This window comes from Mustela erminea, chromosome 9 (assembly GCF_009829155.1).
Source record: "Mustela erminea isolate mMusErm1 chromosome 9, mMusErm1.Pri, whole genome shotgun sequence".
NCBI classification, from domain to species: domain Eukaryota; kingdom Metazoa; phylum Chordata; class Mammalia; order Carnivora; family Mustelidae; genus Mustela; species Mustela erminea.
Window position 1 is genome coordinate 47,938,792 of NC_045622.1, and position 144,179 is coordinate 48,082,970.

Consider the following 144,179-nt stretch of genomic DNA (forward strand, 5'->3'; position numbering starts at 1 on the left):
TTATTCTCTTTTGTCCATTCTCTCTTTTTTTTTCCTTTGCCTGTCAATTTGAAAAGCTTCTATTGACCTATCTTCAAATTCAGTTTGTTCTGCCATATTCAGTAGACTGATGAACTCATTAAAGATTTTTACTTTTTGTTACAGTGGTTTTGAGATATACAATTACCTTGATCTGTTCTTATAATTCTCATTTCTCTAATTAACTTGCATGTTTTCTATTTTTTCCATTTGACCTCTTGATAGATTTATCATAGTTATTTTAAATTCAATTCCTGGTCATTTCAACATATGTGCCATATGTGGGTGTAGTTCTAAGGCCTATTTCTTTAATTCAGACTGCTTTTTTCTTACCTTTATATATGCTTTATAATTTTTTAAGAAGCAAATGTGATGTATTGTGTAATATAAACTTAGTGTGAGATTTCATGGTAATCTGGCTAGAACTTGGGCTATATTTAATGTTTGCTCTAATTGCAGGTCCTGGGTATTTAAATTCTTCGAGTTTCCTTGTGTTTGTGAGAATTTTCACTTAACTGTTTTCTTTTTTTAAGGTTTTTATTTCTGTGGTGAGATTTCTTATGTATTAATATAATTTGGCTCACCTTTTCTGGTAAATCATTTAATATATTTATATTACTGTTTAAAGTCTTCCTCTGCATATTCCAAGATATGGGTCATCTGTGATTCTGCTTCTATTGACAGTATTTTATATTGAGTTTAGGTCACAGTGTCCTACTTTTTTCATGTCTCATAATTTTTAACTGTATGCCAGAAACTGTTTAAAGGCAAATGATAGAGATGAAAGTAACTACTACTTAACTCTAGATAAGGGAATCCTCTTTCTCTTTGAGGCTTCTAATTTAAGGGGCTAATTTCTTTGATCTGATCTATTACTGAGCTGACTCTGGGCTGGATTCCAGTTTTAATGAACTTCAATTTATTACTTATTACAACTGTTTTGAAAACATCTTCAGGACTTTCATCTAGGCTTGAGATATAAACCTCAGTAAGATTCTGGTTATTTCTGTTTTGCAGTTCACCTGTCAGCTCTGTTGGCTACTGAATAGCTCTCTTTTGCTCTTTAATTTTGTTTATGGCTTTCTAAGCTTTGAGAGATTTCTCATCTCTCCCCGCCTTCTTACCTCACCCAAGTCTTTGATATGCTACCATATAGTTGATGATGCACTCTTGGGAAACAATTGGCAGATGTGTATAGATTTTCTGAGTCTGGGGCTCCTCAGAATTCATAAACACCATGCTGACTTATATGTTACCAAAAAAAGTTCTAAAAAAAAAAGGTTTGCTTATTTCTCCTTACACCAATAAAACTTCCTGTGTATGGTAGATTTGCTCCTCAGCCTGCAGAATTCTACTTGAAAGGGATTATACCTTCCTAGATTTTAGCTCATTTATACTTTTAACATCATTATCTCTCCCATGGAACTAAAAAAAAAAAATGAACCCACTGTTTTACTTTAACTTTATTCAGTGATTTTTAAAAATTATTTTGATGTGAGAAAAAGTCTCTTGATCTTCTATATCTTAACCAAAAATGGAGAACTCTTTTCTGGTTTTATTTTTATTTTTTCTTATTTAATTGTAGACCTAAAAATTTGGTAAAGACAGGCATTAGTCTTGTGCCTGGTGTTTGGGAATGACTCCTCTAAAACATTAAACAAATTTATGGTACCATTATTATTGTTACATTTTACATTTTTAAATTAAGAGATAATAATTTATTCATTATTTTGAAGAATGTAAGCAAATGAACTGAGCTGGAAGCAAAAACCATTCTACTTACAATGTCGAATAACTTATCCCAGAGACACTGTTGACTGTAAATAATGTAATTGAGTTGCACAGAAGATTGGGCATATTCAGAAAAGAAAAAATATACTTAATCACAATCAACTAACATCTAAATATCAAAATCCACAGGTAGGACTCATTGCCACCAAGTAGTTAAAGACACAACCTTAGTGTTTATATAAAGTCTCTTTTATAAACATTTATAATATGAGATAAAAAAGATATAAGAGAAGTGTCCCATGACAGTACTATGGAAGTTTAAGGCAGGGTTATTTTAAAGACATGTGACAAAGATCTGGTGTTTGAATTCTATAACTTTTATTCTTCCCAATTTGGTTTCCTGCCAAACTAGTATAACAGAAAAACTAGAGCCAAATAGAGAACACAGTTTCACTTTATTAATAACTGAACAAACACTATCCCAAATCAGAATTCTCTGGTGAACTGTACCAGAGACTTAAGGCTGGAAACTTCTAAGGCTCTCCTCTTGTTTTGTTATCCATGATTTATAAGGTGGAATGCCAAGAACAGAACTGACTTGACTTAGTGACATAGTCTGGTCTCTAAAAACAGAGAGAATGAATAAAACAGAAAGAATATTCAAGGTCCTGTAGACTTACTGCCTAGACATGCTTAATGTGTGGAGGCAAGAAACAAAGAAAGTGTAACTTGCACTTTCTCTCTCTCTTTCTTAAGTCTTTAAGGTGCACAGTAACCCTGTAGTGGCCCAACAAGTGATTAGGTTCTACTCAACAATATTATCAGTATCCCTGGAGATATCTCTGGATATACCTTTGATAAATTTTATTGTTTTTTAGGATGGTTACTGTGGATCAAAATACTGAGGATAGTTTCTCAAGGGAAAGCAAATTAATACTGTATATCCTTGGATGACCACATCTGAAGATTGTAAGGAGGTGGGGAAAACCCTATAGGTACAGGATTTTCTCTTAAGCTGCTATGAACTATGCCCAAATGATAAAATAAAAAGTCCCAAGAGGCTCAATAAGATTGAAGAATCCTAATAAATTTTATCTTTTTTTATTTGGTTCTTAAAACTAGTTATTAATTATGAAGCATGTTTTGGAAATCTTTCCAAAATAGCATTTTTGTTAATAGATTCATATAGATATTTAAAGATTTTATTTATTTATTTGGCAGAGAGAGATCACAAGTAGGCAGAGAGGCAGACAAAGAGAGAGGAGGAAGTAGGCTCCCAGCTGAGCAGAGAGCCCGAAGCGGGGCTCGATCCTAGGACTCTGGGATCATGACCTGAGCCGAAGGCAGAGGCTTTAACCGACTGAGCCACCCAGGCGCCCTCATATAGATCTTTATCTAATGAATTATATGATCTGTATTCCAAGACTGCGTGCTTGTTCTGGGTCCCTTATTGTCCTGTACATCTGATACTGTCCTATGGCTGTGTTCTTGCTATGCCCTTATCGCCATATTTGATGGAGAAGAAAAACAATCTCAAAAGAAGGTCCCATTTAGTTCCAATTCTTCAGTTTGGGACCAAATATTCTCTTCTCTTTCTTGTTCTCATCTAGTGATTTCATATATCAAACTTACTTTTCTGAGAGGGCAAATGATGTGACCTTAGTGTCCTTGACTCGAGATAAATCAAGTATTAGTGATAATAAGAAAAGCAATTATTGAGAAATTGTTACTTTAAGATTAAATGGTCTTATTTAAAAATTTATTTGGCCCTGGCCTTTCTCTAATTCATCCTTTTGATTGACATTTAACTATTTAGTTTTTCATTTCCTTGGAGCTTTTCTAGAAGACTTAACTTGAAAGTCTGGTTAAAAAATAAAAAAGGTAGCCATTAATGGTTAAACTTACAGTTAATAACAACAGGTAAATGAAGCAAGGAGTAATATAATCTGGTTTGGGACATAATCTGACCTCTTTTTTCCCCAACGGTAGAATTTAAAGTTTTTTTTTTTTTTAGAATTTATTTATTTATTTGACAGAGAGAGATCACAAGTAGGCAGAGAGGCAGGCAGAGAGAGAGAGGAGGAAGCAGGCTCCCCGCTGAGCAGAGAGCCTGATGCGGGACTCGATCCCAGGACCCTGGGATCATGACCAAACACAGTGGCTTAACCCACTGAGCCACCCAGGCGCCCCAGAATTTAAAGTTTTATATTATTCTTATATAAGTTCATAGAAGGATTATATTCTGACTAGTTCACTCAACATGTAAGAAATACAGAGGTGAAATGGCTTTTTCAGGATTACATGGCTATAGAAAGAAAGCTATCAGAATCCTTTTTCAAGCCTCAGTATACTGCTATTTGCACCATGCAACATGGAGTTGATCCTCCATACATGCTTGCTATTAGAAATGCTGAGGACAGTTTTTAATGAATCATTTATATGAATGGACAACAGAATTACCAAATAGAAGACTTGGAGCCTATACTCATTAGAATGCTTGGAGTATATACTCAGGGTGCTAAATATATTCTCCAGTAGGATGTTCACCCTTAAACAGAAGTGAAGAGCTTTTCACACTCCCACTTCTCTGCCCAGACTGTGGTCTGTAACACGGCATGTCATGATTTACAAGCTAGTGCTTAAATCCATTGCCTAAATTGAAGAAACTTGAACAAATACTCTGTTAAAGTGAACAGAAACATAACACAGTGAAAATGCCCCTAAAGAATACTGTCAATATTTACATATAAAATATATTATGGCAAACACACATCTGGGCTGATATGGGGCTATATTTTCTAAGCAACTTTGAAAAATCCTGTTCAATAATTAATATACTAACAAATGTGAGACCATATTGATATCAAGGAAAATGATTGATTGTTTTAAACTATGATTTATTCCTTATACCTGTAGATACCCTATTTGATATTAATTTTTATGTTTCTAGTTGGTAGGTAACATATTATACACAATGAAAAGAGGACTGGTATTAAGTTCTTTTATCCACATGGATTCTTTACTATATGGCAAACTATGAAATTAGTAGCAACAATAATTATATTAAAAACTAATTGTATAGTTGATATTTGATAACATAAAATAAATATAATGAATTTTGATCAAGTGACTGTCATATTTAAAATTATTTTCTCATGATTTCTCTTTGATGCTACGGTGTGAGTACAATTATCTTTATTTTAGGTGATCACACAAATTCAGGAAGAGTAAGTTATTTGCTCAAGGTTAAAAAAAACCCAAAAACAAAAAAACAAAAAAAACTTTTATGTAAGGGAGAGAGCTGTGTTTTGAAACAAGTTTGTGTGACTGGCTCCAAAATAAATATTCTTTAATATGCTACTATATTTTAACTTCACAATAATCTCAAGTGGTAACTACCTATGAGAGAGTGCAGGGGGGAGAGAGGAGAAGAAAAGCAGCAGAAAGCGAGGGGGAGAGAAGGGAGAGAGAGGGAGAAATGGGGAAAGAGAGATTTTCAAAGAATTGGTTTACATAGTTGTAGAAGATGGTCTGAAATCTGTAGGGCAAGCCAACAAGATGAAGTTTCAAGTGAGAGTTGATATTACAGTCTTGAGTTAAAGCTGGAAATTCGGTGGCTTTATATGCTCCAATGGGACCATAATTCCATCTTTCTCAGGAAACTTCACTCTTTGCTTTTAAGGACTTCACCTGATTGGAAAAGGCCCACCCACATTATGGATCTATTGTACTTAAAGTTAACTCTTAGTGTTAACCACAGAAAAAGTACCTTTATAGAAATATTTAGGCTTGTGTTTGACCAAACAGCTGGTCATTATATCCTGGTCTAGTTGACACATAAAAATAATCATTGCAGTATGAGAATCTCAAATATCTGAGTAGGAAGCTATGGTAGGCAGCCTCTAAGGTGCTTTTCCATTGATTCCTGCCTCCTGTTATTCATGACTTCATGTAATGCTCTCCCTCTGAGTGTGGGTGGGATCCAGTGGCTCACTTCTAACAAATAGAATATTGTAAAAATGATGGTTTGCCATCTGACACATTAGTTCACAAAAAGACTATGGTTTCTATTTTGGGTGTCTTCTCTTCTTTATCTGTATGTTAATTCCAAGGGAAACCAGCTTCTATTTTTGTAAGCTATCTAATGGAGAGGCTTTTGTGGCTGAAATTGGTATCTCTAGTCAGCAGCCATCAAGGACTTTCTACTTACCAATGTGAATGAGTTTGGGAGCTTGCCCTCCTTTAGTCAGGTCTTGGGGTGAATGCAGCCATAGTGAACAACTTTACTATAGCCTTATGAGAAACCCTTAGTCAGAGGCAAGCATTTAAGCCACATCAAGATCCCTGAACCAAAGAAGCAATTAGATAATCAGTGTTTATTGTTTCAAGCTGCAAATTTTGGAATAATTTGTTATATAGTTACAGATGACTAATGTAAGAGCCAGCCTTGTCTTGCCTGTCAATTAGAGAAATGTCAGACAGGAAGTCCTACTTCCTTCCACTCTTTCTTTTTTTTTTTTTTTTTTTTTAAATTATGTTATGTTAGTCACCATACAGTATATCATTAATTTTTTTTTAAAGATTTTATTTATTTGACAGAGAGAGATCACAAGTGGGCAGAGAGGGAAGCAGAGAGAGAGAGAGATTGAGAGAGAGAGGAGGAAGCAGGCTCCCTGCTGAGCAGAGAGCCCAATGTGGGACTCGATCCCAGGATCCTGAAATCATGACCTAAGCTGAAGGCAGAAGCTTAACCCACTGAACCACCCAGGTGCCCCAGGTTTTTTTTTTTTTTTTTTTAAAGATTTTATTTACTTGTCAGAGAGAGAGAGAAAGAGTGAGCCAGCACAACCAGGTGGAGCAGCAGGCTGGGGGAGAAGCAGGCCCCCCCACTGAGCTGGTAGCCCTTTGTGGAACTCCATCCCAGGACCCTGGGATCATGACCTGAGCCAAAGGCAGCCGCTTAACCGACTGAGCCACGCAGGTGTCCCAGTACATCATTAGTTTTTGATGTAGTGTTCCAAGATTCATTGTTTGTGTATAACACCCAGTGGTCCATGCAATATGTGCCCTCCTTAATACCAATCACCGGGCTAATCCACCCCTCCATCCCCCCTCCCCTCCAAAACTCTCAGTTTGATTCTGGGAGTCCATAGTCTCCCACTCCAATTCCCCCACCCCTTCATTTTTCCCTTCCTTTTTCTACTGTGCTATCCCTTATGTTCCACAAGTAAGTGAAGCTATATGATAATTGACTTTCTCTGCTTGACTTATGCCACTCAGCATAATCTCCTCCAGTCTGATCCATGTTGATGCAAAAGCTAGGTATTCATCATTTCTGATGGTTGAGGAATATTCCATTGTATATATGGACCACATCTTCTTTATCCATCTGTCTGTTGAAGGGCATCTCTGCTCTTTCCACAGTTTGGCTATTGTGGACATTACTGCTATGAAATTGGTGCTTATGGAGGGCAAATGGCTAACAGACATGTGAAAAAGTGTCCATCATCATTAGCCCTCAGGGAAATCCAAATCAAAACCTCATTGAGATACCACCTTATACCAGTTAGAATGTCAAAAATTGACATTCTGGGAATTGCTAAGACTAGAATACTTGGTAGGTACTCAATAAGTACTTTTTAAAGAATAAAAACAAGAACCACCAGAATTAATAAGAAACTACCCAAGATTTGCTAGTAAATAAACTTTCTAAATATCTGCTCATGCTTATTTCTGTTCATTTCCTTGTTCCAGTTAAAGTAATCTGAGTGATCCAAAATATAATCAGAAATCAAAATCATCTCCTTATTAAAATTCAGCTTTTCTCTATATACTTAGAAAATGCTTTCATGCATGCCATAAATTAATTGGAGGATATTCAGTCAGATTACTTTTCACAACCAAATGATTTTCTCAGGAGGTGAACATGCCATTTGAGACTCTACTCTTTTCTCAGGTTTACTTAGAGCCCACTTATATGAGAAAAGTTTATGAGAAAAAAATATACATCATTCTTGGGTCTGATTTTGACAATCAGATGGTGTGATTAGAATGCACAGTACTGTAGCAGCAGATTTCAGCAATGGCCCCCAGATGGAGCTACCAGATTTAAAAAATCAAATTGAACTTGGGATACTCTATTTTAATTTCATTTGTGTGATAGTATGCACAGTTTTTAAATTATCAGACTTCTAGATTATCTCTGGGTTCCTTACAACAGGACATACCAGCCTTTAAACATTGTTATGATAAAATCTGCAGTAATAAATGGCCTCAGAGTTTTTGAGGGAACAGAATTCCTTCAAATACCACTTTCTTTCTTTTGGGGGTGGGGGAATGGTCCAATGATGGCAATAATTCCAGAAGCCTATGAGGTTTTTTTTTTTTTAGCCTATAATATTATCATGGTTAAATATTAACAATTGTGTATTATTTCTCTTAAAGTAAGTTATTTAGAAAAGTTGTATAGTTGTGCTATTAATATATAACATGCTCATCAATATATTAACTCATTTATTTGACGAATATTTGAGTATGTACAATGTATTGGACATTGTTCTGGTGCTGGAAATATAGTGGTAAACAAGATAAACAAAATTTTTGATATTTATTGAGTTTACTTTCTAGAAGAACCTAACACCAAACAACGGAATGAATAAAATAACTTCAATTATTTATATGGTACTAGGTTCTAGTTACTGCTATCATAAATGACCACAAATCCTTGGCTCAAAACTCTACTCTTTGGGGTTGGTGGTTTTGTCCTCTGGTCTTGTCACTTTGCCTTCTAAGTAATGCTTCTTTCTCATGAAGGATAGCAAGTGTTTGGCATTGAATACTTTTATCAACCTCTTTCATGCCTGTAGAGTTTTGGGAGTCTGACAATCACCTTTTATTTCTTTGTCCCTTTCAATCCAAGCTGGCAGTATTTCTGCTGTGTAACATTCTCAAATACTGTGAGTCTCTCATGTATGTCTCAGGAATTCACTCAATTAGAAAAGAGTCTCTTCCATAAATATTTTCTGGAGAGTCAAATACTTTTCCTACCTTAAAATTTGAAGGCTAAGGAGATCCATGACTCACAAGCCTAATCTCTTCAAAAAGCCTTTTGCGTGTTTGAATATTCTCACCTTCTATCTCTCCAAGGCACTAGCAAAATGCTGTCCAGCCACACCCTTGATTTCCTCCTAGAGCATGTTTCTCTGACAGTGAATCTACTAATTTGGGTATTTTTTGCAATCTGGATAGGCTGAGAATTTTCCAAATCATTAGGCATTGGTTCCTTTTTGCTTAACACTAATTCTTTCAATTTATATCTTGCATTTCACAGTTTACTGTAGGCAGCAAGAGGAAACCAGGCCGTAACTCTTGGTTTCACCTTTGACACTTTGCTTAGAAGTCTCATCAGCTAAATAACCAAGTTAATTCCTTATAAGTTAAGCTTCCCACATAACTGTAAAACACAATTTTGCTGAATTTTCTGCCATTTTATAACAAGGATTCCCTTCCAATAATGTGTTCTTAATTTTCTTCTGAGTCCTTATTAGTAGTTTTTTTTTTTTTTAAGATTTTATTTATTTATTTAGAGAGCAAGAGATAGCGAGCGAGAAAGCACACAAGTGGGGAAGAGAGGGAGAAGCAGGGTTCCCCATGTGGGGCTCAATCCCAGGACCCTGAGATCATGACCTGAGCCAAAGTCAGCCACTTAACCTAAAACTGAGCCACTCAGGTGTCCCTAGTAGCTTCTTTAATGCACATATTTCTAACAACAATCCATTTATGACGCCTTAGGTGTTTTCTAAGACTATATAAGGCTTTTTTTTTTTTTTTTTTACTGTCCTCCTTATTTCTTTCTGACCCCTCTCTATTGGTCTTTTTTTCCCCTATGTTTTTATTTAAATTCCAGTTAGTTAATATACAGTGTAATATTACTTTCAGGTGTAGAATTCAGTGATTCATCACTTACCCACAACACCCAGTGCTCGGCAGAACAAGTGCCCTCCTCAATACCCATCACCTATTTCACCCATTCCCCCACCCATCTTCTCTCCAGCAGCCCTCTTTGTTACCTAGAGTTAAGAGTCTGGTTTGCCTCTCTCTTTCCCCTCTATACTCATTTGTTTTGTTTCTTAAATTCCACATATGAGTGAAATCATGTGGTGTTTTTCTTTCTTTGACTGACTTATTTTGCTTAGCATAATGTACTCTAACTCCATCCACTTAATTGCAAATGGCAAGATTTCATTCTTATTTATTCCATTTATTCATATATATATATGTATATATATATACATATATATATATATATGAAACCTCTTCTTCTAGGATTCATTGTTTATGTGCAACACCCAGTGCTCCATGCAATACATGCCCTCCTTAGTACCCACGACCAGACTCATCCATCTCCCTACCCCCAAAACCCTCAGTTTGTTTCCTGGAGTTCATAGTCTCTCATGGTTCATCTGCCCCTCCGATTTGCCCCAATTCACTTCTCCTTTTCTTCTCCTAATGTCTTCTATGCTATTCCTTATGTTCCACAAGTAAGTGAAACCATATGATAATTGACTCTCTCTGCTTGACTTATTTCACTCAGCATAATCTCCTCCAGTCCCATCCATGCTGATGCAGAAGTTGGGTATTCGTCCTTTCTGATGGCTGAGTAATATTCCATTGTGTATATGGACCACATCTTCTATATCCATTCATCTGTTGAGGGGCATCTCGGCTCTTTCCACAGTTTGGCCATCTCACCTCTTCCTTATCCATTCATCAGTCAATGGATAGTTTGGATCTGGATCTTTCCACAGCTTGGCTATTGTAGATAATGGTACTGTAAACATCGAGGTGCATGTACCCCTTAAAATATGTATTTTTGTAGCCTTTGGATAAATACCTAATAGTGCAATTGCTGGATTGTAGGGTAGTTCTATTGTTAACTTTTTGAGGAGACTCCATGCTCTTTCCAGAGTAGCTGCACCAGTTTGCATTCCCACCAACAGTGTAAAGCGTTCCTCTTTCTTCACATCCTGTCACTGGCAGTCTTTAAAGTCTGTGTTTCTACTAACAGTGGTCAAGGCAAGTGTTATTTTATCATGATAAAATGGAGGAACCTGTCCTCTAAATTCTTCTAGTTTCTGTCCAGTTTCTAGTTTCAATCAGTGGCAAAAACCACTTGAAAATTGTTAGGTATTTGTTATAGCAGCACCCTATTTTCAGTTACTCAAATCTGTATAGCTTGCTATTGCTGCTTCTGGACAAATTTAGTGGCTTAAAACCATGCAAATTTATTATCTTACAGTTCTTGAGGTCAGAAATCCTAAAGTCTGTCAGATGGACTAAATTTTTATGAAGGTTCCAGGTAAAGTTCTCTTTCCTTGCCTTTTCTAGCTCCTAGAGATTATCTGTGTTCTTTTCTCATAGCCCCATCCTTCACCTTCAGAGTTAATTGCATAGCATCTTTTAGTTCCCCCCTGCCAAACCTTTTCTGCCTCTTTTGTAAGGACCTGTGTGATTGCATTGGGTCTATCCAGATTTTTTTTTAAGGTTTTATTTATTTATTTGACAGAGAGAGAGCAAGCGAGCACGAGAGCAGGAACACAAGCAGGGGGAGTAGGAGAGGGAGAAGCAGGCTTCCCACTGAGAAGGGAGCTTGATGTGGGGCTTGATTCCAGGATGCTGGGATCATGACCTATGCCAAAGGCAGATGTCTAATGATTGAGATACCTAGACACCCCGGGCCCACCCGGATTATCCAGGAATAATCTTCACATCTCAAAATCCTTCATAGTATCTTCAAAGTCTCTTTTGCCTTAAAAGGTAGCATGTTCACAGGTGATGAGATGAAGGCATGGATATCTTGGTGGTACCATATTTCAGTCTATCATAGATACATTATGTGAAAACAATGAAACTTAGTGTACTGATAGACAGTTACTTTAGATTAGGTGGTCAGAGAAAACTTCTCTGAGGAGACTGTTTAGAGCTGAGACTTGAATTGTAAGAGGAACCCTACCATGCTGAAAACTGAGGGTGGAGTATTGTGACAAACAGAACAGCAAGTGGAATGCCCTAAAGTGGTAATGTGTTATATTTGAGGAATAAAAAAAGTTAGTAAGCCTGAAGCAAAGAGGAAGACTTGTTTGAAATTAGGTCCTATAGGACCTGATTAGTCAAAGAAAGAATTTCAGGATTTATTCTAATTTCAACAAGAAAACCTCAGTAGATAGTTTTAAGTAAGGAAATGCCATGATTTGATATATACTTTATAAGATCATTCTTTTGATTTTGTGGAGAATGAATAATAAAGGGACAAGAGAGCAGAGAGATAAGATATAGAGGCTATAGTGGTAAGGGCAGTTGTTGAGGTAAGAAATTATGGGGGCTTTAAATCTAGTAGAGGTGTACAGATTTGAGATTCATTTTGGAGGCAGCATGAACAGGTCTTGCTGATAGTGAGTGGAGGGAGTGAGAAAAAATACAGGGATTAAGGATGACTTCTGGATTTGAATCTTGAGTAACCGAATGCTTTGTAATGAAAAAGAAAACAGTAAGGGCAGAAGCAGTTTGGAGTGTCAAAAATCTAGAGGTAAGTGTGTTATTATTATTAGATGTTCAAGTGGAGATGCCACTTTCTTGGGATGGATATTTGACATAGAAGGTAACCTCAACAAGAGTTTAGGGGTAGAGAGATTCTTCTAAAATTTAAGTCAGAACTGGACACTCTCTGCTGTGTTTGTGTTTCTGTTAGTCTTTACCGTGGTTTAGTCTAGTCCCCTATTAACTGATTTCACTTTGTGTCATTCCTTTTAATCCACTTGTTCTAGCCATAGTGGTTTCCCCTCTCAATTCATTTAGGTTTCTGCTCAAATGTTACTGCCTCAGAGGCCCCTTCTTTGGTCAGTTTGCTAAAGTAGCACCTTTCTCCAGTTGTTCCTTATCCTTTAACTTTGATTTTTTTTTCTTCATTTTATTTGTCCCCAGTATATCTGCTAGTATATTTATGTATGCATTTATTGACCTGTCTCCATTCCAGTATATAAAATCCATTAGAGTAATATTTGTTTATTTTGTCCACTGCTATAGATTTAATGCCTGGAATAGTGCTTGGCACAAGCACTATTTAGTGCTTTTGTTATTTGTTGGGATTAATGAATGTTAACAAGACTGGATTTGGAGGAATGATTGACCATAAAGCATATGGATGAGGAAGAATTTGGTCTGAGGTGATTTACTGATGTTACCACCAAGACAAATACTAGGAAAGGAACATATTTTGGGGCAAGATGATAAATTCCCTCCTAGACATAGGCTTGAGATATCTTTAGATATCCAGAAGGAGGGAAATTAATGATTCTGAAGCTCAGGGTAGGAGTTCATGGAGGAAATAAAGATTAGAATATTTGGTTAATAGTTGCTCCCATGGAAAGGGTTGACACAAAAGAAATGATAAAAATATGCTAGTTGAATAATGCTCAAGAAATAAAACTTTCAAACAGTATGGAGTTTCTTCAAAAAAACTGAAAAGAAAACTACCATATGATCCAGCAATCCTACTTCTGGGTATAATTAGCCAAAGGAAATGAAATCAGGATCTTGAAGAGATATCTGCATACCCATGTTCATTGAAGTGTTATTCACAGTAGCTAAGACATGGAAACAAACCAAGGATCATTGACGGATGAATGGATAAAGAACATATGATTGGTTAAATATATATTATATATATTCAGCTACTGAAAAAGGGAGTAGATCTTTAATGTTGCAAAGATATACACAAAAATGGTAATATGTGAGGTGATGGAGGTGTTAACTGATCTAGTGTGGTAATCATTTCACAGTATATCCATCTGTCACCATATATCCACTTGACAGATGGATATACTGTGACCTTAGAGGTGGCTATATCATCATATATATCATATCATATCATATCATATATAGTGAAACATTATCATGTTTTACACCTTAAACTTAAAAAAATGTTATATGTGAATTATATCTCAGTAAAGCTGGAAATAAATAAAATAGTCTCATAAAGCTCTTACATATTATTTAAAAATGAAATATCAAATATTGTTTTTCATATCTTCTTTCTTAATAAAAATCATGGGAGAAATTAATATATTTCATTTAATCTCCTTAACATAGGCACAGAATGTTTACAACTCTATCTGTTTCACAGGCAAAGGGAATGAGACTTAGCAAGGCATTCTCTGAATTCTGCTTTTCAATCAGGAAGTGAGGTTTTTGTGTGAATTAGAAATATCTATTTTGACATGGTATGTTTGTGAAGCTGCTGCTTCTTACTGTCCCCATTCTTGATACTGATCTTTTACTAAAACTTTAATCAAGTTTGATATATGTTGGCTATTTTCTTTCTGGTAGTAAATATAGTAGAAATGGTATGGATATGAAAAAGAACAAGTCTTTAATCTCAATGAGTTCATGGACTAGGGCAAGAAATGTGATGACTCATGTTAGCATATGAAACTATCATCACAATAAATTCTGTTGCATCCTATAATAGAAATGTGTACAAGATGTTAGTGGAGTGTAAGGGTGGGACATCTAATACATTCTATAGGGATGGGGAAAGTTTGGGAAGGGTTCTTACAAGATGTTCGACATTATCTGAGTCTTGGTGATGAATAAATATTGTTAGGTAAAGAAAAAAGAAGGAAGGATACTCTGTATAGAAGCATAAATAAAATAATGGAGGTCTAAAATTGGGTGGTATGGATAAGCATCTCCAAGAAATTCAGTTCCTTTATTTGAATTTTACATAAATTCAGCATTCTTTTTCTTCTTCTAAAGTGTCCCAAACAAAGGCACTAAAATATTTAGTCCATATTATTATCCAAAGTAGAACATGAATTGTGGATAAGGGAAATGCAAAGCTGGATGTAGTTGTGGATATAGTGCTGAGTTTGAGAGCAAAATGGACTTGAAGTTTCGTTTGGAGAACAGGATAAAGAGATGGGAACAAGTCTGGTGTACTGGTTCATAAATGAGGTTCCAATGTGGTGCCTTGCATGAGTGCCTGGCACAGGGTTGAGGGGCTGTTTAAAATTCCATGGACTAGGCAGAGAGGAAGCTAGTCTTGTGCCTTATCTCAAATTAAATTATCTTCCCAGGCTTGCATAGAACTTCATTTTATTACAAGTAAAATCAGACTAAGGAAGAATACTTTTTGTTCCTCTTCTTAAACTCTTCAAAAGAATTCAAGGAAATGATTTAGAAATCAAAAGTAGGACAGTAAGCCTGACATCAATTAATGTATGATGTGTTAAGGAATTCTCCTGGTAGATATACACCAAGATGTTTCAAAGAATAATCTTGGATAATAAGATCCAGTAATGACAGGAACATACGCCTTCCCTGTCGCTCTCGACCCGCAAGAACGACCCGCAGACGAGGTTGAGTGGCAAACTTCTTTATTGTCAGTCTTCTACATATCTTGATCCGGGAACCCCGCTCCTCAAATTAAGCCCCTTATTATAGTATCAGTAGTTACAAATGCCCAATCACCATATCACGCGATTCACCTAAACACCGATCAGGAGGACTGCTAGTCACCTTATCCATGAGCATGTGAGATGCTCGTGAGCACCTACGTGACTCCATAGGTTTCTATTGTTCTACAGATCTTGTGCCTTTCCCAAAACTACAAGTTAATCATATACCCTCCTTGTGACTCCAGGCATTGAACGTGCGTCGTCCACGAGCGCACCCATTTTCCTTGGGTTAAACATTCACAGTCCCATTATCCTGGGCCTAGTCACCTACGTGACTGCCATCCACAAGTGCATGGCTCCCCACATCTCCCCCTTTTCTTTTATATATGGCAGGGATCGTGCCTGTCTTAGGTTGCCAATCCTCAACACACATGCTTACCCGTCATCGGGTACTCCCCCCGGATCGAGGAGCCCCTGTCTTAGGTTGCTATGGTGAGGGATCAGTCTTACCCGTCTTTGGCTACCGATCCAGCCTCGAGCCATATATTGGGGAGACACCGGCCACAAGGCCATGCCGTAGTGAGGTGTTCATATATGCATATATCCAGTAAAAAAAAGACCAGAGTCACTCAGGATGCAGGGTGCTTAACATTACTAATGTCATGGGCGACAAGACTTATGCAAATTTAGGTAATGGACTTAATTTGTTTTTTCTTTTTACTTTTAGCTTGGAGAACATCTAACTGGGCACAAGTTTTCTTTTTAAACTGCAACCACATCACCAACGCTCCTCCTCCAAGGAGCATAAGGCAAAAAATAATTCCTAGAATACCTAGCAATATCCAAAATGTGTAATGTAAAATATTTCCCGGATTGAATCCTTGTAATGAATCTTTTAAGATGGCTAAGAAGCGACCTGCCATTTTTGCTGGATTTGAAATATCCAATCGTGCATGTCCAATAGTAGTAATTTCTCGCTGTAACTGTAAAAGATCCAGGCTAACATTAGTATCATGCCAAATTCCACGTAAATGGTTATACACACGATCCCATGAAACATTAGCGGCTGATAAAGGGGTTACACAAATATGTTGGTAGGCACCATGACACATAAAAGACATTTGTGCTTTTAGAGCAGAAAGTTGAGTACCTAAGTACTCCACCGCTTCCTCTAAACCATCAAGGCGTGCAAGCAGTTTTAGTCTTTAATGGAGTGCCATGGGCTTTCAAAAGGTCTCTCAATGGACCTTCCATTTTATAGCGGGCAAGTTCGTTTCCCATCTTTGGAAACCCTTACACCTCTGAGGAACCTTAAAAAATTGCCCACTAACAATAGTCCCCAGAGACTTCACCCCCGTCTAAAGACAGGAAATAGGCGCGCACTTTAGCTCGTCACCCTAGGGCCCTTTAGGGTGAACTTCTTGTTGCTCTTACCCCAATCCTCGGTCCACGTCCAGAGTCGGGTTCCCGGGCTTCGGCACCAGATGTCGCTCTCGACCCGCAAGAACGACCCGCAGACGAGGTTGAGTGGCAAACTTCTTTATTGTCAGTCTTCTACATATCTTGATCCGGGAACCCCGCTCCTCAAATTAAGCCCCTTATTATAGTATCAGTAGTTACAAATGCCCAATCACCATATCACGCGATTCACCTAAACACCGATCAGGAGGACTGCTAGTCACCTTATCCATGAGCATGTGAGATGCTCGTGAGCACCTACGTGACTCCATAGGTTTCTATTGTTCTACAGATCTTGTGCCTTTCCCAAAACTACAAGTTAATCATATACCCTCCTTGTGACTCCAGGCATTGAACGTGCGTCGTCCACGAGCGCACCCATTTTCCTTGGGTTAAACATTCACAGTCCCATTATCCTGGGCCTAGTCACCTACGTGACTGCCATCCACAAGTGCATGGCTCCCCACACTTCCCAGATGCAAAAGATATTAAGCAGGGATTGGGAGATAATAAGTAGCATGTTTCAGTTCTTTCTCTCTCCTTAGGAATTATCAAGGAGGTATACTGCTAAATTTCATATAGTTGAGCAACTTGAGTTTTGAAGGAATAAGAAATAAAGCATTAACTAATTCAGTTCCAACTACATGCTAGTCATATAGCATATGTGTTAGTCATATAGACATGCTAGTTACATAGCATATATATAGACAATTGCATACATTGTGGAAAGTGTCCTGTTCATTCCATGGAACTAGTTATGTCAGATCCAGAAAACTTGTGTGCCATGTCTAGAGTACAAAGCTGGCAAACAGATGTGAGTCTGCCTAGCTCTGAAAAACACATTCTTCCTACCATACTTCATTGTCCACTGGAGTTGTAAATCTTAATGTGAAGAAATTCAGAAGGTGTCAGGAAAATGCATGTTGAAAGTTAGGAAAGTAGTTCCATGAGTTGAGAAGTGGCCGGGGGAGTTACTGTAACTGTATTCTGTTTCTGGTTCTGCCAGTGACCCAGGTGTCAATGACAAATTATCTCTCCTCTCTGGACTTCAGTATAAATGAGGGCTTTTGACAAGAAAAATTGCCAAACTACTTTTGGTTGAGAGTCTGGGCTTTGGTGGCAAGCATTTTAGGTTGGTAAAAAGTTAAATTTTGCTGAGAGAGAAGTTCCATCTTTTCTACCTCCATGTCCCTTCCTTCATTTGAGTATTAGACTCCTGTGTTGCACCTGGATGCTCGGAGCTCCTCAGTGTCTGCACCTTTCCAGCTATAACCACTTGCTGTAGGATCTTGTTTCTTTATCCTTCATTGTGAATTATAATCAGACTTACTTCATAGAGTTTTTGTGATTAAGTAAGTTGATGTATGTAAAGTGCTTATACCAAAATCTGGCACAAAGAAATAGTTCAGTAAATGTTACATTGTAGTTACTATTATTATTTTTTTAAAGATTTTATTTATTTATTTGACAGAGACACAGCAAGAGAGGAAACACAAGCAGGGGGAGTGGGAGAGGGAGAAGCAGGCTTCCTAATGAGCGGGGATCCTGAGGCAGGGCTTGACCCCAGGACCCTGGGAATCCTGAACGGAAGGCAGATGCTTAATGACTGAGCCACCCAGGTGCCCCTATTGTAGCTATTATTATGATTATTATTATGACTACAACCTTAATCATTCACAGACTCTGTCTAGAAGATCCAATTTGGTGGGTTCATTCCTTGATCTATATCTCAGACATTAACCTCTTGGAATCCTTGAAGTGAAATCATAAGTAAGCTTGGATATGTGAGATAAAGAGGAAGCAGCCACCAGAGAGGCATACATAATGCAGGCCTATGTAGCCTGGGCAGAAATGACTCTGGGGTTCTCCTAGAAAAGGGCAGTTGAGTGTGTGATGAACCACTTTGCCATGGTATAACATAAAATGCATAAATTTTGTGAAAATGTATCATGATATATTCATTTAAAGACCAGATAATAATAAAAAAAGAAAAGAAAAGCTAAAGGTCATCTGCAGTGGCATTCTCTGCATTTTGTAGCCTATTAAAAATTATCCACAGGGGGCACCTGGGTGGCTCAATGGGTTAAAGCTTCTGCCTTCTGTTCAGGTCATGATCTCAGGGTCCTGGGATGGAGACCCACATTGGGATCTCTGCTCAGCAGGGAGCCTACTTCCTCCTCTCTCTCTCTGCCTGCCTCTCTGCCTACCTGTGATCTCTGTCTGTCAAATAAATAAATAAAATCTTAAAAAAAATTATCATGGACCATGTCAAATTAGGGAAATGGGGGCCCAGAATTTGTTAATTCAGTTATGTTGAGGATTTGAAGCAGGTTTCAGTATGTTGACAGGTGTATTTCTGCGCTCAGAGATATAGGGAAGGGTGTGGAATTTTGTTTGATGCATCCTATGCATTTTGGCAGTTTTATAGGTGTCATTGACCATACAAGGCACTTTCAGGATCTGTTCAAAAGGAAAGCCCTATTTGAAGGCATGTTTCCATTCAGCGAAAGCACAGAAGGTGGGAAACTACGGAGTGTGAATGTCATAAACCAGAGTTTGAATGAATTGTGTAATGAATAATTTGTGAAATGCCTAGAGTGTTTCAGGGCCAAGGGAGTATTATTTTTTGTTGTGGTTGGAATTAATTGGAACACCTCTATAAGTAGGTAGCAAGAACATGGTAGAATTTTAAAAAGGACAATTCCTTTGATGAAAAGACTGAAGATACAGAGATAGAAACCAATAAAGCAGTGTTTCGGAAGAAGGTAGCCATTGATGGGTTTTTTGTTTTAGAAGGAGAAATACCTCATTGACTGGAGAAAAGGAAAGAGGATGATGGTGGATGTAAACATTGAAACATGTAAAAATGTTGCATAATTAAAGGAAAAGTAAATTGGAAGAAAAGTAAAGCAATTCCCAAAGCTAAAAAAAAAAAAAAAAAATGAACAACTTCATTATCTATCAGGGTGTTTGCATAATTATATATTGAAAGAAAATTTCATGTAATTCTAAAACATATATTTTAATATGTGCTAAAGCTGAAAACAGTTTGTAAGAAATCTTAAACTGTTTATTTAAAGGGGCTCGCACTGGCTCAAGATGGGATAATTTAAACATCAAAGAGAATAATGGTAATGGATTGAAGCATACCAAACCTAGAAAAATCTCTGAGCCCATAATAAAACTCACAAAGGATAAAAATGGTTGTACTTAGAGGTTGTTTTGAAAGTAATTTATTAGTCTAAAAATCAGTTAAAAAATGAATCAAGTATTTGTCTTTTTCATCTGCCTAAGTGTTACTTTAGAACAATAAAAAGGTGATGAAGAAATACTTCTTATTTATAGAAGAATTGTTGTTAATAGATGCAGGAGGAATGATGACTTTAGAAAATTACTATTTGAAATCCCCAATGGGAAAGAAACAATTTTCTGCAAAGATAATAATTGGGTATTAAAACCTGCATGTGACAAAAACTTTATAATGGATCATACTGACAAATCTGGGCCTAATAATCTCAATATCTCTAAAATAAAAGGACAGGATGTGTTTCCTAATGATACATAGTAGAAAGTATACAATATATCTATAATGTATGAGGTATTCTTGCAAAAAATTTTTTCAAAGAACATGAATCCAATCATGCTTGTAGATCCCACTACCAGCAAAGTGTGAAAGATAAAAGAAAAACTTAAAAACCACAGGAAGGCAATCATCTCACTTAAGAATATGGGACATTGTACAGGACAAATGACCCATTTAGTTTAAAAAATAAATCGCCGCACAGAGATAAGTTTTAGATAAGTTTAGGGATTCAGAGTGCAGGCTTTTGAATGGTAGAAGGCCAGGGGAGTAAGAAAAATGTCGGTGTATACGAGGATAGTTTGAAATCAAACCTTGTGGAGTCCAAGATCAACAGGAAAGGAGTGATCTGGGAGATGTGTGGGTAGGAAATGGAGGGAGCAATAGACTGGAAGTCTCTGGATTTAAAGTGTAGAGGGAAAAAAAGGACATGAGAGAGGAGGCTAGGAAGTCATGCATAGGGTAGAATTTTGAAGCAAGTGTCTTCTAAGATAGAACAGATCTGCAGATACTATTTATTTTATGTCCTGCTAAATTAGGGGATGGAGTTCTAAAGAGGGGAAGTCATTAGAGTGAAGGAGGCTTAAGGTGAAAGCTACAGTTTCTGGGGTCCAGTTGTGTGTATTTTGAAAATTCTAAGGATGGAACAGGAGCTGGGGTGGAAAGGCAAACTGCACCCCAGAGTCTAGAGACTTCATTGAATAAAGGAGAAATCTTAAGATAATTCTAAGTGAAACAAAAGGTGAGATCTCATTAGTTACAAAGGACGCATGTTCACCAGAAGGTAGAATAACAATGATCTGGAAATAGCAATGGGAAATCAGGAGAGTACCAAACTCTTCCTGAACTCATGTGTGTTTGAGAAGAAGGAATTGAATAGTTTCTTTCGGAGAAGGCAAATTTTAAATCCTCAGGTAAGGCATGACCTTTAGTTAATGGTGAGATAAGCATAGTGCCTTCAAAAATGGATGAACTCAGAGCTTTTTTTTGAAAAATGAAAAGTGGTTTTCAGAGAAATGAATAGAAAATGTGGAAGGCGACTCTATCAACAAAAGGCTTGGAGATAGAGGGAAGATAGGTGGTAATTGAATGAATTTCAGGATTAAGAGGCACATTTACAATTGAACCTCCAACATATTTGCCTTTTCTCTATGGGGCTAGTTAGGATGATTAATGATTATTCACCAACCTCTGAGTAGAAACATTGTGGCATCACTGTACTGCTCCTCTATATTTGTTAGTCTATGCATGGCTTCCCATATCTATTCTATTCCTTAAAATACAAAAAGGAGTGGTAAAATTTACTTAATAAATAGAAAGGACTCTTCACATTTGCACCAGGTATATCCTTAGACTTCTGCAAATGTTTTCAATTTAGAATATGGATTACCTTAGAAAGAAGTTGCTCATCTACATAGGGAGAAAAATCAAAGGTGATTTTATTTTATTTTATTTTTATTTTTAAAGATTTTTGTTACTTATTTATTGGACAGAGAGATAGAGAAAAAAGCACAAGTAAGCAGAGAGGCAGGCAGAGGGAGAGGGAGAAGCAGGCTCTCTGCTGAGCAGGGAGCCTGATGTGGGGCTTGATCCCAGGACCCTGGGATCATGACCTGAGCTGAAAGCAGACCCTTAACCAACTGAGCCACCCAGGCGCCCCTCAAAGGTGATTTTAGATACAGTAGGGTTAAACACAACTAACTAACGATTTAAAGATTGGGTGAGTATATGTGTGACTTGAATTCATGACTTGGCAATTTAAAAATTACTAGTGGATTCACAGTTATTTTGGATTAGTCTTAAAATGCTAATGTTAATTCTGAATTATAAGGGTTTAATGGCATTTTTTGACTGATTCGTGGTAATACATACTAATGCATATATGAATATAATAATAAATGATCTTAGAATTTGAAATTCCCCAGAGCTCCAGAATGGATCTTGATTGTTTTGTTGGCTGGTTTAAGATTCTTAGCTTTTAATTCTACATTTTTCAGAAAGTATTTCAAGCAATAGCTCTCTCTAGCATCTGCTGGCATGCCATTTTAAGATATTCAGAGAGTAAAAAAACCTTGGATTAGAAATTATAAAAGTCATATAGCCCAATGACCTTTTAGCAATATTGTCCTTATTAAAAATAATTTACATGCTTTGGAGACTCATAATAAATCTATAAAATAAGTAGACTGAGGATTAGTTTTAGAGATGGGGAAACTGAAGATCAGATGGGTCAAGCAGTTTCCCTGGGGGTTGAACTCAAAATCAAACTATCTGACTCCAGATGATTTCATCTTCCCATGACACATTTTCCCTATAAAGGACTTAGGGATGGAAGTGAAGAGTAATTTCTTGAAACATATGTAAAGGAGGTTAGGAGGTTAATTGGGTATAAGCCTGTCATTTGGATTTATATACAAACAGTGAATGATGATGGGGTGAGCATAGGACTTAGAGTCAGGAAGCATGGGTGTAAGTCCCAAATCAGCTTTTTGACTCTGGGGAAAGATACTTAACCTCTCTGATCCTTAGATGCCTTCCAGAGTGAATGGGAATAATTATATATACTTTAAGAAATACTTATGAAGTGACAGTTGTATGTTAAGGTACTTGTAAATGGCAGTGGATGATTGTAATGCTTGCTGTTGTGCTGTCATCCTTGTTAGTTATAGAAAGAAGCACATAGTTTCCAAACAGTAATCCTCCCAATTCCCCCAGTGCTCTTTCTTGTGTGACCAAGGGACCAGAAGACAAATCGCTTAACTTTGGAAGAGCTGTCTGTAAGGAATGCAAAATGAGTTCTGGAAAGCCAGTTGGAATTTAATAATGCATGAAAAATACACCAAGGGGAGGAAGGAACCAATTAGGAAGCAATTAAGGAGATTGCAATTACAATGCATCTTAATAAAACCCCAAAAATACAGCCTAGAAATACAGGACAGGCTTGTTACCTGTGGAAGAGAAGGAAAATGGGAATAAGGAAAGTTTTAAAGCAGACAAAAATAAGTAACAGGAAAGGAAAATACAGACCTGTATTCCACCATATTCTTTGCATGTCCAAATCCCAAGCACTTCAAGAACCTATTCTTAATGACATTCCTCTAAGTGACTTGTGTTCAGCACTGTTAGGAAATATTGGTCTTCCTACCAATTAGAAAGCTAACGCTGGTAATTCCCCAAATAGGAAGTACAAATGGTAAGTGAATTCTTGAAAAATGATCAACTATCTCAGAAATTGAATAAATGCAAATTAAAACAATTTAACATCCCACTTTACTTCAGAAATTAGAAAAGATTTTTAAGCGTTATTTTCCTGCTCCCTGTTGACATTTGCCTTGGGGATCCTCCCTCGTATTGAGCAGCTAATTGAGAAGGAGTGCTTTCTTGGAACCTGGCTGTCAAAAAATATGCTGTAGAGAAAGTAGCTCTGTAAAAAGTCTGGAGACTAAGCCAGTTAGAGCCTCAGCTTTTACAGTGGGGTCATGAGAGTTCAGATTTAGAGTCAACTGCTATTTATTAATAACTACTATGTGAGAGGTAAGAATTTTATATTACATATTAATCTCTGCAGTAATATCTTCCTTTTGTTCTATCCCCATTTGTTCAGAGTGAGGAGGAGGACATATGACTCAGGGATTAGGTACCTTTCCTAAATTCAGATTATTGTGAATACCGTCTAGTTAATATGTCTGAAAGGATTTTGGAAACTAGTTTTTATCATCTTTGTAAAAACAAGGAACCTATTTGAGCAATGTTAGATGCTAATGGTTGTAAATAAAATAAGTGAATTGTAGGTGTACTTTAATTTTACTAATGGGGAAAATAGAGATTTTGAATTTTATTTCAAATTTTTACATTCTTTTTCTATTTTAAAATGGAATTATATATCAAAGACAAAAATGTGGTCCTGATATTTGAAGTCAGCTTAAAACAGCTTTATTAAGTTTGGTTTTTATTATTTGAAATATTAATACGATTTCTTCAATCACTCATTTAAAACCTTCAGTCAGATGTGTCTAGACCAGAGAGATCTGGTTGGTTATTAATCTGGTTCCCCAAAGACTTAGAGTCTGTTCTATAAGCTTTGTTTTCTAAGCTTCTTATGGTTTTCACTTTAGTTAGATATATATGGTATTTCATTGTTTACCTTCTTTTCATTTTTGCTAATTATCAAAATGAGTAGGGAAGTATATTTTTCTTGTCTGATCTTTCCATATGTGTCATTTTCTCACAGTAGATCTATACATATTCATTGGAATAAGGACTATATTTTACTTTGCGTGTATGTCTTATGCTTTTATTCCATATATGGTTCCTCAGCACCCCTTGACATAGTGCTGGGTATATTGCATGTCACGCCTTCCAATGTATGTGTAATCAGTAATAACAAAAAAATTGGAACCATAGGATTAGAAGACACTGTGCAGCAACATATGACCTGTCTTTACCCTCACAGAGCAGTTTTCTTCTTTATACTCCTGTGACCATTTGACCTATATTTAAACCTATATCCACAGTATCACCAAGATTCTGAGAATAGTTCTGGCTTTAGGCAAAGAGGAGTTTTGGGAAATGCTATCACATTAAAAAACGAGGGGAACCAGTATTAAGAATCTTTATTTCTGGACTAGTTCTGACTTCCTGATCCACTTAAAACTCTGGGTTTCTGTCTTATTACCAAGTCGAATTTCCACATTGTAAGATTTTTCCTGCTTTCTCACTTTGATAGCCTTCCATTACTCCATTCTTTCTGCCCAAGGTTTTATTTTCTCTTCTGAAATAGCACTGTAGGTTGTAAAGAATATTGGCTTTGCAATCACGCATGCCCAGGTGAAAGCTTACTACATAATTCCCTGCTATGTGATAATAGATAATCGTTTATAAAACTGAGTTATCTTATCTGTAAAATAAGATCAATTGTACCCAACTCAAAGAGCTGTGCAAAGATTAAAGGAGATTAAAGAAATTTAACTATTGCCTAGCTCATTTTAGTTAAAAAAATAATTGGTTTCTTTCTACTTTCTTTTCCTTTTCTCTTATCCATCCAACTTAGAAACAAGACCCTTCTCCTCAACTTCAGGTTTATATCTTGACCTTGCTCTGTGTCTATAGACCTTAACATTGTCCAGTCTATCTCCACTGCTAGCCAGCCTTTGTATTTCAGCTTAGGTAATCTCTTGCTTTCATATATAACATACTCCTAGAAGACTGTATGAGAATCACAGATGCAAAAGCAAGAGTAATAGATTTAAATATTGTAACAGCTCCAGTCTAAGATATCATGTAAGTATTCCCCAATTACGATATAAATATTTTTTTTCTGCTAAGTGTAATATAAGTGTATATTCATTTAAGATGTAGGTTAAAATGTCAAATATAAACAAAAATCATTTTTAATTTTTCTTTTTTCAAATTGTCTTGCTCAGCTTATTTGAAAAGACAATCAAAATACTGATTTTAATGTTGGAAGCAAGGATACACTATTTATCATTTTTCAAGGTATTTTGTAACTTTGGAAAAATTTTACAAAGGTAACAGGGACCAACAGCCTTCTTTTTATAAGGTAATATTTCTACTCTAAAAAGATATGAACTTCTTTTGCATGTAAATTCTTGGGATACTTGTATAATACCCACAGTCAAGTTATAATTTCAAATATCATAATTTTTCTTAGAGAAGCTGCCAGCATTCCTTCCCTCTTTATTACTCAGGCCTCCAAACAGATATGTTCAATTTGGATTGTGCTGGGGAGGAAGGTTATCTACATTTCTTCTCAATCCATTTCCATGATGTCATATTGGCAGGCCTTGATGGTAATATTTGCATAATGAAAACTGGCAAATGCCATGAATCAAGAAAATTCCTTTTTCTTTCTCTCTTTCTTTCAGAGCTGACTTTTAAAGTTTTATCAGCACTCCACCACTCCAACCCCTATTCTTTATACTTACACATTAGGGTGGAAACTCAGAGCCATCAGGTTATAAAGACTATTCATCCTAAGAAGTATCTTTTGAATGCCCACCTTAGGTAAGTTTAGGAGACACCAATTAACCTGGGGAAAAAAAAGCAACTCAAACTTCTTTGAGTTGCTTAGCAAATGTAAGCATCCATTGAGTTTAAACATTCCTAAGGGCTGGTCACTGGGTGGAAGGTAGATTTTATATATAAAACTTTCTTGAGGCCAAAGAGATCAAGACCTAGCTATTACTACCCAAATTTTCTGAAAGGGAGAATGGTTAGTGTGAATTGAGGTGTTTGCATTTAAGATGCAGAGAGCCCAGATGTCCATTGACAGATGAGTGGATAAAGAAGATGTGGTATATGTACAATGGAATATTACTCAGCCATCAAAAGAATGAAATTTTGCTATTTACAGCAATGTGGATTTAACTGGAGGATATTATGCTAAACTAGATGTCAGTCAGAAAAAGACAAATACCATATGATTTCACTCATATGTTGAATTTAACAAAACAGATGAACATAGGGGAAAGGAAAGAAAAATAAAAAGAGGAAAACAGAGGGAGGCAAACTGTAAGAGAATCTTAACTATAGGGAACAAACTAAGAGTTGATGGAGGGCCGGGGGTAAGGGGATAGGGTAATTGGGTGATGGGCATTAAGGAGGGCTCTTGAAGTAATTAGCACTGAATGTTGTACATAAGTGATGAATCACTGAATTCTATCTCTGAAACTAAAAATACAGTACCTGTAATTAAATTGAATTTAAATGAAAAATTTAAAAAATGATGAAAGAGGTGAGAAGGAAGGTAAATCAGCCAAGTGTAATAAATTCTAATGAATTTAGAGAAAGTTTGAGAAGGTGTACTGGGCTTACTATAAGAGTCTAAAGGTGTGTGTGTGTTAGACCTGGTTTCTGCTCTTCCCACTGATGCTATTGGCAGTGGCTCCCATCCTGGCCACTGTTGTAGTTAGAAAGTGGCAATTGACTGTACCTAGGAAATGAGCTAAAATTCAGAATATGAAAGGAGAGTGTGATTTGGGGTCCATTTGTAGACAGGAAGTTGGATTAGCAATGGTTGCCAGTTTATAAAAGATTGACACGAGTCCTTGAGTATTGCATATATGACACAAAAGGCAATGTCTACATAGAACCTATCACATTATTCTTTCTTTACTTGACCTTTGAAATCAGGCCTGCCTTCCTGAATTTCTGGGCAGTTTGGAGGAACAACCCCTCACGAGTGAATATTAGACTTTCCAAACTGGGCTGAGGAGAAATTAGTAATTAATTGGGAAAATAAAATAGTTAGGATTATATTTATTAATTATTATTCAACAATCATTTGTTGAATTCCCATTATGTTGAAGGCATTCTTATGGGCACTTGGAATATATCAGTGAATGAAATAGCCAAAGACTTGTGCCCTTCTGGACCATGTTTGCCATGATTCTATAAGTATATGGAGCAAATCACACAGTATATTTCCCATTCGAAAAACTTATCAGAAATTAATTTAGAGTATTTAGTATATGCTTTAAATTCTTTTATTCACAATTGAACATACTTAATTTGCATTCAAAGGCCTTTCAATTTTGGCTAAGCATTTATATTTCTGACATGCCAATTTATTTCTACCCTTGCATAATTATCACTAATATCTATATTTAAATTCTTCTATTTTACACTCAATTGGCAAAATAGATAATTAAATTGATCAGACTTGATTTGGCCATTTTCCTTTTGTTTGTTGTTCTACTTCTTGGACATACTTAATAATTACTTGGTGGATATTTAATCAATAATTACTGATTATTTCCTTGAATTATTCTAGGGGACATGTGGGATAGGAATATTGTGATGGGCTTCTTGGGCTTGGATAATCCATATATGAGTCAGAATTTTTAAAAATTTTAAGTTGATCCTATAAGCTTTGATTTCTAAGCAGAAAACCAGGTCTAGATTTAAGACATCCAAAAATATTGTAGTTTCACGCATTGGGTTAGCTTGCAAAGAGGATTTAGAGGCCTAAATTTATCTCCTGTACTCCTTCTCACCAACTAGATAAACTTGTAAAAATAAACTTGCTGACACTGTGTTTCTAATTAATAGCATAGGCGAAATATGCTCTTCACTAGTTAAGACAAAGAAAGAGATCATGTGTATGAAATAATATTAATAATTGATACTGTTGAATGGTGACTATATGTGGCACTTTATAGGTGATCTCATTTCTCACTGTAGCCTTTTAGGTACCTATTGTCATTATCCCAATTTGACAGATAATTGAACCCCAGAAGTTAAATAATTTGGCCCAAGGTACATAGCTAGTAAGTAGAAAAGTTGAGTTATGGCTCAGGCAGTCAACCTATGGCATTTGTTTGTAATTGTAATCACTGCTCTACCACAGAGCATCTCAGCAGCAGCACTCTTGGCATTTTGAAAAATTGCTGTGAAGGGTTTGTCCTTGTGCATTCTGTAAAGTTCAGTGGCCTTTCTGCCCTCTATCCACTAGCCACCTATAGCATCTCTACCCCCAAATATGATAACCAAAAATATCTCAGATTTTATCACATGTCTGAGGGGTTAAATCACCCCTTGTTAAGAACTACAGTTCTACCATATATTGTCAAATAAGAATAAGTAACATAACCCCCATAAGTGAAATTAACATTAGTAAGAAAGTGCTTTTGAGAATCTTATTTGTTTTCCTGCTTTGAACACCAGAACCCTAACCAAAATTCATGTTTGTATATCTGTGTATTAAAGTACTTCATAGATTTATTAAGAGGAGTACTAAAAAGTGAATTAAGGTATTTTTTAGAATTATTGAAACTATGATGGAAATTAGTTTTATTTTACTGTATAAATCTATGTACATTGAATAGTTAAATAGTTAAACATAAATTAAACATAAATTTCTGAGCATAATAAGAATGAAAATATTAATGGTGATGATGATGATGATGGCAGGATTTGCCAGGCTTTGTAAAAAGTACTTTCTGTAGGTTATTACATTTAATCAAACATATGTCTAATTACTTTCTGTATTATCTAAGTTTAAAATACGTTGAAACGGAGTTTCAGAAAGTTAAATTATCTTTCCCACAGATAACCAGCTAGTAAATATGGTAGAGCTGATGTTTGAAAGCTGGTCTATCTGACTATGCTTTTCTAGTTCTTTTGCATCTGATTCTGTACAGCTATGAATATCTCAGTTAAAACTGTGGTTCTGGGATTCAGGGCACTCAGAGGAGAGTATTTTTAATTTTAAATCTCTTCTGGTGATAATATTCACATTCTACTTCTATTCTGAATATGCTCTATTGGACCATTTTCTAGTTCTCATCACTGAATATTGTTTGGCAGCTGTACCTTTGTGCATTATTTAATCTCTTTATGTTCCATATCATTGACAATGCACTGCATCTAGAAAAAAAGGGGAAGTAGAATTACATGGTAATTCGTATTGGCTTTTTCTGAATGTTCATAGCATACATGTAACTCCCTAATTTTAAATAAAATTGAGAAATAACAAAACACATCATTTTTATCTGTCAGGACTCTTACCTGTGGATGACAGAGAACATTAGATCTAATATTAAAGAACATTAAATCACTTATAGACTCTTAACTGGACTAGATAAATAAGCAGCTAGGGCTAATTAAGTCAAGCATGCAACTATACAATGATACTATAAATAGTTGCAGCTACTTCCAACCCCCACTCACCTATGATGAGAGAATTAGATTCTAGGGCTCAGAGAACTTCAGTGTCCCCAGATATACCAAATGTCCTTCACTATTTGCTTCTCTAAAGGACCTTACCATGACTACCAGCAAATACCAGTTTACTCCTCTTGATCATTATGCATCCAAATCTTGACAGTGTGTGTCTGATTGGTAGAAACAAAGTCATGTGCTCTTCTGTTGCTATCACAGAGTCTGAGAAATGGAATTTTGCCTTTCTCATCTCCATAATAAGAGTGCAAGATAGAAGCAGGTTGAAGTGAGTGTATAAATAGTCAACTTCCAGAACTCTTCAACTTTTTATATAGAATTATAGAAATAAAAACATGTCATCTTTGTCTCAGTGCAAAAATCTTGAAGGCATAGCAGTTTAATCCTTATAACATGAAAAGGACTGGATACATTGCCCTGCATATAACAGTGGTAAAATAAGAATTTGTTGAATTAGATTAGGTATGCAGCATAACTTTAGGGTACTTTAGAGGAAAAGAAACTTATTTTTTGAGCAGTTACTATGTACTAGCCAACTTTGTTCTCCTCTAAATTATATTATATTTATTCTCCCCTAAAACTATATGAAGAAGCTGTCCCCATGTTGTAGATAGGGGAACTAGAAGTCAGTAGATAAGCAATTTGTGTAAGAACTCACAACTAGTTAAGTGGGGAAAACTAATTTAATTCTTTGCTTCCAACTAGTTGGGTTATAAGATACATTACCCCCACATATTTACATATTTTTCTATGTGTACACTTACTACCTTCATTTTGTCTCTTGTTTAATTTTCTTAGTCTCATTTGAATATTCTGATTATTAGGTTACAAGTGAATATACAGTGGAAGTGAACTGTGAGGAGTGTTTTACCTTTTTATTCCTGGATTTCTGAAAGGAGATCTATCTGCTCCTGAAAATAAGGGAAAAACAAAACAAAAATATACTTCACTGTCTGTAGTCTCTGGGAGGAACTGGTAAACCTATTCAAATTAAATCCTTCCTAAGAATTTGGGTTTGGAAACCTAAAAGGAAGTGTAGTGAATTACTTGGTAATACCTCAAAAATACCCATTATTTATTAAGTATTTATACAGAGATTCTCTTCATGATAACTTTATTCACAGTGCATTTGCTGAATATTTTGAAAAAATTATGCTCTCTCAGACCCATGAACTATATTTACTGTTATTTTTTTGTAAAGGAGGAACATTACACAAATGACCTTACCAGTAAGAGTTAAAGGTTGACTATGTCATCAGTAGAGAAATTCAAGAATACAATGCGTCAGAGATCTAAGTCCTTGCAACTCATGCATGAAGATCAGATTTTTTTTTTATGAGTAATGTGAACAAATGAATGAAAAGATAGAAACAAGGGTTTTATAAATGATTTTGAAAGATATGACAAAAAGTGAAGCTTTAAATGTAGATAAGATTTAAAGTTCATACTTAGGTCTTTCATCCATTTTGAATTTATTTTTGTATATGGTGTGAAAAGGTAGTCAGTATAGTTTGATTCTTTTGCATATTGTTCTTCAGTTTTCCCAGAATAATTTGATGAGCCCTTCTTTTGGATATTCTTTTCCTGCTTTGTCGAAGATTAATTAACCATATAGTTATGGATACATTTCTGAGTTTTCTATTCTGTTCCATTAATCTATGTGTCCATTTTTGTGCTAGTACCATATTGTCTTGACCACTATAGCTTTGTAATATGACTTGAAGTCTGGAATTTTGATGCCTACAGCTTTGCTTTTTTTTTTTTTTTTTTTTTTTTTCAGTATTACTTAGGCTTTTGTGGTTCCATACAAATTTTAGGATCTTTGTTATAGCTCTGTCAAAAATGCTGGTGGTGTTTTGATAGGGATTGCTTTAAATGAATAGAATGCTTTGCATTCTATTGCATAGAATTTGTATTGCATACAGACATTTTAAAAATATTTGTTTTTCCAATTCCTGAGCATGGTTTTTTTCCATTTCTTCTTGTCACCTTCAAGTTATTTCATCACTGTTTTATAGTTTTCAGAGTACAGATCTCTTACCTCTTGGGTTAGGTTTATTCTTAGGTATCTGAGGATTTTTGGTTCAATTACAAATGATACTGGTTTCTTAATTTCTCTTTCTGCTGTTTCATTATTGGTATATAGAAATGCAATTTTGTGTCAACTTTACTGAATTCACTTATCAATTCCTATAGTTTTTTGGTGTAGTCTTTTGGGTTTTCTACATCATGTCATCTTTAAAATAGTAAAAGTTTTACTTCTTCCTTACCAATTTGACTGCCTTGTATTTCTTCTTGTTGCCTAATTGCTGTGGCTAGAATTCTAGTACTATGTTAAACAACAGTGTTGAGAGCCATAAAAAGCCTAGTGGAGAAGACATATAGTAAGTAACCTCTTTGACATCAGCCATAGCGCTTTCTTTCTAGGTATGTCTTGTGAGGCAAGGAAAGCAAAAACAAAAATAAACTATTAGGACTTCTCAAAATAAAAAGCTTCTTCACAGCAAAGGAAACAATCAAAAAATTAAAAGGCAGCCTATGGAATGGTAGAGGAGCTTTGCAAATGATATATTACAAATGGTTAGTATCCAAAATATATAAAGAACTTCCAAAACTCAACACCTACAAAATGAATAATCCAGTTATATAATGGGCAGAAGACATGAGTAGATATTGTCCCAAAGAAGACATACAGATGGCCAACAGACACATGTATAGATGTTCATCATCACTTACTATCAGGGAAAATCGAAACTACAGTGAGATATCACCTCACACATGTCACCTCACACACACACACGGGAAAAAGAAACATCAAGTGCTAGTGAGGATGTGGAGAAAAGGAATTCTCTTGCACTATTGGTGAGAATGAAAACTTGTACAGACACTCTAAAAAGAGCATGGATAAAAATGTTAAAAAAACATTATGGATAAAAGATTTAAAAAAAGAACTACCTTACGATTCAGCAATTGTACTACTAGGTATTTACCCAAAGGGTACAAAAGACTACATGCACCCTAATGTTTATAGAAGCATTATCAACAATAGCCAAACTGGAAAGAGCTGAAATGTCCATCGACCAATGAATGGATAACGAAGAGGTAGTGTACACACATACACACACATACACAATCACACACAAATATTACTTAGCTATCAAAAAGAATGAAGTCATGTCATGGATGGAGCTAGAGTATACATTATGCTAAGTGAAATAAGTCAGTCAGAGAAAGACAAATACCATATGATTTCACTCATATGTAGAATTTAAGAAACAAAACAAGTGAACAAAGGTAAAAAAGAGAGGGAGGCAAACCAAGAAATAGACTCTTAACTCTAGAGTAAAAACTGATAATTACCAGAGGGGAGGTGGATGGAGGGCTTGGGTAAGATACATGATGGGGATTAAGGACTGCACTTGCTGCAATGAGCACTGGGTGTCATATGGAAATATTGAATTCGTATATTGTACACCTGAAACTAATAAAATATCAGAAAGGACGAGTACCCAACTTTTGTATCAACATGGATGGGACTGGGGGAGATTATGCTAGTGAAATAAGTCAAGGAGAGAGAGTTAATTATCATATGGTTTCACTTACTTGTGGAGCATAAAAAATAACATGGAAGCCATTGGGAGGAGAGGAGAAGTGAGTTGGGGGAAATTGGAGAGGGAGATGAATCATGAGAGACTGTGAACTGGGAGAAACAAAGTTTCTCTGAAGGTTTTGGAGGGGAGGAAGAGGGGGTGAGCCTGGTGGTGTGTATTAAGGAGGTCACATATTGCATGGAACACTGGGTGTGGTGCATAAGAAATGAATCTTGGACCACTGAAAAAATTAAAAAAAAAATTCTTAACCAAATTAGAAAAAACCCAGTGTGTGTTAACTAACTGGAATTTAAATTAAAAGTTTAAAAAATACAGAGATGATACAGGGAAAGGAGAATTAAGTAAAATTTTGTTGCCTTATAAAAATTCCCATGCTGGATAATTACCTTCCAATAAAAATTCTCTTTTCCAACAGCATTGACTTCTCATGTTGGCTGATGGAATTCTTCTCACAGGTTTCCAGGTTATGCTCTTTCTTTGAGGAGCATATCAAATCCCACTTCCATCTGAAAGCTACCCAACTCTACCTCTTTTCTGTTCTCTGCACTCTTGTAGGAGCAGTGGGAGGGAGAGGTCTTCAAGTTTGGGGAGATAGTAAGTTTTCTCCAGAGGCCATTGAAGTCCTAATTATTCTCAGCAAAATTATGCCAACAAGGAGAAAGACAGAGTTGGCAGAGCATATAGTCAACATATGTTTGAAAAGGGGGTTTTAGTTGCCTCACAGTTCTCATGGAAGAAGTGGGTTCCTACTTTATAACAAGCCTGGAATTCAGTTGGTTAGGACAGCAGTGGAATTTCTTGGAACATTTCTTGTTACATATTGACATTATAATTTATAAGATTTACATAAACATTTTCAAGTTAAATTTTTATTTTGAGATAACTGTAGATTCATATGCAATTGTATATAGGATAGAAAGATCTCATGTGCCCTTTACCCAGTTTCTTTCAATGGTAACATCTTGCAAAACTGTGGTACAGTATCAAACCAGGATATTGATATTAATATAGTCAAGGTACACCACATTTCAATCACCACAAGGTTTTCTTTTCTTTTTTTAAAGATTTTATTTATTTAGTTGACAGAGATCATAAGTAGGCAGAGAGGCAGGCAGAGAGGGAGGAAGGGAAGCAGGCTCCGTGCTGAGCAGAGAGCCCGATGCGGGGTTCAATCCCAGGACCCTGAGCCAATTTCAAAAATTGTATTAATAGCCATACAGTACATAACTCTCTGGGGTGACTTTTTACACTTAGCATAGTTCTTTGGGGATTCATTCAGGTTTTTGCTTATATCGATAGTTCATTGTTTTTTTTTTTATTACCTAGTAGTATTCCACTATATAGCTATAGCACAGTTTATTTACTTGTAGAAGGACATTTATTTATTTCCATTTCCAGATTTTGACTTGCAAATAAAACTGTGATAAAATTCTTTGTGCAGATATTTCTGTGAACATTAAGGCTTAATTTTCTGAAATGAATGTCCAAGAGTAGAATTATTGGACTCTATAGTACTTGAATGTTTAATTTTTTTAAATTTTTATTTTTTTAAAATTTCTTTTCAGTGTTCCAAAATTAACTGTTTATGCATCACACCCAGTGCTCCATGCAATACATGCCCTCCATAATACCCACCACCAGACTCATCCAATGCCCCATGCCTCCCCCCAAACCCTCAGTTTGTTTCTCAGAGTCCACAGTTTCTCATGGTTCAACTCCCTCTCTGATTCCCCCAACTAACGTCTCCTCTCCATCTCCCAATGTCTTCTGTGTTATTCCTTATGCTCCACAAGTAAGTGAAATCATATGATAATTGACTCTCTCTGCTTGACTTACTTCACTCAGCATAATCTCTTCCAGTCCCGTCCATGTTGCTACAAAAGTTGGGTATTCATCCTTTCTGATGGAGGCAAAATACTCCATAGTGTATATGGACCACATCTTCCTTATCCATTCGTCTGTTGAAGGGCATCTTGGTTCTTTCCACAGTTTGGCAACCATGGCCATTGCTGCTATAAACATTGGGGTACAGATGGCCCTTCTTTTCATTACATCTGTATCTTTGGGGTAAATACTCAGCAGGATACAAAGTCAACATACAGAAATCAGTGGCTTTCTTATACACTAACAATGAAAATACAGAAAGGGAAATCAGAGAATTGGTTCCATTTACTATAGCATCAAGAACCATAAGATACCTGGGAATAAACCCACCAAAGAGGTAAAGGAACTACTTGAGGAACTACAGAATACCCATGAAAGAAATTGAAGAAGACACAAAAAGATGGAAGACCATTCCATGCTCTTGGATCGGAAGAATAAACATTGTTAAAATGTTTATATTGCCTAGAGCAATCTATACTTTTAATGACATTCCAATCAAAATTCCACCGGTATTTTTCGAAGAGCTGGAGCAAATAATCATAAAATTTGTATGGAATCAGAAGAGACCCCAAATCGCTAAGGAAATGTTGAAAAACAAAAATAAAACTGGGGGAATCACGTTACCTGATTTCAAGCTTTACTACAAAGCCGTGATCACCAAGACAGCATGGTACTAGCATAAAAACAGACACATAGACCAGTGGAACAGAGTAGAGAGCCCAGATATGGACCTTCAACTCTATGGGCAAATAATCTTTGACAAAGCAGGAAAAAAATATACAGTGGAAAAAAGACAGTCTCTTCAATAAATGGTGCTGGGAAAACTGGACAGCTATATGTAGAAGAATGAAACTCAACCATTCTTTTACACCATAAACAAAGAAACTCAAAATGGATAAAAGATCTCAATGTGAGACAGGAATCCATCAGAATCCTAGAGGAGAACATAGGCAGTAATCTCTTCGATATCAGCCACAGCAACTTCTTTCAAGTTATGTCTCCAAAGGCAAAGGAAACAAAAGCGAAGATGAACTTTTGGGACTTCACCAAGATCAAAAGCTTCTGCACAGCAAAGGAAACAGTAAAAAAAACAAAGAGGCAACCCATGGAATGGGAGAAGATATTTGCAAATGACAGTACAGACAAAGGTTGATATCCAGGATCTATAATGAACTCCTCAAACTTAACACACACAAAACAAACAATCATATCAAAAAATGGGCAGAAGATATGAACAGATACTTTTCCAATTAAGACATACAAATGGCTATCAGACACATGAAAAAATGTTAATCATCACTAGCCCTCAGGGAGATTCAAATTAAAACCACATTGAGATACCACCTTACACCAGTTAGAATAGCCAAAATTAGCAAGACAGGAAACAACATGTTTTGGAGGGGATGTGGAGAAAGGGGAACCCTCTTCCACTGTTGGTGGGAATGCAAATTGGTGCAGCCACTTTGGAGAACAGTGTGGAGATTCCTCAAGAAATTAAAAATAGAGCTTCCCTATGACCCTGCCATTGCGCTACTGGGTATTTATCACTTCGGATTTCTTTAGGGAAAATGCTTAGAAGTGCAAATGCTGGGTCATAGGGTAGCTCTATTTTCAGCTTCTTGAGGAATGTCCATGCTGTTTTCCAAAGTGGCTGCACCAGCTTGCATTCCCACCAAAGGTGTAGGAGGGTTCCCCTTTCTCCGCATCCTCGCCAGCATCAGTCATTTCCTGATTTGTTAATTGTACTTATTTTGACTGGTGGTCTCATTGTGGTTTGGATTTGTAATTCATGATGCCGAGTGATGTTGAGCACTTTTTCATGTGTTTGTTGGCCATTTGGATGTCTTCTTTGCAGAAATGTCTATTTATGTCTGTTGCCCATTTCTTGATAGGATTATTTATTCTCTGGGTGCTGAGCTTGATAGATTCTTTATAGATTTTGGATACTAGCCCTTTATCTGATATGTCATTTGCGAATATCTTCTCCCATTCTGTCAGCTGTCTTTTGGTTTTGTTGACTGTTTCCTTTTCTGTGCAAAATCTTTTGATCTTGATGAAGTCCCAGTAGTTCATTTTTGCCCTGGCTTCTCTTGCCTTTGCAGATATTTTTAGGAAGAAGTTGCTGTGGCTGAAGGCAAAGACATTGGTGCCCATGTTCTCCTCAAGTGTTTTGATGGATTCCTGTCTCACGTTGAGGTCTTTCATCCATTAGATTCCATCATTGTGCCTGGTGTAAGGAAATGGTCCAGTTTCATTCTTCTGCATGTGGGTGTCTAATTTTCCCAACACCACTTGTTGAAAAGACTGTCTTTTTTCTGTTGGACATTCTTTCCTGCTTTGTCAAAGATCAGTTGACATAGAGTTGAGGGTCCACTGCTGGGCTCTCTATTCTGTTCAATTGATCTATGTATCTATTTTTGTGCCAATACTATACTCTCATCATGATTACAGCTTTGTAATAGACTTGAAGTCTGGAATTGTGATGCTGCCAACTTTGACTTTCTTTTTCAATATTCCTCTGGCTATTTGGGATCTTTTCTGGTTCCATATAAATTTTAGGATTATTTGTTCCATTTCTTCGAAAAAAAATTGATGGTATTTTGATAGGGATTGCATTAAATGTGTAGATTGCTTTATGTAGCACAGACATTTTCACAATATTTGTTTTTCCAATCCATGAGCATGGAACATTTTTCCATTTCTTGGTGTCTTCCTCAGTTTCTTTCATGAGTACTTTATAGTTTTCTGAGTACAGATGCTTTGCCTCTTTACTTAGGTTTATTCCTAGGTATGGGATTGACTCCTTAGTTTCTCTTTCTACTATCTTGCTGTTGGTGTATTGAAATGCAACTGATTTCTGTGCATTGATTTTATATCCTGACACTTCACTGAATTCCTGTATGAGTTCTAGCATTTTTGGAGTGGAGTCTTTGGGGTTTTCCACATTAAGTATCATATCATCTGCAGAGTGAGAGTTTGAGTTCTTCTTTGCTGATTTGGATGTCTTTTATTTCTTTTTGTAGTCTGATTGCTGAGGCTAGGACTTCTAAGACTAAGTTGAATAGTGGTGGTGATAATGGACATCCCTGCCGTGTTCCAAACCTTAGGGGAAAAGTTCTTAGTTTTTCCCCATTGGAAATGATATTCATTGTGGGTTTTTCAGAGATGGCTTTTATGATATTGAGGTATATACCCTCTATTTCTGCACTGTGAAGAGTTTTGATCAAGAAAGGACACTGTACTTTGACAAATGCTTTTTCAGCATCAATTGAGAGTATCATATGGTTCTTGTTTTTTTTTTTTAATGTGTCATATCACATTGATTGATTTGTGGATGTTGAGCCAGTCTTGCAGCCCAGAAATAAATCCCACTTGGTCGTGGTGAATAATACTTCTAATGTACTGTTGGATCCTATTGACTAGTATTTTGGCTGAGAATTTTTGCATCTGTGTTCATCAAGGGTATTGGCCTGTAATTCTCCTTTTTAATGGAGTCTTTGTCTGGTTTTGGGATCAAGGTAATGCTGAGCTCATAAAATAAGTTTGGAAATTTTCCTTCCATTTCCATTTTTTGGAAGAGTTTCAGGAGAATAGCTATTAATTCTTCTTTAAATGTTTGGTATAATTCCCTTGGGAAGCTGTCCGGCCATAGGCTCTTGTTTGTTGGGGGATTTTTGATGACTGCTTCAGTCTCCTTACTGGTTATAGGTCTGTTCAGGTTTTCTATTTCTTCCTCATTCAGTTTTAGTAGTTTATATGTCTCTAGGAATGCATCCATTTCTTTCAGATTGTCAAATTTGCTGGCCTATAGTTGGTCCATAATATGTTCTTATAATTGTATTTCTTTGTGTTGGTTATGCTCTCTCCTCTTTCCCTCATGATTCTATTCATTTGAGTCATTTCTCTTTTCTTTTTGATAAGTCTGGCCAGAAGTTTATCAATCTTATTAATTCTTTGAAAGAACCAGTTCCTAGATTTGTTGGTTTGTTCTACTTCTCTTTTGGTTTCTATTACATTGATTTCTGCTCCGATCTTTATATTTCTCTTCTACTCGGCTCTTGCTGCTCTTTCTCCAGCTCCTTTAAATGTAGGTTTAGGTTGTGTACTTGAGACCTTTCTTGTTTTTTGAGAACGGTTTGCATTGCTACATACTTTCCTCTCAGGACCACCTCCTCTGTGTCCCAGAGATTTTGAACAGTTGTCTTTTCATTTTCATTTATTTCCATGTATTTTTTTAAAAATTCTTCTTTAATTTCCTGGTTGACCCATTCATTCTTTAGTTCATTCATTCATTCTTCTAAAGATGCTCTTTAGCCTTCATGTATTTGAGTTCTTTCCAACTTTCCTCTTGTGATTGAGTTCTAGCTTCAGAGCTTGTGGTCTGAAAATATGCAGGGAATGATCCCAGTCTTTTGGTACTGGTTGAGACCTGATTTGTCATCCAGGATGGGATCTATTCTGGAGAGTTTTCCATGTGCACTAGAGAAGAATGTGTCTTTTGTTGCTTTGGGATGGAATGTTCTGCATATATCTGTGATATCCATCTGGTCTAGTGTGCCATTTAAAGCCTTTATTTCCTTGTTGATCTATTGCTTACATGATCTATTCATTTCAGTGAGTGGGGTATTAAAGTCCCCTACTAATATTGTATTATTGTTGATATGTTTCTTTGATTTTGTTATCAGTTGGTTTATATAATTGTCTGCTCCCATGTTAGGGGCATAGATATTTAAAATTGTTAGATCTTCTTGTTGGACAGAACCTATGAATATAATATAGTTTCTTTCCTCATCTCTTATTATAGTCTTTGGCTTAGAATCTAATTGATCTGAATAAGGATAGCCACCCCAGGTTTCTTTTGCTGTCCATTAGTGTGGTAAATAGTTTTCTACCCCTTAACTTTCAATCTGGAGGTTTCTTTGGGTCTAAAATGGGTTTCTTGTAGATATCATATGGATGGGTCTTTTATTTTTTTATCCATTCTTATACCCTGTGTCTTTTGATTGGGGGGCATTTAGCCCATTTACATTTAGGGTAACTATTAGAAGATATGAATTTAGTACCATTGTATTGCCTGTAAGGTGACTTTACTGTATATTGTCTCTGTTCCTTTCTGGTCTATGTTACTTTCAGGCTCTCTCTTTGTTTAGAGGACCCCTTTCAATATTTCCTGTAGGGCTGGTTTGGTGTTTGCAAATGCTTTTAGTTTTTGTTTGTCCTGGAAACTTTGTCTCTCTTTCTATTTTCAATGATAACCTATCTGGATACAGTATTCTTAGCTGCATATTTTTCTCATTTAGTGCCCTGAATAGATCATGCCAGTCCTTTCTGGCCTGGCAGGTCTCTGTGGGTAAGTCTGCTGTCAATTTAATATTTCTACCATTGTATGTTACAGACCTCTTGTCTCAAGCTGCCTTCAGGATTTTCTCTTTGTCACTGAGACTTGTAAATTGTACTATTAGATGACGGGGTATGGACCCATTTTTATTGATTTTGGAAGGTGCCTCCTGGATTTGATGCTTGTTCCCTTCACCATATTAGGGAAATTCGTTGCTTTAATTCGCTCCAATATACCTTCTGCTCCTCTCTCTTCGTCTTCTGGGATCCCAATTATTTTAATATTGTTTCATTTTATGGTATCACTTATCTGTGGAATTCTCCCCTTATGATCCTCTAGTTGTTAATCTCTTTTTCTCAGCTTCTTTACTCTCCATCATTTGGTCTTCAATATCACTAATTCTCTTTTCTGCCTCATTTATCCTAACAGTAAGAGCCTCCATTTTTGACTGCACCTCATTAATAGCTTTTTAAATTCCAACTTGGTTAGATTGTAGTTCTTTTATTTCTCCAGAAAGGGATTTTATTTCTCCAGAGTGGGATTCTCTAGTATCTTTTATGCTTTTTTTGAGACCAGCTAGCACCTTGATAATCGTCATTCTGAGCTCTAATTCTGACATCTTACTAATATCTGTATTGATTAGGTCCCTAGCTGTTGGTTCTGCCTCTTGGGTTTTTTTTTTTTTTTTTTGAGGTGAGTTTTTCCACCTTGTCATTTTATCCAGATAAGAATAGATGAATGAGAGAACAAAGTAGTAAAAGGATAGCAATGACCCCAGAAAAATATACACTAACCAAGTCAGAAGAGACCTAAAACCAGGGGGAGAGGAAAGGAGGAGAATGTATGTGTGTGTGTGCGTGTGTATTTTTTTTTAGACTAGTGAATGGAACAGAGCCACACTCTTGATTTTGGGTGTATTTTGATTTGTTAGAAGAAACTGTCTTTAAATATTTAAGGAAAGGAAACATATATGTACAAAAATAAGGGTAATCACAATGAAGAGATGGAATATAAGTATAAAGATAAAATTTAAAAAGGTTCTAAAAAAGGAATCAATAAGATTAGGAGTTGGTTGAAAAAAGAAAACAAAAGAGGAAAGAATGTGATCAGGCTGGAGAGTAGAACAATGCTATATGCTAGATTTAGGGTATATTTTGGTCTGCTAGAAGAAACTGTATCCCAAAATGTTAAAGAATGAAAAACCTATATGTATACAAAAATAAGGTTAAATACAATGAAATAAAATATGACACAATGAAAATTTAAAAAGATTTTTAAAATAGGGATTGATAAGATAAAATTGGTAAAAAAGGTTAAATTGGAATGAGGGAAAATTTTAAAAATAGAGTAAGGGAAAAATAAAATTTTAAAAATATAACTTTGGAAGACTAAAGAATCATGGGCAAAAGCCATGAATTCTATGTGTTTTATTCCCCTAGCTCTGGAGTTCTCAGTTCTCATTGATTGGTATACTTGGTCTTGGCTGGATGTTCTTGTTGATCTTCCTGGGGAGGGGCCTGTGGCAGTGATTCTCAAATGTCTTTGCCTGAGGTGGAATTGCATTGCTTTTGCCAGTTGTCAGGCTATGTAATCTGCTCAGTTTTGCTCTTGGTAGCTTTTGTTCCCTGAATACTTTCCATACCACTTTGGAGGATGGGAATGAAAATGGTAGCCTCTCACTCTCCAGCCCCCTAGGAGATGAGTGCTCAGGGATCCACTGCTCAGTGCACCCCCAGAGAAAAGAAGTCAGTCACTCCTGTCTCCCTGGTCTCCAGCAACACTCTGTGCTTACCTGTCTGAGTATTTCCTACCTGACTGAGTATTTCCATCTCTGGCACATGGCCCCATTTGGAATCTCCAAACCCAGGTGATTCCTGTAGGGTGCTTCTGTGCTTGTCCTCCTGGAGGAGGAAGGAAGGGGTCTCCCTGAATCTTGCACTTGTGGGGTCCCTGCTTGAAGAGCAGTGGTCCAACTGTGCCTCAGATCAGGGTTTAAGGAAATCCTGAGCTGAGACCCCACCCATTGGCTCTGTCTCTGCAGTGAGCTTCTCCACTTGGATACCTGGGAGCTGTGTCACACTCAGACACCCTTTGTCTTTTTGTGACCCCGTGGGTCCTGAGACCATGCTGTCCCTAGGAGAGTTCCACCCCCCACCCCACCCCACTTAGTGTCAGGAATGACACTTACCTAATTCAGATTCAGCAACCCTTTTAAACTTAGTTTTGTAGTAAGTTTTGAACTTGGCACCTTCATATATATTTTTTAGTCACAAAACATTCTGTTTTTATTTTACTTTGGTAAGGAAATTGAAATCCAAAAATGTTAGATGACTTTGAAAAGTGACCCAACTGAAAAACATTAGAAGAGCATAGGGATATTGAATATTTTGTGGCATGGCTACCAAGCAACAAGGGAAGAAGTCTAAGCAGTATATACCAGACTTGTTGGGGCAGTTTTTATGGAGGAACACTCATGCAGATGGAGTAGTAGAAAACGTTTCAGTCCCATGTTTCCCATTACATTGTAGGCAGTGCAGAGCCATCTGGCAGTACCAGATATGGGATTAAAGGACAGGGACCCTGACCCTTGGGTACAATGCTTTGAAGCTACATTATTAGGAAAGTCCTGCCCTTTCCTTATGTGAACAGAAGCTGAGATATAATAGGGATATGGTTTGTGGAAACTTGGTTTCAGCCTTACCCTGTCATCTAAGTGTTCATATTTAAGAAAGCATGGGCAACTCATCACATGGTGATGATAAAATTACACTTGTTGACCAACATTGTTTGTTTTAAGGACTTAGTCATGGCACTTTCCATGGGACTTTGCAGGAGACAAACTCATCTGCTGGGAAGTCAGCCTTTGAGTGATAAATCTTAGAGAATTTAACCCTACCTCTCAATAGTTTTTATTGAAAAGTTATGCTTATTTTATGAATATTTTTTAATCCTACCTAAAAATGTTAATTTAAAAAGATTATTTAAAAGAAAATGTTAGAATTGGGTATGAAAGTAGGTCTGACTCCACTGTTTATAATGACTTCATTTCACTATAGCAGCTAAAGAAATCTATGGCAAAATAAATACATTGTTTGGAATTTAAAAATTTGTGTCTGTAGGAAACGAGGGACTAAGGAACATTTTTAAAGAGTAAAGATGTGGGATGCCTGAGTGGCTCAGTCAGTTAAGCATCTGCCTTTGGCTCAGGTCATGATCGCAGGGTCCTGGAATCAAATCCCACATAGGCTCCTTCCTCAGTGGGAACCTGCTTCTCTCTCTGCCTGCCACTTCCCCTGCTGGTGCTTTCTCTCTCTCTCTCTGACAAGTAAATAAATATAATCTTAAAAAAATGAATAGTAGGGATATATGATGTTGGTTGTCTTTAAGGATGTCTATCAGTGACACCAGAGGCACCATTGGCAGAAATAGATGAGTCAAAAGGAAATAGATTTGATGGGATATTAAGGACAAGCAACTAAAATTAGCTAAATAAGGCTCATTGGAGTTGTGAGGTGGGAATGAAGTACTGACCTGGGCCATGGAATATGTGTGGCAAATCATAACTTACTTTTCAAAAAACAATTTCATGACTGGGGAGAACTAGAGTTGGGTTACAGGAGGTTATGTGGGAAAGGTTGATAGAAAAGTAGATAAAGGAGTAAATAAAAAATGTATTTAATAGAAATTTGGCAAGGAAAGAGAGGATAGGAATATGGAGAGATTGCCATTTTGAGAATAGCTTTTTATATTTTGGTATTCAAGATAGGGAAATTTAAGTTTTTGTGTGGTCCAATCAAGGAAGGATCATGTTATGGGGGTTATATTTTAATTTTAAAAGGCTAATATGTAGAAAGTAGTTCTACAGGTTCTGGGTTGTGTTGAGAATTTAGTACACATGTAGAACTAAAGCTTAGAAAGAAAAGAGGGATTCATGCCATTTCTTTGATAAAGAGAGAGAGCAATGAAAAGTAAGGCAAGTCATTTTGAGATGAAAGTGAAGAAGGTGGATATAATTTATATTATCCATTACAATGTTTAATATGTATTTATTGGGAGCCAGCTGCCTGAGAATGAAGCTAGCATAGAGGAAAGCAGAACAAAGAAAAAATGCCTGAGTCTAATGACATTATTGAACAATTACTGGATATTAATTGTACTCATGGGCTTCTCACTTATGAGACAATACAACCTATATTTTGCTTGAGATAGTTTGGATTTACTTAGGATAGCTTGATGTCTGTCACTTGCAAAATGACCTCATCAACTACAACTATAGTTTCCTCCTTCCTATCTAACTTAACTTCACCCATGGCCATATTATGCATGACCACTCCCAGAAATACTTCTCAAACAAAATTTTAAGGTTCCCATTCCCTACCACATCCTGTATTTTAGCCCAATTCTTCCAGTGCCCTCTCTCTAATATGCTTTTACTGACCAGAGGTTCCCTCTTGTTGAGTACATACTATTTCTTTTATGTACTATTCTTTCACTTTCTAACTTCCATTTTGAGTAATTAATTTAGTTTTCACTGTCCAACATAGTAAATGTTTCCTTACAAATATTGTTGACTCCCTTTCTCTTGTTTCCAACCTACCTGGTGAAATACCAACCAGCACTAACCTTGATTATCTGTCTTCTCCATGGTATTTGCTCATTTAAGATTTGAACTTCAAAGAAGTGATTAAAAAGCTCCCTTTGAGTGGGAGAGATTTACCAATTCTGAGCTGCTGATGAAGTGACCTGTGTATTCTTACCTGCTGGGGAAACTCTGATGTTAATTTTTCAAGGTGATGTTCCATTGACTGGCCAGAGCTATTCTAACCTGTAGAACATAATCTTGAGTGCCAGAATTCTGGGAGCTGAATGAGGGTTGATGGTGTGGATATCAAAACCTAGCATGAGAATTTTCACTTAGTACCTCTGTTTACTAAAATCAAGCCTCACTTGTGCTTTGTTTTCTCAATTTTGTGACTTTCTGAAATACATATTTAGAAAAACTTCAGTTCTTTTGGGATGGGAATAGGTAATGATCCAACTGTGATGAACAGAAGATGGGATCTGGAGTTAAACTTATTAAGCATATTTCCAATTCTGCTGATTTTAGCCCCATTTTATCTTTATTTTCAACTAGGGCCACCAATTTTTGGTTCTTCTGGGAGTCCTAAAAGGAAAATTATGTTGCTTCTAAGTTTATTTCTACTTTTTGGATTGATGCCTTTAAGAATGTTCTTTAACTTCAATTTAGTAGATTTTAGGTGAGAACAGAGGTTAACACAAATTTTAAATCTACAGACTGTATTTAGGAATGGCTCCACTCTTAAAGTACTAGAAATCTTCACTCTTTCCTATACTTTTGGTCTTTAATTAGTTAACAAATTAGCCTGCTCAAGGTGAGAAGACATTGTTCATGATGGATGGAAAGTTTGTCAAGCCCTATAAAAGGACAATTTCTGCTCATCCCTACAGAGGAAATATTTCTGAGTATACCTATGCAACTAATTCAATTAAAACATGTTGCTTATCAGCTTTATGACAGGTAATGTGCTTGGCACTTTTACATATTTTATTTCATTTTCTTCTGAAAAACAACCCAATGCATTATTTTTTAATATAAACACTGAAACTCTGAGAGGTTAAGTTACTTTTCCCAAAACACAAAGGTGGTAAGTAGCTGAGCTAAGATGCAAAGTTGGTTTCCCTGATTCTTATTCTTTCCATTCAGTTTCTTTTTGCATTTTACCTAGCTGCTGTTGACTAGAGAGGTACTTCTGCTGTTCTCTAAAGGAGCGTGATTTCTGCCTCTCTCATTAAGTATGTTTTATTTTATTTCTTTTCTTCTAGCCAAGTGAAGAGTAGTGCAAGAAAAGAATATCTAGTTGTTTTCTCTTGGGTTGTTGTTTTGCAAGTATTTGGTACATGGTCACTCTAATAGTGCTTTTTTTTTTCTAGCTCTCTTTCATAATTAACTCAGTTGTGATGATGTTGGGTTAACCAACCATCACTTGGTCAAAATGATGTCTGTTAGAGTTCTTCACTGCAAAGTTACATTATTTTCTTCATAATTAAAAAGTATTTTGTAAGAAGACACTTTGAGATTATGTCAATAACCATTCCTTATTAAACTGTCTCCTGCTAGTTTTAGCACTCAATTGATATTTGGAAACTTAGAAAATCTTTTGAAAAATTCCTTTTTTTTTTTTTTTAAAGATTTATTTATTTATTTGAGGGAGAAGGGGTGGGGAAAGAGTGACAGCTTCTGGAATTAGATTCCCTGCTGGGGGAGGAGCCAGACACCCCATTGAATCCCTGAATGCTAAGATCATGACTGAGGCAAAATCAAGAGTCAAAATCCAGAGTTGGCTGACTGGGCAAGCCAGGCACTCCCTCATTCCTTCTATGTATAGTATTTTGTCTTCTACAGTGAAGAAGAGCATTATCTTTCACTTTCTCATCAGTATAGACTCAGGGATTTCTTCCTTATTAAACTTCAAGAGAAGCTGTAATTTCTTTAAATATACTTTAAGCACCAAATTCTTTCTTTTCTTTTTGGAAACTTCAGTGATGCAAATAGTAGATCTTTTGTTACTGTTTCTCTTGTTTCTGAGGCTCTGTTCATGTTTTTAAAATCTTTTTTTTTCTCCATCGATTAGATGCTTTCTATTAATTCATTGACAATTTCTCTGACTTTTTACTATAATTTTTATTCTGCTATTGAGTCCATCTAGTGAGGCCTTTTTTCTTTAGTTTCATTTATTTCACTTTTTCAGTTCTCCTATTTCCATTTTGGTTTTCTTTACAAATTTTTCTTTGATTTATTTTTTATTTTAACATTTGTTTTACAAACATTTGTAGTTGCTCTTTTGATTATTTTTTATAATAGATAATTTAAAACATTTTAATGATTACTGCAGTATCTGTGGTATCTTGATACCAGCATCATTTGATTGTCATTTCCCATGGGAGTTCAACCTTTTAAAGTTCTTCTAATGTTTCATAATTTTTTGAATTGAATTTTGGACATTTAAAATGTTTTAAGACTCTGGGTCTTTTTTAAATCCCAGAAAATGTTGTTTTTGTTTTAGCGGTCACTCTACCCATTTAAGGTTCTAGCTTCAGATTCTAAACCTCCTCTGTGGGCTCGGATTCTGGTCAGTTTAGATTTCAAAGACTTTGTGAAGTCTTCACATTTCTTTCCAATGTGTGTCACACAGTGGACAGTCTGGAACACAGGCAGTGTTCTCTCTCAGTCTTGTGTATGTCCTTGCATTTCTGGCAGGGTTTGAGCCTGGAGTTCATAAATGTCTTTATGAAACACTTCCCCAGGAAATTCTTCCTCGGTAACCTCCCCGTGTTCTTTGGTTCCCTGAAGAAGTCCTTCTTCTTCTCCTCTTCCCCCCCCCCCCCTCCTCCTCCTCCCCTCCCCCTCCTCCTCCTCCTCCTCCTCCTTCTTCTTCTTCTTCTTCCTTTTTTTCCTGAAGTCCTTCTTGACAAGTGAATTCTATCCTATTGGAACTGTAGCCTTTAGACTTTTGGCTCCTGTGGGCTTCCATTACAGGTTGCTTGTCCTCTTACACCCACTGGCACCCCCCATGGGATTGCTTGAGATGTGGGGTACAAGAAAGTGGAAAAAAAAAAAGGGAGAAAAATGGGAGATTTCTGCACTCTTTCTCTATTAGTATTTTCCCTTTTAGCTCCTCCTCCTAGACCGTGAGGGATTTTTCTGGAGCTCTCAGCACTGTAGGGCTCATTTCAGGATTTGGAGTTTGTTGCATCTGGCCAGGAAATTCTGGAAGAAAAAAACTGATAAAAGTACTTGCTTCATCTTCCATAGATCCAGCTAGCCCTGTGCCAATTTGACATGTGCTATTGGAAGGAGTTTAAGATGGTTGGGTTTTATAGTATAAAGGATAGTGAGAGCAAGAATGCAGGGTCCAGAGGTGAGGCAGGGAGACAACAAGTGAATCTAAGCACAGGAGTCATAGCATGAAAAGTAGGACATTTTAGATGTGACTTTTGAGACCATAAATGTTTATTTTTTAAAAATGCAGGAAAGGTTTATAAAATTTATATTCTATGTAAAGTTTTACACTGACAAAGTACTAATCTTATGATAAAAATACAAGCAGGCATAACCCCATGTGTTGATTAAAAACAAACATGAGGCTTTATATGAATATTGACAGTGGGTTAAATGGCTCTCTTACCTGGGTTCCCTCGTGCTGTGCATGCTCACCCAGCACAACTGGATGCTTTATCTGGAGATTAATGAGAAGCTAGTGAAAGACTTCAAGCAAGGAATTTGTACTGTGAAATAGTATTTTGGTGGTACATGGGGGTGCATTGGAGAGAAAAGGGATAGATGTGGAAACATTAGTTGGATAACTATTTGAGTAATCGAGGCATTGGTAGGCAGAGTAATGGCCATCACATATGTCTAAGTCCTAACACCCTGAAGCTCTAAGTGTGCCACTTTACATGGCAAAAGAGACTTTGAAGTTATGATTAAGGATCTTGAAATCTAGAGATTAATTCTGGTTATTGTGGGGGTGCTGACAACACTGACTCTGGCCCTTCATCCTATTCATGCCTGTGCAATGACCTACCTCAGGGTTAAGTCTTCCAGGCCCCATTGAGATTAATGTATGCTCTAACTGGAATGTGGGAAGGCCTGTTCTGATTGTCCTTAAAGGGGTTCACAGAAGGTTCCACTTTAGCTAACTAGTAGAGATCCTCTGACATACATATAGTGCCACTTGAGATAACTACCATTTGATATTACCATAATGTTCCTAGCTCTATAAAAGTTGTGGATTAAGGTCCAGGTCCAGTGGAGAATAGCTGTGTAGTGTCTGAATCATTTGTCTCCTGATCCCTCCCTGTCAGAAGTTACCCTGAATAAAATGCAGTGTAAATGGTATGGAATGGCTTGCTTCATTTTTTGGTTTCAAAGTGCCTTCTCAATCTGGAGGATATTTTGCTGTCCCTACTCTACTTTCTAATAATTATCCAGTCTAATCACATGTGTTCTTAAAACTAGAGAGCTTTTCTTCCCTTCTTATCAGAGAAAGATATTGAAGCTCAGAAGCTGGGTCATTTAACCTCTGGGTGATTCATTTTTCACATCTATAACATCCTGGTATTAATGTTACTCATTTCTTTGAGTTAATATGAGGATTAACTGAGCAATTACATAGAGAAGACTTGGTTCAGTGTCTGCACAGAGGAAGCATAATAAATACTTGCTATTGTTTTTAGGTATTACCATTTTAAATACATGTTTTTTGCTTTTTTGGGGAATGGATTTCCTAATCTGGCCTTCACAGTTTTGGAGGCCATAGCAATTGCACTGCTTGATTTGTACAGAATTGTGAAGATATAAACTCAATTGTATCCTGGTGGTATTCTTAGACACTGTGCTCGAAGCCAGTGTGACTTGTGTTCACTCATGGATACCTGATTTGGTATCTATTTGAAGATAAGAAATATACTTCTCTAAAACTCATCTCAATAACTGATGGAATTGGTTTATGTGATTTCTCATTTTGTTTCTAAGTCTAACATTCTATGATTTTATTCCATGTAAAAATACATAATTAGTAAAATAGAATACAGTATTATATGAACAAATTTCTGCCTTTCTTTCCTAACACAGCTATCCCATATTCTTTATCTCTGATGCATAGGATTATGTGAAATTTTGAACATTTTCTTCTTCAGGCTTTGATGCATACTTGACTTTGATATGATTATATAGCTATATATTTTTTATTATGCTCCACTATGCTATTTCATGCTGAGTGAAAAATAGAGGAAAATAAAATATCTACTCAATTATGCTGAAGTAAGAGGGCAAACAAAGCAAGATATGAATAGGCAGCTTAGAGAATTATTTCTATAGTGAATTTTTGTGTTCTTTTTATTGTTTTACTAGTTCATTCATTTAGTAAATATTTTCAGGAAACTCTATGTTATTGGCCTTTGATACAAATGAGGGAGCATGTTAGAATTCAAATATTCCAATTACTATTATGATGATTTAAATGATTTAAATTGTTAAGTGCTGAACACTTCAGACTACTACTCACGTTCATTTTTACACTTTATATGTGCGTATCACAATGCACTGAAGTAGGAAGAGCACAGCCTTAGGTAAGTATCTTGAGCCTAATAATCATCAATAAATTCAATAAATGTTTGAGCTAGTCTTATTTTTGTTGTTCTTTACAACCTGAGGTTCAGAATATAATGATGTCAGTCTGGCGCTTATTTAACTATACAACTTTGGCAAGTTGGTTAAGTTCTTTGGTCTCAGCTCTCTCTAGATTAGATGAAGGACCAATAAAATTTTAGGTCTACTTTGTTTATAGCATTCTATGATGTGGACCATGCTTACTTAAGAACTACATCCATCCGTTCTTTTTTTGATTGAACATTTTGGGCTGTCCTAAATTTGCAAGTTGGCCATATTACATGGATAGATTCTGAAATTTACCTATACACATTTTTCTTACTCTCCAGTAGATGGTATTTTGGAAGACAAAATTATTTGCTGACTAGAGGAGCCCCCAGTGTTGTCTGGAGCAATTCTGGTCAATCTATCTGTGATAATCTGGCTTGAAATTTTGATAGAAATACCAGCATAGTACTTGACACTTGGAAATAAAAAATGTTGGTGAAGTCCAGTCCACATAGTAACTCGAAGATTTCTCTAAGATATTCTGAACTGCTGAAGGTTTTGTATTTTTCTTTTATGCTTTGGATTGAGAAAGTGACTAGTGAAGTGGTTTTGGACTTTGAGTGTACAAATCCAATGTAGAAAATGAACTGGACTGTAGAGATGACCTCAGTGTCACTAAGATCTAAGAAAGTGGGCCCTCAGAACTTGTTGAATGATTATATATATATATATATATATATATATATATATATTCTTAGTCTTCAGTAGAGACAGGAATTTGGATCAATCTATAATTTTCTCTGGTCTCCAATTATCTGTCTTGGGTAGGGCAGTTCTTATATATCAGTGCAGTTCTTATATATTAGCTATGGACAAGCTTCTGTTTAACTGCAACTTTTATTTCAGTTCCCATTGTTTTTCTTCACCACTGAAATTCAAGATCCATGATGACAGTGATCCTGTCTCTCTGATATTCTACTTTATTCCTGGTACCTTCCCCAGTACCTGGTAATAGGAGCCACTCAGTAGGTAATTACTGGGTCAGTATAAACCAACACTTCATAATAACTCCAGTTAGGTGACAAAGAGATTTCAGTATTGAAGGGGATGTTTCATTTTTTTTTTTATAGGTGGGGAGGTAGAGACTCAGAATAATGACAGTGCTCACCATGAAGAAAGAACGGTCATTGTCTGTGCTGGCAAAACAAAGAACACATTTTCTTTACAAATACCCGGAGTATATAGAATTGAATTATTAAATTTCAGTTCTATGTTTTTAAGGATTCATAAAAGGAAAACCAACCAGACACAGGGCTGAACCAGCAAAATATCAGAAAATTTCAAGTAGTAGCTGAGGAAGTGTGTGGGGAGCATTATGTAAGAAGGAAGGGAGGTGGTACTGGTTGAGGATTAGCTGAGTTAGCCAAGGGCATTTACAACATGATTTTGGCTGACACAGCAGACACAGCTTGAACCAAAGTCAAGGACAGGGGAGGGAGGCTGGGGCTTAGAGAAATTGCTGTACAAACCTCCAGGCAGCAACTGACAGGGAGATCAAGACATGTTTTTACTGATAAGCAGGGCCAATGCGAAGGTCAAAACTTTGATCATGAGAAATTTTAATTACTCAGATATTGATCAGAACACCTAGGAACCAACTACAGACAGGAAAGTTTGAGAACAGAGTTGGATTTCTTAGATTCACACTGGGGGACCTGATTGCTCCTCCTAGCTGTGGCCAGTTGCTATTCTAAATGCATCCTAGGAAAAAAGCCAACTATGATAATGGGTTCGACTTTGGGGAATGGCAATGACCGCAATATTATTAGACTTTAAATGCTAAATGGAAGAAACATTAAAGGAAGTTGATTTTGAAGGAACCTGTGGAAAGCCCTAAGGACCTCTGATGGAAATTTTATAATGTAAAGGGGAAGAAGAGAAGAATATTTAAAGGTGAATTGAAGTGCTTCTTCAAAATCAATAAAGAAAATTTAACCTCCTTAATGATCTCAGACCAATAATACAGTCTCAGAGCCAGTATCTCCCCCATATAGCAGGTATCTCTCTGGCCTTTGAAAAATTGCTTGTTGTGGCTTTACTAGTGGCTGTTTGAATGAAAGGGCTTTTATTTGGATCTTGGTTTTAGTGGGTACAATCGTATCAACAAAGATGCCCTAATTAATATTCTCAAAATCTTTCACCTGGACTTTGTCATGCCCTCACAGTTATGCTGTCTTCTCCATGCCTTGCCTGCCATCAAATTATCTTCTGTAAAGACAACAGAATGCTGTTTCTAAAAGAACGATTTGATAGGTTCATCCTTTGTTGAGCTCTCATTGTCTTGTATGGGAAAAACAATTATCTAAAATTTGGTCATCACTTGTTTTGTCTCCATGTTTGCTGCTTTGCTTTCAAAGGAATCCTGCACGCTAGCCCTTCCTAAGTCCATTTTATTTTGCAATAATTTAAAAAAAATCTTTTACTTTAGTATAATCTGAGATTTGCAGAAAATTTGCAAAGATATGGTTTACATATACTCCCACCCCTTTTTTCCTATATGTAGCATCCTGCATTACCATGGTATATCTTAAAACAAGGAACAAATATTGGTACATTACTAGTAATTGAAATCCATTCTTCATGAAGATTTTGCCAATTTTTCCCTAAATGTCATTTTTCTGTTCCAGATCCCATCCAGGATACCACAGTGCTTGTAATCATCATGTTTCCTTATTCTCCTCTGGTATGTAACTCTTTCTCAAGATTTTCCTTGTTTTTTATGCTCTTGAGAATTTTAAGGAGTAATGGTCAGACATTTTGTAGAGTGTCATGTGAATTTGTTTGATGTTTTTCTTTGTGATTATACTGGAGTTATGGGGTTTTGTGAAGACTACGCGTGGAGGTGAAATGTTTTTTTCATCACATTATATCAAGAGGAACATGCTATCAGTATGACTTATCTCTGGGTTATTAAACTTGACCTGTCAGTTTGCCAGGTTTCTGCACTATAATGTTAACAGTTTTTCCTTTCTGTATTCTTTGGAACTCAGACACTAAGACAGCCTGCATATTAGGGTGAGAGGAGGATTGAGCTCCACCTCCTAGAGGGAACAGTATCAACATATATTATTAGGAATTTCTCTGCAAGGGTGAAGCATCTCTTTTTATCACATTTACCTTTTTGTCCATTTTTTTAGCCATGTGTTTAAAAAGTATGGTCTTAGGAATATTCATTTTATACTTTGGGTTATAATCCAATACTACATTATTTATTTTGTTGTTCCCTGTGTTCCATCTTCTAGAACCTTTGAGCAAGATTACAACTGGGTCTCAAAAGGACTGAACTGTGTATTTGGAAGGTGGTCAGGACCTGTACTTCTCTCTTCTGCTTTACTGTCTGTGTCTAGTTCATTTTTTCCTCCCTCCGTAACCTCTGGCTGTATAGTGGGGCACAGCTGCTATTTCAGGCCTATTGACTTGACTTCTTAGTAAAGTTACAGCCATATATGCTGATATGACTTTTTTATGGTTTGACATAAAGTTTATTTGGAAAAGCAATTTGTATTTGCCTAACTTAGTTTAACTGGTCCAAGAATGTATGGTCAAGAGTATGGTGTAGGTCATGAAGTCGTGAAGTGCCAACTTGGTTTTGGGGGTTTACACCTATCTCAATATCATAGATGGGGAAGATATTACCCAGAGGATGGTAGGTTGCTTTCAGCTTGCCAAATACCCCTAAAGCATCCACTGTAAACATATATGGCCTTATGAATGCTGCCTCCTCTTCTTTAAATGTACCTTTATCTTTGGTTTGTACAGAAGTTCCACATGAAGCATGTCTTCAAGGATATTCTCTCTGCCCAACTACTTGTCTTAGTTATACTCTAATGTGATCACCTACATCATTTTATTAATAATGAATACAATTATTCATCCTATAGTATCTATTCACGTATTTTTTCTCAACATTCTAAGCCTCTTGAGAATGTTTTCTTGTGTAGTTTATCTTAACATCTCTAAGATTTAATACAGTCTGTAACACATTATAGTCTCAGTAAGTGGATTTTGGATGAATAAATAAACGTATATTAGTAGGATATGTATTAAATTATGGTACGGCTGAGGGCCCTAAAATTAAAGTGCAAAACTAATGAATTTTAGTTAAAAACATTAATACTTGCTGATTAAACCATTAAAAAGATTATTTTCTCTCTGCCACTCCCCACAAAGAAACCCTAGAAAATAGGATGCCTTAAAAGAAAACCACAGCTCTTCAGTAATGGGAGGAATTGGGGAGATTCAAAAGCAAGTAAGCTGAAAAAAATTTTAAGAGATAAGTGGAAGTGAAAGGAAAAAAAAACAGTATTAATTTTCAGGGTCTAATTCAATCATCAAGAAAGGATTTCTCAAATGTATTTGTAGGAGACAGACGGTAAAGAGAAAATTGGTTTGCTGAAAAATGAGAACGGGGAATTAGAGACATTGGCTAAGCAAAGGGAAATGTGTTCAACAGCTGCATTTTGCTTTGGTCTTTACAAATCTAAGGGGAGATAAGGAATTGCTTAGAATAAAAACTACAATTCTATTTTAACATAGTCAAGTCACAGCTGAGGATGAGTATATGACTAAGAAGAGGAGGGCAGTTCAGGCTACCAACTCTACCTAGGCTTGCTGAATTCATGATGCAGGTCCTCAGCTCATACTTGGTCTTGTCTGGTTTCAGAGTTTTCAATCACCTGCCAATAATCCAGTGCAGTTGTAGGAACCCCACTTGAAATTCTCAACCTACTATTACTTTACTTGACAAAATTGTTGCAGTAGAAAGAGTACAGATCAATAAGTCAGAAGAATTGGAATTATGGTCTTGTGTTAGAGATAAGAATTTGGATTACAGGACAAGATGGTGGGGAAGTAAGAGGAGGCACCTTTTAAACTTGTACCCTAAAGTGAGCTGATTACCAACCAAAGAACTTCGATCACCCATGAAATCAGCCTGAGATCAGAATAATACATGTTTGGATCTCTACAGGGGCAGAAGATGCCAGTGGGCAGGTAAAGCGGAGTGGGAACATCAGACTGATATCAGAAGATAAACAAAAGGGGGAGGGAGCCACCAGAGGCGACCGGTTGGAAAGTAATACCCCTAATACGAGCGAGAGTGCCCTGTGTCTGGGGACCAGCATTAACTTGGAGACTGGTTGAAAGCACTTCAAAAGAGCAAACGATCACGCGGGGCGGGGGGAATTGTGGGAATCGGGGCGGCTAGGGACATGGGCTTAAGTCCCTGGTCCCAGGACAGCCTCCCCCGGCGCTGAGCCAGAGAGAGTGCGGCGGAGAAACCAGGTCTTGGTACCTAAGCCACCAGCGCACCTGAGAACGTGTGGGGTCCGGCTCCTGTGAGGGTCTGGGTGCCTCACCAGAGGATAGAACGCGCAAGCCCTGCTATACAGCCTGAGACGCGCGCGCACCTCATTCTCCCCTGAAAGACGTACACAAAGGCCCGGCCGGTGCTCTTTGACCCACATCATTGTTTCAGAGCCTAGGATGCGCGCCCCAAATTCTCCCGTGAAAGAGGTGCATGAAGGCCCAGCCTGGTGCTTTTGGACCTGCGCCCTGTTCTCAGAGCCTAAAAAGCGTGCACGACCCACAGCCTCCCCTGAAAGAGGTGCGTGCAAGCGGGGAGCTCTTAGACCCAGAAAGACCAGGCACTCCCAGCCCGGGCCAGCGGGAATATCTCAGTGTGCGATCGCTGCTTGGAACCTCTCTGGCGGTCTGGAGCTGCCCAGACAGCTGCCGCTGCCGTGGTTTTGGGTACAAGCAAAAGATCCTGCATCCCCAGGGACCGCGACTTGGAACCTGCTCTGCCAGCGGCCAAAGGGGAACTTATTTGGGCTCTGCAGCCAGACTGAGGCTTCTCTCTGAGAGGGAGGTCAGGGTGCAGTTTGTTTTCCTCTAAAACTACAAAAACCATCAAAAGCGGTCAAGGTGAGAGAGAAAAAAAGTGAACAAACATAAAAACTGCCGGAGAACAAAAACCTGAAAAAAACCAGTTTCCTTAGAGCCCACCCCCTTGAGGGGGGGCGAAAGGACTTAACTCAGGAAACATCATTGACTGAAAACCCATGTGGCAGGCCCCTCCCCCAGAAAACCAACCAAGAAAGGAGGAAAAAAAAAAAAAAAGACTACAAGAGAACAACCACCACTACTTCATAGGACTTTTTTTTTTAACTTTTATTTTAACTCATTCCCACTATTCTGGTTTTTTTTTTTTTTTATATATAGATAATTTTTTAACCTATTTACCACCACAGTGAGATGTCCAGTACATCAAATTCCATAATAACTTTCTAACCTGAACTTTTGATACATACACCTGTGTTTTTCTTTTGGATTTCTAGTTTTTGAATTTTTTTTTTTTTTCAGACCCTGAAGAGCCAGGGGAATGTTGAAAAAGAAAACCAAGGCTGGGGGCATCACAATGCCTGGCCTCAAGCTATATTACAAAGTTGTGATCATCAAGACAGCATGGTACTGGCATAAAAACAGACACATAGACCAGTGCAACAGAGTAGAGAGCCCAGCTATGGAGCCTCAACTCTATGGGCAAATAATCTTCGACAAAGCAGGAAAAAATGTACAGTGGAAAAAAGACAGTCTCTTCAATAAATGGTCCTGGGAAAACTGGGCAGTTATATGTAGAAGAATGAAACTCAACCATTCTCTTACACCATACACAAAGATAAACTCAAAATGGATAAAAGACCTCAACATGAGACAGGAATCCATCAGAATCCTAGAGGAGAACATAGGCAGTAATAATCTCTTCGATATCAGCCACAGCAGCTTCTTTCAAGTTATGTCTGCAAAGGCAAAGGAAACAAAATTGAAGATGAACTTTTGGGACTTCATCAAAATCAAAAGCTTCTGCACAGCAAAGGAAACAGTCAAGAAAACAAAGAGGAAACCCACAGAATGGGAGAAGATATTTGCAAATGACAGTACAGACAAAAGTTTGATATCCAGGATCTATAATGAACTCCTCAAACTCAACACACACAGAACAGACAATCATATCAAAAAATGGGCAGAAGATATGAACAGACACTTCTCCAATGAAGACATACAAATGGCTATCAGACACATGAAAAAATGTTGATCATCACTGGCCCTCAGGGAGATTCAAATTAAAACCACATTGAGATATCACCTTAACACCAGTTAGAATGGCCAAAATTAGCAAGACAGGAAACAACATGTGTTGGAGGGGATGTGGAGAAAGGGGAACCCTCTTCCACTGTTGGTGGGAATGCAAGTTGGTGTAGCCACTTTGGAGAACAGTGTGGAGATGCCTCAAGAAATTAAAAATAGAACTTCCTTATGACCCTGCAATTGTACTCCTGGCTATTTACCCCCACAATACATATGTAGTGAAAAGAAGGTCCATCTGTACCCCAATGTTTATAGCAGCAATGGCCACGGTGGCCAAACTGTGGAAAAGAACCAAGATGCCCTTCAACGGACAAATGGATAAGGAAGATGTGGTCCATATACACTATGGAGTATTATGCCTCCATCAGAAAGGATGAATACCCAACTTTTGCATCAACATGGATGGGACTGGAAGAGATTATACTGAGTGAAATAAGTCAAGCAGAGATATTCAATTATCATATGGCTTCACTTATTTATGGAGCATAACAAATAGCATGGAGGACATGGGGAGTTAGAGACGAGAAGGGAGTTGGGAGAAATTGGAAGGGGAGGTGAACCATGAGCGACTATGGATTCTGAAAAAACAATCTGAGGGTTTTGAAGTGGCGGGGGGGTGGGAGGTTGGGGTACCAGGTGGTGGGTCTTATAGAGGGCACGGATTGCATGGAGCACTGTGTGTGGTGCAAAAATAATGAACACTGTTATGCTGAAAATAAATAAAAAATAAATTAAAAAAAAGAATTTGGATTACAGTAGCATGTAATTTTAACTTAAAACTTTGACAGTAGAGGTAGTTAACAAAACCATACGTAGTAAAATGAGCAATAGGCCAAGAAAGATTAAGAATACATACACTTAATGAATGGAAAAAGCAGAGGCGATGCATAAAAAGAGACTAAAAAAAAAGTTCCAGAAGAGGAGAATAAGGAATGTCACAAAGAGAGGAGACCTTTCCAAGTAGGAGAAAGTAGTCACCGAATCAAATGCTACAGATAAAACAAGGTTGTGTTTTAAAAAAGTCCTGTGAATTAAATATTATTACATCCATTTATAGCAAATTATTTTGGATTATCATTTCAAGAGATACATGACTTTCCTTTGATTTTTATTGTTTTGATTTTTCTTGAAATAGCCTACATTTTCTAAGGCCCAAACAATATATTTGATAAGGTAACATTATCTTTTAAGTTAATGATAACATTATCTTTTAAGTAATGTTATATTTTTAAAATCTTGTAACATAGTTTTGCTGCTTTAATTTTTTCAATATTACTACCAATCACTTCTTTAAAAAATATTTATTTATTTATTTATTTGAGAGAGAGAGATTGAGAGCTTGAGCAGGGAGAGTGGGAGAAGGAGAAGCAGACTCCCTTCTGAGTAAGGAGCCCCATGTGGGGCTGATCCCAGGACTCTGGGGTCATGACCTGAACAGAAAGCAGATGCTTAACAGACTGAACCACCGTGGCGCCACTACCAACCACTTCTTAAGAAGACAAACTGGTGATATTATATGATTATTCCCCCAATCCCTGGTACAAAAAAAATATTATTGGTAGTGATTTTTTTCTGTAAGAGGATGACTTTTGAACTAGAGAAGTAATTTAGATATTGCATAGAGAAATTTTTAAAATTTAAATCTCAGTTCTCTTATTTCATATAGATTCTTGGACAAGTGGGACAAGTCATTTTATCTATCAGAGGTTCATTTTTCTCATTTGCACATCTAGAAAATGGGTCTAATAATATCTGTGTCATAGAATGGCTCTAAAGATAGATGTGAAAAGGAGTGCACAACCGACGATACTAGTTTCTTTGTTGCAATGTAAGCTTATATTTAATTATGTTTAGCTCAAATGAAATGACTTTTGAACAGATTAATTTTCTCTAGGTTAAAAGGTGAGGCTCAGTCTGCAGATCTAGAGCAAATCGATGTCTTTCCATATTCTTACATTAGCCCAAAGCAGTCCCTATACTAAACCAGTCATCTTGGGTAAACAGCAACCTAAGGTCATTTTCTCATTTTTTGCATGGTCTCTGCAGATTTCCAATCACATTTACACAAATACGTTAGGCTCCCTCTAATTAAGTGATACCTTGTTTTATAGTTAGCCTACAGAAAACGTTGAATACCAGAAATTGAAATGTCTTTGAATTGTCATTTCTGCAGCGTTCCAGAGAAACAGTGGTATTATTATTCTGAAACAGGGTTCCAGAGAAACAAAGGCAAATATGTGATTTCACTTTCATTGCCTCAGGCTTTGCTTTTACCATCTGTCATTGACTGTCAGAGTAAACTTGTCCATGGTCTTCAAGAAAAGGAAGGTCAAAAGTCACGGAAGGTACTGGAAGAGATTATGCTGAGTGAAATAAGTCAAGCAGAGAGAGTCAATTATCATATGGTTTCACTTATTTGTGGAGCATAACAAATATCATGGAGGACATGGGGTGTTAGAGAGGAGAAGGGAGTTGGGGTAAATTGGAAGGGGAGGTGAATCACGAGAGACTATGGACTCCGAAAAACAATCTGAGGGTTTTGAAGTGGTGGGGGCGTGGGAGGTTGGGGTACCAGGTGGTGGGTATTATAGAGGGCACGGATTGCATGGAGCACTGGGTGTGGTGAAAAAAATAATGAATATTGTTTTTCTGAAAATAAATAAATTGGGAAAAAAAAAAGTCATGTGCCTCAGGCAGAGCCTTGATTATATTATTGCCTACCTGGACCTTTATCACTGACTTCTGACTCCATATTCACACCAGATACTAGAATGTTGACTACAATAAATGATGGATTTCTTCCCTTCTTTTACAATCTCAAATTTGGTGACCTGCTACCTGCAAGACTATAAGTTCTTTTATAACACTAACTCCTATAGAAAACTCTCTCTGACTTAATTGTTCCTCTACCTCTCCAAAAAGCTTGATTGAGTGCCTGTGAGTCTCCTGTGCATACCCACCTCACAACACTTAATGCATCCCATTGTATTTCATATATTTCCATGACTTTCTCCTCTGCTACCTGTGTCAGCCTTGTGGGAAGATGTTATCTTCATAAACTATGTGTATATATTCCTATGTTCAAAATACCTGCATTGAATTAGGGATGCCTTAAATATCAGTTGAGTAACTCATTGAATTGAGTCATTATTTGGCTTCTGATCTTATGATATTTAATATTTCTATGATTCCACAATTCTAATTTGTAGTACAGGCATAAATAGGAATACGTCATCTTTTACTTTCTTGGTTTCACATTAGCCTTTGCCTTTTTCTGTTTTCAGCATACTTTGGAAACATATGCTTATTTTCATATTACTCTGAAGCCATGTTAGGATTCTTGTGTACTGGAATTCCCAGTGTTTTTGCACAACTTCTGAAAGAATCCACTTCAGAAGCAGGCATTGGAGGTTGAAGATTCAAATCAAATGTTATCTTCATCTTCTATAAAACTTTTCTTGACTTTCCAGGAAGTGTTAGATCACTGATGAACTTTCTTCATTCTGTCTTACAGAACTCAACCGGTCATCGTTTAATTCATCCATTTACAGGAAAGAGAGAGACAGAGAGCTCCAGAACAATATCTTTCTTATTCATATATTGTTCCATTTGCCTTTCAGATGAGGTTACCTACTAAGACTTTGCACATATTATTCCCTCTTATTAGAACACTCTATTGAAAACACTGTACCATTACAACCTCCAGACCTATTCCAGTGCTAATACAAACACATACTTCACTGAGTAACCCTTAAATACCCTTTCCATTTTAGCTTTTTCCTATTTTCAGAAATGTTCTACATGATTATATTATCATATTGTGTTTGAATATTCATTTTACTTTTTCATACTAGTCTATGAGTTCTTTAAGTCAAGAATGGTGTCTTGTTCTCCTTTGTGCCTCTCATGCCTAGTTTAAACCTGAACATATTACATGATGAATACAAATATATTTTTTAAAATAAATATACCAGTATGCCATTCTTCTGGGCATGTATCTCGTCATTATTGACCAGGGAGTGAATCCTTTTGGCCAATTTCACATGCTGTTATCTGTACCTAAAAATTAAGTGAGTTTATTGCTGTGGAGATATTTAGAGAGACTTTATAGCTATTGTCTTGGGTTAAGATTCAGTGACTAATACTGGAAACATAATAGGTAACACATTACATGACTGCTATTGATTGGGTTTCAAGAGAAAGTTTATTAATCTTAGCATTTCCTGTGGCAGAAGAGTGGATTTGTAGATTTGTCTTTCTCTGGAGGGATGACTCAGCTTATAGAAATTTAGCTTCAGGAAATTAAGTAAAAAAGGATACAATTGTAAAATGCCATACAGACTGTGTCTACTGTGTCAATCTTTTTTTTTTTTTTTTGGTGGCAAACTGAATGAGGGCCTCCTGAGAAGTATCAGATGTTACCTATGTTATGAGTGTAAGCTCTTAAATAGCACTGATGAATGTTTCTTGTTTTCTATAGATCACCTGTTTCCTTATAATCCAACTCTACAATCAATCCAAACAAGGTGCCATTATACTCAGTTCCCTATTGATTATCATTGTTTTGATGAGATCCTTAGGGAAAATATTAGTTAGTGGTTCTTCAAAATTTGGAACCTAATTAACAATGTTGACTTAGTGTAGTTCTGAGTGAAAACACTTTTTAGAGTTAACTCCTCTGTGACCAATTTTCTATGCCAGTCTACCTGAGCTCTCCCTTTTATTTTCTTTGTCTTTCACTTTATTTCTCCCTTATACCTATCATTGAACAAATATTAATAAAGACCTACTCTGCTAGGTACTGCAGATGGAATGACAATTTAATTTATGTTCTAGTAGAAGATACAGAAAAGAAATCATGCAATTGCAATACTCAGTAAGTGCTACAATGGCAATTTGTGCCCTTGTTGAAGCATAAACTTGAATACTGGGCTGTGAATTACTAAGATAGTGAATGATGTCAGTCGATCACATCTCAGTACAGCTGAGTTGTTCCTTCCTTCTTCTTATACACTTATAAATTCTCCTAAGGTGTAAAAATGTTTTCTTTATGAAATATTGCTGACAAGGGAGAGATAAAACTTTAGTAAATGTTGAAAACTGTGGTTAAAATTTGAAGCTATGCCAGGGAACTCATTACACTCAACATAAATATAATTTGAAGTAAAGGAGAGAGGTTGGAAAATAATCTACAGGTATCATCTGCTTTTTGAAATTTCATATTACACCAGTTTGCTTTTATGAAAGACATATTAATATGTTTCTTCCTAACTGAAAGAAATCCAAGTAGGATTTTCACTTTCTTTTTTGTAAAAAAGCAAGAAGTAAAGTCGTGTTTAGTGTTTGTTTTGTAGCTAGTCATTATACAGGCTGTGCACGTACCAGGCAGTGAGAGTGGCACCACCAGGCTCTTTCCCGGGAAACTACACTCAGCCTCTCAGCAACAATCTGTCATAGCTCTGAACTGTCTGTGAGCACCTGTGCTTTATCTCGATTTATTATGTGTATTCATTAGTAAGATGTATCCCAGGGTATCAGAAAAGCCTAAGAGAGGTTATTTTGGGGGTCTGGTAATGCTCAGAAATTTTTCTATATGAATTAATAGTAACTGCTTCTTCACTTTATGCCATCTTGGCTTATAAAATGTTTCATTGGAACACTATACTTTGAGATAACAGGAGTAACTTGTGTTTACAAATTTACAAGTTTACAAGGTTCTAGGGTATAAGTATGTATGATTTTCAAGATAGTGTCAAGGATCTACTCTAAGAAAGGCAAATTAAAACCACTGACTTGGGTCTTCTAAAAACAAGTCACACAAGAGATCACAGTGGAAATACCGCAATAATGATAAGGGTTTTATTCTTGAGGCTGTCTAGACTATACTGGCTTAAATATACTATATGAGAATTTCTTCTCTTGGTCTTATTGGCTGTTTGGATATTTACCTAAGTAAATGGGTATAGGTCCCTTCTGATATTAGTCACTGAGTTTTGGAGGATTTTGATACAAAGCAATAGTAAATTAAAATACATTTTTTAAGTACAAATAATAGCTCCTGTTCTGATTCTGCTATTCACGTATTAGGCAGGATTCGGGGAAAGCTGGTACACACTATTAGATTAACCCTCCATAGATAATAAATATTAACTCTGGGAAAAATACTTTAAAAAGGAAAAAAAAATATGTGAAAGAATTGGGGAACAACCAAAAGCAGAGACATACTGGAGGAGTGTCCACCCTTGAAAGACTGGGAAGTTTTGGATGAATTTCACATTTTTATGGCTTTCAGCCTGAAAGCATGCCTGATTCTGTGTCATGTGGGGTAGTGAAAACTTAGAGACTTATTCGCATCAAAACTAGAGGGCAGAGTTTGGGGCAACATAGCTAATAGAATGGTGAGGGGGCATCCCGGAAAGGGGATAACTAGAGAGGGGTGACCACAGTTTGTTGTCTAAACTGTACAAATCCCTGACTGACCTTTGAATCAGATCTGTACTAAAAGAACAATTGCCTACAAAAAAGTAGACAAAGTTTGCAGTTTGAGTCCAGCCAAGTTAATTGACTACTAAAACACACACACACACATACACACACACACACACACACACACACACTCACACATGACAGCCTTCAGAAAATAGAACCAAATCACATTATTATTCATAATTCAGATTATTATGATTATAGGATACAGTATGAAATCACCTGACTTATTAAAATGTAGCAAAACAGGGTATTGAGGTGGCTCAGTCAATTAAGTGGCTGCTTTTGGCTCAGGTCCTGGGATTGAGCCCTGCACTGGGCTCCCTGCTCCACAGGGAGGCTGCTTCTTCCTCTTCCTCTGCCTCCCACTTGCCCTGCTTGTGAGCTCTCTGTCAAATAAATAAATAAAAATCTTAAAAAAAATGTAGCAAAACATGATTAATTCTGTAGAGAAAAAAACCCCAACAACCAATCAATGCTCTGAGATAACCAGATGTTGTGATTAATAGACAAGGATTTCATGCCAGCTGTTATGGATTTTTTTAAAAAAATTATTTATTTATTCATCAGAAAGAGAGAGCAAGCACAAGCAGTAGGAGTGGCAGGCAGAGAGAGAAGCAGGCTCCCCACTAAGCAAGCAGCCCCATGAAAGACTCCATCCTAGAACCTTGGGCTCATGACCTGAGTGGAAGGTAGCCATTTAACCTACTGATCCACCCAGGTGCCCCAGCTGTTATGGATTGAATTGCATTCCTTTAAAAAAGATATATTAAAGTCCTAATGCCCAGAACGTCAAAATGTGACTTATATAGAAATAGAGTAGAAGTAATCAAGTTAAAATGATATTGTTAGTGTGGGCCCAATACAACATAACTGGTGTCTTACCAAGGGAAATTTGAACAGACAGGCATACAAAAGGAGAACCCCACGTGAACATGAACATGAAGACAGAGACTGTGGTGATACATCTATAAGCCAGAGAATGCCAAAGATGCCAGCAACCCACCAGAGAGCAGGAGAGAGACCTGGAACAGATTCTTCCCCACAGCCCTTAGAAGGAACTAGTCCTGTTGACACTTTGAACTGTAAGACCATAAATTTTCATTGTTTAGACCATTCAGTTTGTGATTTCTTTGTTATAGCAGCTCTAGGAATCAAATATATCTGCTATTATCACTATACTTAGAGATGTAACAGAAAATGTTTGTACGATGAGAAAATTGGAATTTTCATCAGAGAAACAAAAACTATCAAAGAATCAGAGAGAACAACTGAAAAATACAGTATCTGAAACAAAATGAAATCACTGGATGGGATTAACAAGAAAATGGAGGTGGCAAAAATTCAGTGAATTTGAAGCTGTAATAATAAAAAAATATCCAATTTGAAGAGCATAGCAAACTGTACTGAAAAATGAATGAACAAAGCATTAGGAATAGGTAGGACATGTCCCAGCTTAAATATAAATAGGAGCTCTAGAAAGAGAGGGGAAAATGGGACAGAAACAATTTCTAAAGAAAGAACAGCTGATAACTCCCTATTTTTGATGAAAGGCATACAAGAAACTCAGTGAATCTGTCATGGTAAATAATTAAAAAAAAACCCTAGTCACATCATGTACAAACTGATGAAAATAAAATATAAGAATGTTTTGAAGACAGCCAGAAGAAAAGAATGACACAGTGCATACAGGGGAACAGTGAATCAGATGATGACTGACTGCTCATCAGAATCAATGAGTGCCACAAGATAGTGGAAAACTATCCATAAATGACTGAGAGAAAGAAAATAATAAAAGTCTTCCTAGAATATTTCATTGATAATATTCCTAAGAATGAAGCCAATAAATAAAATTTCAGATAAAAGAAAGCTAAGAGAAGTTACTGCACTAAAGGCACTAAAAGAGGTGTTAGAAGAATTTCTTCAGACTGAGGGAAAATTATGATAGATGGAAACACATGTCTTTAGGAAGGGACCAAGGGAATCAGAAATGGTAAACAGGTAAATAAAGACTATTTTTAATTTCTTGATGTGTAATTGCATAAAAAGCTGACAACATTGTATTGATGATATATGAAATATTTAACAATAAATACAAAAGCTATAACATAAAAGATAAAGAGGTTGTAAATTGAACTATATGTTAGAAGTTTTCTACATTTGATATAAAATGATACAAAATTAAGTGGACTGTGAAGAATTAGGGATGTATAATATAATCTCTATAGCAGCCATCATAAAATAATGCAAAGAAGTATAGATAAAGTCAATAGACATGTTAAAATTAAAAAAAATTAACTGCAAAATAAAGTAGCACTTGTGGTGAGCATAGCATAATATATAGAGAAATTGAATTACTAATTTGTATACCTGAAACAAATGTAATGTAACATTGTGTGTTAGCTCTACCCAAATAAAAATAAAATTAAAATAATGCAGCAAAGTAGTAGTCATGAAACAACAACACAACAACAAAGAAAACAGTAAATAAATTGAAAACCATGTGTAAATCAAATCATATCAAAATATATTGAGTAATAATGGACTAAGCACTCCAAAAAAAAAAAAAATAGCAGAGATCATCAGTGAATAAAAAAGCAAAACCCAATTATATGCTATCCAAAAAAAATGCATTTTAAACACAAAGATATAATAGGTTAAAGTAAATAGAAGAGAAAGGATATACCTTGAAAACAGAAGTTTAAGAAGGCTGAAGTGGCTATGTTATCACATACAATAGACTCTTGAAATAATATATCGTACCAGAGGTCAAGGGAGATATTTCATAGTGGTAAGAGAGAAAATTCATCTTAGGAAGACATAACAATTGTGAAAGTGTGTATTCCTTACAACACAAAATAATCAGTGGTCCATACACCAAAATGGACCTTATGACAGGCCACAAAGAAGTACATTGAAAAATATTGAATATAACAATGACATAAAATACATTATCAATAAGAGCAAGATGGTTAAGAAAACTCTAGGTATTGGCAGAATAATGAATGTTTTTGTAAATCACAAATTCAAGAAGAAATCACAAGGGAAATAGAAAATAGAACTGAATGGTGAGAAAAATACAACTAGTCAGGCTTTAGAGGGCATTTTAGGTCTTAAGGGCTTATATTTGAAATTTGGGAGAAATTTATAGTTTTATATGCTTATATAACATAGAAAAGGGTACATAATAAAAGACCTAAAGTTTTACCTTAAGAAGTTAGAAAAAAAGGACACAGTAAATTCAGAGTAAGTAGCAAGAAGGAAATAATAAAAATATGAGCAGAGATAAATGAAACCTAAAACGAACAATAGATAAAATGAACAAAGTTGAATCTTCTGCATTAGCCTTCCACTGTTTGAACTTAACAGTGCAGTCCCATGGGTGCTAGAATCTGGGAAGAGAAGTTTTCCAGGCTCCTGGAGTCTGCACAAGGAAGAGTTGAGGGCAGAACTGGTATGGAGTGCAAACAGGTAATGTATCTAGAGAACAGCCATTTTAGTCCCTAACTCTAGTCTGGTACAAACTCCCAGCAGCACAGGGAAAAAAAATAAAATAAAATTTCAGCCTTTAGTGCAGTGTTAGGCATTAGAAACCAATGACTACTTAATGAATGGTTAGGTAATAATAAATAGGATTGTTTCCCTCAGGTTCTCCCCTTGGATGTGTCATCCTGGGTGAAAGGAAGATAAATGATGTTGTCCTGGGAAATGTGTGTGTGTGTGTGTATGTGTGTGTGTATGTCTTTTTAACTGTGAATTTCAAACTTTGATCTTCTGTTTTCTCTTAATGTTCTTTGCTTTAACAGTGGTTTATGTAATTTAACAGAAGATGTGACATTTCTATTATTATCAAGAAATGTTAAGTGGAAAAGATATTCTGGGAAATAGACTCTCCATAGGTAATCAAAATTACATGAACCCAAGATGTCCAAGTCACTAATTATAAAAAAGGAATCTAATTTGGTTCAAATATATTACTTTGTAATTGAAAAATAGACTGTAGTAAGTTTCAGACAGTAAAACCTCCTTTTTTAGGTGATGTATCCATGGAATAGTCATTTGTAACAAATTTCATTATGACTTTTTCATTTTCTAGAAAGCCACTTACAACTAAATAATAGTTTTCATTTTCATCAAGGAAATATTTCAATGTGATAGGACATGTGTTGTGTTGCATAAGTTGGGGACATTGAGGGAAAACAAAGTGACATGTGATTTCAGACTTAAAAATATTGGTAGGGTCACAAAATGAGATGTATATTTGTAACAAACCTTTACAAGTACAATATAGTTAATTGTAAGTGCATTGTTGTACAGCAGATCTCTAGAACTTACTCATCTTGTATAACTGAGATTTCATGTTCTTTTTTTTAGCAACTCCCCGTTTCTCCTCTATCCCTATGATGTTAGTCTTGGCAATAATTTAATTGGATGGATATGACTCCGAAAACACAAGCAGCAAAAGCAAAAATTTAGACAAGTGGGATTACTTCAAATTAAAAAAGCTTTTGCACATCAAAGGAAACAACATAGTGAAAAGGCAGTCTATGGAATGGGAGAAAATTTTCATAAACTGCATATCAGATAAGGGGTTAATTTCCAAAAGATAAAAGGAACTAGATAAAAAACTCAAGAATGGGGGTGCCTGGGTGGCTCAGTGGATTAAGCCTTTGCCTTTGGCTCAGGTCATGATCTCAGGGTCCTGGGATCGAGCCCCGCATCGGGCTCTCTGCTCAGCGGGGAGCCTTCTTCCCTTCCTCTCTCTCTGCCTGCCTCTCTGCCTACTTGTGATCTCTCCTTTTCTGTCAAGTAAATAAAATCTTAAGAAAAAAGAAACTAAAAAAAAAAAAAAACCCCAAGAACAAATAAAACAAAAATACTAGTAACCTGATTAAAAAATAGGCTCAAGACTTGAATATAAAGTTATCCAAAGAAAGCATACAAATAGTAAATAAGATATATGGAAAGATACTCAATCACTACTCATCAGAGAAATGCAAACCAAAACCTCATACCTGTCAAGAGGGCTATCACCCCAAAAAACCCGAAGTGTATAACAAAGTACAACTAGTGCTGGTGAGGATTTGGGGAAATTGGGACCCTTATATACTGTTAGGAAAGCAAAATAGCCCAGTCATGGTAGAAAACAGGAAGAGGTTTCCCAAAAATGTAAAAATAGAACTACCATATTATTTGGGCTTTTTTAAACTAAAATTTTTTTGAGATAATTATAGGTGCATATGCAGTTACATGAAATAATACAGAGAGTTTTATGTACATTTTACCCAATTTCTCCCAATGGTAACAATTGCAAAACTATACTACAATATTACAACCAGTAGTGGTTATCATTGTTAGTGATATAGTCAAGGAACTGAATATTTTTACTACTGTAAGGATTCTTCATGCAGGTTTATGGCTATACTTAACTTCTCTCCAGTCCTTCACAGTTTCACATACTGGTAGCCACTGTAAATTATTTCTATAATTTTGTCTCTCTTAATAATTATAGAATAATGTGTAATCAACATGTAAACTCTTGGGATTGGGTTTTTCACTCAGCATAATTCTTCCAGGTTGTGGGTGTCATTAGCTCATTTTATTTTATTGATGAATAGTATTCCATGGTGTGAGTATACTACTGTTTTTTTAACATTCACCTAGTTAAAGATATCTGAGTTGTTCCCAGTTTTGAGCAATTATGAGTAAAAACGCTATAAACATTTATGTACAGGTTCTGGTATGAAGATAATATTTTTCATATTGAAGGGTAGTCGATGAACAATGTTACATTAGTTTCAGCTATATAGCATAGTGATTTGACAATTCTATACCTTATGCTATGTTCTCCATGAATGTAACTACTGAAGATAATTCTTAATTTCTATGGAATAATGCCCGAGTGTAATTCCTGAGTTACATGGTAGTTACATAATTATTTTTTTTTAAGATTTTATTTATTTTTTTGAGAGAGATACAGTGAGAGAGAGCATGAGAGGTGAGAAGTTCAGAGAGAGAAGCAGACTCCCCATGGAGCTGGGAGCCTGATGTGGGACTCGATCCCAGGACTCTGGGATCATGACCTGAGCTGAAGGCAGTCGCTTAACCAACTGAGCCACCCAGGTGCCCCGTAATTACGGTTTTTTTTTTTTTTAATTAAACTCAGCATAGAAAGTATGCTATTACATAGAACTTTTATTTGGTGTTTTTTTTAAATAATTTTTTATTTTTTATAAACATATATTTTTATCCCCAGGGGTACAGGTCTGTGAATCACCAGGTTTACACACTTCACAGCACTCACCAAAGCACATACCCTCCCCAATGTCCATAATCCCACCCCCTTCTCCCAAACACCCTCCCCCCAGCAACCCTCAGTTTGTTTTGTGAGATTAAGAGTCACTTATGGTTTGTCTCCCTCCCAATCCCATCTTGTTTCACTTATTCTTCTCCTACCCACTTAAGCCCCCATGTTGCATCACCACTTTGCAGAAATGTCTGTTCATGTCCTCTGCCCATTTCTTGATTGGATTATTTGTTCTTTGGGTGTTGAGTTTGCTAAGTTCTTTATAGATTCTGGACACTAGTCCTTTATCTGATATGTCGTTTGCAAATATCTTCTCCCATTCTGTCAGTTGTCTTTTGATTTTGTTAACTGTTTCCTTTGCTGTGCAAAAGCTTTTGATCTTGATGAAATCCCAATAGTTCATTTTTGCCCTTGCTTCCCTTGCCTTTGGCGTTGTTCCTAGGAAGATGTTGCTGTGGCTGAGGTCGAAGAGGTTGCTGCCTGTGTTCTCTTCAAGGATTTTGATGGATTCCTTTTGCGCCTTGAGGTCCTTCATCCATTTTGAGTCTATTTTTGTGTGTGGTGTAAGGAAATGGTCCAATTTCATTTTTCTGCATGTGGCTGTCCAATTTTCCCAGCACCATTTATTGAAGAGGCTATCTTTTTTCCATTGGACATTCTTTACTGCTTTGTCGAAGATTAGTTGACTGTCGAGTTGAGGGTCTATTTCTGGGCTCTCTATTCTGTTCCATTGATCTATGTGTCTGTTTTTGTGCCAGTACCATGCTGTCTTGATGATGACAACTTTGTAATAGAGCTTGAAATCCGGAATTGTGATGCCACCAACATTGGCTTTCTTTTTCAATATCCCTTTGGCTATTCGAGGTCTTTTCTGGTTCCATATAAATTTTAGAATTATTTGTTCCATTTCTTTGAAAAAGATGGATGGTACTTTGATAGGAATTGCATTAAATGTGTAGATTGCTTTAGGTAGCATAGACATTTTCACAATATTTATTCTTCCAATCCAGGAGCATGGAACATTTTTCCATTTCTTTGTGTCTTCCTCAATTTCTTTCATGAGTACTTTATAGTTTTCTGAGTATAGATTCTGTGCCTCTTTGGTTAGGTTTATTCCTAGGTATCTTATGGTTTTGGGTGCAATTGTAAATGGGATGGACTCCTTAATTTCTCTTTCTTCTGTCTTGCTGTTGGTGTAGAGAAATGCAACTGATTTCTGTGCATTGATTTTATATCCTGACACTTTACTGAATTCCTGTATAAGTTCTAGCAGTTTTGGAGTGGAGTCTTTTGGGTTTTCCACATATAGTATCATATCATCTGCGAAGAGTGATAATTTGACTTCTTCTTTGCCGATTTGGATGCCTTTAATTTCCTTTTGTTGTCTGATTGCTGAGGCTAGGACCTCTAGTACTATGTTGAATAGCAGTGGTGATAATGGACATCCCTGCCGTGTTCCTGACCTTAGCGGAAAAGCTTTCAGTTTTTCTCCATTGAGAATGATATTTGCGGTGGGTTTTTCATAGATGGCTTTGATGATATTGAGGTAGGTGCCCTCTATCCCTACACTTTGAAGAGTTTTGATCAGGAAGGGATGCTATACTTTGTCAAATGCTTTTTCAGCATCTATTGAGAGTATCATATGGTTCTTGTTCTTTCTTTTATTGATGTATTGTATCACATTGACTGATTTGCGGGTGTTAAACCATCCTTGCAGCCCTGGAATAAATCCCACTTGGTCGTGGTGAATAATCCTTTTAATGTACTGTTGAATCCTATTGGCTAGTATTTTGTTGAGTATTTTCGCATCTGTGTTCATCAAGGATATTGGTCTATAGCTCTCTTTTTTGATGGGATCCTTGCCTGGTTTTGGGATCAAGGTGATGCTGGCCTCATAAAATGAGTTTGGAAGTTTTCCTTCCATTTCTATTTTTTGGAACAGTTTCAGGAGAATAGGAATTAGTTCTTCTTTAAATGTTTGGTAGAATTCCCCCGGGAAGCCGTCTGGCCCTGGGCTTTTGTTTGTTTGGAGATTTTTAATGACTGTTTCAATCTCCTTACTGGTTATGGGTCTGTTCAGGTTTTCTATTTCTTCCTGGTTCAGTTGTGGTAGTTTATATGTTTCTAGGAATGCATCCGTTTCTTCCAGATTGTCAAATTTATTGGCGTAGAGTTGCTCATAGTATGTTCTTATAATAGTTTGTATTTCTTTGGTGTTAGTTGTGATCTCTCCTCTTTCATTCATGATTTTATTTATTTGGGTCCTTTCTCTTTTCTTTTTGATAAGTCGGGCCAGGGGTTTATCAATTTTATTAATTCTTTCAAAGAACCAGCTCCTAGTTTCGTTGATTTGTTCTATTGTTTTTTTTGGTTTCTATTTCATTGATTTCTGCTCTGATCTTTATGATTTCTCTTCTCCTGCTGGGCTTAGGGTTTCTTTCTTGTTCTTTCTCCAGCTCCTTTAGGTGTAGGGTTAGGTTGTGTACCTGAGACCTTTCTTGTTTCTTGAGAAAGGCTTGTACCGCTATATATTTTCCTCTCAGAACTGCCTTTGTTGTGTCCCACAGATTTTGAACCGTTGTATTTTCATTATCATTTGTTTCCATGATTTTTTTCAATTCTTCTTTAATTTCCCGGTTGACCCATTCATTCTTTAGACTGATGCTATTTAGTCTCCATGTATTTGGGTTCTTTCCAAACTTCCTTTTGTGGTTGAGTTCTAGATTTAGAGCATTGTGGTCTGAAAATATGCAGGGGATGATCCCAATCTTTTGATACCGGTTGAGTCCTGATTTAGGACCGAGGATGTGATCTATTCTGGAGAATGTTCCATGTGCACTGGAGAAGAATGTGTATTCTGTTGCTTTGGGATGAAATGTTCTGAATATATCTGTGATGTCCCTCTGGTCCAGTGTCATTTAAGGCCTTTATTTCCTTGCTGATCTTTTGCTTGGATGATCTGTCCATTTCAGTGAGGGGAGTGTTAAAGTCCCCTACTATTATTGTATTGTTGTTTATGTGTTTCTTTGATTTTGTTGTTAATTGGTTTATATAGTTGGCTGCTCCCACGTTGGGGGCATAGATATTTAAAATTGTTAAATCTTCTTGTTGGACAGACCCTTTGAGTATGATATAGTGTCCTTCCTCATCTCTTATTATAGTCTTTGGCTTAAAATCTAACTGATCTGATATAAGGATTGCCACTCCTGCTTTCTTCTGATGTCCATTAGCATGGTAAATTCTTTTCCACCCCCTCACTTTAAATCTGGAGGTGTCTTCGGGCTTAAAATGAGTTTCTTGGAGGCAACATATAGATGGGTTTTGTTTTTTTATCCATTCTGATAGCCTGTGTCTTTTGACAGGGGCATTTAGCCCATTAAAATTCAGGGTTACTACTGAGAGATATGAATTTAGTGCCATTGTATTGCCTGTAAGGTGACTGTTACTGTATATGGTCTCTGTTCCTTTCTGATCTACCACTTGTAGGCTCTCTCTTTGCTTAGAGGACCCCTTTCAAGATTTCCTGTTGAGCTGGTTTGGTGTTTGCAAATTCTTTCAGTTTTTGGTTGTCCTGGAAGCTTTTAATCTCTCCTTCTATTTTCAATGATAGCCTAGCTGGATATAGTATTCTTGGCTGCATGTTTTTCTCGTTTAGTGCTCTGAAAATATCATGCCAGCTCTTTCTGGCCTGCCAGGTCTCTGTGGATAAGTCAGCTGCCAATCTAATATTTTTACCATTGTATGTTACAGACTTCTTTTTCCGGGCTGCTTTCAGGATTTTCTCTTTGTCACTGAGACTTGTAAATTTTACTATTAGGTGACGGGGTGTGGGCCTATTCTTAATGATTTTGAGGGGCGTTCTCTGAACCTCCTGATTTTTGATGCTCGTTCCTTTTGCCATATTGGGGAAATTCTCCCCAATAATTCTCTCCAGTATACCTTCTGCTCCCCTCTCTCTTTCTTCTTCTTCTGGAATCCCAATTATTCTCATGTTGTTTCGTCTTATGGTGTCACTTATCTCTTGAATTCTCCCCTCGTGGTCCAGTAGCTGTTTGTCCCTCTTTTGCTCAGCTTCTTTATTCTCTGTCATTTGGTCTTCTATATCACTAATTCTTTCTTCTGCCTCATTTATCCTAGCAGTGAGAGCCTCCATTTTTGATTGCACCTCATTAATAGCTTTTTTGATTTCAACTTGGTTAGATTTTAGTTCTTTTATTTCTCCAGAAAGGGCTTTTATATCTCTCGAGAGGGTTTCTCTAATATCTTCCATGCCTTTTTCGAGCCCGGCTAGAACCTTGAGAATTTTCATTCTGAACTCTAGATCTGACATATTACCAATGTCTGTATTGATTAGGTCCCTAGTCTTCGGTACTGCCTCTTGTTCTTTTTTTTGTGTTGAATTTTTCCATCTTGTCATTTTTTCCAGATAAGAGTATATGAAGGAGCAAGTAAAATACTAAAAGGGTGGCAACAACCCCTGGAAAATATGCTTTAACCAAATTAGAAGAGATCCCAAATCGTGAGGGGGAGAAAGGGGATAAAAAGAGGTTCAAAAAGGAAGAAAGAAAAAAAAAAAGAAAAAAGAAAAAAAAAGAAAAGAAAAGAATTAAAAAAAAAGAAAAATAAGGAAAATATAAAAAAGAAAAAATATATATATTAGATAAACTAGTTAAAAAACGTTAAAAAAGAAAAAGGTAAAAGTTAAAAAAAAATTTAACCAGAAGGCGAGAAAATAAACAAAAAATGAAAAAGAAAAAAATTAAATTAACTGCAAGAAAAAAAAATAACAGGGAAAAAGCCATGAGTTCCATGCTTTGCTTTCTCCTCCTCTGGAATTCTGCTGCTCTCCTTGGTATTGAAACCGCACTCCTTGGTAGGTGACCTTGGTCTCGGCTGGATTTCTTGTTCATCTTCTGGGGGAGGGGCCTATTGTAGTGATTCTCAAGTGTCTTTGCCCTAGGCAGAATTGCACCGCCCTTATCAGGGGCCGGGGTGAGTAATCGGCTCGGGTTTGCTTTCAGGAGCTTTTGTTCCCTGAGCGCTTTCCATAGAGTTCCGGAGGACGGGAATACAAATGGCGGCCTCCTGGTCTCCAGCCCGGAGGAGCCAAGAGCCCAGGGCCCCACTCCTCAGTGCGCCCTCAGAGAACAGCGCCCAGTTACTCCCGTCTGCCTGACCTCCGGCCGCACTCCGAGCTCTCCGAGCCTGCGACCGGTTCACGGTAACACCGAGTTGTGAGCTTACTGTGGGCTCTGTCTCTGTAGCCGGCTTTCCCGTTCCAATACCCTCAAGCTCTGTGACACTCAGACACCCCCGATCCTTCTGTGACCCTGCGGGACCTGAGGCCACGCTGACCCCGCGTGGACTTCGCCCCGGTTTAGCCTCTGGAGCGATGTCCCTCGGCGGAACAGACTTTAAAAGTCCTGATTTTCTCTGCCATCCGCCGCTTGCCGGGAGCCGGCCCCTCCCCCCGGGGTGTATCTTCCCATCGCTTTGGATTCACTTCTCCGCCGGTCCTACCTTTCAGAAAGTGGTTGTTTTTCTGTTTCCAGAATTGCTGTTCTTCTTCTCTTCGATCTGCTGATGGATTTTCAGGTGTTTGCAATCTTTAGATAAGCTATCTAGCTGATCTCCGGCTAGCTGAAGTAGTCTCAGTCTGCTACTTCTCCGCCATCTTGACTCCTCCCCATAATTACGTTTTTAAGAAAATGTTCAACTCTTTTCTCGAGTGGCTGTAGCATTTCATATTCTTGGAAGCAGTGTCTTAGTGATCCAGTTTCTCTGCATCCTTACCAGTGTTTGCTATTGACATTATTTTTTCTTCTAGCTATTCTGATATTTACATAGGCATCTCACTGTGGTTTTAATTTGCATTTCCCTTATGGTTTATCATGTTGCATATTGTTCATGTGCCTTATTTACCATGTGTGTTCTCTTTGATGAAATGTCCATTTATTTGTCTGTCCATTTTCTAATCCTTTTAACTGTTGAGTTTTGAGTGTTTTTTATATATCCTGTATCCTACTCCTTTTTAAAAATGGGTTTGCAACGGGATGCCTGGGTGGCTCAGTTGGTTAAGCAGCTGCCTTCGGCTCAGGTCATGATCCCAGGGTCCTGGGATGGAGTCCCACATCGGGCTCCTTGCTCGGCGGGGAGCCTGCTTCTCCCTCTGCCTCTGCCTGCCTCTTTGTCTGCCTGTGCTCGCTTGCTCTCTCTCCCTCTGTCTCTTACAAATAAATAAATAAAATCTTTAAAAAAAATGGGTTTGCAAATATTTTCTCAGAGTCTGTAACTTGTTTTTTAAGTTTTTCTTTTTTAAAGATTTTATTTATGTATTTGACAGAGATCACAAGTAGGCAGAGAGGCAGACAGAGAGAGAGGGGGAAGCAGGCTCCCTGCTGAGCAGAGAGCCCGATGTGGGGCTCGATCCCAGGATCCTGAGATCATGACCTGAGCCGAAGGCAGAGGCTTAACCCACTGAGCCACCCAGGCGCCCCGTTTTTTAAGTTTTTAACAGAATCTTTCTCAGAGCAAAAGTTTTTAATTTTGATTATGTACAATTTATCATTTCCTCTTATAGATTGTACTTTTGGCATGAAGTATAAGAATTCTTTGCCCAGTACTTAGCACTAGATTCTGAAGATATTCTCTTATTTTTTTCTAAAAGTCTTTCATTTTTACATTTTCCATTATGTTCATGATCCATTTTGAGTTAACTTTTGGATAAAGCTTGAGATTTATGCAAAGGCCTATATTTTATCTTTCCATAAGCAGAACTTTAGTTTCAGATTTTTGAGAACATGTGAATAAAGGAGAAGAAAGATAAGAGTGTAAGCTTACCTAGGAAGCACACCATCATGTAGAAAACATAGGACCTGTTTTTTTTTTTTTTTAAGATTTTATTTGTTTATTTGACAGACTGAGATCACAAGTAGGCAGAGAGGCAGGCAGAGATGGGGGCGGTGGGAAAGCAGGCTCCCCTGCTGAGCAGAGAGCCCGATGCAGGGCTTAATCCCAGGCCCCTGAGACCATGGCCTGAGCTGAAGGCAAAGGCTTAACCCACTGAGCCACCCAGGCACCCCAGGACCTGCATTTTGAAGGGAATAATCTGTGTCTGATGACTTTAAGATCAATGGTTAAAGTAAAATTCATGCTAAATTCCTTGCTTTGCTTTCTTTTCAGAGTAATTTTGAGAATAAAATAATTGATGAAAGAGATTTATAAAATTCAAAGTCAATGTTAATTCAAATTATTTTTTGATTGGGTGCAGCAGATCACAAGAAAGAAAGCTGCAATGGGTTTGAGTATAGACTGTATTGAGGTTGCAGTTTATGTTGCATACTTGCCCATCTCTCTGTATTGCAGAAGTCTATGTTTCTCATTCCACCTAATATCTGGCTCTGTTTATCTGAACACAAGTTAGTAAAATTTTGTTTTGAAAATTTTTTTATTCTTGATCTGGCTATTCAATAATTTCATTTTTATGCATCATAAAAGGAAAGCAAATCAATGGCCAAATGTTTGCTTCCCCAACACCTGGAAAAAAGAGACAAAGTATAATTCCTATTCTTTGGGTTCCTGTGGTAGGGAAAATAATGCTTTCCCCCAAAGATATCTGTGCCCCAATCTTTGAAAACTCGGAGGTATTATATTACGTGGCAGCGGGTGGGGGAGGTGTTGAAGGTTATTAATCAGTTGACCTTAAGGTAAATTGATTAGCCTGAAATGTTCAGGTGTGACCGATGTTCATAAAAACTATCTATGAAAAGCCCACAGTGAATATCATTCTTAATGGGGAAAAACTAAGAGCTTCTCTCCTTAGGTCAGAAAAATGCTAGAGATGCCCAGTTTCACCACTGTTGTGAGCATTAGCACATCGTAGGTGTTCAGCATAGTACTAGAAGTTGTAGCCTCAGCAATCTGACAGCAAAAAGAAATAAAAGGCATTCAGATTGGCAAAGAAGTCAAACTCCCATTCTTCGCAAGTGACAATGATACTTTATGTGGAAAACCCAAAAGACTCCACCCCAAAATTGCTAGAACCCATACAGGAATTCAGCAATGTGGCAGGATAATGCACATTATTAATATTAATTAATATTAATGTACATTTATCTGTTGCATTTCTATACACTAACAATGAGACAGAAGAAAGAGAATTCAGGAGTCAATCCCATTTATAATTGCACCCAAAAGCACATAATACCTCAGAATAAACCCAACCAAAGAGGTAAGGGATCTGTACTCTAGAAACTACGTAACTTTCATGAATATTGTTAAAATGTCCATGCTACCCAAAGCAATCTACACATGCAATGCAATCCTTATCAAAATATAATCAACATTTTTCATAGAGCTGGAGCAAACAATCCTAAAATTTGTACGGAACTAGAAAAGACCCCAAGTCCCCAAGGAAATGTTGAAAAAGAAAAGCAAAGCTGGAGCATCACATTGCCTGATTTCAAGCTTTATTACAAAGCTGTGATCACCAGAATAGCATGGTACTGGCACAAAAACAGACACATAGATCAATGGGAACCCAGATATGGACTCTCAACACTATGGTCAGCTAATCTTCAAAAAAGCAGGAAAAAATATCCAGTGGAAAAAAGACAGTCTCTTCAATAAATGGTGCTGGGAAAACTGGACAGCTACACGCAGAAGAATGAAATTCGCTGATTCTCTTGTACCATATACAAAGATCAACTCAAAATGGATGAAAGACCTCAATGTGAGACAGGAATCCATCAAAATCCTAGGGAAGAACATAGGCAGTAACCTCTTCAACATCGGCCACAGCAGTTTCTTTCAAGACTTAGCTCCAAAGGCAAGCGAGATAAAAGCAAGTATCTTTTATTTATTTATTTTTTAAAGATTTTATTTATTTATTTGACAGACAAAGATCACAAGTAGGCAGAGAGGCAGGCAGAGAGAGGGGAATGGGAAGCAGGCTCCCTGCTGAGCAGAGAGCCTGATTCAGGGCTTGATCCCAGGACCCTGGGATCACAACCTGAGCAGAAAGCAGAGGCTTTAACCCACTGAGCCACCCAGGCGCCCTAGCAAGCATCTTTTAAAGTGATAGAGGGAACCAGAAGATAAAATTGGATTCTGAGAGAGACTTGAAGATGTTATATTGCTTGATGGGTGAAGGGAACACAAGCTAAGGAATGCAAGTAATGAAGATGCTTCTAAAAAAGGCAATGAAATGGATTCTGTCCTTGGACCTTGAGAAGAAATTCAGCCTTCCTAACATCTTGGTTTTAACCCGGTGAGACCCATTTTGAACGTCTTACCTCCAGAACTGTAAGGTAATAAATGTGTGTTGCTTTATGTAACTGTTTGTGATAGTTTTTAAAGATAACAATTGGAAAACAACTCAGTGCTGAATTATTTAACTAAATCAAATTGATGGGGTTTAAAAAAAATTATTTCTATGAACTCTCAGAGAACTTTATCTGTTCATGTTTCTCTCTACCTTTTGTTTCTTAATGATGGTCTCCAGTACCTGTAGAGTGCATAGCACATAGTAGGTACTTAAAAATATGCTGATAGAGTGTATGGATATATGAATGCCTTCACATCTTAACTAAATTCAATATATATTTATTGGATATCTATTATGTGCCAACCACTGCAATTTTGGGGAGTGCTGGGAGGGTTAGATAACTGAATAAGACACAGAGCATTCTAGTAATGGAGATGGGTACCAATAACTCTATAATGTGGAAATATGACAGGAACATTGAAAAAAAAAAGTTGGGTGAATAGAAAAGCTGATGATATTTTTTGTAGTCTAGAGGAGTTATGCAAAGCTTTTAAGTAGAAGGAACATATTAAATGAATCCTAAAGGATAATTATATGACTTTCATGAAGAATCAGGGGCTTGATGGGTAGAAGAAACAGCATTTGCAAAGGCACAAAGATGTGAAACTTTAAGGCATCTTCAGGAAAGGGTTGTTCAATGTGGGTATGTGAGCGAGAAAGATACTACAAAAGAGTTTTGTAAATAAGCTTGAATGCCATTCTTCATAATGTCAATTTTATTCTGAAGACAGTATAGAGGGAGTAATTGCAACATGAAAAGTGATATAGACAGATCATCATTTTAGAACTGTAATACTGACCACTATGTGGAGAATGAATTGGATGGGGAATGAGAGGCAGTTAGGAAGCTGTCACAACAGTCAGGACTGAATATGATGAGGGGTGAACTAGAGCAGTTGCAAGATTATGATAGTTTTGCAAGTCCTTTTAGCAGTAAGTGTGAGGGTTGAATTGATGGCTGATTGGTTTGGGAGGAGGGTGGTAAGGGAAATGGAGATATCAAATATGTTTTGGATTGGGGTGGCTGGACAGATAATAGAATTGTGATCTGTGATACATATAGGAAAAAGAACAGTTTGAAGGATCAGTGAAAATTAATTTTGGAGATACTGAGGTTGACCGCAAGACATGCAGATAAAATATGGAATAGGAAGCGGGATGTTAGGAAAGATATTGAATCTAGGAATATTGATATGAAAACCTCAGATGTTATTGTATTATCTTCTGAGTCCATGTTGGTATATAGAAAGCGAATAGCCTTTGTGATTAGATAGACTTGAACTTAGATCCCACATTAATCACTCATTACTTGGATTAAAAATAAGCAAGTCACACCCACTTTTTTTTAATCTATGAAATAAGTACAACAATATTTAGTTCAAAGAATTTTTGAAATTAAAGTATGTAATGTGCATGAAACACCTAAAGCAAATTATATACTCAGAAATCTTCATTTATTCTTTTTCTAACTCCCCCATGTTTTTTATTTAATATTGAAGTTCTCAATAATGGGGTTAAAATTTTATTAGCCTTTATATAAAACAGATTGCAGGTGCTCAGTAAATGCCAGTTGGATTTAATTATTTAAAATATTTTAAGTTGAAAAAAACTATTTTCATGAAAATATTTTAAAAAGGCAATTACAAAATTTAGAAGTTGAATGCTTAATCTTCTCCAATCCCACTTCTTGTAGTGGAAAATTGTCAATATTTTAGTGTAAAAGTTTATAGATTTTTAATCTCTCTATATAAATAGATATTAGGTACTTGGATTAGTAAAGTGGTACATTTTAACAGGTTGTCCATCAGTTTGCTTTTGTTAGTTAACAGTATCTGTATGGTAGAGTTCATGTCAGTGTATGCCCCATTCCTTTTCATGGTCGGATATGTTTTACTGTATGAACACACTACCATTTTTTAACTCTTCCCTACTGATGGACATTTGCCTTATTTATGATTTTTGGATATTGCGATGTTGCAAAGTGTAGTCTTAAACATCTTTCATTATACATCTGTGAAAATATTTTTGTAGAATATTTTGATACTTGTGCTTATATAAGAGTACTTATTCATGGGGTATGCATATAATTTATTTTACTAGAGACTGCTCACTCTTTAGGATGGTGATATAAATGTTCATTTCCCAACTGTGTAAAATAGTGCATAGTTTTCTCCTTTCTTGACAACAGCTTTATTTAAAAATTGGCCAACATGTGAAGGAAAAAACTTGTTCAAATGAAATTTTGACTTACATATTTAAATTACCAGTGAGAGTGGGCCTACTTTTCTGTTTTTTGGCAGTTTGAATTTTTTTTTTTCAATCTGAGTTTTTTCTCCCAATTCTTGGCTTGTAATTCACTAGTTTCTTGTTATTGCTTTCTAAATGTGGTATAAGAGGAAGAGAGAACATTTGAGTGCTTCTTTAAAAGAATAGCTTACAACTGTGCTGTGTGTAAATGAGCAATCTACTTCATGATATATCATATGAAGACTCTGAAGATCACCATTAACAGTGACATGTGTGTGACAGTCATTGGTCACTGGACAGAAAAAAAAACTTTTGAGTAAATAATATGTACTTGATTTCTGTGCTTCTTCTTTAAAAAATATTAAGACAAAAGGGAGAGAAATATTACTGAGCAATTACTTAATGCTACACTTGTTGTATACTTTATTACATCAATCTTCTCAGTAATCTTATTATTCATAACATTTTTCAGATGAATGGCCAGAGGTACAGGAGGTTAATTAAGCTTCTCAAATTCCCACAGTTTTAATGGCAGCTTAGAGTTTAAGTTCTAGCCATTGCCAAAGTCCATATTCTTTCTGTCATGATATAGTGCCTCCTCCTTAATTAGACAAATTCTAACGATTCTAGGCAACAAACTATATCTATCTATAGTATTTTGAAAGGTGCTTAAAGGACAGTTTGATATTTATTAAAATAAAGGCAGCATTTGGCAGTGAGTGTTGCATAGAAGCAATGCTGTTGTAGCTTAAAAGAAGAAGAAACGATTTCAGCAATTGTAGGAAGATCAGCTGGGCCCAAGAGAAAGGGCAGGAACTGGATGTATGAAAGGGAGGCAAGGCCCTCTAGAGGGGAGTATTGGTTTGGGCAAATATAAGGTAGATATTCTATTATGGTTCCAGGTATGGACAATGAGGCCTTGCTGCTAGTTTGGGCCAAAGAAAGTCATGGATGACAAGATCATTGTTTTGTGGTTTTTCCTTAGGCATTCAAAATATGTTGTGTGTTTAAGCATACAGTGCTAGCTTTTACCTAGTTCTTAGATGTTTCAAATTGGTAGTATTAAATATTACCAGTTTAGGGGGCATTACAAGTACAACAAATAACATTTCATGCAGTATCCAAAAGGACAAAGGAATGAAAATATTTTTTCTACTGCTTTTAAAAGCCCTGTACCTGCCTAGAGGATAGAATTAAATATTTCACAGAAAAGCTGATAGAAAAAAAAAAAAATTACTCAAAAGTAAATTGAGGACAATAAAACCAAGGTTGCTTCCTGTAGTCATTAGAAGTTTGTATAGAGAAAAGACTATTTCATAGAGATAAGAAAATGACATTAGTGTTTTCTGATACAGAGTCATCAAAATCTATTTAGTTTTTATGGCTAGATAAGTTTCTAACCTTACAGGAGACTTCAAAGACAGATAAGTGGAGAGATAAAACACCCCAATGGAATTTAATTAAAACTGTAATGAACATTGGTTTTGGGTTATCTGGATGAATTTTCAGTCTCTTGCAGTTTGTGTAACATTGAGAGATTTCACTTTGGTCAAGTTCGTGCATTTGACTATGAGATACTTGCTGATGGTATGTCCAAGGAACAACATAAATATCTGGGTCTGTTTAGAAGTGATGAACTTTTATGTTCTTTGAGACCATAGTGGTGGAAAATGAGCTAGAGACAATGTTGACAGAGTTATAAAGGCTAAAAATTGTAAGATAGTAGTATTTTCATAATAGTACTATTATGCACACTAATTTTGCACAATTAATTTTATTGAGTATTTATTATGTGTCAGGGATATTATATTCATTAATTCATTTATCCTTAATAATAATACTATGAGGTAGGTAGAAACTATTCTTAAGGGGCGCCTGGGTGGCTCAGTGGGTCAGGCCCCTGCCTTTGGCTCGGGTCATGATCCCAGGGTCTTGGAATTGAGCCCCGCATTGGGCTCTTTGTTCAGCAGGGAGCCTGCTTCCCCCTCTCTCTCTGCCTCCCTCTCTGCCTACTTGTGATCTCTCTCTCTGTGTCAGATGGATAAATAAAATCTTAAAAAAAAAAAAAAGAAACTATTTTTTAACTCTATTTTAAAATGGAGAAACTGATGTTTAGACTAGTCAGATGTAAGTAGCAGTGCTGGGATTCCATTCCAAGTTTGGATGACTTTGTAGTAGGAGATCTTAACCTCTCCACTATATTGGTCTTAAACTCTGTGCTAGACATCATCTAGTTCCATTTGGTAGATAGCAGTGGAGTAGAAGATAGAGAACTAGACATAGAGTCATAAGACCTACATTTAAATCCTAGTTTCGCTACTTACTAAGTTGTATAACCATCAGCTAAACTAGACCACATGTCCAAGATGACTCAAGCTTATGTCTGGTGGTTGATACTGACTCTTAGCTAGGAATTCAACTAGGGCTTATTCATATTTGACTTCAAAGAATTTGTTTCTGAAGTGTCAATTCCTTTTGTTTGCTTGACAAACTTCTTTTTTTCCCTTAAAACCTATTTCTTTAGCCTTCTTTCCACAACCATCAGATTGACTTGATCTAACCATCCTTGTATTCTTTGAGTAAATTGTTCTTATCTCTGTTAGAATTCTCATTCTCTGATACTGCAGGTATTGAATTCGAAGTGAATCTATACCAATAGACTGCAATCCCAAGGGTTAAACCCAAAACTTTGCATTTTTTTTTCTTCAGAGACTAGACATTATCTCAACAATAGGTGTCTGTTAAATGCTGATGAAAGAATGATATTAAGTCAACCTTCCACTTATGTATTATATGAACGGTCAAGAGCTTATTTGTATAGCAGTTACCCTATTTAGCCAAGTAAAATCACTGAGGGAAGTTAGAGGGTGAGTCACAACACCACAAAATTTCCCTGTTAAAACAGGATTGAATTTTATAAGTCTCTTTATATTTTACTTTTTCCATTAGAGATATACGGATGATAATACCATTTATTTGCTTGCATAAACCTATGAAGGCTTAAGAATTATTTCAAATACACATTATTTTCTTTATCGCACAGGAGCAACTCTATAAATCATGTAAGGCAACTCATTAGAATTTGCTATATCTAATATTTCCCTTCCAGGGAAAGTGGCAGAGTGGGAGGATGCTAGGCTCACCTTTTCCCATAGGTATGCGTAGATATGGCCTGCATCAGTGTAATATCAAATAGAAGTGATAAGAATTACTATCTCTAGCTAAGTATTTTAGAGGTTATAGTGTTTCTTTTTACCTCCCCAATATTTACTTAAATGTACACCATTCATTCATCACAAAACATTTATTTTAATTTTTTAATGTTTCTAAAAAACATTTAATCTAAAAATTTTTTAATTTAAATACTATAGTTTAGAGATTAAAACTGAATAACAGCAACTGTTTTAGAAAACTCATTTCACAGTGATTAGTAACCAAATAGATAAAGAGTATAAAAATAGGAGACAAAGGAGGTAGGTAGTATAAATGAAATAAATGAGACAGATATGACATGATTCTGTTTGACTGTTTAGGGTCATGTGCCAGAGAGCATGAGATAATTGAGGTGTGTTTTGAAAAATGAGGAGCAAACTACTAGTAAGAATGAGGCTGGTGAGGGGAAAGAGCCTCCCAAGCAAAGTAGACACTAAGGACAGACATGGAGTCATAGACATTGCACCAGTCTTCTCGTGACAACACTTCTTTAACTTGGGAAGCCATAGAAGGCTTGGGAGAAGGAGATTGCCATGATCAAAAGGTGGTTTATGAAGGCAAACATGTATGTATTATGGAAAAATGAAGACAGGGAGGAGAAAGCATGGGAAAGGGTCACGAGGTTATTGCAATCTGATGGCAATGGGGGATATGAATGCAGGCAGGGACTGGGGGAATGGTGACATAAACTTGGATAGCAGACAAAGCAAAGCATGGGATTTGCCATCAGATTGTAGAGTGAGATGAGAGGGAGTAGAAGAAAACGGACACTGTTAAACTACAGGTTTTGATGACTGAGCAAGTAGTCATACTATTAGCATAGATGCAACAGGAAGAACAGAGAGAAAGTAAAGTCCCCTTTTAGAAAATACATTTGGAATACACACTCATAGCCATGATTCTCCTGCTGCCAGAGATGTTCCACAGCTTTGCTGAGAGGCCAAGGCTTCCTACCTCCTGCATCGAAGCAGGCAACATCTTTGGAAACTGGTCTGTGAATTTTAGGTAAGCCCAGATGTTATGCCAGTAGGAGCATATTGCAATAGGAATTCACATTTTATCTTTAATTGACACACAATGGCAGCAAATAACATAATTTGCATTCTGGTAGCGAAGCCAAGCCAGTACTGATTTGAGACAATAGTTTGGGATCTCTATCTGGACATGCAGAGTCTCTTTGCCCATACAAATGAGCACAAATGCAGCAGGCAATCTTTAGTGACTAATAATACCTCCTTTCAGATTCTGAGCAGAGTTGGTTTGCTTGTTCATTGTTTGTTTCTTTTCTGATTTTGGCATGCTGTGTGGTGTTACGACCCCTATTCTAGATGCAAGAGAATCAAAGCACAGTTAATCAAGTAGAAAATTTACATACAGATTCACAAAATAAATCTAAACCAACAAACAAAAACAGTGCCATATATATATATACCAAGATTTGAAGAAAATGTTTTTCTCCTAGCCTGGAATAAACTGGCATTGTCCTTTCTTACATTACTCTATTAAAAAACAGTCATAGCAACAATAACAGTGAAGCCAAACAAAACAAAACAAAAAACAATACTATAATGATGTTTCTTAGTAGTGTAATTTAATGAATATTTCTTACTTGTTGAGACTGATAATAGCCATTGCAGTTAAAATACATAAAAATCTGTCCTTATGCCACATTAGGAAAAGTCTGCTGCTTTTCCCAGTGGTTCCCATCTGGAATCTTTGGTAACTCTACCGGCAGATCAGGCCTATATTGCTCTTGAAATGGTCCTGATTAATGTGAAGTATTGTTTCAGTTGCTCTGCAGCCTCAGGCCATCCTTATGGTAGCATATACAATTATCGTTTTGCCCAGATTTTTGATAACCTGAATTTCAAGGGACAAGGTCAGAGTGACAAAGAAAGTTGTTTTTCCTAAACCACCTCATGAGTGCCTCTCCTGTTGCCTCCTGCCCCATGTGGATTACCTCTGCCTTAGCTTCTCTGCCTAGCACTCCTCAGTGCCTTCTCCACATATGCATGTCTATGGCTATGGAAACCAGAGCTAAGCACAAGAAGCTGCCCCTTCTTCACCTCCAGAATCAGCCCTGACTTTTTCCCCACTGTCTACTTTCAACTTCCTCTCATGTGGCTTTGGGTTCTTAAAACTACTGTTTCCTTGCCTATTTGGGATAATGACTTAAATTTAGTCACCCTTGGAAGTGATGACTGGCTCTTGATTCCAACATTGCTACTAGGGACAGTACCTTGACATAGATACCACCTGGCCAAGTTTACTAATCCTCATCCCCTGATTTTCAAAAAGAAGGAGTATCTCTATAACGTCCCTTCCCCCCAAACCCAGAGTGTAGGATGCCTGCCTTCCTCTTGAGATCTCCCTCTTTCAGGACATTGGACTGTGCTTTCAAATCACATCTTTTCTCTCCCCAATCTGAGTTATGAACATTCAATATCCTATTAACAAGAGCATATTACCCATTTGGCTTCCTTCATCAGTTCTGATTTCATTTTATTTTTTTAAGTTTTAATTTTAATTCTAATAGAAGTATCATTTAATTTCAGGTATTCAGTATAGTCTTCCATACATCACCCTGTGCTCATCACAACAGTGCACTCCTTAAACACCATCATCTGTTTAACCTACCTCCCCACCCCTTTCCCCTCTGGTAATCATCATTTTGTTCTCTATAATTAAGAGTCTTTTTCTTAATTTCTCTCCTTCTTTTCCCCCTTTGCTCATTTGTTTTGTCTCTTAAGTTCCATATATGAGCGAAATCATATAGTATTTGTCTTCCTCTACCTTATTTCACTTAGCATTATACTCCTGAGATCTACCCATGTCGTTGCAAATAGTAATATTTAATTCTTTTTTATGGCTCAATAATATTCTACTATATATGTTTAGATTTTCTTTATTCATTCATCAATCTTTGGACACTTGGTCTTCTTCCATATCTTGGATATTGTAAATAATGCTGCTGTAGTCATAGAGGTGCATGTATTCCTTGGAATTAATGTGTTTGTATTCTTTGAGTAAATACCCAGTAGTGTAATTGCTGAATCTTGTGGTAATTCTATTTTTACATTTTTGAGGAACCTCCATCTTGCTTTCCAGAGTGGCTGTACCAATTTGCATTCCCAACAGTGGAAGAGGGTTCCCTTATTTCCACATTCTCACCAACACTTGTTTCTTGTGTTGTTGATTTTAGCCATTCCAGCAAGTGTGAGATGGTATCTCATTGTAGTTTTTTTTTTTTTAAGATTTTATTTATTTATTTGACAGACAGAAATCACAAGTAGGCAGAGAGGCAGACAGAGAGAGAGAGAGAGCAGGAAGCAGGCTCCCCGCCGAGCAGAGATCCCGATGTGGGGCTTGATCCCAGGACCCTGGGATCATGACCTGAGCTGAAGGCAGAGGCTTTAATCCGCTGAGCCACGCAGGCACCCCTCTTGTTGTAGTTTTGATTTGCATTTCCCTGATGATGAGTCATATTGAGCATGTTTTCATGTGTCTATTGACCATCTGTGTTTTCTTGGGAGAAATGTCGGCTCATGTCTTCCGTCCATTTTTAATTCTATTATTTGTGGGGTTTTTAAGCTATTATGTTGTATAAGTTCTTTATATATTTGGGTACTAACCTTTTATCAAATAGGTCATTTGCAAATCTTTTCTCATTCTGAAGGTTGACTTTTAGTTTTGTTGATTTTTCCTCTCCTGTGCAGAAATGCTTTATTTTTATGTAGTCCCAATAGCTTATTTTTAAAAAGATTTTTATTTTTAAGTTATCTCTATGCCCAGCATGGGGCTCGAACTTACAACTCAGAGATCAAGAGTCACATACTCTGCCAACTGAGCCAGCCAGGTACTTCCCTCCCTAATAGTTTATTTTTACTTTTGTTTCCCTTTCCTCAGGAGACAAATTTAGAAAGAAGTTACTCTGGCCAGTGTCAAAGAGGTTACTGCATGTATTCTCCTCTAGGATTTTGATGGTTTCCTGTCTCACATTTAGGTCTTTAATCCATTTTGAATTTATTTTTGTGTATGCTGTATTAAAGTGGCCCAGTTTCATTCTTTTACATGTTGCTGTCTGGTTTTCCCAACACCATTTGTGGAAGAGACTGGCTTTTCTCCATTGGATATTCTTTCCTGCTTTGTCAAAGATTAATTGACCTGGTAGTTGTAAGTATATTTCTGGGTTTTCTGTTCTGTTCTATTGATCTATGTGTCTCTTTTGGTGCCAGTACCATATTGTTTTGATCACTGTAAATTTGAAGTCTGGAATTTGATACCTCCGGCTTTGCTTTTTTTCCCCCCAAGATTGCTTTGGTTATCTGGGGAGTTTGTGGTTCCATACAAGTTTTAGAATTATTTGTTCTAGCTCTGTGAAAAATACTGGAGGTATTTTGATAGGGATTGCATTAAATGTATATATTGTTTTGGGTAGTATAGACATTTTAGTAATGTGTTTTATCCATAAGCATGGAATGTTTTTCCATTTCTTTGTGTCATCTTCAATTTCTTTCATCAGTGTTTTATAGTTTTCAGAATAAAGGTCTTTTACGTCTTTGGTTAGGTTTGCTCCTGGGTATCTTACTATTTTTGGTGCAGTTGTAAGGGGTATTGTTTTCTTAATTTCTCTACCTGCTGCTTCATTATTGGTGTATAGAAATGCAACAGATTTCTGTACATTGATTTTACATCCTGCTACTTCACTGAATTTATTAGCCCTAGCAGTTTTTTAGTAGCTTTTCCGGTTTTCTATGTAGAATGTCATGTCATCTGTAAAATAGTAAAAGTTTTACTTCTTCATTACTTATTTATATGCCATTTATTTCTTTTTATTGCCTGATTTCTGTGATTAGGGTTTCTAGTACTATGTTGAATGAAAGTGGTGAGAATGGACATCCTTGTGTTATATCTGAGAGGAAAAGCTCTCAGTTTTTCCCCATTGAAGATGATATTAGCTGTGGGTCTTTCATAGATTGCCTTTATTATGTTGAGATATGTTTCCTCTAACCCTATTTTGTTGAAGGTTTTTTTTTTAAATTTTATTTATTTACTTTGACAGAGAGAGATCACAAGTGGGCAGAGAGGCAGGCAGAGAAAGAAGGGGAAGAAGGCTCCCTGCTGAGCAGAGAGTCTGATGTGGGGCCTGATCCCAGGGTCCTGAGACCATGACCTGAGCTGAAGGCAGAGGCTTAACCCACTGAGCCACCCAGTTGCTCCTGAAGGGTTTTTTTTTTTATAAAAATCATGAATGGATGTTGTACTTTATTGTAATTTCTGCATCTATTTAAAGGATCATATGGTTCTTATCCTTTCTCTTACTGATGTATCACATTGATATGCAAATATTGAACCAATCTTTCATCCCAAGAATAAATGTCACTTGGTCATGGTGAATGATTTTTTTAACATATTGTTGAATTTGGTTTGCTAGTATTTTTATTTTTTATTTTTTAAAAAGATTTTATTTACTTGATAGAGTGAGAGAGAGAGACAGTACAAGCAGGGGGAGGGGTTAGAGAGAAAGAGACTCACCACTGAGTACGGTTCCCCATGTGGGATTTGATTCCAGGATCCTAAAATCATGACCTGAGTCAAAGCCAGCTCCTTAGCAACTGAGCAACACAGGTGCCCGGTTTGCTACTATTTTATTGAGAAATTTTACACTTATGTTCATTACGATATTGAACTTTAATTCTCTTTTTATGGTCTCTTTTTCAGGTTTCGGTATCAGGGTAATGCTGGGCTCATGGAATGAATTTGGAAGTTTCCTCCTCTTCTATTATTTAGAATAGTTTGAGAAGAATAGATATTAACTTTCTTTTAAATGTTTGGTAGGATTTGGGTGTGAAGACATCTGGTCCTGGACTTTCGTGTTTTAGAATTTTTTTTGACTATTGATTCAATTTCTTTGCTGGTTATCAGTCTGTTCAAATTTTCTATTTCTTCCTGTTTCAGTTTTGGTAGTTTATATGTTTCTAGGAATTTGTCCCTTTCTTTTAGGTTGTCCAGTTTGTTGGCATATGGTTTTTCATAATATTCTCTTGTATTTCTGTATTTCTGTGGTTTGGGTTGTTACTACTTCTCTTTCATTTGTCATTTTATTTATTTGAGTCCTTTCTCTTTTTTTCTTGATAAGTCTGGCTAGAGGTTTATCAATTTTGTTCATCATTTCAAAGAACCAGCTTCTGGTTTCATTGATCTGTTCTATTGTTTTTAGTTTTTATATCATTTGTTTCTGTTTTGCTCTTTATTATTTCTTTCTTTCTTTCTTTCTTTTCTTTTTGTTCTCTGATGGTGTTTGGTTTGTTATTCTTGTTCTAACTCCTTTAGGTGCAAGGTTTGGTTACTTATTCATTATGTGTGTATTGTGCAAGCTAAGATAGGAAGTAGAGTTCCACAGAAATCAATGTTGATTGGTGAATTTTCTATTTGTACTTATTAACTATGTGAACCATTCTCAGAGGAGTGGGAAAAATCACCAAAAAACTGCATTTTAAATATTCAATATACAAAGCCATTTGCTATACCCAGAGAGACAGGATTGATGGACAGGACATGGGGAATTACTGTTTCATAAATGAATCACAGAAGAATAGACTTCCATTGAACAATCACACCTTTCCTGCTGATTCCTGATAGGAACTGGCAGGTTTGTTTTTCCACAACTATGAAAGATGAGGGATTTGTTAGGTGGTCATTGAAATTGTCAATCAAAATCTAATACAAATGGATGACCTGATGAAAAAGCAAAAGGAAAGAGGATAAGGTTAAATGGAATCTTAAAACTCTAGATTATATATTAAGTGGAAATTTATTATAATTAAATGATTATATATTGGGCCTAGGTTTAATTAATAGTTACATAAGCTTTAAAAACAAATCTTGGTCTCTTGTATATTTTTTCTGTCAGGGAGCTCATCATCACATATGTAGGCAGAGTTGCTGATGAATAACTCTGATTATATTACAGTTTTTATTTTGTGAAATATCATTTGGCTTTCTCTACTTTCTTTTTTAGTTCTCTTAATAAGACATTAATTCATTCATTCATTTCATTCATTCATTCATCCACATGTACATTTTTTCTCTTTGAAAAAAGTATTTGTTGAGTGCCTATTTTATGCAAAGCCCCATCCTAAGCCCTAAGGATGTAATAAACAAAATACTACTGGTTTATGTGGTAGTAGAACTTTGAATATATAGGATGAAATCAACAGTAATTGGAAAATAACATAAAACATATAAAGTTTCAAACTGCAATAAGTGCTATGATGTAAAACTACGGGTTTTTTTTTTTAAGATGATATAAGAGACTAAACTGACCAGTGCTGATGGTAGTAGCAGTCATAGAGGTGATGGTGGTGGACAAGACACCTCATGAGGAAGTGATGTGTAAATTGAGATCTGAAGAATCACTCATTGTTAATGAAGCAAATTGAGAGCTAGAATAATGAAGAACCTTTCTAGACAGGGAGTGATCTGTGAGAAGAGCTTGAATTGGGCGAGACAAGGGCTAAGACTTAGGTATTCACCCACCCCTAAGACAGCATGCTGATATTCTCTTTTAATCTTCTTAGTCTGTGTCTCTTTATATACTTCAGCTATTTCTGACATGACATGAATTCCAGAACTCTCACCTCTCTTTCTGCTCCCCTTTTACCATGCTCCCACCTGTCTCTGTGTCTTGGATATCTTTCTAACAACACAGCAGCATGGAAGTCATGTGAGTAGGTCAGGAAAAGACCAATGCCTCTGAGTCTCAAACTGTAGTTGGAAGAAGTTATTACTGAAGTCCTACCAAAAACATTAGCCAGCATTTATTGGGGTGACCCTAGGAGCTCTACTGGGCTGGCAAAGCAGGTACTATCTTCTAAACTTGCCCGCTTACTCTTTTCATATCAGTAATACCTTAAAAGGTGATAAAGTAGCAAAGCTGGTGGATTTAAAATCAGTCTTCAACTGATTTTTTTCTGATTTTCTGATTTTCTTTGGTCAACATAACTAGCATTTTGATGTAGGACAAAAGAGAACAAAAGAGCTCTTTTATCTATTTTCACAAGCTCCACATTACAACAATGTCTTTCTTGTGTTTTATCTCTTTTCTTTCAACCTAAAGTTCCTTGGGACCTGTTTCTCTTCATAAATAGTTCTCATGCTGGAGTGGAAAATGTTACTATTGGCAATGGATTATCCAAAGTGGACAAAGTGCCAAGTGGCTTCCAAAGAACCCCAGAGGCTTCAGCCTAAAGGATAAAAGGCAATATATGAAAGGGAGAGAGTTGATCCTGTAAATAAATTTGACTGGCATTAAGTATTTAACGTGATGGCTGGCTCCATGAGGGCAGTACATTAAATGCATAATGGCATAGTATCCATTTGGGCTTTACTGTAAATCTGACAAGCCCCAACCAGGCTGCATGGCATTAAATTGTAAGTGACAAGTTCTGATAGAGCTGTCAGCTTGAGAAGGTTTACTTTAAAGCAAACAAAAAGGGCTGCAGATTCTTTTATTAATAAGGTAATGCTCAGTTGGAGAAAAGAGCAGGGGGGCAGTGTGATACTGTCATAGGCCCAGGGCTTTGGAATTAAACCTGGGTTTGAATTACTGGCCCTGTTGCTTATGCCGTGTAATCCTTGAGTAAATTACTTCACCTCTCTGAGTCTCCATTCACTAATGAGTATAATGGGAATGTGTATTTCAGACTTGCCTTAGGTAAGACTCCCCAAGAAACAAACTTGGGATAGAGATATATATTCATGTAATTTATTAGGAATTAGTCTTGGGAAAAGTAGCTTCAGTGGAGTAAGGGAAGTATGACTGGCTAAGAGAGAAGTCAGATATTCTTCTTACCTTCCTTTAACCACTTGCAGTAAGAGCCATTTTATAATTCTATTTTAACACTTTTATTAATCTCAAAAGAAGTTATTAAACTTATTTATAACCTAGATTTCCTGGAAATAGAATCGAAGATGGAATTTTTATTGCAAGTGGGATATTGGGGAGTGGTCTCAGGTATATCATCTGTAAAGGACTAAGGGAAGCAGCATTGGTCAGAGCAAGAGATTGATCTACAATGTAGTTCAAAAGAGGCTCAAATGATCCCATGGAATGATGTGACACAAGGATGTGGCATTTCAAAGTTGTCTCATATTGAAACGGGGCTCTGGGTCTTTGTTCACCTTCATCAACAGGTCACTTGATGTAGACTGCCTTTGAGAATATAATTTTGGGCAAGAGAGCTCCATTGGGACAAGTGCAAGTTTCAGGGAGGGACTCATTTCCCTGGAGATATAAGCAGACAAGATGCCTGGCAGCTGGGGGTATATCTCTCGGTTCTGAAGAGTCTACCACTTGAATCCACTTGTTTCCTATAATAATTGTAGGAATAATAATAATAATTATAGGAATAATAACAACAACAACAGTTCACACTATCTACAAACAATTTTTTCTACATTCTACATTGGTCATTTCCTGGGGTATTCATACTCCTTACTGGAGGAAACTTAGTGGAATAAAGTCTAGCCCCTCTTGCTGCAAATGCTCTGTAGGCTACAAATAATATTCATCATTTTCCTCCATTACTATCATTCTATCATTCTAGATTTCCCTACCCTTGAGTTAGTATTTGTGCTAGTAGCATCTCCCGGACCATCATTGTCATGCCTGAGGAATTTTTAGTTCCCATGTATCCTATTTTATTCAGATCATGACTGCTTCATTTGTTGATATGCTATCAAAATTGGGCAGAAGAGGACATTTCCTTGGTCACGTGGCCATTATTATTTTTTCCTTCACTGTTTCATAGCCATTTTACCTCCTTCTAATATAAGTATTAATTTGCCTGGAAGGGATGGTAATTTCTATTCCTTGATCTTTGTTGTTTTTTTTTTTTTTAGCACAAGGAATCCAAACTGACTGTGTGGTAGGTGTACATAAACTTTAATGACAAGTATTTACCTCTTGAAACCAAGACTTATTGATGAATAGAAACCACAATTGCAGGGACAATTAGTATAATTCATGAGTAACTTATTGGGAGTGGTAGTAAATAGAACCAATTCTGATTCTACCCTTTGGTTCATAGACTTATGTATTCTACATACTAGTAATATGGTGCTGTATAATAAGTTGATTTAGGGACTACTCTGCATCTTAAAAGATGGAGTCCTATTATTTCAAAGCTGTAAACTCAGATATGCCTTGAAAAGCCTGTTAGCTTTCTTTGTAAGGCTGACAACTTCAGGGTGTATGACATATGATAGAATCAATGGATCCATTGAAACTTAATAGAGACCACTACTATGCTTCTTGATGTATCCCTTACTATGATGTGATGTTACACAGAGTTTTATTTTTGGTGAGCCCTTGAATAGAAATGCTAGCTGAGACACTTTAGGCAGAAAAGGCAAACTCATATTTGTAATATGGTTTGATTCCAGTTACAGTGAGTTTTTGCCTACTGTAATTTGTAAGGATTTATAGACCAATATATAGTCCAATATAGTCCATATATGACTAAGTAGCTGGTGGGTCTCCTTGAGGAATGTAGCCATACTGGTGTCTCAACATTGGTGTCAGTTGATAGAAGTTTGGATGTGTGGTAAGATCAGCCTTGGTGACTGAGAGCTGTATTTGTGGGCCCATGAATTGCCTTTATCCCTGATAACTGTAACCTTCACTCCATCAGTCTTTAAAGACTGGCTAATGTCAACAGGCCATTATCATTCTATTACCTTGGATAAGACATAAAAAAGGGTTAGTGAATTTGATGATTTATTGATAGAAAAATATTCTGAAGAATAAAGAAAAAGATACTGATAAAATTATTATTTTCAATACCAAGTAGTGTATCAGACAACATTAAAGTTGTGAAAGAAGAGACAAAGAGTGGGGCACAAAAATACTTAAAGAAATGATCATTTAAAAAATTACCAAATTTTGTAAGAAAAATATAGAAAAGCCAGAAGCTTAGAAAAATATAAGCAGGATAAATTAAAATAAATCCCACCTAAGTACGTCATAGTCAAACTGCTAAAAACCAAAAATAAAAGGAAATTATTTAAAGCTGCCAGAGAGAAATATTGTGTTACTTATGCGAAACAGTGGTTGAAATGATACTGACTTCCCCTCAGAACAATGGGAGCCAGAAGAAAATGGATGGCATTTTTAAGTGCTAAAAATTATAAGAATTATAAACAATTTTGTATTCACTGAAAATACCTTTCACATAGGAGAATGACATAAAACATTTTCAGATAAAAATAATTGAAAGACTTTTAGCAGATTTTCACTGCAAGAAATGCTAAAGAGTGTTTCAGGATGAAAGGTAATGATACCATATGGAATCTTGTCTTTATTAGAAGTAACAAAGAACTATGTAGGTAAATAAAAATGATACATTTTTTAAAATTTAAAAACATATCCTGTTTAAATAAAAAATTGTGAGTTTATAAGTTATATAGATATATAGATATCATTTATGTATATATATGTGTGTGTGTGTGTGTGTATAAAAATGTGTGTGTGTGTGTGTGCATGTATTCACAGCAGCACATATGGTGGAGTAAATGTAACTAAAGTTATTACCTTCTGTGTGAGGTGGAAATACATTAAGTAGATTGTGACTAGTTAGTGATGCATGTAACTAGAAAGCCAACAAGGAAACTAAAATGAAAATCTGAAAATTCTGTATTAACACAAGAGACCCAGAAATGAGGACTATACGAAACAGGACAAAAAGAAAACAAATAGATCATATCAATAATTATCTTAAATGTAAACAAATGAAATTGGGTTGCCTGCGGTCAAGTCTGGTATATTTTGTGTAAGAATGGATTTTAAAATTTTAAATGGTCAAAAATATCAAAAAAATAATATTTTTTAGTAAAAGAAAATTATACAAAGTTTAAACATTAAAATTTCTTTGTTTATAACTAAAGTTGTATTGGAACACAGCTGTGTCCATTTTCTAGGACCAGTTTCATGTTAAAATGGCAGAATTGAGTAATTATGACAGAGAAATTATATGGTATATAAAACATAAAATATCTAACTGTTTACAGAAAAAGTTGGCTGATCCCTGGATCAAACAGTCAAATTAAAGAGGAGAGATTAACAGATTGGATTAAAAGGAAAAACCCAACCATGTACTGTCAGCAAAAGATACACATTTAATAAAAAGAAACAGGCTGATTAAAAGAATGGAAAAATAAGTATTATACAAAAATAACTATAAGTAAGCTGGAGTAGCTGTAATCAAGTTAAACACAATAGACTTCAAGATAAAGAGTATTTAAATAATAAGAGGAACAATAGCAACAACAAATAATAATAACAATGAATTTTTTTTAGTGGAAATGCCAGGAAGAAAATGAGCACTTTTAAAAAGTGAGGAATTTGAGAGGCAGAGTGAGAGGTTTGGGTGGTAGGGAAGGCAAAAATGAAACAAGATGGGATCAGAAGTGAGACAAACCATAAGAGACTCTTAATCCCATAAAACAAACTGAGGGTTGTGGGTGGGGGAAGGGGGGTGTGGAGAGGGTGGCTGGGTTATGGACATTGGGGAGGGTATGTGATATGGTGAGTGCTGTGAAGTGTGTAAGCCTGATGATCCATAGACCTTACCCCTGGGGCAAATAGTACATTATATATTAATAAAAATAATTAATAAAAAATTTTAAAAAGTGATATTTCATAACATTAGAAATAGTGCAGAGGACAATAGAAGAAAGGAGGGAAAACTGAATGGGAAGAAATAAAAGAGGGAGATAAACCATATGAGATTCTTGACTCTGGGAAAGAAACTGAGAATTGTAGAAAGGAAGATGGGTGGGGGGGATGGGTTGATTCAGTGATGGACATTAAGGAGGGCATGTGATGTGCTGAGCACTGGGTATTATATGCAACTAACAAATTGTTGAACATTATATCAAACACCAATGACGTACTATACATCAGCTACTTGAATTTAAATTATAAATAAATAAATTAATTAATTTTAAAAAGTGATGTTCCATAATAATAAGTGGAGTATTCAACCAGAAAGTCCTATCATAATAAATATATATGCACATAATAGTTTTTAAATACCTGAAGCAAAAATTTACAGAATTAAAAGGTAGAAATAGATAAATCTGCACTAACAGTTATTCTACAAGCAATTGACAGAGCATGCATAACTGACAGAGCAACTATCAAATATACATTGATGACACAGAAAATCTAAATAACCCCATCAAAAATTGACCTAATTGCCATTTATACATTATTATGTTTAAAGAAAGCAGAACATATGTTCTTTTCAAGTTCACGCAAAACCTTCACAAAAATAGACCATATAAAGGACCATAAAATAGATTTAATAAATGTAAAATTATTGAGTGCATATAAATGTTTCCTGAACACAAATGAATTAAGGTAGAAATCAATAACAATTTGATATATTAAAACAGTGATATGTAAACCATCTAAATGGTTAAGATAAACAACATATTCATAAATAACATAGACTAAATTTAAAAATCACAAGGGAAAATAAAGGATACTTTGATGTAGATAATAAGGGAATGTAAGAAATTCTGGATCTTGGTCTAATTTGTGTTAAGAGGAGAATTTCAATGTTTATATTAGAAATAAGAAGTGCTTAAACAAGCAATGATATAATTTCCTCCTAAGAAAATGGAAAAACATTAGCCCAAAGTAAACAGAAAGAAATATGATAACAATAAGAACAGAAATCAAGGAAATAAAAGGACAAACATAAAGAAAAGTAATAAATTTAGTTCTTTGAAAAATTTTAAAATCAATAAAAACCCTCAAGAGTGACCAGAAATGAAAGAGAAACATCATAAACTGGCAATATCATTGATGGAGGAAAGAGATATGAGAGATCCTACCAACTTTAAAAAATCAAAACCTCAGTGAAACATTTATATTTCTTGAAAAATACAGTTCATTAGATTTTATATAAGATAAAAGTGCAAAATATGAATTAAAGAAATTATTATTAAATACCCATAACATAAAGAGGATTCCTGGTGCATAGATCTTCACTGGATAATTCTATCCAACAAACAAGGGAAAATATGAATATTACACGTATTCTTTCAGAATTAAAGTAGAAAAGAAAACTTCTCAGCTTGTTTATAAGGCCAAGATGATGCTGATCCTGAAACTGGAAAATACATTAAAAGAAAAGGTATTACATAGAGAAATATTTCTTATGAGTATAGATGTGAAAACTCAAAATATTAGCAATTTGCATTAAATAACCTCTAATGGCTAAGAGAAACTTGTCTTGGGAATGCAAGTCTGATTTATCATTTGGAAATTAATCAGTGAAACATACTGTATTAACTAAAAAATGGAGGAAAGGGTGCCTGAGTAGTTCGGTTGTTAATCATCTGCCTCTGGCTCAGGTCAGGTCCTGATTGGTCCTGGTATCAAGCCCCGCATCTGTCTCTCTGCTCAGTGGGAAACCTGCTTCTCCCTCTCCTATTCCCCCTGCTGTATTCCCTCCCTCCCTGTCTCTCTGTGTGTGTGGTTGTGTCAAATAAATAAACAAAAACTTAAAAAAATAAAAATTTAGGGGCACCTGGGTGGCTCAGTGAGTTAAGCCTCTGCCTTCAGCTCAGGTCATATCTCAGGGTCCTGGGATCAAGTCCCACATCAAGCTCTCTGCTGAGCGGGGGAGCTTGCTTCCCCCGCCCTGCCCCCCCGCCCCGCCTGCCTTCCTGCCTACTTGTGATCTCTCTCTGTCAAATAAATAAATAAAATTTAAAAAAAAAGTTTAAAAAGGAGGAAAAATATGATTATCTCAAAAGATGCATGCAGTAGATCTTTAACACAATTCAGTACCCATCAAAATGAAAACTTTACATAATCAGGGAAAGCCAAAAACTTTCTCAATCTGGTAAGTAACTACAAGCAAAATAAAACAAAAACTTTTTTATATTTGGTGAGATTTTTTTTTTTTCTTTTTCCAAGAGATCTTGTCAAGGCAAGAATGCCTGGTTTTACCATTCCTATTCAACACTGTATTGTGCTGGAAGGTGTAACCATTACAATAAGGCAAGATTAAAAAGTCATAAATATAGAAAAGGAAAATCCTTTTATCTGTATCTCTATTTACAAGTGACATAATTTTTGTGTAGAAAATCCCAAAGGAATCCAAAAACCTACCAGTACTAAAACTTAAACAAGTTTTCAAAATAAAAAGTTAATATTAAAAAAAAATTTCTTCCTATGTACTTATAAAAACAAATTGGAAAATAAAAATTAAAAAACCCATTTGACATACCATTAAACATTTTAAAAAATGGACTGGCATTTATGTTATTAATTGATTTTAAATGAAAGAGTCAAAGCTATTCAACTGGGAAAAATAGCAACAATTGATGTAGAAACAACTTAGTAGCCATATGGGAAAAGAAAACCTTACCTTGCATGAAATAAAAATTCATTCAAGACTAAAACATAGAAACTAAAACTCTCAGAAGAAAACATATACTTATCTTTGAGACCTAAGATTAAAGAATAATAATTATTACAATGATGAATTAGATTTTATCAAATAAAAAAGCTTCTGCTTATTTAATTTACTATTAAGAAAATGTATAGAAAAACCACATATAGGATAATTGAAAAACATGTATCTCACAGAATACTTTGAGATAATATAACAAACTCCTATGGTAAAATAATAAAAACACAATTCAATTATTTTTGTCAACTTTTTTTTTTTTTAAGAGAAAGAGAGAGGGGAGACAGAGGGTTATTTTGGCAGGGAGGATCTTATAACCCTAAGATCATGATCTAAGCCTAAGACAAGACTTGGATGCCCAAATAACTGAGCCACCCAGGCACCCCAATCAATTCAGTTATTTTAAAAAAGGTCTAAAAAGAAAAAGGTCTGAAGATCTCACATTTCACAAAAGATGATCTGCAAACACGAATAATCTCATTTAAAAAGTGCTCAATATCTTTAATTATCCAGGAAATACAAATGAAAACCACAAAGAAATATCTGGATATACTCACCAAAATGTCTAAAGTTAAAAAGACTTGGAATATAAAAGTTGTTGAAGTGCTCGCTTCGGCAGCACATATACTAAAAAGTTGTTGAAGAGCAATGAAAACTTTCTTCTCGGTTCTAGGGATGTAAAATTGTATAATCAGTTGAGATACACGTTTGGCAGTTTTAAAAAAAAAAAATCTATTTGTTGACCTAGCAATTCTATTTCTAGGTGTTAAACAAGAGAAAGAAGAAAGAAAAACAGCTTCAAACGATTTTTACAAGAATATTCATAGCAATTTTATTAATAACCCCAAACTGGAAACATGGCTATCAAAAGGAAAATTGAAAAAACATTGCAGTCTATTCACATTATGGAATAGTACATAGAAATTTTTAAAATCTCATAGGCATTAGGTTGAAGAAATCATATCACACACAGAAGAGAACATACTCTGTGTTTTCATTTACATAAAACAAGAAAGAGTAAGATATGGTGGAAAATAAATTTAAAAAGTTGTATCTGCAGTAATAATGAAAACTTTTCCTTGCTTCATCACTTGTATTTATATAAAATTGATAAAAAGAAGGCTGTAGAACATAAAGCACTGGCAGTTTGTTGAAGCCATAGTAAGTTGGAACTTGTCTTACTTGATACCTGCATGGTATTTATTTCTGTTTATAGTAGTGTTTTGGTTAATATCACAGAAGTATTAATAAATTCTCAGTTGTTTCCACTAAATGTGGTTGGAATGACTTTGATAACCTAGAGCCATGTGGCTTTTAGGAGTGGTCAGATACTAAGAATTAGACTGAACAGAGAACGCTGAATGTTCAAATGTACTCATTAAATTTGATTACTTTCACTAAATTGCACAGCCTACTATGTAGGATAGGTATCTTTGATTATATCTTCCTCACTATTAATGTTATACTCGGATAAATTAAGTGAATTAAATTATGTGTTTTAAGTGGATTTAGAACTCTTTCACTTGGGAGAAATATTATACACCTAGTGTATAACAGGACTAGGGGAGGAAGAAAAGAACTATTATTTGTGAATCCTATTATGTGCTAGGATCTCAGGTATGTTCTCAAATTACTGTGTCCTATATATTTCCTACAACTAGTTTGCAAAATGGAAAGTTTCATATATACTTTAATTTAGACAAAAAGCCTTTGAACTTTTTATAATAACCTCAAGAATGTTTTATTCAAACTCACTTCTATCTATATCTAAAATCTTATCTCTCCTTCTCATGGTTGCACTTACTCCATAGTTTATTTTCTTCAGGTGGTATTTATAAACTATGTATTTTTTTCTTTTCCTTACCATGATACCTTACCATGATACCATAGCACAGGTGCAGTGCTTAGCTCACCATATTTGCAAATAGGCCTAATCCCATAAATTGTTTGAGTAGGCATGAAGTACAAGACACAGATAGACGATAATATTTTCCTTGGTTATTCTCTGGTTTAAGAATGTATTTTTACTTTGATGAATTGTGATTCCCTTCTTTCTCTTATTTGACTCCAGGCTATTTATTGAATAGTTTTGTTTTGTTTTTGTTTTAAGTGCTTGCCCTGTGAGCGACATTATTCTAGGCCTTGGGAATTTAGTAATGAAAAAAAACAGAAACAAAAACAAGATTCATGCTCTCATGTTGCTTGCATTCTATTGAAGGGAAGCAGAAAATAAGTAAATAAACAAATGAACAAGATTATAACTTCTGGTAAGTTTTAGGGAAAACATTATAGGTGGCATCACAATATAGTTGGGAATGGGGGCATCTTCCTTAGAGTGGGTAAATAGGCCTTTATGAGGAGGTGGAACTTGAATTGAGAGTGTGACTGGTGGTGCAGAGATCTAAGAAAAACATTTCAGAATCTGGGAAGAGCACATACAAAAATCTTATGGTAGAACTGAATGTGTAGAAGAATCTTTTGAAGGCCAGTGTGGCTGGAGCTCATTGAAATGGGGTAAAATGGTAAAAGGTGAGTTTGGGAATATAAGAAACATACAGATCATTGCATGGAAGCATGGGAGTGTTTTAAGTGTGTGGGTAACATCATCTGATTCACTGTTGAAACACATGACTAGGGAGAACAGGAGATTATTGGCATAATTCAAGTAGAATATAATGATGACTCTAGGTAATGTAGCAATCCTCCAAAAAAAGGGGGAGTCTAACATACTTTAGGAGGCCAGTGCCTAATCCATTAGGCTACTGGGGCTGATGAGTCTAACACATGTAACACATTGAAAGGTAATGCTGACAAGCACTTGATGATAACTGGAACAAAGATGAGTGTATCTTCTCAGTCACGGACCAGAATCATTTAATAAGGTTTCATTTGGTGGCTCAAGGAAAAGTCTGCACTTGATGTTTCCAGTTTGTATTTGTATTCTAGAAATGAAAATGACACAGTCCCTGCCCTAAAGTGGATTGCTGGACTTTACCTTAGTCTTACTGAATTTCATGCATGAGCCTGGAAATCTGAATTTCAACTACTATGAGAACCACTGCTGTGCTAAATATGCACCTCTATTCTCAATGTAGAAGTGGGGAGGAAAAATAAAAATGGAAGTACCTGTCCAAATTCTCCTCCTAAGAGTGAGATAAACCTTGAAGAGAGAGTAGTTAGATTGAAGACTGAGCACTTAGATCAAGACTGAATACTTAGAGACAGTACTTAGATTAAAGCCTAGGTATGTGGAATGAAAGGAGCTCTATGCAAAGTAATTGAGGAAGTGTTACCCATGTGGAGAGGCAGATATTGGGGGAGAGCAGCTTGGTTACACTTGAAAAGAAAAGAACCTGTGTCGTGTTTACAGAGCAAGAAGAAGAAGAAGAAGAAGAAGAACAACAACAACAACAACAACAAAGAGAGAGAGAAAGAGGGAATGTTAAGAATGGAAGAAATTATAGACTGAATTTCTGAATGGGTTGTGTAGTTCAAGAAACAATGTAGTACTTGAGAATATAAATGTTGCTACTATTATTGGTGACCAAAATTTGCTAAGCATGAGGATGCATAGGTTTAACTGGTGGTTTAAGTAGTCATATCAAATTGGATGGCTTCTTGGTATATTCGTATCTTGGATAAGGTTGTTTGTAAGTCATAATGAAATACTTATCCAAAAAAGGAAAGTTCAAGGTCTGGAAAGTTCTCAGTACCTTCTGCAATTCCAAGAAAATCAGAGAAGTTGGGCTGGATACTGCTTATGTTGTACTTCAGTGAAAGTTCCAAAGGGGTGTAATACGTGAGAGAGAACATAAGTAATTTATTTATTGGATTGTTCATTGGATGGCTCTAGGGGACAAGTTAGAACTAGGACACTAACAGAGCCCCAATAAAAACAAACAACCAACACAACAAAATTGAGAGGGACAGTTTTGTTTTGGGTAATGATAGTGTATCTTGTATCAGATTAATCTGAATGCAACCCAAAACTATAATCTCTGGAGTAATATCTATTCTAAAAAAAATACTATTCACAGGCATTGGAGAGCAACTCAAAGCAGGCTGTTAAGGCTGTTATGGTTGTAATATTCATGTGGAAATGAAAAGAAAAAGAAAAGAAATAGAAACAACTTTGCCCAAACAAAAACTAAAATAGCTAAATGAAATACAACAAAGCTAAAGAACTTAAATTATCTAACTTTAAGACATGGCATAAAGCCACATTAAACAAGCATTATACTGATAAAAAATAGATATATTAATAAAGTGGATTTGAGTTTACAGAGCATGTTCCTACATAAGTTGTTCAATTGATTTTTGACAAAAAGACCAAAGCAATTGAACAAGGGAAAGAAAACTCTTCCCAACAGATGGTGCAGGAACTATTGGATATCTATATGAGGCAAAAATGAACTTCATTCTCTCCCGCCTACAATACACAAATTGAAGTCTAACAGATAAAGTCATGGAAGTTACATGCCATTTATACCTCAATAAAGTGGGGGAAGGAGAAGAGAAGAAGACACAGAGGAGATGTCCACAAAGTGGTGAAATAGGAGTTTTCAGCCCTCATGTACACCCATATGGTTTTTGAAAATCACTCACAGATGGGAGTACCTTTGTGAGAGCCTGGGAATTCAGAGGAGAGATTGTAGTATCCTGTTGGAACAAAAAATCCAAGAATAGACACATTGAAGGAGGTAACAAGAACAATTTCACGTTATCCGCACCACCATCCCTCCACAAGCCTATGTAGAACTGTGCCAGAAGAGAATTCTCAGTCTGAAATTTCTCTCACAGGGAAAGTGAGAGCTTGGTGAGCCCCCTGCTTCCTCAATTAGCTCAGGAGGTCCCCTTCCATCTCACACCAGCCAAATCACTGAGATAATTGGCATATCTGAATAATCTGGAGCAACTAGGACCAAGGAAAATGCACAGGGCTCGGAATAACCAAGTCATAGAACTCAAATAAGGGATGTATTTTCTACTAAACACTGTGTAGACTCAACCAAGAGTCTTACCCATTCCTCTACAAATTTTCCAGTGAGCTTATATGTGTCCCCAGCATACCACTTACTCCTCCTGGGAGTCAGTGTCCTGTATGAACCTCCATAGATGGCCATACCTCTGCAGATCATGCACAAGCACACACACAGAACCAACTTGACTTTGATGGGCTGTGATCCCAAACACTTTGGCATACTGTTCTAGGGGAAATAAACAGTAGACTCTGAGCTTCTGGCCTGGATTTGTTAGATTGAGAGAAGGCATACAAACTCAATACTTTCTCAACAGGAGACAATGGGAGGAATGGAGCATGTGTATCCATAGAAAAGTTCTGTGCGACTCCCAGAATTCTTAGGTGGCCTGAGTAGTAAGGCTTTTTCTCTCTTGAGCTAGTCTTTTGGAAAAGGTAACTCCTTCATATGCAAAGAGAGTATCACAAGGCTTCAAGGAACATGAAAAATTAGGGAAGCATGACTCACACAACAATTTCCCAGTAGCTGAACAGAAAGAACTTGGAATCTATGAATTGCTTGATAAAAATCCAAGATAAAATGTTTTTTTTTAGTTGCTCAGTGAACTACAAGAGAATACAGATGGAACCTTGAAACCAGGGAGATAGCAACTGAACAAAACAAGAAGTACAACAAAGATATAGAAGTCATAAAAGATAACCAAAAATAAAAAGTATAAAATCATAAAAGAAAATCATAAAAGCATTAGAAGTGGAGAATAGAATGAAAAAATAAAAAATCAACAGAGAGCTTCAACTCAAAGATAGGTCATTTGGAAATATAAATTCAGAGGAGAGAAAAGAAAAAAAGAAAAGAAAAAGAGTGAAGAAAGCCTATGTGATTTATAGGAAACCAAAGGAAATAATATATATATTATGGGAGTTTTTAGAAGGAGAAGAGACAGAAAGAGGCAGAAATTTCATTGAAAGAAATAATGGCTGGGCAGACTTCTAGGGAGATAGCAAAGTAGAAGGATTCTGAGCTCACCTGTCCCACAGATACAACTAGATAACACCCACATCAGTGTAAATAAAACAGAAAATGACCCATAGACCAGCAGAACAGATTCTTCATCGCTAAGTGTAGATAAGAATCCACATTGAAGAGGGTAAGAAAGGCAGAGATGGCTAAGAGCTAAATGGACCCCTAGGATTTCCTCAAAAGAGAGGAATGGGGCAGCCATAGAGAGGTGAGAGAAACAGACCCTCATACAAGACACCAGAGGCACAGGGAACCCATATGGGGAAAGCAAATTCTCATAACATTTGACTTAGAAAACTGGAGGGGTCTAATCTCACGAGTTCTTAAAATTAGTGGTGCTTAACATCTGGGTATTTAAAAATCATCAGTCTTGGCTATTGGAGCAGGAAACTGAGTCACCCCCCTTAAGGAGATAGCATAATAAACAGTCCCACTGAGATAAAGAACAGAAACATTAATTTGAAAAATACCTGAGGTATAGGAAGGGAGATTTGTTTACTAAGCTCAGAGTGTGTGCTGAGGCTGGGGGGAAGGATTTACTGGAAGACTTCAAGAATAAAAGAGCTGGCAGCACCATACTCACGCTCCCACCAGTCTAGATACACAGATACCTGCAGGAACCAGTGCCAGTGTAAATAGTCTCCACCTAGTTTTCTAACAGTATGCCCCACCCCCAAGTACTTCTGCAGAATTGCCCCTTCAAACCCTTATGTAGGAGTTTTCTAAAGTGGCTTGAGGTCCATTCCCATAGCAGATTTGTGCAAACATTGCCAACAACTTGTGCATTTTTGAAGACCTGACCCCTCCAATATGGCCTTGGCTGGAGCTCATCCCAAGAGGTGCCATAAGCCCGGCGGTGTGCAGGAGCCCTGACAAGGGCTAGCATCTCTTCAAAGTGACTTGTGCAATGGGGAGAGGGGAGGATAATGACACATACCAGTCTAACATGGCCCAAACAGTGGGTAGAGGGCTGACATTGGGTCTGACTACAGATCCCACCCACCAATGAAATCTTCTCAGGAGGAAAGAGGGAAAGCACTTTGCACTTCAGTGCTACTGCATCTCGGGCAAATGCGTGGTATGACTCAACATAAGCCCAAGGTAGACACAGACTGGAACACTGACAACACAAGGACCAAACCCTATCCACAGTGGGCAAAGAGAGCCACTGTGGACAACTGGACTGAAGGAAAAAACAAGCTCAGTCATAACAGCAGTACGCACATAATGCACATAGGAGACATACCTGAAGTACTAAATTCTAGTGAATGGGGCTATTGCACTAGCGAGTACTATAGTACCTCTTCATACAGCCACTATTTGCAAGAGCAGGAGATGTAGCTCCTAACACACAGAAACAGAAATAGAGAAATAGAGAAAATGAGGAGCCAGAAGAATATGTCCCAAGGGAAGTCTACCTCAAGAAGGAAGAAAAATCGCGAATAACAATCTAACATTAACTCTGAAGGAGATAGAAAAAGAACAAAGTGTAAAACCAGTAGAAGGAAGGAAATAATAAAGATTAGAACAGAAATAAATAAAATAGAAACTAAAAAAACCCCACAACAAACAAACAAACAAAAAACAACAAAGCAAAATGAAACAAAGAACAGGTCAATGAAACTGGGAGCTAGTTCTTTGAAATGATCAACAAAATTGATAAACCTTTAGCCAGACTCATCAAAAAAAAAAAAAAAAAGAATTAAGAGAGGAGTCAAACAAAAATCAGAAAGAAGAGAAATAACAAATGAAACCACAGAAATACAAAGGATGATGAAAAATTATGTTCCAACAAATTGGATAGCCTAGACAAATGGATAAATTCCTAGAAACTCGTCACTTCTAAAAATTGAATCATGAAGCAATGGAAAATATAGACTGATTACCAACAATGAAATGAAATCAGTAATCAAAAAACTCCCAACCAACAAAACTTCATAGGTTAATTCTACCAAACATTTCAGAAGAGTTAATATCATTCTTCTCAAACTATTCAAAAAAAATAGAAGAGGAAGGAAATCTTCCACATTTATTCTTTGAGGCCAGCATTACCCTATATCAAAATCAGATAAAAACACCACAAAAAAGAGAACCACAGGCCAATATCTCTGATGAACATAGATATAAAAATCCTTAACAAAATACTAGCAAGCTGAGTTCAGCAATACATTAAAAATAATTATTCACCACAACAAATTGGAATTTATTCCAGGGATGCAAGGATGGCTCAATACTCACAAATCAATATTATATCACATCAATAAGAGAAAGAATAAAAACCATATGATAATTTCAATAGATGGAGAAAAAACATTTCACAAAGTACAATATCCACTCAAGATAGAACTCCTCAACAAAATAGATATAAAGGGAACATGCCTTAACATAATAAAGGCCATAAATGAAAAGCCCACAGCTAACTATGGTCAGTGGTGGAAAACTGACAGTTTTCCCCATAAGATTAAGGACAAGGCAAGGATGTCCAACTCTCACCACTTTTATTTAAGATAGTATGGTAGGCTCTAGCCGCAACAAGCAGACAACAAAAAGAAATAAAAGACATCCAAATAAAAGTTAAACTTTCACTATTTGGAGACAATCTGTACTATATATAGAAAATGTGAAAGACTCCACCAAAGAACTACTGGAATTGATAGATGAGTTCAGTAAGTTTGCAGGATACAAAATCAAAGTATAGAAATCCATTGCATTTCTATACACTAACAATGAAATATCAGAAAAAGAAATTAAGAAAACTGTCCCATTTACAATTGCGCCAAAAATAGCAAGATACCTGGAAATAAATTTAATGAAGAAAGAGAAAGACCTGTCCTCTGAAAACTATAAAGCATCAAAGATGACAGAAATCAGTGCAAAGATTCAATGCTCATAGATTGGAAAAATACATGCTGTTAAAAGAGGTATACTACCCAGAACAATTACGGATTCAATGCAATCCCTATCAAAATACCAAACACTGGTTTTACACAGAATTTAGAACACATAATCCTAAAATTTGTATAGAACCACAAAAGATCTCAAATAGCTAAAGCAATCTTTAAAAAGAACAAAACTGTACACCTCACAATCCCAGATTTCAAGTTATACTATAAAACTGTAGTAATCAATACTATAAAATTATAGTAATCAAAAGATAAGGTACTGGCACAAAAATAGACACATAGATCAGTGGAACAGAATAGAGAACCAGAAAAAAAAAAAACATAACCCACAATTATATAGTCAATTAATCTTCCACAAGGGAGGGAGGAATTTGCAATGGGAAGATGATAGTTTCTTTAATACATGGTGTTGGGAAACTGAACAGCTGCATGAAAAAGAATGAACCTAGTCTACTTTCTTACACCATACCAAAAATAAACTCAAAATGGCTTAAGGACCTAAACTTGAAACCTGAAGCCATAATAATCCTTGAGGAGAGCTTAGGCAGTAATTTCTCTGACATTGGCTTTAGCAACATTTTTCTAGATATGTCTCCTAAGGCAGGGAAATAAAAGCAAAAAGAAACTATTGGGACTCCATCAAAATAAAAAGTTTCTTCACAGAAAAGGAAATAATCAAAACTCAAAGGCAACCTATGGAAATGGGAAAATATATTTACAAATAACATATCCAGTAAAAGGTTAGTATCCCAAATGTATAAAAAACTTACCTAACTCAGCACACACACTAAAATAATAATCCAATTAAAAATGGGCAGATGACATGAACAGGCATTTCTCCAAAGAAGACATATAGATGCCAACAGAGCCATGACAGAAGTTCAACATTACTCATCAGGGAAATGTGAATCAAAGTGGAGAAAAGGAACCCTCATGCACTGATGGTGGGAATGCAAACTGGTGCAGCCACTGTGAGAAAGATTGTAAGGAGGTTTTTAAAAAAAATAAAAAATAGTATTACCATATGATCCAGCAATGCCACTACTGGGTACTTACTTAAAAAATATGAAAACATGGAATGGGTGAAGATATTTGCAAATGACAGTACAGACAAAAGGTTGATATCCAGGATCTATAAAGAATTCCCCAAACTCAACACACACAAAACAGATAATCATATCAAAAAATGGGCAGAAGGTATGAACAGACACTTCTCCAATGAAGACATACAAATGGCTATCAGACACATGAAAAATTCTTCATCATCACTAGCGCTCAGGGAGATTCAAATTAAAACCACATTGAGATATCACCTTACACCAGTTAGAATGGCCAAAATTAGCAAGACAGGAAACAACATGTGTTGGAAGTGATGTGGAGAAAGGGGAACCCTCTTACACTGTGGGTGGGAATGCAAGTTGGTGCAGCTTCTTTGGAGAACAGTGTGGAGATTCCTCAAGAAATTAAAAATAGAACTTCCCTGTGACCCTGCCATTGCACTCCTGGGTATTTACCCCAAAGATACAGATGTCATGAAAAGAAGGGCCATCTGTACCCCAATGTTTATAGCAGCAATGGCCACGGTCGCCAATCTGTGGAAAGAACCAAGATGCCCTTCAGTGGATGAATGGATAAGGAAGATGTGGTCCATATACACTATGGAGTGTTATGCCTCCATCAGAAAGGATGAATACCAACTTTTGTAGCAACATGGACGGGACTGGAAGAGATTATGCTGAGTGAAATCAGTCAAGCAGAGAGAGTCAATTATCATATAGTTTCACTTATTTGTGGAGCATAACAAATAACATGGAGGACAAGGGGAGTTAGAGAGAAGAAGGGAGTTGGGGGAAATTGGAAGGGGAGGTGAACCATGAGAGACTATGGACTCTGAAAAACAATCTGAGGGGTTTGAAATGGCGGAGGGGTGGGAGGTTGGGGGAACCAGGTGGTGGGTATTAGGGCACGGATTGCATGGAGCACTGGGTGTGGTGCAAAAACAAGGAATACTGTTATGCTGAAAATAAAGTAAAAAAATAAAAATAAATAAAAATTTTAAAAAATATGAAAACATGAATTTTTAAAGGCCTATGCACCACTATGTTTATTCTAGCATTATTTCTAATAGGCAAATTATGAAAGAAGCCCAAGTGTTCATCAATAGATGAGTAGTATATATTTACAATGGGATATTATTAACCCATAAAAAAGAATGGAATCTTGCCATTTGCAACAAATGGGTGGATCTGAAGAGTATAATACTAAGTAAAATAAGTCAGTCAGAGAAAGACAAATACCATACGATTTCAGTCAAATGAGAATTTAAGAAAGAAAACAAATGAACAAGAAAAAAAGAGACAAACCAAAAGCAGGCTCTTGAATACAGACAACAAATTTGTGGTTACCATTGAGGAGGTAAGTGAGGGAATGGGTGAAATAGGTGAAGCACCTTAAGAGTACATTTTTTATGATGAGCACTATGTAATGTATAGAATTGTTGAGTCACTATTAAGTGTACTCAAAACTAATATAACACTGTGTCAACTTTACTGGAATTTTAAAAAATAACTGCAATTTCAGAAAAGAATAGAAATAATGGCTGAAAATTTCTCAAATCATGGAAGGGATATGAATATCTAGGTTCATGATGCTCAGAGTTCCCCAGAAAGATTGAACCTAGATTACACTGAGACACATTATATCAAATTGTCACAAGTCCAAAACAAAGAGAAAATTTTAAAAACAGAGCAAAGTAACTTGCCACATAAAAGGGAATGTTGAATGGCTATTAGTGGATTTCTCAGCAGAAATCTTAGAGACAAATACCACATGATTTCACTCATATATGGAATTTAAGAAACAAAAACAAATGAACATAGGGGAATGGAAGAAAAATTAAAACAAGATGAAAATTGAGGAGGCAAGCCGCAAAAGACACTGAACTCTAGGAAACAAACTGAGTGTTGCTTGAGGGTTGGAGAGGTGTGTGGTGGGAAGGGATAATTGGGTGATGGGCTTTAAGGAAGGCACTTAAAATAATGAGCACTAGGTGTTATATGCAACTAACAAATCACTAAATTCTACCTCTGAAACTAAAAAAAAAAAAAAAAAAAAGAAAGAAAGAAAGCAACAAAAAAACAGAGAAATCTTATAGTCCAGGAGAAAGTGAGATGGTAAATTCAAAGTGCTGAGAAAAGAAAAGACAAAAAACCAGCAACAATAAACTGATGATGAAAAATACAATACATGACAAAGCTGTCCTTCAGAAATAAATGAGAGAGAAAGATTGTCTAGAAAACCAAAAGATGAGGTAGTTCATCAGCACTATATCTGCCTTACAAGAAATACTAAAGAGAGTACTTTAGGTTCAAATAAAAGAACACTATCAAGTCACATGAAAACATGAAAATGTAAAACTCACTGGTAAAGAAAGAATATGTCAATATTCTGCTTACAGTAATACTGTAATGGTTGTGTATAAATTATTTTTAACTATAGCCTCAAAGTTTAAGTCAGAAGTATTATAAATAACTGTAGTTATTATAATTTTTGATGGACATAAAATATAAAAGATGCAAATTTTGGCATTAACAACATAAAATATAGGAGGTAATAGTGTATTTTAAAAAATTAACATATAATGTATTATTTGTTTCAGGGGTACAGGTCTGTGATTCATCAGTCTTAACACAATTCACAATTCACAGCACTCATCATAGCACATACCTTCCCCAATGTCCATCACCCAGCAACCCCATCCCTTTTACCCCCTTCCCCTCCAGCACCCCTAAATTTGTTTCCTGAGATTAAGATTGTCTTATGGGGGCACCTGGGTGGCTCAGTGGGTTAAAGCCCCTGCCTGCAGCTCAGGTCATGATCTCAGGGTCCTGGGATTGAGCCCCACATCAGGCTCTCTGCTCAGTGGGGAGCCTGCTTCCTTCTCTCTCTGCCTGCCTTTCTGCCTACTTGTGAGCTCTGTCAAATTAATAAATAAAATCTTAAAAAAAAAAGATTGTCTTATGGTTTGTCTCCTTTTCTGGTTTCATCTTGTTGCACTTTTCTCTGCCTTTCTCTATGATCCTCTGCCTTGTTTCTTAAATTCCACTTATCAGTGGCATCATATGATAATTGTCTTCCTCTGATTGACTTATTTTGCTTAGAATAATACTCTCTAGTTCTATCCACATCATTGCAAATGGCAAGATTTTATTTTTTTGATGTCTGCACAATATTCCATTGTGTATATATACCACATCTTCTTTATCCATTCATCTGTCAGTGGACATCTGGACTCTTTTCATAGTTTAGTTATTGTGTAAATTGCTGCTATAAACATTGGGGAACAGGTGCCCATTCTGATCACGGCATTTGTATGTTTGGAGTAAATACCCAGTACAATGCTCGTTTGTAGGATAGCCCTATTTTCAACTTTTTGAGGAACCTCCATACTGTTTTCCAGAGTAGCTGCACCAGCTTGCAAAAAGGTTTCCCCTTTCTGCACAACCTCCCCAACATCTGTCATTTCCTGACTTGTTTATTTTAGCCATTCTGATTGGTATGAGATGGTATCTCATTGTGGTTTTGATTTGTATTTTACCAATGACAAGTGATGTGGAGCATTTTTTTTCATGTGTCTGTTGACCGTTTGGATGTCTTCTTTGGACAAATGTCTGTTCATGTCTTCTGCCCATTTCTTGATTGGATTATTCGTTCTGTGGGTGTTGAGTTTCATAAGTTCTTTATAGATTTTTGGACACTAGCCCTTTACCTGATATGTCATTTGCAAATATCTCTTGCTATTTGGTAGGTTGTCTTTTGGTTTTGTCAACTATTTCCTTCATTGGCAAAAGCTTTTTATCTTGATGAAGTCCCAATAGTTCATTTTTTTTTTAAGATTATTTATTTATTAGTCAGAGAGAGAGAGAGCGAGTGCACAGGCAGACAGAATGGCAGGCAGAGGCAGAGGGAGAAGCAGGCTCCCTGCTGAGCAAGGAGCCCAATGTGGGGCTTGATCCTAGGATGCTGGGATCATGACCCGAGCTGAAGGCAGCCGCTTAACCAACTGAGCCACCCAACACAACCCTCAAGAGTTTATTTTTGTCTTTGTTTCCCTTTCCTCTAGAGACGTATCTAGTAAGACGTTGCTATGGTCAAGGTTAAAAGGTTGCTGCCTGTGTTCTACTCTAGGATTTTGATGGATTCTGACATTTAGGTCTTTCATCTACTTTGAATCTATATTCATGTATGGCATAAGAAAATGGTACAGTTTCATTCTTTTACATGTGGCTGTCCAATTTTCCCAACACGATTTGTTGAAGAGACTATCTTTTTTCCATTGGATATTCTTTCCTGCTTTGTTGAAGATTAGTTGACCATATAGTTTAGGGTCCACTTCTGGGATCTCTGTGTATTCTTTGAAGAGTTTTTGTATGCAAATGAAGTAATTATTAGTTTAAAATAGACTATTATAAGATGTTGTTTTATGTAAGCCTCGTGGTAACCACAAAGAACAAATCTCTAATAACTACCCAAAAGATAAAGACAAAGGAATTAAAACATACCAATGGGGGAAAAATCCAATCAAAAAGGGAAACAAAAGAAAAAAGGAAGAAAGAAACTACAGAACAGTTAGGGGGAAAAATTTTAATAACAAGCATATGTTTTTACCTATCAATAATCACTTCAAATTTAAATAGATTAAATTCTCCAACAAAGATAATTGAGTGGCTAAAATGGGTTAAAAACAAAACAAAACAACCAAGGATATGCTACCTACATGAGACTCATTTAGCTTTAAGGATCCTAGCACTGGAATTGAAGGGATAGAAAAAGATATTACCATGTAAATGGTAACCAAAAGAGAATAGGGGTGTCTATATTCATAGCAGAAAAAAAATAGACTTTAGGTAAAAAAAAAAAAAAAAGCCTACCCAAGAAATAAGAAGGTTATTATATAATCAAAGTGGGGTCAATTTATTAAGAGGATCTAACATTTGTAAATACATATAACCAACATCCTAGTACCTCTATGTATAAAACAGTTATTGACAGAACTGAAGGGTGAGATAGATAGCAGTACTTTAATACCCCACTTTCTGTAATGGATAGATCATCCAGACAGAAAATCAACAAGGAAGTAGTGGACTTTGATAATGCTATGGATGAAATGGACATAACAGATATACACAAAACATTTAACACCAGCAGAGTACACATTCTTCTCAAGCACTCATGGAACACCCTTTAGTATACATCATATATTTACTACAAACAGTTGTCTTCTCTCACCACAAAGATGTGAAACTAGAAACCAGTAACAGAAAGAAAATGGGAAATTCTCCAATATGTGAACATTAAATAGTACACCTCTGAACAACCAGTGGTTCCAAGGAAAAATAAAAATGTAAATAAAAAGAAATACTATGAGACAAATGAAAATGGAAATACAACATACCATATCTTAAGGATACAGCAAAAGCACTTCTATAAGGGAAGTATATACTGATAAATGTCTAGAATTGAAAAAAAAGAAAGATCTCAAGTAAACAACTTAACTTTATACTTTAAGTAACTAGAAAAAGAACAAAATATACTCAAAATTAGTAGAAGAAAAGAAATAAATGAAACAGAGACTAGGAAAGCAGTAGTAATTATCAATAAAACTGAGAGCTGGTGTTCTGAAAAGAAAAACAAAATTGACATCCCTTTAGCTAGACATACTAAAAAACAAAATTGACATCCCTTTAGCTAGACATACTAAGAAAAAATAGAGAAGAATCAAATAAAATTATAAATAAAAGAGGAGTCATTACAGCCAATGTCACAGAAATAAAAAGGATTATAAATGACTACTATAAGCAATTGTATGTCCCTGCAGGATAAGATATGTATCTAGGATAACCTAGAAGAGATAGACAAATTCCTAGAAAGTTACAGTCTACCAAGACTGAATCATGAAGAAACTGAAATTCTGAACAGACCAATGGCAAATAAGGAGAGCGAAGGAGTAATTTTAAAAATCTCCCCAAAAGAAGATATCAGAATCAGATGTCTTTACTGATGAATTCCACCAAATATTTTAAAAAGGATTATTTTCAATCCTTCTCAAAGTCTTCCAAAATGTTGGAAATGAGGAAACAGCTCCAAACTCATTTTACGAGACCAGCATACCCTGATATCAAGCCCAGAGAAAGGAACATAAGAAAAAAAAAATGAGAAGCCAATAACCTGGATGTATATAAATGCAAAAATCTTCAACAAAATACTAGCAAACCAAACTCAATAGCACCTTAAAAAGCTCAAACACTATCATCAAGTGGGCGTTATCCCTGAGACGCAAGGGATAGGCATTCAACATAGGCAAGTCAGCTAATGCAATATCCCACATTAACAGAATGAAGATAAATTTCCATGTCATCACAATAGATGAAGAAAAAGTATCTGACAAAGTGCACAGTCCTTTCATAAAAATTTGTTTTTAAAATAAATTAGTTACAGAAAGAATATACCTCAAAGTAATAATGGCCAGATGACAAGCCCACCCACAGCAACATACTCAGCGGTGAAAGGGTAGAAGCTCATTTTCTAATATCAGGAGCAAGCAAGGATGCCTATTCTCATTATTCCTATTTTAACATAGTACTGGAAGTCATAGCCAGAAAAATTAGACAATAAAAAGAAATAAAAGATATCTAAGTCATTAAGCAAGAAGTAAAATAATCTGTTTGCACATGTCATAATACTGTATACTGAAAACACTGAAGGCTCTACCAAAAAAATATTAGAATAAACAAATTGAAAAAATAAAAATAAAAAAAAATTCAGGAAAGTTACAGAATACAAAATCAACATGCAGAAATCAGTGATGTTTCTATACACTAACAATGAATTATCCAAAAAATAAATTAATAAAATAATTCTACTTATAATAGCATCAAACTAGTGAAATACTTAAGAATAAGTTTAAACAAGGAGTTGAAAGATCTGTGCACTGAAAACCATAAAATACTGATGAAAGATATTGAAGAAGATACAGTAAAATGGAAGTATATCCCTTATTTACTGAATGGAAGAATTAATATTGTTAAAATGTTCAGACTACTGAAAATGACCTACAGATTCAAACAATACCTTCAAAAATTCAAATGAAATTTTCTTAGAAATAGAAAAATAATAATAAAATTCATAGAGAACTGCAAAAGATAACAAATAGGCAAATTAATTTTGAGAAAGAAGAACAAAGTAGGAGACATAGTAATACCTGACTTCAAAATATGCTACAGAACTACTTTAATGGATAAACGGTATGGTACTGTCATAAAAACAGATATATAAACCAATGAAATTGAATAGAAAGCCTAGAAATATAGTCAACTGATTTTCAACAAGATAGATAAATGTATGTATATATATTTACATATATTTGATGAAATATTATTCAGCCATAAAAAGGAAGGAAATCATGCCACTGTGATAGTACAATGAACTTGAAAGTTGAACTTCCCTGAGGAACTTGGAAGACATCCTTAAGTGAAATAATCCAAACACAGAAAGACAAATATATGGAATCTAAAAAAGTTGAACTAGAAGTGAAGAGTAGAATGATGAGTACAAGAAAGTGAGTGGAAGAAATGAGGAAATATTGATCAAAAGTTACAAAGTTTCAGTTGTGCAGAATGAGTAGGTTCTGCAGACCTAATACCTAGAATAATGACTAGAATAATACCACAGGGTATACTTAAAATTTGCTGACAGTAGATCATAATTATTCTTACCAAAAGATTAAAAAAAACCCACAGAAACCACATGAGGTGATTAATTACCTGATGGTGATGTTAATTACCTGGATGGTGGGAGTCATTTCACAATACATATGTATGTCAAAACATCATATTGTTCATTGTAAATATATGAATTTTTATATTTCAATTACAACTTAATAAAGCTCAGGAAGAATAAAAGTTCAGATCGAAGAATATCAGGCTTTTTGGGGAAGGAAAATAACTGTAAACTGGAGGTAGTAAAGATTAAAGGAATTCCAATCACCATAAAAGAAAAAATTTAGGTCTTATGTTCAGAATATATAAGGAATTCCTGTAACTCAGTAATAAAAAGACAAATAGTCCAATTAAAAAATGAGCATATAACTTGGACAACCACCTTATAAATTACAACAGAAGTTATATCAATTGTCAATAATCCTCTTAGATATTAGGGTAATGAAAATTAATTACCCTAGTCATTAGGGTAATGCAAATTGCAAATTCAGTTTATGCAAAATGCAAATTAAATTCGCCATGTGATGTTCCTTTACCTACTTGAGTGGTTAAAATTAAAAATAAAGAATTCAGAACACAACACCTGTCAATGTTAATGTAGTTGAGGCTGTGGAGCAATTGGAACTTTCAAAAATCGCTCATGGGCATGTAAAATGGTACAATCACTTTGGAGAATCCTTTGGCTTTCCTAAATTTTTAAAAATTTTTATGAGGCCAAACATACAGAATGCTCCCAAGATTTTCAGAGTCAGGTATACTGGTCTTATGAATGTGGTTAGGATTTATGAAAATGATGGGTATTCACTTCTTTGATTAGGTTACTTCATATATGGGTTAGGAGACTAGAGTGAGATTAATCTATTGGCTTCAACAATTTTAGCTGCAACTTTGTGAGTTGATGACATGGCTAAGACACATGGGCATCCTATAGAAGTCAAAAGTAAACTCTGGTCGACAGCCAGCAAGAAAATGGGAACGTTAGTCTTAAAACTGCAAGGAATTAAATTCTCCCAATGACATGGATGAGCTTAAAAGGACTCTCAAGGTTCAGATATGAATACAGCCTCAGCTAACATCTTGATTTCAGTCTTGCTGGACCTAAGCAGAAACTTCAGTTGTGCTATGAAAACTTCAGTCCTAGAGAAATAGTAAGATGACAACTGTGTATCATTTTAACTGCAGTATTTGTGGGAATGTGTTAACCACCCATAGAAAACTAATGCATACTAGAGTTTTCATCTTTATCTTCTTTGTCTCTGACAATGTGATATTCAAATAGTAAAACCTTGTTTGGTATATCTGTAGAAGGAGTGAGTGAAGTGACCCATCATGTTGTGATTAATCCCTGTCCTCACAGAGTCAAAATAGCAGATTTACAAATCCTTGTTCCAAGGACTGTATATCTTGTAAATGTATTTAATTTGATTCACATCCCAAGCAAGACTTTGTAATTAATTTTTCTGGGTTCTCCTACCAAAATATTGAATTATGAATTATGTTTTCCTGTTCCTTGTTAACTCCTATTCTTCTCTAGCATTGAAATTCATTCACTTATTACTAGAATAGAGATCTAATTTCTCAGATCTTTTTCTTCTTTTTCTCTCTTCTTAATGGTGCATTAAAAAAATGTAGGGCAAATTTAGAAAAATTTCAAAGATAAGATTCATTAAAATGACTAAGCGTTCTATTCATGAAAATTGGGATGGGGTAAATTGATTTTAGGTGAGGATCTAAAATATCCTACTCAAATATACAGATTAAATTAATATACTTTCAAATTACTCCTCAGAGTTATTCAGCTTCTACTTCTCTATCCAGGGCTCAGTGTATAACTGAATACCAATTTCCAACAGGAACAAAAGGTCATCAATGAAAACCTTTTAGAAAAGTGCAATTATTGCTACTTCCCCACTTTCAACCAAGACTTTTGCTCAGGCTCATCATTAAACAATACTTCATGTTGAGCTATATTTCAGATATGTCAATGTGACTCTGTTCATTTGCCATCTAATTTGGATCAGGGTTTTGGCTGAATTTTTGAGGTGTTGCATGATTCAGTCAATGGTTTATTTGGAAATGGTGCTGGAATGGAAGCCACGAATCTGGACTCTTGCTTTGACCCTCTCATTTTTCTACACATTTTTTTTCTTTGATAGGATTAATTACAATGTAATTTATTGTTTGTGTTTATTTAATATCTAAGAAAACAGTTTCATGAGGTTCATGGATGTAACGTTTGTTTACTGGTATGTTTCTAAGAGATAGTGTTTTGCTGTTTATAGAATGGACATAATCTAATTGTTGAAATTAAATAGCTTTTGATATAAAGCATTTCAGGCACCAAATTATGTGTTATTTTGTTATTTGATATATTTATAACAATACTCTATATGATTAGGAACAAATATCCCATTCAAAGATTTAGTAGAATCATTCCTTGATCATGTAGTCTTTAAATAAAATTCAAAACCAGATCTTTGGTCTCAGCTTGCCAAGTCAAGGATGGGAATGTAGGCATTAACTTTGTTAGAGAATCTAGCGGTGGGTCTAAGTGACATTCTTTTCCTCTTTTCAGCAAGGTCAGATGAGAATATGGAAAGTAGAATTTTATGATGGTCTCACAAGATTTCTGGTAGTTGATGTGCACACACTTTCTCCTAGTAATTCAACTAAACACTAATGTAGATAATTCTGTGAAGGAATTTTGTAGAAATTACTGTCTCCAAAAAGTTTACTTTAAAATAGGGAGATTTTTCAGGTGGGCCTGTCTTAATCTCGTGAACTCTGAAATCAGAGTCTACTCTTTATGCATGCAGAAATGGAAGTCCAAGAGATGTGCACCAGCTGGCCTATAAGAAACCAAACATTTCTGTTGCAAACACCATATGGGAGCCTTATGACAGGATGCTGCGGGAAGCCTCTAGGAGCTCAGTGAACCAGCCAGCTCTAAGAATGTAGACAGTGACCTTAGTCTTGTTGCTGCAAGGAAATCAGTTCTGCCAACAACCAGGGAACGTCAAGAGACAACCCTAAGCCCATATGAGAACTTTAGTACTGGCGAATTCCTTGATTTCAGCCTAGTGAGACTATGAACAAAGTCGTAGTTTTGGGCCTGGATTACTGATACACAGAAATGTGAAATAATAAATGGTATTGTTATAAGCCAGTAAATCTATGGTAATTTGTCATGCAATAAGAGAAAAACAATAAATAGGGAATGCTTTCAACTTATTGAGAATTGTACTGGAAGTTGTAAGAACTGATTTGTTTTCATGTCATGTTAGAAGAATGGAAAATGAATGGTGCCAATGACAAATGATACAAATTTGCATCTTTATATAGAACCATCTTAGATAGTATTAAACAAATATTAGGTGCTCAATAGTTTTGTGAAATAAATGAAAAAATGTAAAGGATGAAACCACTTTGAATTACATTCTAAAATAACAGGGACAATAATCATCTTTATATTTTATTAAAAAGAATATTCCATTTCATCACATCATATGCATTATTAACATGAGTTAACACTATCAGCATGATTTATAAAGATGTTAGCCTTGATCATTTGGTTAATATATAGCTTATTAGGTTTCTCTGCTGTAAAGTTACTGGGTTTTTCCTTGCTTTTCATATTGTACTTTTCTGGAAGAAAAGCACTATGAACAACTTAAACTTAAGAGGTGAAAAATTATACTGTACCTACTTGAGGGAAAGTATCATCATAAATTATTTATCTCTTGTTTTATATCTAAAAAAACCATAGCTCTAATATAATCATAAGAACACCCCCTTTCCAATCAATTGAAGGACCTTCTTTCTATTAAGTACCTAATCAGTGCTTTTCAAGGCTGTCAAGGTCATAAAAAAAAAAGTTCAAAAAACAGAGCCATGGAAATTGAATTTAATGTGGTATCAAGGATCACTAGAGCAGGAAAGGGATGTTAGGTAAAAAGTAAAGAAATTTGCATAAAGCATTGATTTTAGTTTAAAAATATCAATATTGTCTCATTACTTCTGATAAATATTCTGTATTAATAAAATATACTAATTAAGGAAATGTATAACATAAATGGGAATCTGTGTACTATCTTTGCAATTTTTCTGTTGATATAAAACTATTCTAAAACAAAGCTGATTATACTCAGGAGAATAATAAGACAAGCCATAGTCTGGGAGAAAATATTTGCAAAAGACCTATGTGCAATAAAGTATTGTTACACAAAATTTAGAAAGAATTCATAAAAGTCAACAATAATAATAATAATACCAACCACTTGAAAAATGGTCCAATGATGTCTTAATACACACCTCTCCAATGAATATATATATGCAAGATGGCAAAAACATTTGAAAAGAAACCATATTATATGTCATCAGGGAAATGCAAATTAAAACATCAGTGAGATACCACCATATGTATTTATTAGAATGGCCAAAATTCAAGGCACCAACAACACCAAATATTGGTAAAGATATGGACCATCAAGAGCTCTCATTAATTGATGGTAGAAATGCAAAATGGTACAGCTACTTTGGAATACAGTTTGGGAATTTCACACAAAACTGTATGTACTCTTACCATACTATCCAGCAATTATACCTCTTGGTATTTGTCCACATGAATTGACAATTTATTTCCACACAAAAACTTGGATATACAATTGCCAAAATTTGGAAGCAATCAAAATATCCTTGAATAGGTGAACAGATAAAAACAAAAACAAAAACAAAACAAAACTGTGGTACATCCCAACAATGGAATATTATTCAGCACTAAAAGGAAATGAGCAATTGAGCTGTGAGAAGACATGTTTTAAGCTTAAAACATGTTTAAGATGGCAAAAACATTTGAAAAGAAACCATATTATATGTCATCAGGGAAATGCAAATTAAAACATCAGTGAGATACCACCATATGTATTTATTAGAATGGCCAAAATTCAAGGCACCAACACCACCAAATATTGGTAAAGATAGGGACCATCAAGAGCTCTCATTAATTGATGGTAGAAATGCAAAATGGTACAGTAATGGTGCCTATTACTGAGTGAAGCCAATCTGAAAAGACTACATACTAATAAACCCAACTATATTACATCCTAGAAAAGGCAAACCTATGGAGAGAGTAAAAAATTCAGTGGTAAGCCAAGCCCAGATGGAAGGGAGGGATGAATAGGTAGCATGCAGAAGATTTTTAGGGCAGTAGATCTACTCTGCATGGTACTACAATGGTGGATAGATGTCATTAAATATTTCCCCAAATCCATAGAATGTACAACACCAAGAGTAAACCATTATGTAAACTCTGGACTTTTAATGATAATGACGTGTCAGCATAGGATTGATTGGAAAAAAAAATACCTTTTTCCGTGTAGGATATTGATAGTGTAGGTGGTTGTGCATGTGTATAGACAGGAATTATATGGGAACTCTCTATTTTTTCCAGTCAATTTTTGCTGTGAGCCTAAAACTGCATTCCAAAATAAAGTCTATGAAAAACAAAACTGAAGTGTATTTAACTAAAATTCTCAAGAGAAAACCAGGAGTATGGTTTAAACCTATAAAAGAGTGAGAGAGTGTTGGGTCACTGATTGTGATTCTAATAATGCCAATTACAGAGGTAGGGGAAGGAAGGGAGATTTCAAGAGGATGGGTGAGGAGATGAGTGGTAGGGAGGGGAGGGAAGGTAAGGAGAAAGAAGGGTTGAGTAAAAATTGAGATGAGATCGGGAAGTGAAAAGAGCAGGGCTAACATTGGGAAAATTATATAATTTCTTTTAGCTTCAGATTCCCCTTCTGTAAAATTGGAATAAAGCTATATTCCATAGAGTTATTGAAAATTGTGGTCATTATAGCAATGCATCTAGCCCAGTGCTTAGTCCATGAAAATGGATTAATAAATGATACGATACATTTCAAAAAACATTGCAAAGACTTATCGTGAGGAGAAGATTGTAATATTTCACAAAACTATTCACATAGTAGATATTTCTTAATTTTGGAATTAGGCTTAAACAGATGAAATAGGTATAGAATAGTTGTTAGGATTAGAATTAATATCGAATATATACCATATGGGCCTAGATTTTTTTTTTTTTTTTTTTTTAAATAACGTAAGTTGGGACAAGTAGCCAGAGGACCTGACTGAGTTTGGCTCAAAGAACAAATACATTTATTTCACATAATGATGAAAGCAGAGTACTTGGAGGGAGATCATGTCAGGAATCTGAGTCTTACTTTTCTGTTTCTTTTATGTTTGCATATTGAGCTACATAACAAGTTGATTTCAGCAGTTCTGATCATTAAATTCGGACTCATTTTCCAGAGAAACGAAGACTATCTCTTCCTGGATCTCAGTTCCAGGGAAAAAGAAAACTTTCCCAGCAATCACACAGCACATTTGGAGTTCCCACCCATTCCTTCACAAATACTGCAAGGGCAAAAGTTTGACCATAATTGGCAAAGACTGATTCTCTGAGGTCCCCGAGCTGTGAGGACTCAAGGTCTCTACCATCTCTTCGACCACATGTTTGGGGGAAAAACACACATAAAAAGATGAACTTACAGTGTGATAAATACAAATGCATAAAGTAATAGGGCAGTGGACAATACCCTTCCAAGCTTGGTATTCTAAACATACTTAAAGGCAGAGCAGACACATACTATCTAGTTTATTTGGAGCAACTGCATTAATTTTTCTGAAAAAGGTAGTCATATGCTAAAGAATTATGAGACAGAATGTGGTAAGAAACGAGAGGCTTTTAGTAAGTCCTTGCCTCAAAGTTAATTTACTCCAGTGGAAAAAAAAATACCGGTGAAGTATGCTAGAAAAGATTTGTCATCAGAAGTGGCTCATAATTTAAATGACTGTACTTACCTTTAGTTATTTTCCCCTTAATAAGCCTGAGTACTCTCCATATAAAACAGAGAAGCTTATAATAACTACTACTCAGCACTGCTGGAATAAAGTAAAACATAATGCACACGAAGATACTTTTAAATATGAATGAGAGAATCATTGCTGAAAATTAGGCTGTTTTCTTTTCCTATTTTGTTTTTATTGAATCAGCACTGTATTCCTCAGAATAATTATGTCTGTACATTTTATCCTGAAACATTTGTGTGAATAAAAGGCATAAATTGTCGTATCCAGTTAAAGGCATAATAGGCTTTCTGATTGCATTGTTCCAGCACTTTTCATTTCAAATTACTATTTTGTTTTCATTCATCTTATCTAATAATAATTAAATATAGCCTTAAATTATCTTGAATAGACAGATTGTTGGGCATTCTAAGTTGATAAATGTCTCATAAATGAATGCAACTTGTTTTTACTTTCTTTTAGTGTAATTTATGTGTGAAGAAGATTTATCAGCATTTACAGGATGAAACAAATTGACTAATTTCAGTAGGCTAATCTAGAGTAATAATGGAAAGAACACATTTTAATTAATATTTTTGTTTTTGTTAAGAAGGACAATTTGAATGTGATTAATATCACCAGAGCTTTCTTTGATTTTTCCTGGATACTTTTTTAAAAATTTTAGTCTTAGAATTTATAACCAGTTGTTTAATAGATTCAGTATTTTGGGAAACTGAATATATAATAATTATATGCCTTTTTCTAGTACTAATTCTAAAGCCATGTCAGATTCTCCAGCCATGGTTGTACATGTCTCCATTACTCTCTTTTTTACTACTATTCTGTGCCATCAAGGTCCTCGGCAAACCTAGGAACTAACACCACAAGAAGAATGACCTTGCAAGTGTAGAATTTGATAAACTGTGGAAGTAAGCAGAGGTGTGAGCCATAATGACGTGTTTCTTTGGATAAAATGTGTGAGCCATAATGACGTGTTTCTTTGGATAAAATGATTCTTTTCAAAAGCCCTTTCACACCATCTTCTCTATTTTAAGTACCTAAGATAAGCAACCCCATGTATTTTGCCCTGAAGAGCTTACATGGAATTCCCTCTTGAATCATTATGATTTGACAATCAGTTTTCTGATACTATGTCATATTTCTTGTCACATTTCTTCTATGTTACTTACACTGGGAGGTACATGTCCTACAAGTCTTGTGACTTTGTTTTGCTTTCTGACTTTCACTTTTATTAAATTGGTCTTTCATTGGAATTTAAGCTTCTACTTTGTACCAACTCTTACCCTAACAGTAGGGCATAGAGATAAATGTTATTGGCCATTTGTATTCAAGGACCACCTATTGTATTAGTGGTGATTGAAATGGAATAGAAAACTAAAGTATTGTGTTATATATTCAGAGGCAAAGATAATATTATTTCTACCATCTATAGAAATAATAGTCACACATTACTAGATATTTCCCTTCATTTGCTGCATAGAAGACCATGCCGGAGCCCAGTTCTTCTAGTTACACTAGAGGGACAATTGCATGGGCATGGATGGAAGTAGAAAAAGAAAAGAAAAAAGCAGATTTGGATCATAAACAGTTAACTAGGGCTTAAGGGGTAGAGGGAGAGTTGGGAAGTATTTTAAGGGTCCTTGTTTGTTTCACTTTCAAAAGAGAGAACAATGTAAAAAGTAATCTTGGTAGTCAACCTTGCCAACCATCCTAATTATTCTCTTATTATTCAGTTTTCTGAACTTTACTTTTTTTCTTGGCCTTAATAAATTTCTAAATTTATTGTTAGGTGGTTTCCATATCTTGGATATTGTGAACAGTACTTCAGTAAACATAGGAGTGCTAATATTTCTTTGAGATCCATTTCAGTTTTTTGTTTTTTGTTTTTGGCAATTACCTAGTAGTGTCCATCAACAGGTGAATGAATTAAAAAATAAGGCAACATGGATAAACCTTGAGAAGATTATGCTGAAAAAAATCAGCCATTTGCAGCAAGGCCAGTACTGCATGGTTCATCTTATATGGAGCATTTAAAATAGTCAGATTCATAGAATCAAGAGGGTGGAATGGTGATGACTGGGGGCTGAGAGAGGAGGAAAATCAATGGGCATAAAGTTTCAATTAAACATGATGAATAGGCATTGAAAATGTACTATACAACAATGTACTATAGTAAAAAATAATGTATTGGAGAAGTGTCTGTTCATATCTTCTGCCCATTATTTGATATGATTGTCTGTTCTGTGTGTGTTGAGTTTGAGGAGTTCATTATAGATCCTGGATATCAACCTTTTGTCTGTACTGTCATTTGCAAATATCTTCTCCCATTCTGTGGGTTGCCTCTTTGTTTTTTTGACTGTTTCCTTTGCTGTACAGAAGCTTTTGATTTTGATGAAGTCCCAAAAGTTCATCTTCGCTTTTGTTTCCTTTGCCTTTGGAGACATATCTTGAAAGAAGTTGCTGTGGCTGATATCGAAGAGATTACTGCCTATGTTCTCCTCTAGGATTCTGATGGATTCCTGTCTCACGTTGAGGTCTTTTATCCATATTGAGTTTATCTTTGTGTACGGTGTAAGAGAATGGTCAAGTTTCATTCTTATACACATAGCTGCCCAATTTCCCAGCACCATTTATTGAAGAGACTGTCTTTTTTCCACTGTACATTTTTTCCTGCTTTGTCGAAGATTATTTGCCCATAGAGTTGAGGGTCTATATCTGGGCTCTCTACTCTGTTCCACTGGTCTATGTGTCTGTTTTTATGCCAATACCATGCTGTCTTGGTGATCACAGCTTTGTAATAAAACTTGAAATCAAGTAACGTGATGCCCCCAGTTTTATTTTTGTTTTTCAACATTTCCTTAGCGATTTGGGGTCTCTTCTGATTCCATACAAATTTTTGGATTATTTGCTCCAGCTCTTTGAAGAATACCGGTGGAATTTTGATCAGAATGGCATTAAAAGTATAGATTGCTCTAGGCACTATAGACGTTTTAACAATGTTTATTCTTCCGATCCAAGACCATGGAATGGTCTTCCATCTTTTTGTGTCTTCTTCAATTTCTTTCATGAGTGTTCTGTAGTTCATCGAGTACAGATCCTTTACCTCTTTGGTTAGGTTTATTCCCAGGTATCTTATGGTTCTTGGTGCTATAGTAAATAGAATCGATTCTCTAATTTCCCTTTCTGTATTTTCATTGTTAGTGTATAAGAAAGCCACTGATGTCTGTACATTGACTTTGTATCCTGCCACGTTGCTGAATTGCTGCATGAGTTCTAGTAGTTTGGGGGTGGAGTCTTTTGGGTTTTCCATATAAAGAATTATGTCATCTGCGAAGAGAGAGAGTTTGACTTCTTCACTGCCAATTTGGATACCTTTTATTTCTCTTTGTTGTCTGATTGCTGTTGCTACAACTTCTAATACTATGTTGAACAAGAGTGGTGAGAGTGGGCATCCTTGTCGTGTTGCTGATCTCAACAGGAAGGCTGCAAATTTTTTCCCTTCTCCAATGAAGACATACAAATGGCTATCAGACACATGAAAAATTGTTCATCATCACTAGCCATCAGGGAGATTCAAATTAAAACCACATTGAGATATCACCTTACAGCAGTTAGAATGGCCAAAATTAACAAGACAGGAAACCACATGTGTCGGAGGGGATGTGGAGAAAGGGGAACCCTCTTACACTGTTGGTGGGAATGCAAGTTGGTGCAGCCTCTTTGGAGAACAGTGTGGAGATTCCTCAAGAAATTAAAAATAGAACTTCCCTGTGACCCTGCCATTGCACTCCTGGGTATTTACCCCAAAGATACAGATGTCGTGAAAAGAAGGGCCATCTGTACCTCAATGTTTATAGCAGCAATGGCCACGGTGACCAAACTGTGGAAAGAACCAAGATGCCCTTCAACGGATGAATGGATAAGGAAGATGTGGTCCATATACACTATGGAGTATTATGCCTCCATCAGAAAGGATGAATACCAACTTTTGTAGCAACATGGATGGGACTGGAAGAGATTAGGCTGAGTCTAATCAGTCAAGCAGAGAGAGTCAATTATCATATAGTTTCACTTATTTGTGGAACATAGCAAATAGCATGGAAGACATGGGGAGTTAGGAGAATGGATTTGGGGAAATTGGAAGGGGAGGTGAACCATGAGAGACTATGGACTCTAAAAAACAATCTGAAGGGTTTGAAGTGGCGGGGTGGTGGGAGGTTGGGGTACCAGGTGGTGGGTATTATAAAAGGCACGGATTGCATGGAGCACTGGGCGTGGTGAAAAAATAATGAATACTGTTACGCTGAAAATAAATAAAAATATTAAAAAAAAATAATGTATCATAGACTTAAAATTTTAAGAGGGTACATCTCATGGTAACTGTTACCACAGTAAAATTAAATAAATAAATGAAAAAAAGAATTATTGCTATGTTGTAAGTGGATCTCCTCCTACATTCTTTGAGATGTGAAGTGCTTTGACACTGATTTTGGCTTCTGATTTCACTTTGAATGAAGCATTAGGATGAAAGTAAGCTTATATAGGCTTTATCAACGGATTTGTCATGGAAAAGTGAGTGCAGTCATGAAAGGTGTCCCAGAGACTTTTAGAGGTTTAAAAAGAGGAAGGTTAGACTTGTACTGTAAAGGAAACAGGAAACGTAAAGTCTCAGGGATATGATTAAGGATGAAGTACTCAGTAACCACAACTAATTTTATAAGGCCAAAGCATGAAATTCAAGAATTCGAGGTAATGGAGTGGAGTTGGGGTGTGTGTGTGCATGTGTACACATCTAGGAGGAAAGGTGGGTATTTAATTTTTTGCTATATACTATGGCATGTTTCTAATCTTTGACTATTATAATCAATGGTGCATTATGTAACTTCATAAGTATATTCTGTTTATGAGCATGCATATCTTTAGACTAAACTTTTAAAGAGGTGCTTGGCAACGAAAGAAAAAATTCAAATGTTATATTGAAAGTTATTGTCAATTTGACCTACATGGAATTCATTCCATTTTTATAACTCAGAACAAGTGAGATGTTGACTGCTTTGTCCCTTAGCCTTGCTAATGATATGTTAATATACTTCTGAATTTTTGTTAATTTGATGGTGAAAAATACTATCTCTGTTTCATGTACTTTATCATGAAAAAAGTTTAACACTTTTCATGTATTTAACGATCATTATGTTTACTATTGTAGTGATTCAGTATCTCTATATACTAAGATCTGCTCACCACTAGCGTAGCTACCATCTGTCACTATTCACTATACTATCTTTGACTTTGGTTATTTTTTTTCTGTCTATGTAATTAAAAAAAATCTGGTAGTTTAAAACCAGGTAGTTGTAGTATTAATAATTTAATATTAAAATCTTCATAGTTTCTTCACTCAGAGACTTATCTAGAAAGAACTCCACCATTACAAAGATCCACAATATACAAAGATATACAGTCATTTGCCCAGGTTTTCTTCTAATTCTTGGGTAGGTTTATTTTTTTAAAAATTATTTAAACTGACATATTTTAAGTAAATCCTGCTATTTATATTAAAAATATCATTGTCGGGCAGAAGACATGAACAGACATTTCTGCAAAGAAGACATCCAGATGGCCAACAGACACATGAAAAAGTGCTCCATATCACTTGGCATCAGGGAAATACAAATCAAAACCACAATGAGATATCACCTCACACCAGTCAGAATGGCTAAAATTAACAAGTCAGGAAATTATAGATGCTGGCGAGGATGCAGAGAAAGGAGAACCCTCCTACACTGTTGGTGGGAATGCAAGCTGGTGCAGCCACTCTGGAAAACAGCATGGAGGCTCCTGAAAAATGTTGAAAATAGAACTGCCCTATGACCCAGCAATTGCACTACTGGGTATTTACCCTAAAGATACAAACGTAGTGATCCGAAGGGGCATGTGCACCTGAATGTTTATAGCAGCAATGTCTACAATAGCCAAACTATGGAAAGAACCTAGATGTCCATCAACAGATGAATGGATAAAGAAGATGTGGTATGTGTGTGTATATGTGTGTATATATATATATATATAAAATGGAATACTATGCAGCCATCAAAATAAATGAAATCTTGCCATTTGCAACAACGTGGATGGAACTAGAGGATATCATGTTTAGCGAAATAAGTCAATCAGAGAAAGACAACGATCATATGATCTCCCTGATATGAGGAAGTGGAGATGTAACGTGGGGGGCTTGGAGGGGGGTAGGAAAAGAATAAATGAAACAAGATGGGATCAGGAGGGAGACAACCATAAGTGACTCTTAATCTCACAAAACAAACTGAGGGTTGCTGGGGGAAGGGGGGTTGGAAGAGGGGGATGGTGTTATGGACATTGGGGAGGGTATGTGCTATGGTGAATGCTGTGAAGTGTGTTAACTTGGCGATTCACAGACCTGTACCCATGGGGATAAAATACATTATATGTTTATTTAAAAAAAAAAGGCTCTAAAGATTAGCTGGGATGGATAAATGAAAAAAAAAATGTTTGGATTGGATGATGGTAAACTACCACTTCATTTATGTATCCTTCAGGAGGTAAGCACAAAGTAAGCACATCTGGGTCTCAAAAAATCTTGGCAGTCTTCTTAAGTACACGACAAATGATATGTACACTCCTGAATTATGAAATTATTGAGTACCCATGTAGAATAATTTCTGATAATCAATTAAAACTATAGATATATATGTCAGATACAGGCAGCTTCAATTTTTAAAAATATTTTATTTATTTATTTGAGAGAGAGAGAGACAGAGTGAAAGAGAGCATGAGAGGGGAGGACAGAGGGAGAAGCAGACTCCCCATCGAGCTGGGAGCCCAATGTGGGACTCAATCCTGGGACTCCGAGATCATGACCTGAGCTGACAGCAGTCACTTGACCAACTGAGCTACCCAACTTCAGTTTTTGAACTGAATTTTTTTTTTTCTTAATCTTGGAGAAGGCAGTTATCATTTTGTGTTTTAGTTTGCGTACCTATAAAATTAATGGTGATGGGAAGGGATTAAATCACTATCTCCTAACATTTTTATTATTCTTCCCACCTCATATTTTGGAAGATTACAGGATTGAATTTATTAAGTAGTAATTACTTAAATTTAAAACTCAACCATAGCATGAGTTTTTATGTATTGTCCCTCTAAGTTGACCTAAATTTACCTTGATGTTTTTCTACCTTATAAACCTCACCTACATTATATATATGGCTTTTATGATTTTTTAAAATTTGATATTAGCTTCCAGAATACAGACAATAACTAAAAGATCACTATAAATAAGGGAATACAAAGCTGAAAACCAATGGGGGGCAGAATGTAAGAATCTTGTATCTTTACCATGAGTAATAATTTGCAGAATGCAAAAATTTTGAAGAGAACTATGAATATTTTTTTAAAAAAATTATTCATTTATTTGACAGAGAGAACACAGTGAGAGAGGGAACACAAGCAGGGGGAGTGGAAGAGGGAGAAGCTAGCTTCCTGTTGAGCAGGGAGCCCAACTCGGGGCTCCATCCCAGGACCCTGGGATCATGACCTGAGACAAAGGCAAATGCTTAATGACTGAGCCACACAGGCACCCTGAGAATTTTGAATCTTTATGTCACTTATTATTGTCCCCATTTTCATTATATAAAAGCAAGATAAATATTTTAGTATACAGATATTTAGATAGACTTAAATACAGCCTTTAGTATTGTAGATCTTAGTAATGAATGCAAAACACAGTTTATAATTCAGGAAAATGATTTTGCTGATATTACATTTTCCAAACTAGAATTTGTACAATTGTCCAGCCCAATGTAGTTTGTGCTTAATGATTTAGAAACATGTTTAAGCAAGTAGGCAAGAGGAAATTAGTCATTTGGCTGGATTTCAGTATAGTAAGAAAAAGAATAACAAGGCCAAAGTCTGTAAGATTTAATTTTTGTTTAACTGGAATATGTTGAAAACTTTGTCATTAAGTCAATTACTTCATGTAGGGAGATGCAATTTTCTGCTATGTTACTAGGTTCCCTGCTACATTTTTTATCTAATCTACTGTGGATTGAACTTAAACAACTTGCTGACTAATCAGACACAGAGATTAAAAAATACCTCTTGAGTTTTTGTCAGTCATGTTTTTCAGTGGAGACATAAAAAGTATTTTGTACTCCAAAAGAAGACACAGAGTACATAAAAGGCTTTCAGGAAAATGTAATATATAGAAAAAACTCAGAACCAGAAAGAAGATATGAGTTCCAGTAACATGTTTGGCTCACACAAGTTTTATGAATTTGGGACTTTATTATTCTTTTTGAACCCCATGTGCTTCAGATATAAAATGGATAAGACATTAAAGGGTATACTCCCTTAATAGACTTCACTTAACTAACTCATTTTGTTAAGGATCTGTCTCATATCCTCTATAAAACATACTAATTGATGACCAAACTCTCTGAACATTTGATACTGATAGACTACTCTCTAGCATGTCTGTATATTTTTTGTTACAAAAATAATCCCTCCACCCCAAAGAACCAATTTTTTGTGGTTATAGTTAGTATTTAATAATTAATTATTAAATTATATTTAAATAACTTGATAAAATATGAACATGTAGTTTTGATTGCTTTGGAAAGGCTATAAAAATATGAAGCACAGTGGGGTGCCTGGGTGGCTCAGTGGATTAAGCATCTGCTTTTGCCTCAGGTCATGATCTCAGGGTCCTGGGATCGAGCCCCACATCGGGCTCCCTGCTTGATGGGGAGTCTGCTTCTCCCTCTCTCTCTGCCTTTCTACTTGTGATCTCTGTCTGTCCAATAAATAAAATCTTAAAAAAAAGATATGAAACATGAAGATTATACAACTTTGGGAAAGACAATGGTGAATGATTAGAAGTATAAATATGTAGGATTTGACACTCAGTTTCACAAGCATTTGAAATTATCATTCCATTTCAAAATAACAAAAGCTATACACTAACAAAGATCAATTATGGGTATGATCTGTGCAACAATATTCACTAGAATCCAACAGCTCAGAAAAAATAAGACATTTGTCTTATATAAATATATTTTAAATGGTTTAAGTGAAAATGAAATATTAAACTGAATTCTGATAATGGTAGTGGTGTAAGTGATCACCAAATTTTGTTACAGGTAATAGAATAAAAAAATGATTTAAAGGCACTGGGACATCACAAAGCAGGTGGAACCAGAAAAATTTACTTTTGAAAAACTTATGCAACAGTTAAGAACTATGGGTTAGTAACTTTCTTTTCTTTTCTTCTCTTCCCTTTCTTTTCCTTTCCTCTCTTCCTCCTTTCCTTCCCCCTCTTTTCCTTTCATTTCTTTCCCTTTCTTTTCCATTCCATTCCATTCCATTCCATTCCATTCCTTAACATTCCATTCCATTCCTTAACATTCTTTTCCTTTCCTTCCTTTCTCCCTTTCTTTCTCTCTCTCTCTCTCTCTCTTTGATGAGGATATTGCCCAGTGCCTGGTTGTCTACTATAGTATGCAAATGGGACAGAACACTAGGGGTCCTTTGTAAAACAGAGATCAGAGACAACTCTGATCATGAAAGAGCTATGAAAGTTGAAACTTTTGAGTTAGCTACATTCTGAGATGACTATGAGGGGTTACAGATGCATTCACAGACAAACTTCAAGGTATTACAAATACATTTATATAATAAAAGGAATATATGTTCAGAGAACTAAAGAAAATGGTTTTAATGAGTGAACAGATAGGAAATCTCAACAAAAACTAGAAATTATTAAAAAAGGAAATCTTAGACCTAAAATATCCCACTAAAATAGAAAAAGAAGAAAGTTCAGATGGTTCAAAAAAAAACTTTGACGATTGGAGAATTAGTGAATGTTAAATAAGCCTTCTAAAGTTAGGAGTTACTTTTCAATAGGTGAATGGATAAAAAAGATACATACAATGGAATATTACTCAGCCACCAGAAAGGATGGATACCTGTCTTTTGCATCAACATGGATGGGACTGGAGGAGATTGTGCTGAGTGAAATAAATTGGGCAGAGAAAGTCAATTATTATATGGTTTTACTTATTTGTGGAACATAAGGAATAACATGGAGGACATTAGAAGAAGGAAGGGAAAAATGAAGGAGGAGAAATCAAAGGGGGGGACAAACCATGAGAGATTATAGACTATGAGAACCAAAAAGGATTTTAGAGGGGAGGGGGTAGGGGGATAGGTTAGTCCAGTGATGGATATTAAAGAGGGCACATATTGCCTGAAACACTGGGTGTTATACGCAAACAATGAATCTTGGAATACTACATCAAAAACTAATGACATACTCTACGGTGAGTAACATAACATATTAAAAACATATGAAGTAAAGAAGGAAAGCAAACTGAAGAAGAATGAACAGAGTTTCAGAGATCTGTGACAATAGATAGTGGCCCAATTTGTAACTATCTATACATACACATATGTCTGATAAAGTTCTTATATCTAGATTACATTAGAAATACAACTGAAAAATAAGACCAAAAAAAGCATAGGCAGAAGATCTAGACAGACATTTTATAGAAGAAGTTATACAAAGGACCAGGAAGCATATTAGAATCTGTTCAACATTTTAAGCATCAGGAAAAAACAAATTAAAGCAGCAAATGAGTTATCACTACACAACCATCAGAATTGCTAATTTAAAAAGTGAGTTATCACTACACAACCATCAGAACTGCTAATTTAAAAAGAAGATTATGTCTTGAATGTACAGCAACTGAAATGTTCATTCATTACTGATAGTAATATAAAATAATATGATTATTTTAGAAAAGTTTGGCAGTTTTTAAAAATTTAAATATACTCCTAACATGCTCCATATGTCTTCATATTCTCTTTGGAATAGAGGCTACTACCAGGTATGTTTCCCTCATGGCAGATGACACTTGTGCAGAATTGGTGCATTGAAACTTCCACACACATTTTATTGGCCAAGGCAAGTCATGTGATTAAACATTGCTAGGTTGAGAAAATACATTTTGTACTTTGAGTAGTACTCCAAAGTCACATGACAAATGTAGATACTCTAATTGAGGGGCAGTGGGAAATGATGTTAGATATGATATATTGTATTATGACATTAGCAACTATTAACATCAGTATTTAGTGAAGAAATAGGATGAGAGATGGCAGAGTTTTGATTAATTAATATGAGAGAGGAAGAAAGACTAGGATCATGCCTGAAAAGAGGCTGGGAATGCTTATCCAAGGACAACATACTTTTCTTTTCTTTTTAAAGGTTTTAATTATTTACTTGAGAGCATGAGAGAGCATGTGCACACAAGTTGTGGGGGAGGGGGCAGAGGGAAAGGGAGAAGCAGGCTCCCAGTTGATCAGGGAGCCTGGTTTGGGACTCTATCCTAGGACCCTGAGACTATGAGCTGAGCCAAAGGCAGACCCTTAACTGACTGAGCCACCCAGGTGCCCTTTGGTCAAGCATTTTCTAAGAGAAATGTTTCCCAACCAAATTTTTAACAATCTCAATGTCTAGACATAAAGGGACTTTGTGATAGTGTTGGAACTAAAGTTCAAGTCCTTTTTTCCTTTTTCCCTGGAATAATCACTAACATTTATATTTATCTTATAGTTTATGAAATTTTTTTAGTACATTATCTGATTTTCTCTTTGGGAATGCTGAAAGGTAGTGTTTATTACTGAAACTGTTCTGTAGATGAGCAAAGTAGTGCACCAGAGAAATGAAGTGATTTTGTCTGAATTCACTTAGCCATTAAAAGATGAAGTCTAGGGGCGCCTGGGTGGCTCAGTGGGTTAAGCCTCCACCTTTGGCTCAGGTCATGAGCTCAGGGTCCTGGGATTGAGTCCTTCATCAGGATCTCTGCTTGGCCTACTTGTGATTTCTCTCTCTCTCTCTGTCAAACAAACAAATAAATAAATAAACAAACAAACATCTTAAAAATAAAATCTTAAAAAAAAAAAAAGATGAAGGCTAGGAGTCAAACCTGTATCTTCTGATACTAGCTCATAGAGCTTTTACAGTATCTGATAGTTATTGATTCAGATTTGAACACAGAGCAAGTTTTCAAAAATACCTCCATCATTGAATTTATACAGATGAGCAAATACTGTTTTGGTTCGGTAAGGAGGGCATAAATTTCAGGTCTAAAGGAACTGTTTTCTTTCACATTGTACCCTTTTTGAATATGCAGAAAAAAAAAATCTTACTTTCTTCCAATTTTGCCATGGTCAGAAAATAACAGCAGTTCCTCAAATTTGCAGTTGTTAGTATATAACGGTTTCTTTTTTCATGCTACAACGAAAGCAAATGCCATTACTATCTCCATCTTATAAAGAGGAAACAGACAGATGACCTATAAAGGCTTGCCCAGTATCAAAGCAGCAATCTTAGCAGCTAAAGTAAATTTTCAACAAGGTCTGTTCTAGTTTTTTTTTTTTTTTTTTAATAAATTCCATTCCATTTGTCTGTGATTATTTAGACTATAGCCTCATATATGAAATTTCTTCCTCAGCTCTAGAAGGATGATTACCATGAAAGCATTTAATTGCAGTAATTTCAATGTCTTCATTAAAATTTTGTTACATTCTAGTCAAAATATGCCCACATTTTCTGGCAGTTCTTAATGTTTTTAGGCTGCTGAGTTCCCACAGGATCTGCTGCAAATATTTAATTAAGAGGCAATTGTTTCAACATATGTTAATTTTTACTTTCTTAAGTGTTTATTAGTATAGATACTCTGTTGAAATCCCCCCACCTCCTTTTTTCTTTTTCTTCTTTTTTTTTAAGTGTTAAATTGTCTTGTTTTCATTATCTTGCAGGAAGCAGCATCTTTCTGTTTATGGCTTAAAAATTTATTTGCTGACCCTCTAGGAAATGGTGCCACACATAGTAATAGAAAAAGGAACAAGGAAAAGGAATCCTTCATTCCTAAAATACCCTTTTTCTGCTCTTTTCTTCTAATATTTCTGTTGCATATATTGAAGCCCTGAGAAGAACTCTACTACAAAAATTTTGGTCAGTTTTTAAATTTATAATTTAAAGACTTACAAAGAAAAATATTATTTAAAAATTTCCTCAAATGAGTAAAGATAAAATTAACAAAACTCATTGTGTGTGAAATTGTGATGGCAGAGCTGAAAATCATTTTGTATAATTTACAGACCATAATTCTGTTGATAACAATTATGTCTGATAAGATGATCAGAAAGTCAGTCAAACCTTTAAATAATGATTTTATTTGTAATAAAAGTGAAGAGAATATAAGTTTTCAAAATTAGAAACTAGTACATAAATTAGAGTTAAGCCCCATGGTAAGCACTCGGCAGCTATTAAAATACTGTGTTCAAAAATGTTATTGTGTTACTCAGAGTGTGAAAATGAATATTTAGCATAAATTAATTTAACCAAGTCAATACTGGAGAATGGGGTATTCTAGATTAGAGGAAACAGCATGATTCTTAGATCTCATACATGCTCATAAAGTAGGAATTTAAGATTTATAGGGCCTTTGAAGGAAAGTTTGAACTAGAACCTATGGCTGAAAGCCACATAGAACATAATTTTGTTCTATATCAGAGAGAATTTAAAGATAGTTATGTGATACTGTGGCTAACAATAAATATTTACCAGACACACAGTATACATCAGGCTGTTCTAAATTCTTTATATGGTGTTAATTTATTGAATTGTACAACAGTCCTATGAGTTAAGTACACCTATCATTCCTATTTCATAGATGAGAAAGCTAAACATAGTATTAGGCCATAGTTTTTATTTTTCTTGGATCTCTCAATGCACTTCAAATAGAGCTAGACTGCATAAGTCAACAATATATATATTTGCTAAATTGAGTAAGTTTTAATTACTTTATATGTATCTCATTGAGAAAATTAAGAACCAGATTGTTCATGTTTCATCATAGTCCTCTTGGTGCCAAACTTATCTTCCACAGCATTTATCTACCTTCTTCCATTTGAATGAGTTTTCTGACTCTCTCTCCACCTATTCACGGCTAACCATCTCAAAGTATTTCAATAACCACATCTTTTGATGCCTCCTTTGCAGTAACTTCCCTCTTTCCTCCCTTCCCTCCCTCCTTCTCTTCCTCCCTTTCCAAGTTTTCCCTTATTTTTCTTCTCTTTATCTTTCCTCTCCTTCTCTTATCCCTCTTCTCCTTTCTCTCTTCCCTTTCTCTCCCTCCTTCATGTAATGAAATATTTATACGATGAAATATTTTTGTGGTCATAAAAGAGAATGAAGTATTGAGACATGCAACAACATGGATGGGCCTTGAAAATGTTATTATGAATAAAAAATGTCTGTCACAAAAGACCACATATTGTATGGTTCCATTTATCTAGAATAGTCATATTTACACAGACACTAGATTAGTGGTTGCCTAGGGCTTGGATAGGGTCAGAGGGGGTAAGGGTTTGGGGCTAATAAAAATATTTCAGGGGTGCCTGGTTGGCTCAGTGGGTAAAAGCCTCTGCCTTAGACTCAGGTCATGATCCCAGGGTCCTGGGATCGAGCCCCACATCGGCTCTCCACCCAGGAGGAGGTCTGCTTCCTCCTCTCTCTGCCTGCCTCTCTACCTACTTGTGATCTCTGTCTGTCAAATGAATAAATAAAATCTTTTAAAAAAATTTCAAAATTAGACAGTGATGATGGTTGCAAAACTATGAATATGCTAAAAACACCGAGTTGTACACATTAAAAGGGTGAATTTTATAGAATGTGTATTACATCTCAAAAAATGCTACTGAAAACTATAACTATATGGTACATACATACATACACACTATTGATACATAGATTGCTTAAATTTTTTGTAAACTTACTAATTTAGGGATCATGGAAAACATCATATATATTCTTCAAAGAGACTTAATTAAAAAAAAAATTCTTCCCAATAGAATTAGGACACAGCTGTTGGTATTTATTTTTATTATAAACTCAGAATTTATAAAATAAATGTGGCCATTTAAAGCTTCCCATTTTTTTAAAATTTTATTTATTTATTTATTTTTAAATTTTTTTCAATTTATTTATTTTCAGCATAACAGTATCATTATTTTTTCACCACACCCAGTGCTCCATGCAATCTGTGCCCTCTATAATACCCACCACCTGGTACCCCAACCTCCCACACCCCCGCCACTTCAAACCCCTCAGATTGTTTTTCAGAGTCCATAGTTTCTTATGATTCACCTCCCCATTTTTAATGCATCTTTACGTGAAGGACATAGTATCTTTCTTTTTTTTTTTTTTTTAAGATTATTTATTTATTTATTTATTTGAGAGAGAGAGAGAGAGAAAGAGCACAAGCAAAGGGGAGGAGTAGATGGAGAGGGAGAAGCAGCCTCCCCATTGAGCAGGGAGCCTGATGCCGGGACCTTGAGATCATGATCTGAGCTGAAGGTAGGCACTTAACCAATTGAGCCACCCAGGCATCTGAAGGACACAGTAGCTTTCTAAGCATTCTCTAAAACTTTGAATACTCTTTTGTGATGAAAATACCCACTTTGTAATTTGGGCTTTGATACTAGATGTGGGTGTGTGTGGCCTTAGGAAAATTATCAACTTTTCTGAATTTTAGTTTATTTGGATATAAAATGAATATAAGGGTCACATTTTTTGTAGGAATTACATATATATATATATATATATATATATATATATATATATATATATATATATATATAAAACTTTCTTCAGTCCTTCACTTAAGTTTTTTGAGCTTTAGTTTTCTAATCTATATAATGGGCTAATCTGACAGTCTATAAATGTAATTTAAAGTTGATACTGTACATAAATCACTTTGGATAGAGCTTGGCACAATAAATGGCAGTTTAAAAATAAAAATTGTTGTTGCCACATTATTTATCTCATATGTAGTACCATATCCTAGCACACAAATCCATTTTATCCTATTTTTGTGTACTTGTCTCTCTGCCTTCCGCTAGTCTTTTCTTTCTTTCTTTCTTTCCTTTTCTTTTTCTTTTTTTTTTTTTTTTCCTGTTTGGTGCTTTGTACATACTCATCTTTGTCCTTGGAAATTGTGGCTAAAAAAATCTGAATTATATGATGTTCTCTACAGACAAACACTGGTAGGTCTATGCACTAAGTTCCTCACTATGTTAAATTCTGTGGGGTATGGAGTTATATGTATTGGGGAATAAAATATGTATACAGATAAGTATAATACAAGTTGGAAAAAGATCAGTTCCATGCAGAGGTTTAAAAAGATAGGGGAAGGGATTTATAGCTAAATTGAAGGGGTAGGCATGGGGGATCAGAGAAATCTGTAAAGGAGGAAGGGTGTGGTAGAGAGAATAATGGCCATCCTAAGACGTCCACATCCAAATCTCTATAACTTGTGAAAATATTAGTTTGAATGATAAAAAAGAGTAAGGTTGCAGGTGAAATTAAAATGCTATTCAGCTGATCTTAAATTATCCTGGACTATTAAATAGGCCTAATATAATCACAGAGGTTCTTACATGTAGAAAAGGGAGGCAGAAGAGAGTCAGTCAAAGGAAGACGTGACTACAGAAGATAGGCACAGAAAGATGCAATGTTGCCATGTTTGAAGATGGAAGCGGGCCACCATCTAAGCCAACGGGCTCCCTCAACAAGTTGGATAGGGCATGGTCATGGATTTTTTTTTCTAAAGCCTCCGGAAAGTTACATAACCATGTTGAATCCTTGATTTCAGCTCCGTGAGATCCATGTAGTACTTCTAGTATTTAGAATTGAGATGTCTCCCCTCTTGGCCAAGTTACTTAATCTCTGTGAGTCTCAGGCTCCTAATCTGAAGAATAAAGATAATAATAGTTTCTAAATCATAGGGATATTGTAAAAATTAAATGATATATAATATTAGGAAAGCACTTATTGTAGTACTTGCCTCATTGCACCTACAATGCAGTCTTTTGATAAAGAAAATAATGATTAAACCAACTCATCTGCAAAGAATTCAGTCTGGGGTAAAGAGATGTATATACGCACAAAAAAATCATATATAGTTTGGAAGATTTTAGATCTCAGCATTCATATAAATTGGGGTCTAGAGTACCAGGGACTATGAAAGTATGTTTTTCTGGAAATGTGGAAATTTCACACCTATATTTTTAGAAAGATAACTTTCTTCAAATGGTTCAAACCATTCTGAGGAAGGAGCTGACTCTGCACCTTCCAAGCAATCGAGGCAGATGAGATCATGACACAAGTTCTTTGTCATCCTTTACATGGTCCAGTTTATAAGAAATGGGAAAAAGACAATTCATTTTTCATAGCTCCTTCATGTACACTTCACGTGGGCTGGATTCTCTAATGCTTTATTTCAGGCTATTTCCAGCTTTTCGCTAAGATCAATATTTCAAACACAATAGATTCTGGGTATGTGTATAGTTTTGAGTGTTCATGTGTGGTTGTGATATTGTGTTCCATTTCTAACTTTTGCACTGTTGTTATAACTGAAAAATAGGGGAGACAGGTCTATAGAACTCTAAAAACAGCAGGTGATCAATAGCAAAGTGAATCCTATTAATTTATAAGAGATGAAACTATATGAAGGAAGGGAAAAAAAGATGGTGAAGGAGGAGGAAGAGAAAAATACATCTAGGTGATCGGCCCTGGAGATGCCCAGTAGCTGAATAAGAATCTTCAGAGTCTACTGATTTCTTCTTTTGAAAACGAAGATTACAAATACACTATTCAAGATACAAATATGTTTCTGGGAAAGAGAAACTCAGCAAAATAACATCTTTTCATTTAGCTACCTTTTTGTCCATCTATCCTGTAGGTAGTAGGTTAAGTGCCACTGTAGTCAAGGCAGTGGTATAAGGATCATAATAACGAGAGCCCAGCAAATCCATTAGATTGTCCTGCTGGGACTGGAGTGAAAGGAAAGAGAAGAAAGACTGAGCAACAACGAATTTTGGAGCTGTCAAAAAAATGTAAGCCGGTAGAATCGTGAACAAGCATTTGGACTTGGTATTGATAATCTTGGAGGCACAATCTAGACCCCTTGGTGTGGTCTACCCTCTGACCCTGCAACCTCCAGTTAAGATTAAGGTGAGGCTTTCATCAATTTCAGACACTCCCAGTCATTGCTTACTTTCCCTTCCATTCGTCCTGTATTCCAACTGTATCTACCTTTCTGGGTAACTTGCCTGTCTCACCTGAACTGCCCTTTTCATTGTTTCCACCACCCTTCCCCACCTCTGGATGTTGGCATGTAGCTATCCATCCCCTGCCCTGTTCTTACAGATCACTCAATCTTTCATTCATCCATGTTGTAACTGAATGCCTGTCATATAACTTACTTTATCATTCAGTCACTGCTTACT